At 31.0% G+C, this 111,337-nt stretch overlaps 6 protein-coding genes across 12 annotated transcripts; 2 read left to right on the forward strand and 4 right to left on the reverse strand.

Annotated features, from left to right (window-relative positions):
* Nucleotides 1-886: 886 nt before the first annotated feature.
* LOC114382406 (ras-related protein RABA1f-like) lies at nt 887-3,572 on the reverse strand. The gene is made up of 2 exons (XM_028341792.1): nt 3,079-3,572; nt 887-1,551 (listed from the first exon to the last, which is right to left on the reverse strand). Exons 1-2 carry the CDS (start codon nt 3,297-3,299, stop codon nt 1,119-1,121), a joined length of 654 nt encoding a protein of 217 aa, XP_028197593.1. The 5' UTR covers nt 3,300-3,572; the 3' UTR covers nt 887-1,118.
* Nucleotides 3,573-13,611: 10,039 nt separating this feature from the next.
* Nucleotides 13,612-16,931, reverse strand: LOC114382019 (WUSCHEL-related homeobox 9-like). The gene is made up of 5 exons (XM_028341251.1): nt 16,480-16,931; nt 15,899-16,278; nt 14,641-15,504; nt 13,913-14,115; nt 13,612-13,809 (listed from the first exon to the last, which is right to left on the reverse strand). Exons 2-5 carry the CDS (start codon nt 16,026-16,028, stop codon nt 13,804-13,806), a joined length of 1,203 nt encoding a protein of 400 aa, XP_028197052.1. The 5' UTR covers nt 16,029-16,278; nt 16,480-16,931; the 3' UTR covers nt 13,612-13,803.
* Nucleotides 16,932-25,570: 8,639 nt separating this feature from the next.
* On the reverse strand, nt 25,571-32,015 carry LOC114382430 (lysine--tRNA ligase, cytoplasmic-like). Its single transcript, XM_028341835.1, has 17 exons — nt 31,859-32,015; nt 31,696-31,771; nt 31,468-31,545; nt 31,206-31,371; nt 31,030-31,123; nt 30,184-30,269; nt 29,569-29,687; nt 29,431-29,490; nt 28,208-28,333; nt 27,843-28,125; nt 27,638-27,737; nt 27,393-27,549; nt 26,755-26,898; nt 26,610-26,678; nt 26,364-26,507; nt 26,140-26,240; nt 25,571-25,813 (listed from the first exon to the last, which is right to left on the reverse strand). The coding sequence occupies exons 1-16, from the start codon at nt 31,915-31,917 to the stop codon at nt 26,202-26,204; spliced, it is 1,800 nt and encodes a 599-aa protein (XP_028197636.1). The 5' UTR covers nt 31,918-32,015; the 3' UTR covers nt 25,571-25,813; nt 26,140-26,201.
* Nucleotides 32,016-35,975: 3,960 nt separating this feature from the next.
* Nucleotides 35,976-37,339, reverse strand: LOC114381829 (probable pectate lyase 16). The gene is made up of 4 exons (XM_028341055.1): nt 37,076-37,339; nt 36,578-36,933; nt 36,348-36,483; nt 35,976-36,200 (listed from the first exon to the last, which is right to left on the reverse strand). Exons 1-4 carry the CDS (start codon nt 37,322-37,324, stop codon nt 35,976-35,978), a joined length of 966 nt encoding a protein of 321 aa, XP_028196856.1. The 5' UTR covers nt 37,325-37,339.
* Nucleotides 37,340-43,667: 6,328 nt separating this feature from the next.
* On the forward strand, nt 43,668-53,800 carry LOC114382243 (glycinol 4-dimethylallyltransferase-like). The gene is made up of 13 exons (XM_028341526.1): nt 43,668-43,797; nt 43,929-43,979; nt 45,278-45,555; nt 45,708-45,791; nt 45,894-45,968; nt 46,339-46,422; nt 46,523-46,612; nt 48,537-48,638; nt 49,176-49,271; nt 49,376-49,447; nt 49,533-49,628; nt 52,235-52,339; nt 53,507-53,800. The coding sequence occupies exons 1-13, from the start codon at nt 43,746-43,748 to the stop codon at nt 53,546-53,548; spliced, it is 1,227 nt and encodes a 408-aa protein (XP_028197327.1). The 5' UTR covers nt 43,668-43,745; the 3' UTR covers nt 53,549-53,800.
* A 23,921-nt stretch (nt 53,801-77,721) lies between these two features.
* On the forward strand, nt 77,722-90,734 carry LOC114382242 (glycinol 4-dimethylallyltransferase-like). Of its 7 annotated transcripts, none has more exons than XR_003660224.1 (15): nt 77,722-77,854; nt 77,944-78,000; nt 80,304-80,581; nt 80,734-80,817; nt 80,920-80,994; nt 81,364-81,447; nt 81,548-81,637; nt 82,988-83,089; nt 83,591-83,686; nt 83,788-83,859; nt 83,945-84,040; nt 86,694-86,798; nt 87,628-89,318; nt 89,414-89,523; nt 90,510-90,734. XR_003660224.1 is itself a non-coding variant. In XM_028341525.1 (13 exons), the coding sequence occupies exons 1-13, from the start codon at nt 77,803-77,805 to the stop codon at nt 90,549-90,551; spliced, it is 1,233 nt and encodes a 410-aa protein (XP_028197326.1). In that variant the 5' UTR covers nt 77,723-77,802; the 3' UTR covers nt 90,552-90,734. The 7 variants fall into 7 exon arrangements, 1 of the variants encoding a protein (XP_028197326.1); XR_003660223.1 differs by having other exon boundaries at nt 87,628-87,951; nt 88,111-89,523; XR_003660222.1 differs by having other exon boundaries at nt 87,628-87,745; nt 87,841-89,523.
* The last annotated feature ends 20,603 nt before the right edge of the window (nt 90,735-111,337 follow it).

The following is a 111,337-nucleotide window of genomic DNA, read 5'->3' on the forward strand; positions in this document are numbered from 1 at the left end:
TGTTTTTGTTTGATTAATGATACATAAAAATGTTTAAAATCGTCAAACAAGCGTCAGAGCAATTAGACCAACAAAAAGTATTAAAATTTAAAATGCTGAATGATATTATTGCAAAATAAAAAAAACTAGTTTTTTACATAGAAATTTGCTGACTACAATAAAGGATATTTTTTCTCTCAATAAAAGTAAAGAAAGAAAAAGAAATACTATTTGGAGTTACTATTTAGTAGACTAAAATACATGTTTGATTCTTTAGGTTATAATTCTTGTTTAGTTTGATTCTTTATATTTAAAAGCTTCGTTTTAATCATTGACGTCAATTGCTAATTCTTAATTAGTTTGGTTCTTTATATTTAAAAACTTCATTTTAGTCATTGATGTCAATGGCTAAATATGATGTAACAAAAACTTCATACCAGACATGAAATGATGTTCCCGATTATCCTTCATGTTGTTCTAAAAAGATTCAAAATAGTTCTTCATGTTTTGGAGTTATTCAACTTAGTCGTTACTTAAGGGCTAGTTCAAAATCTTTTAATGTCCCAATCTACCACCGTTAACTAAAGGACCAAATTGTCTCTATTTGTAAACCTGAGGAACTAAAATCAAGCTTCTAAGATATAAAGAATCAAACTAAACAAAAACTAAAACTTAAAGACCAAATATATCTATTTTAGCATATTTAATATCACTCGGTTTTAAGCTACAAATTTCTGTATATTATCTTATGCCTTGTAACTTGTGAAATCCGGCCCAACTCTGAGTTTTGGTGAAACAATGCAGAAATCACATTACTTCTTGAAAATTCAGAATTTAACTTTCAGAACATGTCAAAATAAATTTGGATAGCATGAATCTGCATGCATGAAAAAGAACAAAAAGAATAAAGAAGCCTAAGACAAATTCGATAAATTAACAGCTTCATGAAACAACAACAACCAAATAGCAAAATGGAAGTGCATGCTTCCTGAAAAATTGACTTGAATTGAACAGATTTCTCTGCATAGCAAAGCAGAAAGTTGAGATTGTAATGCTCTCTAGACAATCATTTTCATGCTTTAAGGGTGAAACTCTACATGGATATAAACAGAACATATACAGAGGTTTTTACTGCATGCTCAAGCAGAACAACATCCATCTTTCTTAACAGCCGATACGTCATCACGAGACCCAACATTTATCGTCTGTCCTTTTGGTAATGCTGCTGGATCATCACCAATTTCAAGGGCCTTCTTGCTTACAACATGATAGATCTGTGTCAGCACTTCTGTGAAGGCATTTTCAACGTTCATGGACTCGAGGGCAGATGTTTCCATGAAAAACGTTTTCTCCCGTTCCGCAAAAGCTGTAGCTTCTTCAGTAGAAACTGCTCTCAGATGACGCAAATCTGCTTTGTTCCCAACAAGCATAACCACAATGTTGGCATCTGTGTGATCTCTGAGCTCCTTCAACCATCTCTCCATATTTTCAAATGTAACATGGCGGGTAACATCATAGACTAATAAAGCACCAACGGCTCCTCGATAATATGCACTAGTGATTGCTCGGTACCTATAGTCAAGGAAAATCAAATTAAGATACCTTACATGAAAATTTGATCATACACAGCATTCTTATATCTTTATTCGTGTGGAATGTAAAATTAGGTCTAAAGATTCTAGTTGGGATTATGAATCAACGAGACTACTGATTTCATTACAGGATATCCATATTATTCAGGCATCTAAACAACACAAAGCATTGAATGATCAATGTAATTCACTGGAAAAGGAAGATTAATGTTTTTATGCTTTTTGTGCATTCTTCTTATAAATTTATCCTCCTCAAGTGCTTGTCTACAATTATCAAAATCATTATGATTTTCAAGTTTCGACTTAAATATACTAAATCAGAATCGACAGGAACTGTGCTTTTGGAATAAAGCAACATAGCCAAAAGTATTGAATATCTGAAATAGAAAACTAGCATAAATAAAGCTATAATAAAATAATCATATTAACACCTATAAAACCATAAATTGAACAGTGCGGCTAAGCTGAGAAAAGAAAATAAATTCCAGTAGCACAGAATATAACCAAATAAAGGAAATATGCTCGAGGAGCTGACTGACACCCACTTTTGCACACATCTTTAAGCCTATGATTTTTCAACCAACTAGCAATGTGTGTTTGGATTTCCATTACACCACCTCAAATGTGCATTCATTTCAATCCACCCAAAGACAGCTTTTCTGTTTGGGTGCATTGGAACGTGTGCAGACAGTTATCTTCAATGCAAGGACTTTATAAGTCATTTTGATATAACAATCCCATTAAAAGCCCAGATCAAATAAGAGTAAATCATACCAACAAAATGGTTTAAAGATAATTAGAACATCTTACTACTACATTACAAACTTGAGACATTGGTAACCTATGTAAGAAAGACTAGCCAAGTGATAACTTAAAATATTTCATTGCATGGTATATGCTCCTTGCTTTGTCAAAGATGCCATGAGTATGATTTTCATAATAACATTGGCATGTTTACAACTTTACATATTGATACTAAGTGTGTGACAAAAGAGCTATGAGTTATCTGTTCAGATTATTTCAACAAGAATTCAATGACAGTTGTGGGCGATCTGTGCTTGAGATTTCAAAAACGTTAGCTGCTACGTGCCCAACACAACCCTCCCTCCTTTACTCAGGCTTAGGTTAGTCTATGAGACCACCAGCAAAGTTTATGGTTTGAAAGTTCATAGAGGTCCAATAATAATAGAGCAACAGAGCAGCTACAGCAAATAAAATTCAACTTTATATGCAAAATAAAGGCAAATTTTCTAATTGCAATGACATATTCCCTTTGCAAGCAGCAGGATCAGAAAAGCTTCCAATTAATTCATCAGTCCATCCAACTATCAGCATAAAAGGGTGCAGGAAAACAAAGACCAAGTTACAACCCACATACCCATTACAATCAATTAAAATTAATCAAATCATAGACTGTGGAAAAAAAACCAAAAACACATAATGGGCAATGGCTAACCAATTCTAGCATAAAGGAAACAAGAGAAATGAATATGAATGGTTCATTGACCTTTCCTGGCCAGCAGTGTCCCAAATCTGAGCCTTGAGTACCTTTTCATCAACCCTAATGCTTCTGGTGGCAAACTCAACCCCAATGGTGGACTTGGATTCAAGGCTGAATTCGTTCTTGGTGAACCTAGACAAAAGGTTCGATTTTCCCACACCAGAGTCCCCAATCAGCACAACCTTGAACAGATAATCGTAATCCTCATCAGCTCTATACGCCCCCATTTGCTCTTCAGGAAAAAGAAAAATGATTTTGATATGCTCCTTCTCTCAGAGATTCAAATGGGTTGCGGCGAATCTATATTGTTTTTGAAATCCAGATTTGGAACAACCTTTTGGTAACAACAACAACAATAGGAACAAGTTTTGAGAGAGCAAAAAGCTGGAAAGGTGGGGTTTCTTAGTTGGCAAATTGTTAGGGGGGAATGAAATGATGACAGTATGGTAACTGCAAAGTGCTTTGCATCAAACAAACAATTAATTCCATTTTCCAATTGTTTTTTCCATGCTAGTGGTTACATTACATTTTCAATTTTTCATTCTTATATTTGTTTGAAAGAGTCTTTTTTTTCTTTATTTCAATATTTAATTTGCCAATCAAGCTTTTGATGAAAAAAAAATAGGGCCAGAAATTATAAAAAAAAACTAAATAATATTAAATTACATCTTAGCCCCTTGCTTGATATATAAAAATTAATATTGTATTAAATTCCGACTAATTTAAGTTTTGTATGAATCAGTTTTGGATCTTGTAGAGCCCATCCTTTTGCAGCCTCTCTATCTTTTTTATCTCTTTAATTTTTCATTTTCTCTCTATTGTTTACCTATTTTTTTAATTATTTTACTTTCATGCTTTTGTCTTTTGTATCAGAGGCTGGACTTAAATATAGAATCCAATTTCTCATGAATCTATTTTTTTTATTAATGATTTGGTTCATTAGGAAAAAATGATTATAACTAATTCAAAGTTAAATTGAGAAGTAATTAAAGTCTGATGAAAAATTTTCATTAAGTATCGATCTTATGTATTATCCAAACAATTCAATCTTAACTTAATCAGTTGTACTCAATCACTTGGTTTATGAATCTATTCAAAGAAATAAAATTGGTATTTTTGTATTCATTTGAGTAAGAATTTTATTGCCTCAAATCATGATTTATATACATTTCAAGGCACTTGTTCATAAAACAAAATTCCCCCTTCCCTAGATACGAGATGAGATGAGGAAGAATTAGATTTTATGTTGCTTTTGTTGAGAATAAATTTGTATGTCCACAATCTAAGTCATTATGGAGGTTATAATAATGAGAAATAAGTTCTTTTTTTAACTTTAATCGAAATCATTTTTTTTCATAGAATTATTGCAAATAGAACACCAATAATTCAAATAGATTAATATATATGTGATAGTATTTATTGGATAAATATTAATAGATCTCATTTATTAATTTACATATATAGGTGAGTCACATGTGAATATGATCATTAAATTGACTTAATTAAAAAATTTTAATGGTTAAATTTACCATGAACCGTCAATTGAAGATTCACAAAAAGAGATTTAATAGTTTTTTTTATTTGAGATTGTTATGATAATTAACAAGTTATTTGTTATGTTTTAATTCCGAACACCTAATGTTTTAGAGCACTTGTTGAATGGATATTGAATATGATTAAATACTTGTAGAATTACTGATTAATAAAAAATGAATCCATCAACTTTTGGAAATGAGTTTTAGCTCTATGAATAAAATTATATCCTAATAAGAAGAAAGAAGAGATATGTTTCTTAAGTCATTATAATACCTACTCTAGAGTTAACTTAGAGCGGTAGATATGAAAGAAATTATTATATTATTCTTCTAATGATTCTTGAAAGTAAAACATTACTTCATACTATCCGGATGTTAAGTAGCGTTGTTAGATGTCTACCTTGATTAGTATATTAATTTGATTAATATATTATCAACTTAATATTAAACCTATGAGATCACACACAAACGAATGCTCTAATTTTAATATTTGATGACTAATTAAATTAGAGAATTTAATATGATCAAATGATTAATTAATTTTTCTAAGTAGAATATTATTATATTTTTTGCTAGCACTAAAAATATAAATAATTTAAATAATTTAAAATATTTGGTGAAAGAAAGGAAGCAAAATGGGGGATCTCATGTTCGGAATTAGGTTTGAAAAAACTGTTAGGCACAAGTTGTTGACTAACCGTAACAAAAAATAATATTTTAAAATGACTTAAAAAGATAAGATATTGTGAATAGTCGTTTCGATTTTATTAGAAATTTATTTTCTATGGAGTGCTATAAATACAATCCTAGACTGCAGGTTGAAAGACACATTTATTACTTTTCTTCTCATCCTCTGAGAGCATCAATATTTTAATATTATTATTCCATCTATCAAAGTTGTTAGGTCAGTTTTTGTATAGATATATGTGGAGTCTTCATACTATTGAAGAAAATTTTTAATTTTCACACTCTTAAACAAAATCTTTCATGTTTCAAAAGCTCATCAACAAATACACATTTAGTAGGTACGTTGTCTGTTTCAATATAATTTAGATGCAAAATAGATTTTTTTATCACATTGTGTGTGTTTTAAACACCCTTCTCTCTTTCAACTTTATTATTTGTACACCCTACTTTAAATTGTGTATCATTCGCAAATATGTTTAACCAAATGATCGTTGAATTATTTTTTAACTACGTAGAATTGTAGATAGGGGAGCCAGATAGGGAGGGATCAGTGAAATCTTCATACTCAATCATTAAGCAGAGGAAACACATACATTCATCTCAAAACAAGGTTTTTAAGCTGATTGATGGGGCACATCTCAGCGGTAGGAGATAATTAACTTGCAATTGTTGTTCTAATAAAGTGGAATCAGTTCAACATCTTTTCTTCCAATACATTAACTGACAGAATCTAGAGAGAATGTCTGAATTGGAGTGGTTTAAGTTAAGCACAGTTTTATCAATCAATATAGAGACTCACTTGCAACAATTCTAATCTAAGGATTAAATTGATGGGTTGGAAATCCCAAATCAACGACATATGTCCAAATAATATTTAAGTTGAAAACTTATTGTGATGGATTTTGAAATTAAATTAGATCTAAAACTTAAATTTTAAGATGATATCAAAATTTATTATTTATGTTGAATTATGTTTAAATCTAAATTCTAAGAGATGAAGATAAGGTCAGAAAGGGCAAAAACAAAGTTTTGTTGGTTTCTGAAGGCCCTTCTAGATGTTTGCAAAATTTTTGTTTTTATTTTCAAAAGTAATTTTTAAAATAAAATGTGTTTGATAACAATGAAAATAATTTTTAATTCAATTTTAAAATAATTTTACATTTATTTTCAAAATCCAAAATCAAGAAAAAAAGTTTTATAAATTTAAATTTTAGTTTTAAAAAATATATTTTTATCATCTCACCATTCCACTCACCAATCCTGCCAAGTTTTAATATAATTATTATTATTTAGAAGATTATTTTAATATACAATATATGCAATATATAAATTAAATACAAATAAATATATATGATTATATTATATATTTATGAATATAAAAATTATTTAAAAATTAATACATGTATATATAATATCAAACTAGTATTATATGAATTTTAATAATTAGTTGCATTCTCCCTCCCAAATATAAGTATCATGTTAGGTGAAAAAATAAGTCTCAAAACAAGTGTTATTTTAATTCTTTTAGTATAATATTTTTTTTCATTTATATCTCTTATAATATTAAGGATGAATAATAAAAATTATAAAAAAAATTATTGACGATAAATTAATTTTATAAAATGATTATTTTTTTTATTAATTAACTTTTATTTACGTATGTAAGAAAATTTTATAAGACACCAGCTAACTTATTATGGAATCGAGAGTATAATTTATCATATATAAAAAAATTACTAAGTATATGTTTGTCGGTACGTGTAGTCGGTCATGGTATATATACTATATTTTTTTTAGGATATATATTATATTAGAATTTGAACATACAGTGTTAAAGAATTGTTTGAAAGTGATGAAACTTTGATTTTGTTTTATTGACCGTACTAAACTATAATAAAATGTCATTTATTAGCATAAAAATGTCAAATTTTAGAATTATATCTACATTAATATATATATATATATATATATATATATATATATATATAGTTTTCATTTAATAAAAATTAAGCATTTTATTATGTAGATATAATTAATCTGTATATATCAATAATATAATATATTATGTTAATATTTGATATATTAGTATTATTATAATAAAATTATATATGTTAAGTACTATGATATATTATATTATTAATATAAAATAATTTCAATTTTTATATTATTATCAATAAGTAATTCTAGATTGTTGGCTTAAGTGAAATTAGACTCGTAACACTTAAACAAAACTTCAAGTTTGAGTCATATGCTTTAAAAAATTGAAATTGAAAGGTGAGATCACACTAAAAGTAATTAATTTGTTTTTTTTTTTTTTGTGAGGAGCATCTGGAAAAGGACTTCGCACCTAGTGACAAATTTATATAAAAATGAGGGGTACAACCTCATTTTTTTTTATAAAAAAAAATACACATGAATATTTCCTTCCCTAATTTTGCATATTTGAACCCTTGCCTTTAATTTTTCACTCATTTCATGATATAATTATTAAGGAGTTATAACATTAACTTAGTGGTTAAAGAGAGAAAGAAGGAAAAAAATTGAGTTTAAGTGTTTCTACTAATAAAAATTAACAACTAATTTTTTTATTTTTCAAATAGATTGTCCCCTCAGTTAGAGTTCTAAATCCGCAATGTTCATCCATAACATATGGTGACATAAATCCAACGCCAATTCCACTATTATAATTCCGCTTGGTGGAAAACCCCTCCTTCTTGGGTTCTTGGCTTCCCAAAGCTTGTCGAATAGTTGAGATTGTAAAATTGTTTATGATTTAATTAAGACTGCAATAATTCTTTGTGTCAATCTGTGTCGGTAACCCTAATGTGTCATTGGTGTCTTTAGTGCATGTTTAATTTTTTGTTTGAAAGTCTAAAAATATGTTCAAAAAGTAAAACTAAAACAAGTATCTTTTGAAACTCAATTTTAAATAAAAACAAAGAGAAAGTTATTTTTACAAACTCAATTTCCCAAATGATTTAGGTACGAATTCAAGTTTATAAACTTTGACCCATGCTTTTTCCATCTATAACTTTTATGTAGCAAAAAAAATTCAACATGATATTTATCCTAGCCACAAGTGTGTATATATATATATATATATATATATATATATATATATATATATATATATATATATATATATATATATATATATATAATTTAAAGCAAAGGAATCCAATTTAACAATGTAAGCTCCAGATATTTGGTAATGTGTATGTGCAGGATGTGATAAAGAGGTGGTAACCTGACTCACTGTATGCCATTTAAAAGCGCATCTTAGCTTGTTTACACGAATTGAATCAGAAAGGTCTGACCCGAAACGGAATGGTACCAACGTTTTCACACAAACTGCCAAATTCAAGTTTTGTCTTGAGTTAGCTAGCTAGCTAGCTGTAGCTGGTGCCTGATGGTGAGGAAGAAGAAAAATTAAGGACACTGCAAAAAAAGTGTTCCCAAAACACACTTACTGTTCCTATTTTTTTTTTTCCTATAAATTCATCAACCACATCAAACAGGAGAGTGGTTGTTGACGAGAGGTCACAACATAACTCAGATTACTGGTTTACGTGTTCCTCCATAACAACAGTGTTTCCTCTCCATCATGTTTTGATGCCTCGATTTGACACCACCGATTTCGATATGTCGCTGCTAGCTGCACACTCTTTATATATGCTTATGTCACACCCCAACATTATATTATATCACCCCTGTTCTTTGCCTCCAATCTTTTTGTGCTATGCTATATATGTCATCCCCCAACACCCATCTATTAATTTAATTCTTCTGCATGCAATGAACTATCACGTACATATGTATGGTATATACAATCACAAATTTATAATCATTACCATGACAACTTCAATTCTGGCTAGCTAGCTCTTTGCGAACTCGTATGATGTGAATGGTATTAATTAATTTCTCATTTCATTCTCTCTCTCTCTCTTTAATTTGTTTAGGAGAGGAATTGAAGCATGGTTGTGTTGGAAATAGGAAGAAGCATGTGTGTGTCTCAAACTTTTTGTGTGCCAGAGAGTTTCTTCTGACTTTGTTTGTGGTCACATTATTAGATGTGATGTTTGGTTTGGATTGTACTACAATTGATATGAGCATATTGCTAATATATAAAAAGGGTGACTTTATTTTGTACTTGCTGCTGTAGCTATATCCCTCCCCAACCAGGACGAGGGTGTTAGGTAAACAAACAGTCTCCTTGCTTGACTTTGATTCGATTCTTCTTGTCCATTAATTGGATTCAGTTCTTCAACTCACTTCGTTTTTTTCGGATAAAATTAATTAAACTTGTTCGTTCGGACTAGCTAGCAAGAGGTTGGAAATTCGTATCACTCTTTAACTTTCTTTTTTTCATGTTAAGGAATAAAAGACAAATATTAAAAATTTACAACAATTCATACTTATTATTTGTCCAATTAAGCTAAAACTCCTTGGTGTCACTGTTTAATTTGATCTCTAATAATAGTGTCATGCAAAAGCAAATTATAGGCTCTAATTTGAATATTTTTAAATTATTTTAGTATTTAAACTACCATTGGCTAAGGGGATTTTGTGACACGTACATTTGGTTGAGTCTTCACATTAACTGTGATTTGAAATTGTTTATCAGATTTCTTGGGTTGGTATGTGATATATAAATTCATTATACTATAAATTCTTGCTGAGGTTGGTAGTCTTCCCTGCTATGCAAAGGAATGCCTTCTTAAATAAACTTTTAACTAAAAAAAACTATCATTATTGGTCCTTAATATTACTCTTCTGAGGTCTTTACATGACAAGCAAATAAGTAGTGATTATGTTTAATATACAAAATTTGAAGAATAATTTTTTTCCACCAATAAATATGACTTATATTATCATTAGGTCACTAAATGCATCAATTTTACATGAGTAATGAATGGGTGTCATCCAACCTCATTTTTTATTTATGCAAAAGTTTATCATAACATATTTCACTTTCAATTAAAAAACATTGTTTTCTTTTATAAGGAAAAAGATTGGATCCAAATTCCTGCAGTTGAAAAAGAACTATAGGGAGTGCAGTTAAATCTTATACCACACACTTATTTTATTTTATTTTTTATTAATATTTTATTTAATTATTAATGAAAATTTTGTCGTGAGATATAAAAATACCCTCTTGCAGTTATTTTTTTAACTGCAGGGTATCCAAATCTGAAAAGAATATATCAATACTGGGTGTGCTAGTGGTAAAAAGATAAAACAACCGATTTATACGCACACACAATAAAAAAAAAAAGAAGATAAAACAACCAATTGATATGTTACAAAATCAATATGCAAAATTCAGAGTCATCCCTCCCATAGCTGTCGACCAAACCAATAGCCTTGCTTTGTTCCAGACTCTCAAATGACAAAATGACATTGAAACTTGGAATTTTTAGAGTTTAGCCTAGTTTAAAACACCAATGATAAAACAACAAAAATATAAGATTTAAGTCTATCGCAATTACTATTAATAATTCTAAAGTAAAAAAAGTCACATGTATTAACAAAAAGATCAAATAAATTGGTTGTTTAAGGTCCAACCTATTAGAAAAAAATTCAGCATATTTAAAATAAAAAAAATTAAAATTTATTTTAGGTCTCACTCATCATTGGGTTGGCTTTGCAAAACCTCAACCTTATCAACTTCATAGTTTTAGATTTAGGCCCCATTTGGGGAAGTTTTGAAATTTTAAAAAATGAAACTAGTTTTGATTTTCAATTTATTTTTTAGTTTTTAAAAAAATGTTACAAATTGAAGATAAATAAAATGAGTCAATCATTTCATCATATCTCATTCCATTATGAAATAATGGTGACAGTAAAGGTAGTGAGAGTGACAACAATAACAATGGTGGAAATAGTGGTGGTGACAATGTGACTATGATAGTTGTGATGGAATGAGAGTGACAACAATAGTGGGAGTAAAATAATGATAACAACCATGGTGGTGATGACAATAATAACAGTGGAATATGGTAGCGGTTGTAACGCCCTTAATTGCAATAACAACTTGCAATAAAAATACTTTAAAAAGTTTGTAAAATCAGAATTTAGAAATTTCAATGGTTCAAAATACTTCAAAATATTATGATAAATGAGTCCTTACATAAATAAAAATTTTATTCTCAAATATGAACATCTAAAAATATTAACCAAACTAAAATAAAGTTTAACTAATAATGAATTAAGTCTTTCATATTCATGTAATAGTGTTTCACTGTTTTTTCATCATAGAGGTAGTCAAAATTTCTTTCCCATCTAAGATGAAGATATCTCATCATGCATATTCAATTATCAAAATAAAATATGCACTACCACCACTTCCCCGGAGATAATAACCAATTCACATATAATTAAAACATCATTCTAGATAATTACCAAATAAATATTCTAATTCCATACACACTAAAAACTCACAAAGTCATATATCAAATTATAACATCATATGAGTCAATTAATAATTATATTCTAATTCCATAGACACTAATAACTCACACGTATTAAAATATATTTTAGTTGATATATATGATAGTTAAACATAAAACTCGAGCAAGCAGATTTATGAATTTTTAAATAAATTTTAAGATTTAATATGCAAACAGTAAAGATTTATACATAACAATACCCCTTTTTATAAAATTAAATTAAACCTCATTCATAGTAAAAACTACATGTTTTATTATTATATCAAATACTTAAATAATTTCATGCAAAAATACTATAAAACCTAATCTTTTTTTAATCATCACAAGGATTAATTCACATAAGAATCAATGTATCAATAGCCAGTAAATCCAAGAAGATGCGTTTAGTTCAACAGAAAAAATTATTTTACTTTTGGAGTGAAGTAATATAATTAGTGCTCTTCATTTGTTTTTCTTCTCTATCAGTTTCATCAACAAATTTTTTTCATTTTTTTCATTCATCTCAATTCTTGAACAGTTCACTAATTTTTTATTTGCTTAAAGAGACTATCCATGTGATTCTAAGAAAATGAATTAATTGTCTAACCTTATATAAATAGTATGCATAATTTAAGATTAGATTACTAGATTGTATAAGATTTAAGATTAAATCTTAATGGGATTTTTTTTCAACAGGTTTAGCTTGTCAAATCTTTCTCAATTACTTTATATCTAAAGCTTATCTCATTATTTATTATTTTACTTTAATTTGAATTTAATTAAAGACGTAAACCTCAACCTTCTCTTTTTATTCAATTAAAGTTGTGTAGTAAAATATCAATTAATTTTTAAACTGTATAAAACTTTATAAACTTGATCTATTTTAAGTTCATTTAATGTTGAATTTATATAATTTAATATTTATTAAAATTTCCATGTATGCATGTGTACTTTAAATATTTGTCTGACTTCCAATTATTTCTCAAGATTTGCTAATGATATATACTTTTCTATAATTAAAGAGTATTTTATATAACAAATTATATATCAAGTGTATTTTTTATAAACTAAATAAAGTTATAACTTCTAAACACATTTTTTCCTAAAAAAATAAGAGGTGCATGTTAGCAATCACGATACACTCATTTATTTTAATAAAAAAAAACATATTAACAAGTTTTTTCTTTAGGTACATTTTAAGAATTTTTTTTATAACTTACTAATATATACTCGTGAAACCAAAACATGCTTATGTGAAAATAATAAATCTCTCATCTTACAACTTACTTATATTTAAATTGAATTGGATTGAATTTTGATTTTTTTTTTATATATATAGATCACATCTATTTTCCATAAGATACAATTTTGTTCAACTTGATAAGGTGATAAAACTCAACCTTTAACTATTTTTGGATAAAAAAACATAATAGTGTAATTTTAAATAAGTACTTTCTTCCACTTCAATTTTAGTGCTTCTTTTCATTCGTTATAAAATTTCAATGTATATTAATATGGCGATAATTAATACCGAACTAACTCAAGTTTACAATTTCACTGAGATGTAACATTGGCAGTGCCGTAGGTGACTTGAATAAAGCAGCGTCGTGAAGTAATTAATCATACGCAACCCAAAAGCAACGTATATGAGAAATAGTACTTCAAATTCTAAATTACTGTACGTACGTATCGTCGGTGCAAATTAAAATATAATAATATTTTTAACTACATTTTCAAATTACCAATTAAATTTTTTCCAATTGACAATACTTTTAAAATGAATAAACACATCCATAATAACCCACACACACATCATATCATATAGGTATGTCATAATACGATCATTAATTTGCTTTAAACTAATTTAAGGAGAAAAGTTGGATATGATCTGGTCAACAAAGTCATAATATCCCATACTATTACTTGAACAACACAGAGCATATCTTAAGTCATTCTCATAATTAGCGGTGTCTACAAACCCCTATCTAATAACCCTAATAGTAAACATACGTAGATATAGATAAGGAGAAAAAAAAGACAGAGAACCTCGCATTCATCATCATTCTTCAGCTTTATACTTCCTATATCTGCAAAATGATGAAATAATAATAATAATAAGAAGTTATGATCAGAAAAATGAAAGAAAAAGAAAAAATTATATTAAACGAGGGATAGGGCTATCTTGCGCACCAAATAATAACAAGCGCCATGCTGGAGTGAATGAAGAGTGAGACCCCATTGGTTTGTTAGCACAGGTTGACCAGTGCTGGCATGGATGAGCACAGCATCATCTCCAAAGGCTTCACGCACATTGAAGGGCCCCAAAGCCACCTCGAATGCCACATCGTTAATGAACACCATTGATCTCGCCGCACCACCTGGATCTCCAATACCTGAGATACACCAGAACAACATCTCTCATGTGCAATTAAAGCCATGCACACGTGACCCAAAATCCCATGGTACCCTCCTATAAATTCAACCTAAATTTTCTTCAACTTATTATAGTCTTTCTTTTTCCTCATCTCTATCATAGAAAGTGTTACAAAAATAAAAACTATTTTTATTAAATAATATCCTACACTCTTCTCGTAACACTGGTAATTAAAGGTAAGGAAAAAAAATGCACTATGGATGACATTTCTGCAGATCATCATGCAAAACCATAGTCAATGCTAGATAGTAATGGATATTTTATAATCTCTTCAGACAACTTATTTTGTTAATCCTCCATTCATATATGTTAGATAAAAAAGTATTAGTATCATAAGTTATTTTTTTTTTATCTCAAATACTGTCATGCAAAACCATAGTCAATAATAAACTAACTAACTAGCTAGTAATTAATGTTTTTATAATATCTTCTGCAACTTATTTATTTTGTTAATCCTCAATTCATATGTTAGATAAAATTATACCTTGAAGTTGATGCATGAGGGGGGATGGAATAGTAGTAGAGGAGGTAGTAGTGATGGGAGGTACAACAACAGTGGTTGTAGTAGAAGGAGCTGTTGTTGTTGGAGTGGTGACACAGAAATTAAGCAGTGAGGGCTGGTGCATTATTTTCACCTGAGACTTGTCTTTCTTTGAGGCAGAAGCAGAAGCAACACCATGGCCTACGATCTCACTAAGCAAGAGGCTAGTGCAAGGACCAACGCTGTTGTGTTGATGAACAACATTGGACAGCTCAGAGAAGCAAAACCCTTGTGATGATGATGTTACTCCATGATGTTGTTGTTGCACTGGGAAGAAGAAAGCCTCAACTGGTGGTGGTGGTGACGGAAGCATAATGGACTCATTAATTCGGGTCTGAAAATAGGTCTGGTTCACAGAAGCAGTGGGAGAATTAGGCATCACATCGGAGAATCCAATGGAGAACACCTTGGTGGTAGGTATTATAAGCTCTTTTGGGGAAGATTTCTCAGACGATGAAGATGATGAGGATGAGGGTGCAGTAGTAGCGGTTTGAGGGAGAGAAGTGGGAGTATGATGATTTTGATCAACAAGGTGGTGATGGTGGTTCAGGTTCTTTGATGATGAGTTTTGGAGATGGCGAAGCTTGTGCTTGCTCCTGGACTTGCGGTTCTGGAACCAATAGAAGACATTGGCATCACCCACTTGCCCATACTCTTGCAACTGTGCCCTTATCTTCCTTATCTCATCCCTCGGAGGATTCACCATTCCAGAGTTGAATATAGCCTCCAGTATTCGGATTTGCTCAGGTTTTGGGTTCCACCTTGGCTTTGGCTCTGGACTTCTCTCCTCACAACCACCACCTCCTCCTGTAAAGTTTAAAACCAACATTAGAAAAAAAGACACATATATTTGTACATATAAATAACAATTTATTAGAAATTACAAGACATTAAAGTGTTACTTACAAATTTTCATGTGACTGTTGATAATTTTTGTCATTAATACTTGGGTCACTAAAATTTCATCCACAATTTTTTAAAAATTATATGTAAATTACTTTGTCATTATTGTTAAGGTTTTTTTTTTAATAAACCATGCATGATGTCTAGCTAGCTATTAATATTTTTTGTATGTATGTAAGAAAGTCAATTGCCAAAGTTAGGGTTAGAATATTGGAAAGGGTTTTGTTATCAAGTTGTGTGAATAGAAGGTGAGTGTGATGAGAGAGACTTTTGATGAGTGTGTGAGAAATAAACTAACCGGAAGAGTAAGGGCTTCTGTGGCAGCTAGTGGAGATGAGGGAGGAGTTGATGTCATGCTGCCATTGGTGGTGAGGGTTGCAGGGCTTGGACTTGAACATGCTTGGCCAGTGTCTATTAGAAGAAGCCATGATGGTGATAATGGGAAATTACTCAACTGAAAGTTGGATAGATATCAAAAACAATAATCCAGAAGCTAGAATGCAGAACTTTTTGTCGCTCTTGTCTTGCTTTTCGGTCTGAACTGAACCAACATAACTTGTGCCTTCTTATATAGCCTCTTCAGCTTCACCTACCCTACTACTACCCCCTCTGTGTAAGTAACTGTGCATCTCACCCATCTTATCGATCATAATGTAAATACTAGTAACATCTTGGCATCTGGTACCAAAAAAAAAAAAAGAAAATTATTCATACACATTAGAAACTCAACATAATAATAAAATGAAAGATAATAAATAAAAGGGTTATTAAGTTAAAATCAAATACATAAAAATGGAGGAAAGGGCAACAGGAATCGCCTGTGTGAAAGATGAACTAAAAAGGAAAGGGGAATTGAAATAAATAAAAAGAGAAGAGTACCATATGTCTCCCATCCCCTGCTATGTTGTAGCTATAGCTTTTGCATATATACACACAACTTTTGCATTAATAGTGTGAAGAAAAAAAGGGTTAGGTTGTGTTATGTGTGTGTGTGTGTGTGGAGAGAGAGGTTCTTTAAAGTACAAGGAAATTCCCCCCGGACGAGAAGCAAATGGAACATGGAAAGGAATACATGCTGGGGACTTAATTAGGAATCTTGTTGTCTCAGAGATGGCACAGGGAAGAGAAGAAAAAAAGGCTCTTAATGCTAGGGAAAAGGGGAAGGGGTGGGGCTCTGATCACTTTGTCTCTTTCTTTTAGCACAATTTCTTTGTGAGAAAGAAAGGGCTTTTTTTGTTTGTTTATCTTCCTCACTTGGGAGTGCTAGCAGTGTTTTAATAATGGGGGTGAGTGAAGAGTGGGGGAGAAATAAGTGTAGGATTATTCTAATGGAAGAGGTTGTTGAAGAAATAAATAAGGGTTGGGGTTGGGAGGATAGGATATGGGGTGATTCAATTTCAAAGTCAAGAAGTGTTTGGATTGGAAAGCGGTGGTGGTGGGCTAGTAATTGCAAGTATTTTTGGCTTATTATTTTGGGCAAAGAAAGGAGGATGAAGAGGTTTGGATTGACTCGAGGGAGCATATTTATTATCTACTATACTACTACACTTGTATTTTTGCCTCAATTAAATCCCTTTAAACAGACTCTTCCACAACTACAATTAAATTCAAATAGATTGGTTCACAAACCTCTTAGTGGTTGTAGATTTGGTTTCTTTAAACAAATTTTCAAGTTGAAGTCTGGTATATGAAATGAAAAAAATATGATTAAGAATAGAAATTTCATCAAAAGTGATCATCTAATTTTTTTTTGATTAATTATTTGATATAATCAACAAATACTTTACATTTATGGCATCATTAAAATTAAAAAAATTAGTTCATAAACTGAGAAGATGGAAACCAAATATCATGACAAATGAAATGGTTTGTAAATATTGATATAGGTTTAGTTCATGAATTATGAGTTGTTGTGTGAACTAATTGGTTTGTATTTATTTAATTACTTTATAATTAATACTTTTGGAAATAAGTACCACGTCAGTTGGATAGAAATTAACAAAAACATATTAAGGATTTCTATTTCTATTTTTTACATCCCTTTTTTTAAACTGTTAATTCTAAATTACTCCTATTTACTGAAAATATTCGGGAAGTGATTTGTCACTTCCATAAATTTAATTCATCAATTCTAGAATTAACCACTTAAAAAAAAAACAAGTGATAATGCCATTTAATTAGTAAAAGAAGGCATAGTAAAAAGTAATCACCAATGTTAAAGTTTACTATCTCACTCTCTTACTCAGACAAGGAATCATATACAAATGCTAACCTGTATCAAGAGCTTATTCAATTTATTTATAAAGCTAAAGTAGTCATCCTTCTTTGAGTTAACTTTTAAAAGTAAATTAGAACTCGCCTGTTTTTAATACGAAATCAGAAACCTTATTAAAGAAATTATTGATGCCCAATTAAAAAAAAAACAACTAAAATAAAATTGAAAGACCCGACCAAAAAAGTACAAAGGCCGAAAATGAGTCTCGTTATATAAAAATTAGAAATAAGACTTCTAAAAACTTAAAAGAAAAAAATATAAGTCTAACAATTAAACCAAACCAATTAAACTTTTAAGAGTATTCCATATAACAAACAAAATGATCATGAATTTAAAATATGAAAACATTTTAATTTAAACAAATAAATTACTTCACTCTTCTACACTCACAGAGACAAGACCATTCACAAATTCTCTAATAACGGCTTTCAATACACAACTATATCCGGAGTTCAGTGCATTCTGATAGTTTACCCAATGTAATGCATTCCTTTTTATCCAATTACCAGTCTCTTCTGATATAAGTCCTGATCTTAAACAGTGTACTGTGAAATCTACTACTAATAGTTTACCAACAACATATCCATATGCAACTATCCAAATTAAAATTTGATTTTGGGGCCATAATATATATAAACTATATCCTATTTTCATTATATTTTTATGTCACTGTTTTTAAAATAATCAAATTAAAAACACGCATTTTAATATGCACTTACAATTTTTTTATTCATCTAAGTAAAAAAAAAAGTGTAAGACGTACATGAAATTTGCTGTACAAATAAAACAACCCGCCAAGATATCCACTGGAGCGAACACTTCGTGACAAAGGTGATATGACGTAGACCAGAAAAATGTCGAGATATTTCATATTGATTTGTCCTAATTCAAAGGAGCAAGAATATTCGAAAAATAAGCACATTAAATTTATTAGATGCTAACATAACATGCTCGCTGCTATGCTTTAACAATATTTTTTTTCTGATATTTAATAAAAATATTATTTAAAAATTAATTTAAAAATTATCATCAAATATTAAATAAATATTACTAATATGTTTTCGTTATATTTTATTAAATATTGTGTCTAATTGTTCTTGTTAAAACCTTTAGCAACATAAATTATATATAAAATTTGATAAAATGTAATAGAAACATGTTAATAATATTTATTTATATTGAATAACATTTTTTAAATGTTATAAAAGAAATTTAATAATATTTTTATCAAGTATTAGATAAAAAATATTTTTAAAAATCACAAAAGCAATAAAATTGAATATGTATATGCCATTACACGTGTGAACATTGGTAATATTTTTTTACTTAACATTTAATAAAAATGTTAAAAACTTTTAGTAACAATTAAAAAAAGTTATTAGATATGAATAAATATTATTAATATATTTTTATGATATTTTATTAAATGGTATGTATAGTTCATGTCGTTAAGTAAATTAAAAGATATAATTAAAGGTCGCATGTATAATAGTGATGATCCATTATTAGATATATTATTATTATGAATTTTAAATATTAAAAGAAGGTGCATTATTACACACCACGTAAAACTTCTATTTTTATTTTCTTCCTTTTTTTTTTAAGAGATTGAATGCATGTATTATACTCCACATCTTCTTTGACTGTGGAAATAAGTTAATCAGTTTTGTTTGTCTTTGTCTGGTAGAAAAATTGAATGTATGATACCAGGTTGCGATTCAGCTGTCATTCTTTCTGAATGACCACACACTGGCTTCGGAAGAAGCATGCATAGGTAGGTTTGAGACCCTATATACTCTTTATGCAAAATCGTGGCATGGAATGGAATAGACGTCAAGAAAAGAATCGGCACAAGCATGAAATCATACATTGCTTCTCTTTTCTTTTTTCATCATTTACCTTTTTTCTTCTTCTTTCTGTCTTACCAAGAAAAGCAAAATTGATACAGTAAATAATAAGAGTAGTTTTGACAAAATATTTTACAAATAATTGTAAAAATAATATTTGTTAATATTATTTTATCATCTATTTTTAAAGATTTATACATAAGAAAATAATTTTGAGAAACTAGTATATACATTGATAGTGTAAGGTTTTTACACTCTTAACCAATAAGAAATCATGCATGTATAGAAAGTTGATTTTTAAAATATTACTTTAAAAGTCTCATATCTAAACTGATTTTTAAATGATTGAATGCATAAAACAATTTACACTAATAATATACATGAAATTAATCTTTATTATTTTTTAAAAAAATTAAAATTACTCAGACAGTATATATTATGGTACTATACATTCAACTTACATTTAAGGGTTTGTTTAGTAGGTAGGAAATGGTGGAAAACTAGTGGAGAAGGAGGAGAAATAGGTGAGAAATGAAAAAAGTGGAGCTTGGTTGTGTGAAAATAGGTGAGAAGAGAAATAAAAATAAGTATGATACACACCTTTTTATTTCCTTACTTAGCGGAAATTGTATAGTAATTACCTATTTGTTACTGATAATTGATTATCATTGATTGTTAGTGCAATTTTACACCGAGAACGTAATTGTTTTACAATTCATAATCAATTATCTTATAATTGATTATGAATTCCTCACAATCAGTTATTTAACATAAAAATTGATTTTTAATTTTTTTTTCTTTTTTCCTCTTTTTTGTTTCTCTTAAACCAAACACTCATTTTTTCTCTCTTTATTTTTATCAACATTATTTTTCACTTATTTTCTTTCTTTCTATCAATCACACATTAGGCTTGTTAGTCATGTGTCATGCACCTATTTTCATATTTATAGAATAGATATGAATGTATATGCAACTAATAGAAAATTTATATATATATATATATATATATATATATATATATATATATATATAATATGGTATATATTTATTTTAAAAGCACATATACTATCCACTTTAGAAAATATGTTAATTATTTATGAATGAAATCTAATTCAGTTGATTAAAAATAATATGTGTTTTTTCTCCTAGTTTTCAATTAATATAGATAAAAAAAACGTTAATTATTATTTGGTAAAAAAAGTGTTTTCAGTAGCTCCTGACTACTTTAATTGATTAGGCTACAATTTTTTTTGATAAACCTGTGGTATCTTTCATTGGTTAAGATTGAATAATTTCATTCACATACTCAATAGTTTTAATTAAACATTCTATATTTTTTTAAATTATGACTCATCTATCATAAATTATATTATATAATTCAAAAAATGAAATTATCACTCTCTTCACTATTTTAATTAAATATTCTATTTTTTCTTTGGGAAGTACATTCATTTTGCATGCAATCCCAGCAATTGGCAAAACATATTTTATTTCAATCATCTCAAATTACTTGTTTAATTATTTTATTGTATCTATATGCTCAATATTATTAGTCGTATTTTTTAAATTTATGCCACTGTTTTATTTATACCCTTTAAATCAATTTTAATATATTTTTTTTAAAATATAACTAATGGATAAAAATAACCTTATATTATAATTTAAATTTTTTTATTGTAAATTAAAATATAATTTAATATATTTATTTATTATATAAAAAATTATTTATCCTCAGCAGCACAGGCTAAAAAAAACTAGTTTAATCCGAAGTGCAAATACAGTTGATATATATATATATATATATATATATATATATATATTATCTTGATCTCTGTACTGCCAGTAGGAGAGGAGGAAGAGAATAGAAAGAGAATAAAACTTGAATCTCAATCTTTAATTTTAGTTTAAAGCCAATATTGCAAAAATTAATTTCGTTTTAGAACTAGTGTAATTTTCTTCAACTTTAACACTTTTTTAATCAATTAAACTAACTGAGACAGGCAATTTTAAAGTAACATAACATGGGAAAGTGTGGATCCATGCAATTTTAGCATTAAGCTTCCACTCATGAATCTCTCACAACTACACCCCAAGTACAGAATCAGAATCAAATTGGTTGAGTTTCTTCGTTCCTATTAGAAGGTTCACAGAACGAAATTTTCAAGTTTCATGCAAGGCACGAGATAAGTATTATTGATAAACAAGCCAAAGTGAAAGGCTAGCTAGCTAGCATTATTTATGTATGATCGAATGGCATTTAATACAAAGTTAGGTGATCAGAAAGCAAGAAAAACTATATATTTTCATAGTATCTACATTAAATCTTTTCATAGGTTCTGACATATGACAAGGGGACCATGCATGGCCAACACTTTTTCTTCTTTCTCTGATCTCTCTCATCTCATGCTCTCTGTTTAGGGCAGACAGACAGGAAACTAGGCAGAAAATTGGGACTACAATCGCATCAAACAACTTTAGCAACTGAAGTAGACCTTCCTGAGAGGTAGCATTACTATACTTGTGCTTGCATTAGTCATTAGTGTAGTAGTGGCTACAACTTTTGGAACCCTATTTGGTGTTTTGGCCATAACTCTACTCCACTTTTTTTATTTATTAATTAATACTATAACCCTAGCAAAGTGCAAAACGTGCGCAAGCAAGTGTACCTTGTGTGAACAATAATATATGAATTGCAAAATCAACAATACCAACATGGTATAACATATTTGGTAAAAATAACTTTATTCCTTCAGTATTTGGTGAAAGTTGAATTTTTGACTCGAACATATGAAAAAATATTAATTTTTTAAATAAATTTTAATATTTTGGAAATTAATCTTTAATTTTCGAGTGAGGAATGCCATGGTTTAGAAGAAATAAAAAATCAACAATTATATATATAGTAAGTGTATTCGTACGGTTCCACATACATAGGTAAAGCCATTGCAGAATGCAGTGCAGCAGATACCCCATTCTCTTACCACCTATAATAATGGCATTAATTATCTCTTTGATTTGCACTTGTAGTTCTAGTTCTAGGGGCTTGATTCTCTGCACCAGTGGCCACGTATGTTTATTTATTGATTTCCTTTCTAATCATCTTTCCCTTTTGTCTGTTCCCACCGTTCTGTCTGCACCAAAAATGAGATGAAAATCAGTAAGTAATCTCTTGCTGGACCACTCTGATAAAGTCATGCTGTGATGACCACCCTCTGATGAGAGCTGTGTTAAAAGCTCTCTGTAGGTTTCTTACTGCTGGGATAACCATGTCCATGATTATGATTTTAGTTTGAGTATCAGACAAATACAAATTGGCTGTGTGTAAATGATTGGAGACAAAATTTAAAGTTGCCAACTCAGTCTATTGTTTACCCAGATGTGAATGAAAAGAGTAATGTAATGGAGTTAACCCAACAGGTTACAACACTAGAAAGCATAAGTAATTCTATTCTATTAAAGGGCTAATCAATTTTATTTTATTTAAAAAAAAAAAACATTACTACCAAGTACTTATCACTTTTTTAGGAGATAAAAAACAGTTATTTAGTAACAGTATAATCTAATCATAAATCACAATATCATAAATTTATTAATTTTTATAAAATTATCTTAAAAGTTATATTAATTATGACTCACGATGAATGGATCGATAATAATATAAAACTATTTTGTATTGTTAGTATATCACTATTAAACTCTTTTAAAAAAGGTTTGAGTCTATTAATATTTTGTAAATTTAGAGTACATATATATATAAGGTTTAAAAAAGGATTGAGTCTATTAATATTTTGTAAATTTAAAGTACATATATATAAGGGATAAAATTCTAATGATGAATAATACAAGAACTAGCAAGTTACTTATTTATTTACTCTTTAAATTAATCACATTCACATACTATTTTAATGTTGGTATTCTCTGTTTATTTTTCATTGTATAACATTGTAGTTTCAGTATAAGGAATTATGTTTCTTCATTATTTCCCTTACTGGATCAACTTGAATCCTCTCTAGCTACTATCCTGCTAAATTAGTTCTTGCAACAGTGGTTAAAAAAGATTGAATGTGATCAAAGGCTGAAATTTCTGCTGGACAGAGAAAGCGAGAGGATCTAGGTTCGTCACCATGGTAGAAGATGCAGATGGTGATCCCATAAAATTACTCTAAGAAGCATAAGATGGTGATGATATATAGAAAAGTATGAGAGAAATAAATTAAGAGTATAATTTGATTTAATTTTGACATTTTTTTATTCATACGAATAGAGGGCAGTATTAAGAAATTTACAATAATTTACGCACTGAGTAATATCCCTTGATTTAATTTTGACATTTTGGTGATGAGAAAAACAAAAATTACAAGATAAACGTGACAAAATCAACTTTTCTTAAATTATGATTATTTGATTCTTTTGTAAGTTCTTAAACTCACTATACGAAAATCAAATATTGATTCAAAGGTGATGGTTTAAACATATTTATTTATCCAATAAAAGTGACTTCAATGCTTTTGTCTATCATCATCTTAAATTGACTTTAAAAACTCTAGATACTAACAATTAATATTTACTCTCAATTTTTTTATATATACCAAGCTACTGACAAGTTAGGACAAAACATACTTTGTTAGAGACAGTATTTATATGGTATTTTGCTTAAAATGAAGCAAGGACACTAGAAGTCTAGAAACTAAATCTATTACCTTCGGATTAACATATACGCAAACCAATTATAAAAATGTACAACACATATACTTGATTATTATTTTTAGTTTTTTTTTTAAATGAGCTGAAATTTCACATGAAAATGATATCAATAAATGTAATTAGATTGTCATACTTCGATAACGATGGCCTTTGTAAAGAGGAGGCGCAAAGGTACATTTGGTTTTGCAGGTTGCTAATTTAAGTTCTCAAAATCTCTCCTCCGTGAATTAAAACAATACATCTCTTTGATCATGAATAAAAATTAAAAATCCAAAATTCATTCTTCCCAAGAAAATTGGGTGCCCATGCACATACACTCAATTGAAACCAACATAAATGCATAAGCTTTACCCGAAAATATTGTTGCCTAAGAACTGATATATCCAACATTTGTAGCCCTCCCTAACGAGGATCGATTTTTTTACTTCCTTAAGAACTAATATGGTCAACGTCTAAGTTCTCAGACAAATTTGGGGGTAATCACTATACAATGACTATCAATAAAAATAAAGAAAAAAGGGTTCAAGCCATTAATTGAATTCAAAATAACTTGTTCACACTTCACAGCCTTTGTTGCTGCTAGACAGATTGATTGGCTTAATAAGGTTTTGACAAGCAAATTAGCCCACAAATGCCCTTAATTACATACGAAAGCTTAAAACATAGTTACACTTGCAGCATGTTTGGATCTGCCTCAGCTTGCTTTTAAAAGCACGTCTTTTTTCACTTTAGCCCAGCCAAATACGTGAGCTCTTGCTAGACGGACGCACACCAAACATATATTTAATTTAGAGCTTACACAAGCTAACCCGCATAACCCATCAGAACCAAAACAAAAAGGGTCAATCAGATTGACCTCGAAATTTTATATATCAACACACTAACCCACGTATATATTTTATTACATGTATTTTCGTAGTTATTTAAGGAACACCATTTTAACTTGCTATATGCTTTCTTTTAGCTTCATGAATTATCCTCATTTTCAAATAAAAAGTGCATTCGGATTGGCCTACCAACCCGCAGATTAAAGCCAACCTAACAAAATATAAGCTCATTTAGAATGTGGACTCTAGCGAGCTACCTCACACTCTTATCTATGGATCGAGAGAATAATTTCGAGCTTCAGCAATAAGGACGTTAGTTGGTGAGAAATCTAGCCATTCTATTGTCTCAAATCTCAAATATGTAATAAAAAAAGCTGGTATATGACAACACGTTCAATCCAATCACAAATAAAATCTAGAATAATGTCTCTCCAAACCGCCCTTAAGTAATAGATCAACAGATGTGGATGATGCATGACCAGTCCATGGCAAGTCTCCTAATCAAGTACATAAATCAAAACTGAGATCCCATGTTTAATCATCTGGCATTTCTCATGTTCCTGAAACCATTAAAAAGAAAAAAGGAACTTAAACTCCACAAAAAGATAGATTTTAAGTCATAAACAAGATTATCAAAATCAAACACTAATCAATACCAACAGGAAGCATTGACATTATACAAGTAGATATGAATTAACACCTGAACTCTGGATAATCAAGTAATAACATAATTTTTCTAGACTCGTTTTCATTAAAAATAAAAATGAACAGAGCCAAATAATCATTTATCAATTGTGGTTGAGCAGCTTACAGAAATACCAAAACCTACTTGCAGAGTGTTAGAGTTATGTGGAATATACATTTGACGGTTTGAGGCAGAGCATACCTGTGTAAGTGTGTCTGATGATTTTACTGCTATGAGATTTAAACATAGCTTTGACTGAAGGCTCAGTCTTGAGGTTTCATGGCAGGGAAGAGAAGAACCTCCTGTCACCAAAAGGACAAAAGATAGTAAGAAATTGTGAAAACAAAGTAAGCATGTCACCAAAATGACAAAAGAGTAAGAAATCATGAAAACAAAGTAAGCATGCAGATAGAGAGAGCAAAAACCTTGATATTCTGTGAATCTGTCAGTAACATGGTCAACCGATCAATACCCAAACCCCAACCACCAGTAGGTGGCAAACCATACTCCAGAGCCGTACAAAATGTTTCATCGAAGGCCATTGCTTCATCATCACCTGATTGTCGATCCTGACATGTAAAACAAATAACAAACAGCTACTAATATTTTCTATATAAAAAGCCCAACAATTAGAGCATAGTACATATTACCATTGTATCAATTTTCATTACCTTGAGTTGTTCTGCAAATCTTTGTCGTTGTACTACAGGGTCATTCAATTCAGTATATGCATTGCAAAGCTGAAAAGTAACAGCGATCAGAAGCATGTTTCCATTTTATTTTAAATAGTAAATCACCTAAATTTCATGATCTTACTTCATGTTTATTAACAAACAATTCAAAACGTTCAGTCAGGCCAGGTTTTGATCTGTGCCACTTTGCTAAAGGACTCATGATCTCAGGGTGGTTTATTATGAATGTAGGATTTACACATGTCTCTTCCAAAAAGTGACCAACAAGCTGCAATATGAAAACAATATAATTATATTTCCTGCAGACACTTCATAATAAAAATACATTAACGATGCATTATTAGAATTGTGCAAAATTAAAACTGAAATTATATCTATAATTTGCAAAATTAAAACTGAAATTACAACTCACTAAATAGAAAGTTGGAGCTCTTAATTGGAAATTACAGTTATATTACTACAATGGCTCACTGTTGTTTTACAAAGTCTAGAATGTCTGTAGACTATAGTTCTATCCCCTCCCAACCATTCATGTATATTTCATTTTCCCAACCATAACACACAAAACTAATGCTTTTAAGTCCATCAGAACTCCTTGTCCTGGTCTTAAATCAGACCAGCAACAACAAAACAAGTGTGACAGAAAAACAAGGCCATCAAAATTTTTGATACATTCTGACAAGGAAAAGGAATGTAAATAATCTTTTAGATAAAAGCAAAATTTAAAAACAAAGTAGATAATAATTAAAAAAAGGGGATTACTTTATCCAACAAACGAGCAGTTGTCTCAGGGGGAGGACATTTGATCTCATACTTCAAGCACACGTCCTTCAAATATTGATTAGCTTCCTCACTCGACAAGTCTTTGGGAATACTTAGGCCTGCCATCTTCTCTAATTCATCAATCATGTCAATCCTTCTGTAACAATTAAAAATCCAAATCTATCATTCAAAAATAGAATAGAATTATAATGAACATTAGTGACCAGATAATGTACACTACACACCTAAAAGGAGGAGTAAAGTCAATTTCAATAGGTTCCTTGTCAATCCCATCAGCATGATACTTGATTTTATAGCTCCCTTTGGTAAGTTCCTTAACCATACCTGTTTTATGGTTTTCACATCATGAGATTAAGAAACTGATTTGATGATGATGATGAAAGAGAATCAATATTAACATTAAAATTAAAATACCCATTAAATTCTTACCACTCAACATTTGCTCTGTTATATCCATTAAGTCGTTGTAGTCCTTATAAGCCATATAGAACTCACAGGTAGTAAACTCAGGATTATGGGTCAAATCTATGCCCTCATTCCTAAATTGTTTACCAATTTCATAAACACGATCCAGTCCACCAACAACCAACTCCTTAAGATAAAGTTCTGGAGCAATCCTCATGAATAACCTCATGTTAAGATCATTGTGATGTGTTACAAATGGACGGGCTGCAGCTCCACCAGCAATCATGTTCATCATTGGTGTTTCAACCTGAAAGTGATGCAAAAAGTAGATGAATGGAAGAACATAAACCACAGGATCCAGCATCAGAATACTCGGACATAGAACAGACCTCCAAGAAATCAAGGTCATCAAGGAACCTCCTAATATAAGAAATGATTTTAGACCGGGTCTTGAATATTTCTCGAACCTCTGGATTAAGCATCAAATCCAAATGGCGTAACCGATACCTAGTTTCCTTAAGAAAAACAATTAATTGAATAAAACATATTATTGTCAGTACATGAATATTGAGAGACAGATTAACCAAACATGTTTATTATACCAAGCAAAAAATATAGCTGATAATCTAATACAAGTTTCAAAATTACAATTTACGATGTCCTTGTACAATCTTGGACCAGGATCCTCTAAAGTGAGAGGAAATCTTAATCATTGAATAGATGAATGGTTCAGATTATTACACCATTATTATTTTTATTAAAATTTCAAAAACTGAACGAGAAAAAAAATAAAAAAATCTCCCTGTCAACTGTCAAGTATAAGGAACCTCATTGTAGACCCTCTTAGGTTAGAATCATTTATTTGATGCAATGTGGGATGCTGTAAAGTTCATGTACAAAGAATCCATTCACATTTGCCTGTTTTTGGATGCTACATTGCCCTCAGTCACATTCACAAGGCTGTCAGACCAAATGAGATAAATCTCCTACAAAGATCCCATCACCAATCCAGTCATAAATATCAAAAGATGAATTTGTGAGTCAATTTTTCAGGAGACTGGGGACATAGGTCATTAACTTTTTTTAGTTTATAAGATTTTCAATAAAAAAAAATAATAGTGTGATAATCAGAGCCATTCATATATTTAATGGCTGGATTATAACAATGCATTTTGTGTCATGGGTGCCTTTGCAAGTTGCAACCAAGTTAGTTCATAAAGAAAATCACAAAAAAGGAGGAAAGGGATAAAACAAATAGATATAAAAAAAAAACCATTTAAGAATCAAAGAAATATAGAATATACTTAACAGCAACAACAATACATTTCAAAAAGAAAAGACACAAACATGCACACTGCACACAGGATAAGTGAATAATAATGACAAGCATCCACCTATCACATTTCATTTCCTACCCTTAACCCTAACCACCAAGGGGAAAGGTAAATTGCATTCCTATATTTTCTCAAATATAAAAGTGCATCCACCCCATTACCACTGTCCCAAGACTGGTTCCAACAACATGAGAGTGCATACAAATCATTAAAAAACATTAAAAACAATGAATGTGTCTATAACAATACACGCTTCATGCCAATAATACGGTTAATACCTGATCTTTCAAAATATATGTTTCAGGATTCCTGGTACTTCCTGGTACCCATGGATTTCTCTGCAAATCATTAAAGTAACATCATTGCCTATGATCACCAAAAAAGAAAAGAAAAGAAAAGAAAAGTATCCTATTGACCTTCAAATTTGCATTATCAGCAGCAGCAGCAGACTTTTGCCTTGGCATCATATGCAAACAATGAGACAGCAACACAAAAGTCTTGGGGAAAATACTAAGTTCACCCTTCTTACTTTTGCCTGGATAATTAAACAAGAGAGAACTGAAAAAGTTGATGATTATAGAGTGAATAAACTTGTAATTCAGAATATAACACTGCAGAATGCATCCTAACTATGGAGAATCAGAATAGAAAAATGTATGCATGATTAGCAGGATTTAGCCCTTTGCAATGAATAAAAAGCACAAGTGTACAGCAAATATGGTCCTAACGTCTAAATTTTGGCAATTAGCTAATATTTACAGAGTGATTATTGGGCTTAAAATGGTTTCCAATTGCTTACAATGAGACACAACTTTCCTGGTTGAGGCAGAAATCATTTAATAATATTGAAATAATCATAGCAGAATTTATATCTTTACACTTTCCTATTCACCTAGACTTGATTCATTTTAAAAAAATCCTTATTCTGCTAATTGCATGTATTATTGTCAAGGTCATAGAATTGGACACAGACCTTATATGCGTGAAAGACAGTTAAAAAAAGATAACCAAAAGTTTATAGCATCACAAACCTGGAAACCCAGTGATACCAACTATGTCCCCACGCTTCACATTAGAATGGAATTTGGAAAATTCAGCCTCATCCAAGTCCGATTTACTGCATTGCTAAGATATCAGTTATTTCATCTATCCAACTAAAATCAAATAGGGTAAAAGAAAAGAAAAGAAAATATAGGTTCAACAATAAGAAAAAAACACCGTTCAGAAAGAATTACAAATACAAAAAAACTATCTTCATAAATTGAAAATACAATCAGCTACATCTAAGTCAAACACCAAGGTAACAAGGTATGCCACAGAACTTGACATTATAACAAGGGGTACCGTAGAATATGGCATTACAGAGTAACCTCTTAAAGTTACATTTTCCATATTTGAATTATTACCACTAAATATTTACCTTTTATAATGCACTGTAGCACCTAACCGAAGTAGTATAAAGAACATAATGCAAAATCACCTAGCGGGATAAGGCTTTGTTGTTGTTGTTGTATGCAAAATCACCTAGTGGGATAAGGCTTTGTTGTTGTTGTTGTATGCAAAATCAATATATCAAAAGACTTCATTACATATTAGCCTACAGTATTTGTGTAACAAAATTATAATAAAAGACCCAAAAGGTTAATGCAGATTATTCTAGAGTGTAAAAAATCGAATTGACTTCCATGAGACACTATTTCAGATTATTCCTCTAATTTAACTATTCCACAAAAATGTTCAGCCATGGCTAATACTAATAGGCTTTTTCACCTGGTTCGAAAACATCCCTATAAATAATTTATCTATATTATTTTGATTCATAATGTTGCACCACCATCATCCCTACATGCACAAAGTTAAACAACAATTTTGGGTACCTCGCGTCGGCCATAAGCTGGACCTTGAAACCGCCACCGTGCAGGTCATAGAAGACAAGCTTAGAACCAGAGGTACGTTTGTGCATGATTCTGCCTGAAACGCATAAAGATTATTAGAATCAGCATACAGCAACAGAAGCAACAACCAAACTATCAATGCAGAAACTGCCAAGTACCAGCCAAAGACACAGAGACATCCTCGAGGTGCTGCCCGTTGCTTAAACCTCCATATTCCTTGATGTATTGATCAAGAGACATAGTGACGGAGAATTTGTGAGGATAAGGGTTATTCCCTTCTGCCTTTTGAACTGCAAGATACTTTAGCCTATTCTCAAGGTATTGCTGCAATGAAATCACCCCAAAAATTACAAAAAAATATATAAATAAAAATTGTAATTAATCAAATATTCCACTGAAATGACAAAAGTGGAGCTTTACAGTAGGGTCCATATCATCTTCATCAGCAGGTGCAGATTTGTTATCCTTATCCTTCTGCATTTCAAGCTTTTCAGCTGCCTAGAGAAAAAAAATATAAAATGAATTACATTATAAATAAAACTCCATTTTTTATAAGAAATTGAAATCCTAATGCAATGAATAATAAAAGAAAAAAAAACAAAGAAAAAACGCTGCATTATCGTTGGGGAAGATGGAAATGTGATTTACCTTTTTGGCCTTCTCCTCCTCCTTGCGCTTGCGATCTTCTTCTCTCTGTTTGTTCTTGAGTTCCCGCTTCAGCGCACTGCGCAAACAAAAAACAAATCAATTATTTGAGGTAAGGCTATTGCGAATTGAAATTTTCATTGAGAAAAGGGTTTCGAGCACTGACTTTTTGCTTATGGTTTCACCGGTGCCGGTAGACGGCGGCGCTTCCGAAGGAACTTCCATTGTTGGAGAAAGACGGAACGAGAGTGTGAGAACAACTAGGGTTTTGCTGAGTCACTCTAATCGCCGACGTGTGTTAGTTGTAACTTGTAAGGAGGTGGAGTTACTAGTACTCTTCGTGTTAAAATTATTAATTTTTTATTTTATTTTTAATTCGTTTAATTATTTATCTATTTAAAAAAGTAAAATATGATTCTTCTTATTATTATTATTTAAACCGGCATAATTAGGAGTAGTTGGGACAACCCACCTATAAGTGGCAGCAGGTTTTCGGATGAGTTTAAAAATCTCAAGTCCAGTCAAAAGATACTCCTTTTCAATTATATGAGAAAAAAATAGGTTAAATTAGTTTTATAATTTCACGATTCTTATATTCTTAATCTTTATGGTTTAAAAATATTTTTTTAATTCTATTGTTTATATCTTAATTTTTTTTATTCTTTATAATTTAAAAATATTATTTTTAGTCCTTATATGTTGTATTTTAATTTTTTTTTAATCTTTATAGTTTGAAATTGATTTTTATAGTCCCTATAATTTAAATTTTAATTACATTTTAGTTCTTACTAAAAAGATATATAAAAATAATTAGTTACAAATTAGTTATAGATTATCAACTATTTTTTTATTATAAATTATCTTGCGATAAATTAATTACGAATTACTTGCTAATATTTTTGTAATTAATTATAATTGATAATATTATTCATATTTTTTTGTAAAGACTAAAAAGAAATTAAAATATAAAGTGTAGGGACTAAAAAGACCACTTTTAAACTATAGGAACTAAAAGGGAATTAAAATATAAATTATAAGAACTAAAAAAACCACTTTCAAAACGATATGAAACAAAAGAGAATTAAAATGTAAAATATAGGAATTAAAAAAATAGCAGGACTAAAAACATAAGAATACTGAAACTATAAGGGTCAAATGAATAATTTAACAAAAAAAAAAATTAAGATGATTGCATTATGAAATTGCATTAAAAGTAGAGTAAGATTAGTGATTTAGTGGGTTCAGTTTCTATGGATTCTTTGCATGTTCTTCTCCTAATTATTGCCTATTCACTCACAACCTGTAGCTTTATCTCTCTACTTTCGCATCTCTCTTTAGTTTACTTCCTTCTTTTTTTATTTCACCCTTTGGTATTATTAGGTCAATTTTCATTATAAAATTATTTGCTGATTAATATGAGAAAAACCGAAGGTAATTAATTGTAGGTGGAAATCTTCGGCGAAGTAAACAATCCACTAAGAATATTTATTATGCAAGCATGGGTCACATCCTCAATTCCCTTATCCTTTGTTGTTATTATCATTATTTTTTTTTTACAGACTTTGTTATTATTACTTAAGCCCTAATTTTTTACTCGTGCCATACACATGATTAACAATTTGTTTGTGTATGTATAGAATGATTTTTTATGTAAATTTTTTATATAAGAAATAATCATTTAAAAAATGTAGGTTTTTTTTTTAATTATTTACCATGATATATAATAAATAGAACATCTAAAAAATAAGTCAATGTAATAAATATATAAAGATAACATAAAAAACAATTGAATTATTATATAAGAAATTGATTTCTCATCATTATTTAAATTTATTTTGTTTTTACTAAATAACTATAAATTGTTAAAATGTATCTTTAAATCCTCAATTAACATGCATGTTAAAATTAATTCAATATAATGAATTTGATAATAAATTATTGATTAATTAAGTTAAATAAATTTAATTTTTTATAACAATTTTACATGATTAATATTGACAATAACGGAATATATAATTAAGATAGATATTATATGTAGTAATACTTTTAAAGTTTAACAAAATACAAATGTTTATTGTAATATGTTTTTTATAAGAAAGATGTCGAAAGTTTCAATTTTATGTTACATTTTTGTTTCAATTTGAACCAACAAATTAATTGATATTGAAGAGTATACAAATAAATAAATAATGTGCTAATAAATATTAAAAAAGTAGATAAGAAATAAATGATAGAAAATAAATATGATTGTAAATTTATCATTCTAAACTCTAAAAAAAAATATATACATTCATTGTGTAATTTTCAATATAATTAAAATCATATTGTATAATCATAAATTTTCCACTCTAAAATGTAACAAAATATAATTATAATTTACGCTTCTTATGCATACGCTTCCTATTATAGATATTACATTTTTACTATATATGATTACCTAATAAGAATCTTTCTGTATAATATTACAAATTAATAAAATAATTTGTAAATTTTTATTTTTAATTCAGAATTCACAATCCAACAATATGATTTATCTTAATAAAAAAATTAATGTAACATTTCAAATTTTGAATTAATTTATTTCTTAAATTAAAGTTTGCAAATATTAGAGTTAATGATTATGAAAATATTTGAATATCAATTAAAAAATTATTTACAGCATGTCAATTTAATTTTTATTTTTATGCAATTATATTATATATATATATATAATGTAAAAGATAATATAATTTTGATTGGACAAAAATATTTAGTAAAATTTTTTATCCATGTGAGTTAAGTATAAATTTTCATACTTGTTTCATTAAAAAAATTTCATCTCTTTGTGTTATATTTTTATATAATTTATATGATAAGTTAAATCTAAATTTTTCTTTATACTTTTAAGAAAAATATTTATTCCCATTTGTTATATTCTGTTTTGTTTTACTTATTTTTTTAAAATCAAATAGCATAACATTATTTTATTTTTATCTATTATATTTCTCTCCACTAAATTGAACACAGCCAAATGAATTAGTGATTATGAGAAAAAAAAAGAAAAAGAAAAAAAGAAGCAATCTGTAGACTCGCCTTCTAGACTCTCCTTCATCAACAATTTTAGTCCTTGTCATCAAATTTTGCCGCTAAATGTGAAAACTAAAAAATTTAGGGACCAAAAACCTAATTAACACTTTTTATAAGCAAAATGTATTTTTATTAAGAAAGTGAACAAACACTTATATAATTAATAGATAATTGAGTCATTTAAATATGTTGATCAATATTTAGTTCTTGATTATATATTAAAAAGTTTTATTCAAAAATAAAAAATCATTTCAATATTATTTACTCTTTAAAATAGATTATTAGTCTCTTATTGTTATTTAAATGATATCTTTAGCGCACAGTAACATTGATCACTCTATTAAAGTAAAGAAAAAATTAAACAAATTTATTTGAGTCTATGTCCAAAGCCAAAGCTTCCTTCCCCCATTAAAACCAAAACAAAGAAAAGAAACATGATTTTTATTAAAGCACATCAGAGTGAACGGGGTCTTGTATATATAAGTATATAGCATCTCAAACCCCAAATATCATCCCAAACAAAAATGAAATATTTGGTCTGGGCAAAATTCTTGGACGTAATGAGAAGATCATTTGCTTAACTATTGAGTTATTTTTTTAGACACCCTAATCTAATTTATTTGATCGTAGCTAGTTTTAAATTGCTCCTTTTTGACCAAATTTTAATCAATATATTAGCGATATATATAAACTCATCGAGTTCACCGTCAAACGAAATGGGACTCGTATAATGAATGAGATTAATTTTTATCACTTGGTTCAATATGTTTAGATGAACATTTAAAAATATTCAATAAAAAATTGTATGAATAAATATTTGTAAGTTTAATTGTGAAACTTAGCAAAATAAATTTTCACAAATATTGGTTGTATATTTAAATTATAATTTCACGTCTTACATATTTGTAATATGAAGTTCTCACTCATGCTTTTAAAGTGGAGTACACGTACGCAAGTTTTTTTTTATATATTCCTTGAACTTAAATACTTTTCCTTCCTTAAATTATAATTGTTATATCTATTCCTACTATCCTATTTATAAAATATAAAAAAAAAGTTTATCATAACATCAATGTTGAGAAATCAAAATTTAAATATATTAGAGTTTTAATACATTTGGCAGGAAATTAAATCTTCATCATCCGATAGGTTTAAATCCTAGGTGATGCAAACCTCACTTCAAGAACCTTTTTCTTTTATTTTTATTTCCTAGTTGATCAGCATATAGAAGTTTTACTGCATCGTAATACACCTGATGAGTGTGTTAATGATCTCACAAATTTGACATCAACAACTTTAAAGTATTGTTTCTTGCTATAATTCGGCTTTGACACACGTCCTCCTTTTGTTATTGTGAAGGAGGCTCCATTTTCAAAAGCATCTTTCACTGAATGAAATTCCCATGTGTTTCCATTTTTTTGAGTACTCTTTCTCCATGTTACCTACACACATTAAATAATTAGAAAAATATTGATAAAATCACTTTATAACACACACACACACAAAGACAAATACTAAATACCCAACTTTTGTGACCTATTATTAATGGGATATTAAGTAGTTGAAATGGAATTGCAAAAAGTAATTACCTCTTTACTCCCTATTGTTGGTGCTATAAAGAGGTTAGCTTCACTTTTGAGGCTAGGTCCCATGCTTCCACCAATGGCATATTGCACCCATCCTAAGTAAAGGTTGTTGGCTACATGTGCATATCCATGGCGAATCCTGGGTTTTTATTTATATAAAAGACTAATTAATATTGTCTAATACATTTACATTTGTGTATCTTAACTTCTTAATTGATCGAGCAATTAATTACCTTGGCATGCGTTGATTACAATTCGGTCCAAAGTGGTTGTACACAATAGTAACCTTCATGTTCTGGTCTCTCACATATCCATCATCATGCCCAAGAAGCATAACCTTGTCTTGGTTTCTAAACCAGTTATTGGATACAGTTACATCAGTGGAACCTCGCGTTACATCAAGTAGACCATCTTGACAATTATAAAGTGTGTTATGATCAATCCAAATCTTTGAGGCTGTAACTAATCGAATTGCATCACCATCTACATGGCCCAAAGGAATCACCTTGCCTTCAGGCCCCATTACAATTCCTGGGGCTTGAGGTTTGCAATGATGAACCCGAATGCCATGGATGATTACGTTGGTTGCCTAAAAATAAATTAAATAATAATAGTTGAATACAAAGTATTAACTCATGTAAACAATATTTGAAATGTTTGTTGTGCATGCATGTTTAATTAATAAGAGTTGGTGCCTCTAAAAATACTAGTAGGAGTTGGTGATCAATTACCTTAAAGATCATTAAGCATGCATTATCAGCAATGTTGACATTAACACCTCTACCATCAATGGTAGTAAAACTACTAATAAGAAGAGGTCTCTCAAGTTTAATGTGCATGTCTCTTTGGAATGTGATCCACACTTTACCTTGAATTACAGAAGCTCCATACCTCAAGGTTCCAGGTTTGGGGTTTATAGGATCATCATTGGGGTCAATAACTTTATAATGGATAAGGTCCTTACCAATATTGTTTGTCATCTTGCCAGTGTAGCCCACAAAACATGTTGCTAGTTGAGGTCGATGCCTCCTCCATTTAGGATTCAGTCTCCAACATTGATCGATCACATTCAAGCCATTTATTTTAGATTGTTTTGCAGCACTAATGTTTGGAGTGTAAAGGGCGACAACAATAATAACCAAAACAAAGCACCAAAGGATATGATTGGTACTATGAGCGGCCATCATGATAGATACTTTTTCTCAATGATTGTAAATTGCAAAGAAAAGAGAGATAAAAAAAAGAGATTTTTTGCTAGTATATTTTGAAAAAGTTGTAGTATAAAAAAGTGGTTATATAGAAAAGGTTGATCTTGGAGTTAGTTAAGTTGTTTTATGAGACTATGGCCAAGAGAGTGTCCTTTGTTAGAGAGAGACTATAAATATAAATAAGTAAGTAAGAATGTTTAACTAATTTTAAATCTTCCTCTTAAATTGTAACAATAGTCTAAATTTATGCAACAATAAAATTGAAATCAGAAATTCTGATATGCTCTAACTATAATAATATTTCAATGACTGAAAATTAATTTGGAAGTTATTAAACAATATTTTTAGGTTAATTTAACATCCCATAGGATTATATAGCGTTTGCGTTATTAGATTGTGATGACACTATCATAATACATAAAATGACAACATTTATATTTAGAATTTTTTATACATCTATATAATTTTTATATTTGTTAGAATCATATTCGTCAATTGATATATAAATAGAAAATCTCAATATTTTTGTAATTGTTATGAATTATTTATTTGTGTTTGTCCATATCTTTTATAATATTTTTTTTATTTATATTTATCTTATGTAGGTTTCTCAATTATTTTTTTACCTATAAATAGGCTATTTCTATTTGAAAGAATATATACAATTCACATTTTCTCTAAACTCTTGTACTTTTCTCTCTATTTTTTGCTTTGATTTATATTTTATTTAATACGTTATCAACACAATTGTCTTTATTCCACGGGTTCCACGGGTCATCGACAATTGGTATTCCAACTTGTAAGGAAAAGTGATGTGAAGAAATCAGTTCAAAAAAATTATTCTTTTAAATTCATATTTTAAGATAAGAGTTTTTTACTCACTAGTTTCGTTATCCATACTATGAGTTTGGTAGAATATTTTTGTTCTACTTACATAATTGTGAATTTGATCATTTGATAGTCTTGAAGACTTTATCATAGAAGGATATTTTTAGAATATTTTTCTCATCTGAAGTGAGAAAATAATGCAAAAATGAAAGTAAAAGAAAAATTTTTCTCACTCAAAGTGAAAAAATAATGCCACATGATTGAGGCCTATGAATTTTATTATAATTTGATCTTGTGCAAGTGTAAGTCACATTCTTTTGAGTTCACATTTCAAGGTAAGACTATTCTCGTCTCCCTTATCATATTATTAATAAGTATGATTTGTATAGTTTTATTGTTCACATAAATGTGAAATTTATTTAGACATAATAGCTATGTTTGAAAAAACTATCTTAAAAGCTAGCTAAAAGCTGAAAAGCTAGTTGGTAGCTGAAAATAAGACACTGACAGTTGGAAGTTGAAAAGGTAGCTTATTAAATTGTAAGTGTTCGGTAAAATTAACTGTTAAAATAGTAGAAAAGTGTAAAATCACATAAAATAGATGTAATTAACATTAATTCTTATGATTTAAGTGTTTTATATGACTACTTTTTGATTATTTTGTAATCACACTTATTCTCACGTTATGATTTGATTCATGCTTTGTTTGAAGACGTATTATTTGACTTAAAAAATTTTGTAAATTCAGGAAACCAACAATATATGAGTTTTATATAATTATTTCTTAAATGTTTTATTAAATTAGTCTAAAGATCAATATATGAAATATGACATTTTTCACGGTGATTGAGATTCAAACCACTTTGAGCTTCATCTCTCTCTCTCTCTCTCTCTCTCTCTCTCTATATATATATATATATATATATATATATATATATATATATATATATATATATAAGTGGATTCAATGGGTTATCATTGTTCGTTTTGTTTATCATGGATATGATTAATTATATATTAAAGAAATATGAAATTGCTCTAAAGTTGTATATTGTGCATAATTGATTTTATATAGACTAATTATAATAATTTTTAAATGTGTATGACAGTTTATCCCACATCCAAAAACTATGGGAGAATGCACAATGTTATTAGAGTCTTGAGCATCATATGACATGTCATTCATTCAACCAAGGGTCGAGCGTCAACCGTCATATCCACTTGCAACTAGGTATACAAAAATTTCTCACTCAAACAGTCCATTTTGATAATGTATTTGACAGTAACATATCACATTTCACTAGATGGAGCGACAGAGGACTATGGTTTTCTGGAATCCCACATAGTGATGTTGTAGGCTACATGTCAAGATTTGATAACATGTGTAATGAGAAGGTTGGACCATTTGTTTTTTGTTTTATTTATTCAAATGTCAATTACATTGTTTTAAAGATCACTAATGCAAGTTATTTTTTTAGTTCCATTGGATGCCTTACAGAGGGTTTGAGTCATTTCTATCAGAAAATGCATACAAAGATTCCAAAATATGGAGTGCTTGTGTGACTTTAATATGTTTTCCAGTGGTAGTATGGCATCAAACTAACAGGGTCATGCTCCAATTTGAGCTTTGCCAAGACATATCAAATCCACCACATAATATTGACAGTCCATCATACTAACATGAGAGGACATAGTGACATAAATTGAGTAGAGAAATATTAATGGCGAAATGAAATTTGGAAGGAAAACGCAAATATGTGTTAATCGGCAAACCAATTCTAGGAAAGACCAAACATATGAGTCACTACATGAATTTGTATCGAGTAAATTCAAAAATTTTTCTAACATAGTTTGCAACTCATCCAAATGTTGTCATTGCATCTTGTTCAGCTCCAAATATGGAAATTGAACAACATCCTCCATAACAAAGCCCACCAGTCATTGACAACATACATGATGAAAGACTACAACCACATGCTCAATCATATGAATTCACATCACAACCTCATCATCATCAAGAAGATTATGGGTACAATCCGCAATTCTTTAGAGCTAGCGTTGAAGACTTTACAAACAATCTCATGGGTACGTATCTTCGAACATTGGAGTCTGCTTATGCGTACATGCAAAGTATGCCCATACTTGCATTTGCATCCTTTCACCAAGGTATTGCTGACAGTTCTTCCACTAATGACTTTGTCCATGAAGAGCAACTTGTTGTTCTTAATGAATAACTTGAACCACAAGAACATGGACGAGTACCTCGACAACTGATAAGAAATAGACAACCTCCCAGATGTGAAACTAGTTGATACAAAGGACATTAATTACTTGCCCTTGTTAATTATGTCCTATTATGATGAATGTCACTTTGTCCTTGTTTAATTGAATGAACACTGAACAATGCATTAATTGACTGAGCATTGTATTTTTCTGATATGAATTGAACATTCATTTCTTCGAGACGATTAGACCTCACATTGCTTTTTCCCATACAATTTGACCTCACATTGCTTGTTTTGATATGATGTGGCTGCACAATATTTTTTTCCGAATAGCACAAACCAAACATAATTAATTAAGATTCAATCTAAACTGTTTATATTGTCGATTTGATCTCAGCTGTTGATATAAGTCACAAGAAAATAGTAGATCATCTAATATATATATATATATATATATATATATATATCATGTCAACATCACAATACACAAGAGCGGATACACTCTCCATATTTTAAGCAATAATGTTATTGCTTAAAATATGAAGAGTGTATCCGCTCTTGTGTATTATGATGATGACATGATTCCATCACATGAAGGAATAATGTTTGAATGTCCTACAAATCCAAAAATCATTACAATAAGTGAGGATATGTCGCTTGCTGCCTTAAGGAAAACAATTGTTGACACCAACAGGGGTTGCAAAATTTTAATAATTTTTTTTTACCGTCAACCAATCTATGTGGGTGATGGTTGTGTTGAATATGACTATATAGAGATCAAATGCGACAACGATGACGGAAAAATGTTTTTTTTTGTCTATTAAGAATTTAGTACTAAATGTCCGATTGAGTTAAATATAACTTTTGGGCATTCTTAAGATGAAATTGTTGCTCTGCTATGCAAACCAATGAAATCATCAAGAATAGTTGATGAGATAAGTGCTCTGATGCGTGATGAATCTGTGTAGCTATTGTACAAATTACTTGTTACTTTTTTAGGATAAACTTGCAATTCATCATTTAGATTCTGTTGTTACTTCTTAAAAGATTTTCTACTTTAATCGTGTTAGTTTTAGATGACTATGATGTTTAGCTAAGCTTTATTTATATAAGTCTTCTATCTTTTTTCGTCTTCTTCAATCTAGATGAACCTAATTTCATTTAATGATTAATTATTTTTTTAAAATAATACTATTCTATATAAATTACATTTAAGTACTCATAGTTTTACATCAATCATCAATACATACTATTAAAATTGAACATGTTTTATTTATTTAATTTTTGTAGGTAAAATAATTATATAACTTAAATATATGCATTTTTTATAAATATTTAACTATATTATATTTATATTGAATATTTAAATATATGCATTTTTTTATAAATACTTAACTAAATTATATATATTGAATATTTAAATATATGTATTTTTTCTTAAATGCTATTATAAATAACATATGCCTTTTTTATAAATTAATATATATAAATTAGTAAAATAAAAAATAAAATAAAAAAAAAGTCAAATTTTTTTAAAAGAAACTGTAAGAAAAAATAGAAAGACAATTTAAAAAAAACTAAAAGAAATAACAAAAAAATAAGAAAATCAAATAAAAAAACTCAATTCATTTTTTGAACTGAGATTTTTTTAAAAAAATAAACCTAATTTAAAAATCATTCCTGCAAAATAAAAAAACAAAAATACACGTTAAAAATTAGTTTTGGAAAACCGATTTTTAAAGTGCATAAAAAAAAGACGGTACAAGCTAGTGAGAAATCTGTATAAAAGAAACTAATTTCTCACCTAACATAATATTTTGTATCAATGTAAATATTTTTCACATATTATTTAGATAAATATTTTTTTTTCGTATTTTTGGAGTGAAAAATTCGACTCCAGAGTTTATGATATAACATATAAATATTGGATGACCATGAGAGAATAAAACAAAAGGAAACAGCTAAAGAATAAATGTCCACCCGTAAGCCCCACAAATGTCCCATTTTCTGGCTTGATAACAAGCCACATACAGCAGGCACAAGAAGCAACCAGAACCCGACTATAGCCAACGGCTAGCTATCACCTCCACTTAGACATGCTGTAGTATTATATGCCCATTAAAAGAAAATAAATATATCAATTAGAAGTTAAAAATTAACATTTAAAAATATTATTTTACATACTGTCTCAAAAATTGTTAGAAATTATTAATTAAAAAAAATTTGTTAATTAAATAATTTTTTCAATTAATAAAAAAAATTAAAAACTAATTAAAATATCTTCTCAAATACACTCTTCATTACGTCTAAATTGATTACTACGATAATTTTTTTATTGTTGCAAATTGATTACTACAATAATACTCAATTTGCATATTGCTGAGTTCATCTAATATTTTTTAAGTGGACTTAATTAAGGGGAGATACTTAAAAAGGAACAAGTAGTTTCTCTATTTAAACTTGAACAAAGATATCATGTATACCATGTCATATTTTTCATTTTTATTAAGAAAAAAATTAAACAATGTCACAGTAAGCATTTTTTTCATTGACCATTTACACTGATTTTTTTTATTAAAATATATTTTTTGTTCTCATAACATTAAAATGTATATTTTTTAATCCAAACATAAATTTAGGTAAATTCAAATCTATGATAATAACTTTTTATATTAATTATACATATAATTAATATAAATGTGATATTATGTGATATTTTATATTGATTGTGCATATATATAAATGATGCAAAAAAATTATGCATATAAGGTTTGGATGTCCAAACCTTGCTATGAGAAAAGAATAAGATTTTAATTTTGTGAGAATGATAAATATATTATAAATTTTATTTACATTGACAAATTCTAAACATTTTTATATTGATGAAGACAAAAATTATATTTTAACTTTTTTTTTATCATACTATTGTACTAGCTGACAATTTCTTTTAGTTTTTTAAACAGTGTTCTTAAAGTTAGTTGACCATGTAAAAACTGTCCGGCCATATTCAATCCAATTTTTAACATAGGTCTGACTACGTCTAAGGCTTTAATTAACATATTGAGTCTAGCATATAAAATCTCTTTCCCTTGTCTTCTGTACAAAGTGCTTTGTGTTGTTAGTGGCCGGGTTCAGTTTCCATGGATTCGATGCATGTTATTATGTCTTCTCCTAATGCTCCAGTCACAACTGGTACCCATTACTTTCTTCTTTGATTTCACGATTTCATCCATTTTTCGTGTAAAACCTTGGTTATTTGGTCATTTTCTCATTACAAATTATTATTTGCTGACAAATTAATGAGTAACCATGGGTAATTGTAGGTGGAAATCTCTGGAGGAGTAAACATTCCACTGAGAAAATATACCATGCAAGTATGTCTCGTATACCCCCGGCCTATTCCTTTAATTAACCTTTATTATTATATATTATTATATTACTTTACTACTTAGTATCTCACTCTTTGACATTTTTGCTTGGTGAAATATATTAGCAGAAAGAATCAATTTTTCCATTAATTTAGAATCCTGCAATATTATTAACTATTTAGTACTTTTACTTTGCAAATATTGACATTAATTAATATAGTAGTCATAAATTACATTTTAACTATGAAGTATATGATAAGTTAAATAGTAACGGTAATAAAATAAATTAGAGCAAATTATACTGTAATTCACTGAAATTTTGTCGAACTACATAGGAATTATTTTTTTTTTGAGTGTATTTAATCATGATTTCAAATTATTTTTAATTTTTTTTTAAATAATTTTTTTGTGATATCCAATTAAGACAATTAGGATTGTTTTAAGAGTACAATAAAATTTAATGATATTCAAGATTTTTTAGTGATTCTGTTACTTGTTAGCGTTATTTAATGGAATTTGGATGTTAAGGGTTTATTAAATAGTAATTTTTTACCAGTATTATACAATAATTTGCTTATTTCAATTTTATGCAAATATATTTTTTTTTCTGAGTTTAAAAAAATTTCAAAAATAATCTTAAAAAGTAATTCTCATTTCTAGTTTTTAAAAACTCTTTAAAATAATTTTCCTCTCAAAATTAAAACAAACCATTAAAAAGAAACATTCAGAGAAAAACCATTTTTTCCCAAGTTGAAGTTAACCATCTAACATAGAACTTTTCAAAATTACGCGACTTTGATTTTTCAAGCACCTAAAAAGTCACTTGTTTAGAAAAAAGAAAATCCATCCATTTTTAAAATACTAAATTTTCTTTTATTTATCTATATTTCAAAAAATGAAAAGGGTGTAATAAATAAAAATTAAGAAAAATAAAAAAAAAACTATTTGTTTTTTTAGTTAGCAGGTAACATAAATATTCTCTAAATTGTTAAGTCTTGCACGATCAATTAGAGATGTTTGTATAACAGATGTTACTTATACCTACTAATATACTTTATTATGCGTAAATGACTCTAGAATTTGACTCTAATTTTTAGAACAAATTTTTTAATATTATCAAATTTTCTTAACATTCTCTTAAAATATAAATTTTGGTAGTGACTTTTTTTTTCAATTTTTAAATTGATTATTCTTTCTCGATTTATCATTTCATCGTGATCTTGGTTGCAATAATTTCAAAACAAAAATCTACTCTTTGTTGTGCGCATGATCTCTAATAAGTACATCCAAATTTGATGTTCTAGGTTCTTGTGCATCAAAAGCTTCGCAAAACAAAAGGAAAATTCAAATGGAATACAATCTTTTGAGGTTCCAACACCCAAGTTTGAATCATCATTACAAATGTATTGAAGGAGGGTCTGCATATCAAGAATGGAATAAAAAATATGTCGTGAAAGCAACCTCTAAACCATCTTTTGATTCTGGACTTCCAACTTCTAATTCCAAAAACATGTTGGACTCTGTAAAAAATTTCTTGGCAGCTTTTTATTTGTTTTGCTACCCTTACATAATGATTGGCCGAGTAAGTTCAAACTTTTCTAGTATTATGCTCATAAATATACATCAAATGTTATGGTTAATATTTAATTCAATTCATTTGTATGCAACACTATTTTGGATGACAATAACATGTTTAATGTTTTAAATGAGTCAATTTTATTGGTCTTTCGCCAGACGTTAAGCACAATTTCTGCAAGTCTCATTGCCGTGCAGAAACTATCAGATATATCTCCATTGTTTATTATTGGTTTGTTACAGGCAAGACTCCAAATATGTTGTTTCTCTTTAAATAGTCAATTGTAAACCACCCTTTAATTGACTTCATTAATTAATACTTTTTTAGTTTTTAAAACGTTTCAGGCCTTGGTACCTTACACGTTTTTGGATGTTTATATTAATGGACTGAATCAGTTGTCTGACATTGAAATAGACAAGGTATGAAACTTAAAATTATAAATAAATATATAATATGGATCGATAATAAATTTCCTTTTTATGCCTTTTGGATCGGCTTTTGTATTATTCCTTTTAAAAAATTAAAAATGACATAATTGTTGTACGGCTTATCTAAAGTTGAATATTCATAAACATGCAAAGACCATAGTTATACATGAGTATTTATTCATTTGCAAATTTTAAACAGTTCATACGATTTTGACTACCAGGTTACTTTTTATATTTTGGTTTATCAAGTCTAATTAATTATTATATCCTTTGATATGGTGGAAAAAACATACATTTTATAGCTTACATACTTTTTGGAGGAAGTGCCTTATACTAATCTATATTACATGTTTTATTGCAGATAAATAAACCATATCTTCCATTGGCATCTGGACAATTGTCCTTTAGAACTGGTGTTATTATTGCTGGATCATCTTTAATTTTGGTGCCATATAAAACCATCCATTTTACGACAATATTTTTCAAGATGAACTTCATTGACAAAGTAGAAGGAGGCTTATTGTTTTATTCTCTTTAATTTGCAGAGTTTTTGGCTTGGCTGGATTATAGGTTCTTGGCCACTGATTTGGAGTCTTGTAATGTGTTTTTCACTATGGACCGCTTATTCAATCAACGTGAGTTATTTTAGATTGCATCTAAACTTCCTTTGTCCCTTGAACAATGTTTTAAGATAGAATTATGTATGTAAAGGTTATGGAGGGAAGCCATGGTGCAATAGTTGGATTTGCTATCATGGGACCTAGGAGTTATTGGTTCAATTGGTCATGATAAGGCTGCTTATAGTAGATCAATAATAATATAAACTAGATTAAGGAAATGAAACAACCGAGTTTTTTTATCGAATAAATAACATCGTTGGCTCCTAGACTACTCGAATAAATTATATACATGCTAACAAATTCTACAAGCATTTGTTAATGTATATAGAGTTTTTTTTAGTATCAAAATGTTATCAAGTTTTTTTATACCAAGAATGTTAGCAAGTTATGTCTATCATATTTAGTGGTATTATCAACTGTTGGGTCAAAATTCTACTCATACAAATATGATATTATTCTTTTTTACAAAAGTTGATCCTTTTAACCTTTATTAATTTGTTTGTAAAAATGGCAAAAAAGAAATAGATAAAGGACTAATAGAGAAATATAATTTTTCTAGTGTAACCAAGAATAATTTTTTAACCATGTTATTATTTCAAAGTATTTGCTGGCATTGTGAAAAAACTTGGTTAATCATCTTTAGTAAAGTCTTTTTTTAATTACATTTTTTAATTCATAAAATTTGAATATAAAATTTTGCTTTAGGAAATAAAAAACCTAGATCTACTTGGACCAATGAACTATTGATATAGTTAAGAATAATTTAATTAAAAAGAAAAATAAAAAAGTACTTAGCAATTATAATTTTTTAAGAAAGAGAGAGAAAACCATTAATATTAGTAAAAATTGCTTATTTGCCTACTAGTATATAATAAGTTTATAAAATTCATTTTAATTAATATTCATTTATTATAATTTTCCCTACTTTTTAATGATAATTATTTTTTTCCTTCCTCTTAATTTTTGGCTTATATATTTTCTCTCGATTCCTATTTCTCTCTACAAAACATATAATTCAACATGGATGTAAGTATAGAATTATCATTTTACCACTTCTTTTTTTATAGTTTTTATATGTGAAAAACAATTAAAAAAATACAAAATTGATATTTGGTGAGTTATTCTTCTTTATTATTTTTCTAAAAAAGTAATTTTCTAATTCAAATATGAATTAAGAAATTTATAATTATTATGTTAATTATAAATTATTTATATGTTTAAATCTAAAGAAACTAATTGATCATTAATATATTGATTAAATAAGTTTCTTGATCTAATAATTAGGCAAGATACTGATATTAATCATCATAATATGTCACTTTCTGATCCCATGTCATATGGCTACCATGTAAATCCCAACTCCCAAGTGACACAAGATGTCCACATGATAGATTGACATGCATATTTAGTGCACACATCAACACTTAGTTGTCCCAAATTAGTGTTAGCGACTAAAATTGTTGACGAAAATAAGGTAGGAACAAAAAGTGTAACTTTTTTATAGGATTAAAATAAAAAAAATTGCATATTTATAGAGACAAAAATTATTTAATCCTAAACATAAATATTAGAATTAATATGATAATATCCTTTGATATAATTTATGTTATTTAAATTTTCAAATTTTACCATTAACTATTATAATTGTTAAATGAGGACTATGTATAAGAGAGATATATAATCCTCCTATTATCTTGATGCTTTTTTTATAATTAGGATAATCTAAACACCTTATTTTCTATAAAAACAAAAAACAACTGAAATTGAGAAATTTAAATTTTCCCAAACGTGCTTCTACTAATTAAAATTGGTTATTCAAATACAAACTAAGTTATTAGATAGACATATATGAATATATTCAAACAAGAACACTAATTAAAAAAAGCTCATTTTGAAAAATATTGTTTGATGGTGATAGCGTTGTTTTGAAACTTTTCAGGTACCCTTGTTGAGATGGAAGAGACATCCTCTACTTGCAGCAATGTGCATTTTTCTTAGTTTTACAATTATATTTCCAATTACATTTTTCCTTCACATGCAGGTTTTATTCTATAGCTAATTATGCTTTATATATATATATATATATATATATATATATATATTTATTTATTTATTTATTGTATTAGCTTGTATGCGTATAACAAGAATAATAATGCTCATCCCAAGTTTTTAAGGTTGGATTTAACTATTTGAATTCAGAATGAATCATGATGGGATATGAGTAAGAAAGTTGAAAGAAAAGCTAAATATGAAGAGATAAAATGAACTCACTTTAATTTGGCTAGTTTGATATGTACATTTATATTGAAAGATAATTATGCCAAGTATGACTATCTCACCTAAATAATAAAGAGCTTGTAATTAATTCTCAATAAATAATTACATACAATTACATTTAAGTCATAAACCATCAAACAAATACCATCTTTTGTATGTACTAACATATTTTCGCCACATAATCCCAAGAATGCTATATTCTCTAACAACCCTTCCGATGTTATTAATAAAAATAATAAAGATGAAAGGAAGCTAAATACTTTTTTTTTTTATTCTAACTAATTCATGTAACAATGTCCAGACTTTTGTGTTGAAGAGACCATTTGTCTTTCCGAGATCACTGGTTTTTGTTATTGTATTCATGAGCTTCTACACTGTAGGCATAGCGTTGTTCAAGGTAAAGGCCTCTAGTTTCTCAAAACATATGTTTGTTTCTAGAATCAAGCTTTGGGTTCAATATGTCCACCTAATGTAAAACCTTTTATTGGATTTATTATATAGGACATACCTGACATTGAAGGAGATAAGAAATATGGCATCCATTCTTTTTCAGCACGTTTAGGTCAAAAACGGGTATGTGTTTCAAATGCAACATCTTAACAAAATTGCTTGTGCCTTCTTGCATGACCTTTGGTTGTTCCTGACTAATCATTGTCAGGTATTCTGGATTTGTGTTTCACTTTTTGAAATGGCCTTTGGAGTTGCCCTCTTGGCAGGAGCAGCATCTTCTTGCCTTTGGATTAAAATTGTCACGGTAATATGCTTATTACAGTATAGGTAGCAATTATATATAAGTGTGTATCCTTCTTTCACTTAGGGAGTTATTCGTTTTGCACCCAGGAATAGGAGTTTGATTTTGATTAGCAATTTTTAAAATATAAAACAAATGTCTTATAATATCTTGGTTGTATAGTAAGTAATTTGGAGAGACTTATATTACCTTTAAGTTTATTTTTTTCCTTAAATATAATGAATTATATATTTGTCTAACTAGGAATAAAGGCAGGGCAGGTACTGACATTTTAGAGACCTAGGCTAAAGTCAAAAAACCCCTTATTATATGTAAATATTAAAAATATATAAATATATATTACCTAAATCCTAAATGCATACGTAATTTCTTTAAAATAATATATATTTTATTACATTAAGCGAATAGCATGATTTTAATAAATCTCAAAAAGAGATATAACATTTTTCATTCAATTTACTCATGTCACCATCTATCATTTAATTTACACATTAAAAATTCATACGCAAACATTTATACATAAAGACACCCTTATAAAAAAAAATACAATATGTATACATAATTTTTCTATGATGATATTAAATAATCTTGTTTTTCACAACTTCTCAAATTTTTTCTCTTTGTTTATCTTCCTTTTTCATCAAATTTTGTATTAGACTCTACATTTTCTCTTTCTCTCTCTCCTGTTCATTTGTTCTCTTATCATGAAGATGATACACCTCAAAAAAATATACAACCATCATTTTCAATAATTTTTAAAGTCTCTATTTTTCCTAAATGCTTTAATTAAAAAAATAAACAAATGTTATTCCATTGTTTGAAGAAGAGAATATATTATTCTTAAGTTAAAAATAAATTTCCCTTTAATAAAAATGGAGAGTCAATTATACTTTAAAATTTTTAAGCATGATATCTAAATAATATAAAGATTTTCTGTCATTGAAATTGTTATTATAAATTTTATAAACTAAATATCTTTTCTCCAAATGCAAGTCTATAGTCTTGTATTTTTTGTTTAATTTATATAAATATGATATGATTTTTATGATATGTGATCAATTATAGTGATAATTTTAGTTGTTGGTTAAATTTAATATATTAATTTTAAAATTATAATTTATATTATATTTGGTTCCTAAAAATTGCTTTGCTCTATCCCTGTCATCTATTATCTACAAACTATCATTATTTTAATTAAAGCTTATATATTTATGTTCATTATTAATATTACTAACTTTTAGTTTTAATTCCTTTATAATTAAAGTTTAAGTTTGTGTTTTTTATCATTTGGAAAAAAAAGCAAACAGGTCTGTTATTAAAGGTCTATTACATGTTAATATGCCACAATTAACTAGAAATTTATTTAGCATTGGTTTATGAATAAAACCATTAGAAAAAAAAGAAACCAACAAATAAAAGAATGATACTTTTTGATCATATATCATGTTTCAATTTAAATAAAAAGAGATATAAAATCAAACAATAATTTTAGTCTATTTATGAAAATAATATAGATCTTTTTATAATACACCTTTATATTTTTCTAAAAATTTTGGGTCCCTTTAAGTCATGGGTCAAGGGTCATCATCTCTCCCATCAAAGTTCAAGGTTGACCTTGATTAGAGATCTATTATTAATATTATAAAAATTACTTTTTATAATTTGTGACTCATCATTCACATCAATATATTAGTGTAATATTTGTTGTTATAACTATTATATTTGTTTTTCCTACTATTGCTACAATAGAATCTTTAGTCTTAAATATGTTTTGAGTTGCTGAAAAATTATGAAATTTTGTTTGGGATCTTAACAAATTATTTTTTTCATTGAATCTCTAATAAACAAAAATTTTATTTTTCATCCTTGTTTTTTTCTATTTAGTCCTTCTAATATGTCTATTTTTTTTATTTTGTTCCGTATAATTTTTTTTTTCATTTTGTATTAATCACTTCGATAAAAAAATATTTGATACAGATTCAAAATAAAATTTGCTAATTTATCAGGAACCAAAACAAAAAATAAATATATTAGAAGGACTTAAACATAATAAAAAATACTCAATATAATTTTTTTGTTTTATTAAGGACTCAATATAAAGAAAAAAATTTATTAGAGATCCCAAAATAAAATTTGTTAATTGACCTAAAACATATTTAATTTGAGTCTGACACCACCCGACAAGTGAGACTATAGACTATATTATTGATAAGAAAACAAAACCATAATTTGCAAAATAAATTATCCCAACCAAGGCCTTAAGCTATAAGCCGAAAAATTGACAAAGAGTACACATATTCTTTCTCCCCTTGACCTCTTTGTATAGTTTACCGGAGTGTAGTAGACTCTATTTTGTTTAATATTGTCACCTGATAATATGGTAGATATTTATAATTAAATGAATAAATATTTCCCTAGGAGATATGTCTATATTGCATAGATTATTCCAACTTTATAATCTTGATAGTATTGCGAAGGGTACAAGATGATCTTTAAAGGAGATACTCATTTAGGACAAATCATAGGTCTATTGTTTTATGGATCGATATACATGATATGAAATTGTTTAAACTTTACAACAATGTTTGAATTCATTGCCAATGTTTTAGGGTCTGGGACATGCTGCTCTTGGTTCCGTTCTTTGGTATCAGGCCAAATATGTAGATTTGACAAACAAAGTTTCCATGAGATCCTTCTATATGTTGATTTGGAAGGTAATCCTATTAAATACTAATTTTCATTTTAGGAGTTGAATATCAAGATTATTATTTAAAAGAAATAGTCGTATGTTTATTTTTCCCATGTTTTGTGAAATAAGGTAGTTATTTCTGTTGATTTCCGTTTTCCAATTCAAATACGAAACATGAGGGTAAATTGTAATGACCCGTTAGCAACAGCATTTAGCCACTTACGAGAATATCCTATGTACAACCATTAAATTTCAACAATCAAGTATGACCAAAGAAATATTCCACAAAAGGGTATAACTTTGAAATAATGATAATAATATCATGCAAGGAAATGCATACTTGACTCCATGAAAATTTTCACCACCACATGAGCGATATTCATAGCCCCCATATCCCTTAACACAAGATACTCATCTTGGACCATTGGGGACTTGTCACAATTCCTATTATTTACTCACAGGCTTCCTATGGAGTTCATGAGGCCAATAATCGAGATTGGTGAGGTGGACGCACAATCTGAAAGCTTATAAAAACAATTGCTTCCCTTGGAAGCTTTAAACATCTGCCACCCATTTTTATAATATAAAAATATACCCTTCAATATCTTTTTTTTAATCTTTTCTTTTTACTATACTTTTTATTTTTACTTTACATTGTATATATAATAGAAATCTAATGTTTTATTTTAATCAGTAATATTTTTCTTCTAATAATCATTTTAATCATTAATATTTACTATACTTTTTCTATGTATTTTATTTTAAGTATTAATAAATTCCTAACTCATTATTATTTTTGGGTGTTACAGCCTTTCGCTTGTTATTCATTCTTCATCTTAGTCTTCAATAAACTTTTCTTATGATTGCCATGGCCTTTTTTCCTTTATCGATGTGTCGTTGGTTGGCTTTGTTTTCATCAAAACATTAATATTTTATATTTTGACATTTAAGATCTTAGCACAAGAGGTCATGATTCACATTCTCTTTTCTTTATGAATACCAATGTCGATCTAATTTCATCCTTTGATGAAAAAATTCGACAACGTTAGAAGTGAAGAACATATTAGGATGTGACGTATTTTAAATTTATCTACATATTTATTTTCAAATTGTTTGCACTGAATTCTTTCACTTTTTTCATACAAATTAAGTGGAACCTAATCTCGTATTGGAGTATTGTTTCTTTTTGCAGTTGTTGTCCGTAGCATACTTCCTCATGCCTTTAATCAGATAAGGATGACGTTGAAGGTTAAAACCGTGCTCGTGACACATACATCAGAATAAAATGGATATGTTTTGCATCTAAACTTTATTAAAATAGAAAAAACTACAAAGATATGTGTTCCCTGGATATTAGTTCTTGTATTATTAAGATCTTTATTTAAATGTGTGAAGGTTTTATGTATATCCAAACTAACCTCTATTGTCAAATCTTTAATATGTGGAACAAGAAAATAGAAGCAAATTGCTATACTAGAATTTTTGAGGAAAAAATTAGTTCTTTAGGAAAGAGAATAGTGATAGTAATTGTGTGTTTCTTTGTGTTGCATAGCACGAAATATTTAGTGCACGAAAGGCACAAACTCTTAAATGGATGACACTACTATAAAAGTGTATTTCTATGTCGTCGTATTTACGTTGGTTATCAAAAAATCGATGTAATAAATGATGCTGAGACATTTTTTGAAATTAATATCAACTATTTTAAGCTGTTAACGACGGTTTTTATAAAATCACCTTTGATGTGAACATTACAAAGGCAGTTCTATAATAACCATCTTTGTTAGTTGACCTAACTATTATGATTTTTAAAAACCGTCTTTGATTGAAGTCATAACATTTTTAATTATTTTATTAATTTTTACTTTTCACTCGATTGTCGTGCCCTTCCTTTTGCTTTAGTTTGCAATGCTTTGTGTGACTCCTGTTCCACGTCACAGCTAGTTCATCCCTTCCATTGTTTCCGGCTGCCTCCGTCATGCAGTAAGTACCAATGTCACTTTTCTCCTAAATTAAATTTGTTTGTTGTTCATGCTCCCTCATCAATCATTCCCAAGTTTGGTTCCTTTAGCAATTCAAGCAAGGGTGTGACAATGTCAGCTTTAATATCCAGTACTTTAGTTGCATGATTGATAGATAAGTTAAAAATAGCTATCACAACATCTTTCTTCCCTGTAATTGTTCCATTCCTTAACAAATCCACCCAAGGTGGGAACTCATTTGATTGACCAACAATCTCTTTAATCTCATTAAGCATTGACAAGCTCAATAAAGTTACGGCTGAGTTCTCCTTAGCCACACAACTACCATTCTCCAAAACTTCTATGATAGCTGGAATGGCACCTTTTGTGGATATAAGACTCTTGTTACCCTCATCAATTGATAAATTCAAAAGTGTTTTTACTTTATGTTCTTGTATTTTTGAATTTGTATAGCACAAGAGTTGCACTAGTGGTGGTATTCCTTCATGTTCAACAACCAAAACCCTATTCTCAGGAGTTTCCTTTGATAGCATACGTATCTTCTCCATTGCTTTTGTCTGCTTTTCTAAATGAATAGATGATAGGTTGCCAACCAAAGCTGGAATTTCCTTTTTTCTGTCTATAGAACATGTTTCTTAACCTGAAGAATTGTATTTTTTACGAAGTTTGAAGTTGCTATCACACCATTCTTCAATCAAACTTTTCAAGGCACAGTTTGGTGCAAATGCCAAGTGTTCCAAAGGTTGCCTGGTCTTTGGGCATGTATTAGGGTTGGATTGGAACCACTTCTTTATGCTTTCCCTTTCATATGTCTATGATAATCACAAGAAAACAAGTTTGGTGATGTCATATATAGAAAAAAGGCATCAGATTTCTTCATTGAACTCTATCTACCAAACATTAGCTGTTAAAACAACATGCTTGATGCCTTTTCAACTAAGTGCATGTTTGGTTAAGTTTATTTTGAAGTAATATATCTTCAAACATTAGTGTTCTTAAGTTTGGGTTTAGCCTAACTCAGCCGAGAAAGTTGGCTTGTGAGGTGAGGATTGTTCAAGCCTTAAGTAGCTCTACTAGCAATATATATAATGATGTGCCATAAGATATTGTTTGATTCTTGTTGAGAAGAGTGTTAAAATTATTTAACTCACTCTTTGTAACTTATTCTCTTCTATTAACTAAAATTTATTGAAAACTATAAAATAAATTAAGAATGAGACTTACAAAATAAGAAGTCAGACACACAATTTTGTGATTTTAAATAAAATTCAACTAATAATAGGTAGGCAAAGAAAATTCATTCAAGAACTACATGAGTACCTATCCACTTGTTACAATGATAGGATCTGTCATGATTTCTAGTGTAATTGGGCAGAGAAACTCATGAGGGATGACCAAAGAGGTGCACCTCTCAAGCATCTTGGGCACGACAGGATCATCAACGATGCCGATTTCTTCCATGCATGCAATTCGTTTGAATTTGTTAAGAAGGTAAATTATTTTTTGAGTACTGTTGGGATTTTGTGACTACAGCAGCATGTGGTTGAAGGAGTTAAATCAGTTAAATAAAGACATGTTCCTATGCTATATTTTAGGAGGATTTTATGCATGGTTTAGTTAATTAGCTTAGCAGATATCTCTCAAGTTTGTTTACATTTCTATTTTTAATTTGTAGTATAAATATTTGCTGTTTATGCTCAATAAAATTATCAGTTCCCTTTCATCTTCTTGTCTCTTATACTTTAAATCCTACAAATTGGTATCAGAGCAATAAGGTATCTTATGGGATCTGTGATATAACCCACAAACACCTACAACCACCAAATAGCCACCACACATAAGATGGAATCTGAAACCTCCTTTACTACCATTTTTGTACTCGTATTTGATGGACTAAACTATCAAATGTGGGCTGTCAAAATGGAAGCATATCTTGATGCTAACAATGTATGGGAAGCAGTAGAAGAGGACTACGAAGTTCCTCCTTTGCCAAATAATCCCACTGTTGCCCAAATGAAAAGTCACAAAGAAAGGAGACTTCAAAAGTCCAAAGCTAAATCAATTTTGTCCACAGCTATATCTCCAGTCATTTTCAACAGAATAATGACGATGAAAACGGCACACAAAATCTGGAATTTTGTGAAGGAAGAGTATGAAGGCAATGAGAAAATCAAAGGAATGCAAGCTTTGAATCTGATTCGAGAACTTGAGATGCAGAGGATAAAAGATTCGGAGACAAGCAAAGATTATGTGGACAAGCTTCTCGGCATTGCAAACAAAATACGTCTTCTTGGCACTGAAATTCCTAACTCTCGAATTGTTCAAAAAATACTTGTAACAATTCCAGAAAAATATGAAGCCACATTGACTTCCTTGGAGAACTCAAAAGATCTTTCTACTATCACCTTGGTAGAGCTTTTGACCGCACTTCAGGCTCCAGAACAAAGAAGACTCATGAGACAAGAAGGTACTACTGAAGGGGCTTTGGTAGCTAAATCACTGGACAAAAAAAAGAAGGGCAAGTCAGGAAGTTTCAACCACAAAAATGGTAGCAAATCCTCTCATGATTTTCCATCATGTCCTTTTTGTAAAAAAAAACAATCATCCACAGATGAAGTGTTGGTGGAGGCCAGATGTGAAATGCCATAAATGTGGACAATTAGGGCATGTGGAGAAAATCTGCAAGTCATCACAAAAATAAGAGAATGTACAAGTTGCTGTTGAAGAGGTGGATGAAGAAGAACTTTTTGTTGTTTCTTGCTTTGCTACCGCAAGATCAACAGAAAGTTGGCTAATTGACAGTGGGTGCACGAACCATATGACTTATGATCAAGAATTATTCAAAGATCTTGATGCAACCTACAACACAAATGTCAGAATTGGAAACGGAGAAAAAATAGCAGTGAAGGGCAAAGGAACCATCGTGATCGAGGGTTGCACAGGTCTAAAATTAATTCCTGATGTTCTATACGTTCCTGAAATTAACCAAAACTTGTTGAGTGTCGGCCAACTTCTAGAGAAAGGCTATAAAGTTCTATTTGAAGATAAAAGTTGCATGATTAAAGATTCAGATAATAAAGAATTATTCAGAGTTCAAATGAAAGGCAAAAGTTTTGCCTTGAATTTGATTGATGAAGAGCAGCTTGTTGTGCACAAGGTTGAAGACAACACGCTGGTTTGGCATAAAAGGATGGGTCATTTTCATCATGGCGCTTTGCTCTATTTGAGGAAGAATGATCTTGTACAAGGGCTGCCTGAATTGGAAGACAAATCACCCGTATGTGCTGCTTGTCAATATGGAAAACAAACGAGGTTGTCTTTTCCAAAAGGCAAATCTTGGAGAGCAACAAGCAAGCTACAGTTAGTACATACGGATGTCGAAGGACCTCAGAAAACCCCATCTCTGAATGGCAGTAATTACTATATTGCTTTTATTGATGATTTTTCAAGAATGTGTTGGATTTATTTCATGAAAAACAAAACTGAGGTTGCCAGCATATTTTACAAGTTTAAAGCATGGGTTGAAAATAAAAGTGAAAGAAAAATGCAGATATTAAGATCTGATAATGGTACAAAATATACTTTTGATAAGTTCAACAAGTTTTGTGAAGATGCAGGGATAGAACATCAATTGACAACACCATATACCCCACAACAAAATGGGGTTGTGGAGCGCAAAAACAGAACGATCTTGGAAATGGCAAGATGTTTACTTCATGACAAAGATCTTCCAAAAAAATTATGGGCAGAGGCTGCAAGCACTTCTGATTTTTTGCTGAACAGATTGCCAACAAAAGCTCTTTCAAAATCGACCCCATTTGAAGCTTGGTATGGTTTCAAACCAAAATTGATGAACTTGAAAGTCTTTGGCTTCTTGTGTTTCTCTTATATTCCACAAGTTAAGAGAGACAAACTTGATAAAAAGGCGGAAGCGGGAATCTTTGTAGGCTATAGCTCAATATCAAAAGCCTATAGAATATTCTTGCCACAAAGTAATAAAGTTATTGTTAGCAGAGATGTGCTATTATTTGAAGAAGAAAAATGGAGCAAGGAAAGTGAGAAGCTTCAAGTTCAGGAGGAGAGCGAAGAAGATGTGGATGACCAGCTAGTCAGAGGAACTAGACCTCTCTCTGATATTTATCAAAGATGTAATGTTGCTGTAATGGAGCCTGTAGACTACAATGAAGCTGCAACTGATTCGAAGTGGGTAAGTGCAATGAAGGAGGAGCTTGATATGATTGAAAAACATCAAACATGGGAGCTCACAGAGAAACCTAAAGATAAAAATGTCATTGGAGTGAAATGGGTTTATAGAACCAAGCTTAATGCTGATGGTTCTGTAAACAAACATAAGGCGAGGCTTGTTGTGAAGGGATATGCGCAGATGTTCGGGGTAGACTTCTCAGAAACTTTTTCTCCGGTTGCCAGGTTGGATACCATAAGGCTGTTGTTAGCTCTTGCTGCACAAAAAGGTTGGATTATACATCACATGGATGTTAAATCAGCCTTTTTGAATGGGCACTTGGAAGAAGAAATTTTTGTAGAGCAGCCTGAAGGATTTGTAGTTCATGGACAGAAGGAGAAAGTCTATCAGCTGAAAAAGGCCTTGTATGGCTTAAAGCAGGCCCCAAGGTCTTGGAATGGCAGAATTGATGCACATTTGATAAGCTTAGGCTTTGAAAAATGTCTAAGTGAGTTTACCTTGTATGTCAAGAAGACGGATGTTGGAATAGTCATTGTTTCCTTGTATGTTGATGACTTACTTATGACAGGAAGTTCAAAAGAGTTGATTGAAGAGTTTAAAGGAGGAATGAAAGAAGCCTTTGAAATGACTGATCTTGGAAAAATGCCATTTTTCCTTGGTATGCAGGTGCAACAAGATAGAGGTGCAGTCTTTGTAAGTCAAGAAAAATATGCAAAGGAAATTCTTAGAAAGTTCAAGATGGAGGAATACAAGCCAATTCCAATGTCAATGAATCAAAAGGAGAAATTCAACAATGAAGATGGAGCTGAAAAGGTTGATGAAAAACTGTACAGAAGCTTAATAGAATGTCTAATGTATTTGACTGCAACCAGGCCAGACATTACCTATGCAGTAAGCTTGCTGTCACGATATATGCACTGTGCTAGTGAGATTCATTTTAAGGCAGCTAAAAGAATCCTGAGATATATCAAGGGTACTATTGGTTATGGAGTGAAGTTTCAGCCAGTAAAAGATTTCAGTCTTTATGGATATTCAGATAGTGATTGGGCTGGGAGTAATGATGACATGAAAAACACTTCAGGCTACTGTTTCACATTTGGTTCTGGAGTTTTTTCATGGCGTTCAAAGAAGCAAGATGTCATAGCACAATCTACCGTTGAAGCCGAATACGTAGCAGCTGTTGCAGCTGCAAATCAAGCAATTTGGCTTAGAAAACTTATGGCTGATCTACACATGGAGCAAAAGGAGAGTACACAAGTTCTTGTTGATAATCAAGCTGCAATTTCAATTTCTAAGAACCCTGTGTTTCATGGGAAAACAAAACATTTTAAGATAAAGTTGTATTTCCTAAGGGAGGTGCAAAAGCAAGGTGACCTGCAGCTGCTATATTGCAAAACTGGAAATCAACTTGCTGATTTTTTAACAAAATCACTTCCTCAAGCAAGATTTGAGTATCTTTGACAAAAACTTGGTGTATGCTGCCGTTGAGTCAAGGAGGAGATTGTTGGGATTTTGTGACTACAACAACATGTGGCTGAAGGAGTCAAATCAGTTAAATAAAGACATGTTCCTATGCTATATTTTAGGAGGATTTTATGTATGGTTTAGTTAATTAGCTTAGCAGATATCTCTCAAGTTTGTTTACATTTCTGTTTTTAATTTGTAGTATAAATATTTTCTGTTTATGCTCAATAAAATTATCAGTTCCCTTTCATCTTCTTGTCTCTTATACTTTAAATCCTACAAGTACTCTCAGCATGTTGCCCTTTTCTTTCTGCAACAAGGTTCCTAATATCCAATGTTTCTATATTGAGATCCTCAATACTATGAAGCTCCAGCTTTTTAGCTAGCCTCTCATGTTAGAACAAATCTCTTTTAACCTGTGATATTACAAACTACAAAGAAACACGGGTTATTAATAAAATGCGGAAATTACAGATCAAAACATACCTCCAGCCATTGCTATGAAGAGTTTCTTGTTTTGGTTCTTCCAAGCTCTCTCTCTTCCACTCTCTAGATGGTGTATAAGACTGAATTCGAAGGGATGAGCTCAGGGACCAAATTCATGTGCTTATATAGGCATTCTACCATCAAGAATGCATTTATCAGCCATTACCACTCATTATTGGCTGTTACAATTCTTTATTGGTCATTATCATCCATTAACAACCATTCAAAATGGCTTTCAAAACTGATGAGCGTTACAAAATTTCAAAATGTTATGACCATGAATTATTACATTCTCCCACTTGGTCCAAACATTTTGACTTAATGCTCAATCTTCTTAAGAAATGAATATATGAATCATAGTGATAGTTCCTCTTATAACGAGTAATATCATCTATGTATTACAATATACTCAATTTCCCAAGCAGTATACTTAAAGTGGTAATAAAACTTCATGAATAAACCCAATGTTTATTCTTGGTCCAAAACATAATTTTTCTCAAATAAATCAATGTGCACCAAAATATGAGAAAATATCATAATATAAAAGTTTCAATTTTTACATATATGTATACAATCATAAATTGGAACCAAGTCCCATTCTTTCTACATGATCCTTAAATTTAAACGGTGGCATGCCTTTAGTTAAAGGATCAGCGATCATCAACTCAGTGCTTATATGCTTAATGACCACTTTCTTGTCTTTTACTCTTTCTCTAATGGCTAAGTACTTAATGTCGATGTGCTTACTTCGACTTCCACTTTTGTTATTCTTAGCCATAAAGACAGCAGCTGAGTTATCGCAAAAAATTCTTAAAGGCCTTGAAATAGTATCAATTATCTTCAGCCCAGAAATGAAACTTTTAAGCCATACACCATGTGATGTAGCCTCAAAACAAGAGACAAACTCAGCTTCCATGGTAGAAGTAGCAGTCAAAGACTGCTTAACACTCCTCCATGAAATAGCTCCACCAGCCATCATGAAAATGTACCCAGATGTTGATCTACGAGAGTCAACACAACCAGCAAAGTCTGAGTCTGAATAACCAATCGCATCTAGATTGTCTGTCTGTCTATACATAAGCATGTAATCTTTGGTCCCTTGAAGGTACCTCAACACTTTCTTAGCAGCTCTCCAGTGGTCAATACCTGGATTACTCTGATATCTTCCTAACATTCCAACTGCAAAAGCAATGTCAGGCCTTGTGCATACTTGAGCATACATGAGGCTTCCAACAACTGAAGCATAAGGAATGTTTTTCATTTGTTCCCTCTCAAAGTCATTCTTTGGACATTGGTTTAAATTAAACCTATCACCCTTCACAATGGGAGCAACACGTGGTGAACAATCTTTCATCCGAAATCTCTCTAGAATTTTGTTAATATAGGTTTCCTGTGATAGACCCAAAATACCTCGAGATCTATCTCTATGAATCTTAATGCCGATGACATAAGATGCATCACCCATATCCTTCATGTCAAAATTCTTAGAGAGAAATTGTTTCACCTCATGTAGCAAATCCCGATCATTGGCTGCAAGTAAAATATCATCTACATATAAAACAAGAAAGCATATTTTACTCCCACTAACCTTGTGGTATATGCATTGATCCATGGGGTTTTCATCAAAACCAAATGAAGAAATTATCCCATGAAACTTAAGGTACCACTGACGGGAAGCTTGTTTTAAACCATATATAAATTTATTAAGCTTGCAAACCAAATGCTCACCGCTATTAGAGGAGAAACCTTCAGGTTGTTTCATATAAACCTCCTCCTCTAAATCACCATTAAGAAAAGCTGTTTTCACATCCATTTGTTGCAACTCAAGGTCAAAATGAGCAACTAATGCCAAGATTATACGAAGAGAATGTTTCTTAGATACTGGAGAAAAAGTCTCTTTGTAATCTATTCCTTCCTTTTGAGTAAATCCCTTAGCAACAAGTCTTGCCTTGTATCTCTCAATGTTGCCTAATGAATCCTTTTTGGTCTTAAAGACCCATTTACATCCAATGGCCTTCGCCCCATTAGGCAACTCTACAAGGTTCCAAACTTTGTTACTCTGCATGGAACTCATCTCATCCTTCATGGCATCATACCATAAATTTGACTCTTTACAACTCATGGCTTGATCAAAAGTTTCAGGATCATTTTCAGCTCCAATATTATAGTCAGATTCTTGCAAATATACAATATAATCACTAGGAATAGCTGATTTTCTTACTCTAGTAGACTTCCTTAATGTTGCATCAACATTTTCTTGGGGATCATGTTGTTCAACTGGTTGTTCATCATTTTCATGAATTTGATGATCAACTTGATCTACTGGATTATCAACAACAGTTTGTGGAATGTCAATCATGTGTTGTTCATCATCCCTTTGAACTTGAGGGGTATGAATTACAACCAATCTTTCATTTGACGTGGAAGGTTGAGATTCTATATAATCAATTTCAGAACCTAAGTCCCTCAATTGATCACTCCCACTGATCAAATCATTTTCAATAAATTTGGCATTTCTTGATTCCACAATCATAGTAATATGATGTGGACAATAAAACCTATAACCTTTAGACCTTTCGGCATATCCAATGAAATACCCACTAATGGTCCTCAGGTCAAGTTTCTTCTCTTGTGGGTTATATATTCTCACCTCAGACGGACAACCCCAAACGCGCATATGTTTCAAACTCGGTTTCCAACCTTTAAATAACTCAAAAGGTGTCTTTGGGACAGCCTTGGTTGGAACACGATTTAATATATACGATGCCGTCTTTAGTGCTTCAGCCCACAAGGATTTAGGAAGATTGGAGTTGCTAAGCATACTCCGCACCATGTCCAATAATGTTCGGTTCCTTCTTTCTGCCACACCATTCTGATTCGGAGAACCAGGCATAGTGTATTGGGCAACAATCCCATGTTCTTGAAGGAACTTTGCAAAGGGACCAGGTGCTTGTCCATTCTCAGTATACCTGCCATAGTATTCTCCACCTCTATCTGATCTCACTATTTTTATTTGCTTGCCACATTGGTTCTCAACTTCAGCCTTAAAGACTTTGAAGGCATCCAATGCTTCGTATTTGTTATGAAGCAAATAAACATTCATATATCGTGAATAATCATCTATAAAGGTGATAAAATATTTCTGACCATGTGCATCCATATCTGGACAACAAATATCAGTATGAATTATTTCTAATATGCTTGAACTCCTATTAGCACCTTTCTTAGACATGTTGGTTTGCTTACCCTTAATGCAGTCCATACAAGTCTTAAAGTCAGCAAAATCTAGAGTATTGAGTACCCCATCTTTCACTAACCTTTTAATCCTCTCAATGGAGATATGTCCTAATCTCCGGTGCCATAACATAGAGGAATTCTCATTAATATTACACCTTTTAATACCAGTTTGAACATGCATAGAACTATAAGTGGCATTATTTTGTAAACCAAGAAGATAAAGACCATCAGACAATATACCATTCCCAACACATTCAGAATTATAAAATAACTCAAATGATGTGTCTTTGAAATTAAAGGAATATCCAAACGGTACAAGCCTTGAAATAGAAATCAAGTTTCGGGAAAAACTTGGTACATAAAAAGTCCTTTCTAATTTTAAAATAAAGCCACTACTTAAAGTCAAAATGCAAGTTCCAATGGCCTCCACATGTGAGCCTAGCTTATTGCCTGATAAAATGCTTTGCTCACTTCCCACTGGTTTCCTTAGGTTTTGCATACCCTGTAAAGAATTTGCAATATGAATAGTAGATCCAGAATCAATCCACCAGGTGTTAATATTAACACTAACCATATTAGATTCATAACATACTAATGAGATTGATTTACCTTTCTTCTCAATCCATTTCTGGAATCCGGGGCAATTCTTTTTCATGTGTCCCTTCTTCTTGCAAAAGAAACACTTTGCCACCTTCTTAATATCAGCTTGAGGTGGTATTTTACCATTCCCCTTCTGATAAGCTTGAGACTTAATTGCTTTGTTCTTCCCATAAGCAGTAGTCAGTAGTGCACTCTCACCCATCTCCATTACAAGCCTTTCTTCTTCCTGAACACACATGGTCATTAATTTATTGATAGACCATTTATCTTTATGTGTGTTGTAGGAAATCTTAAATGGCCCATATTCATGCGGAAGGGTGTTCAAAATGAAATGCACTAGGAAGGACTCAGACATATCAACCTCTAGTTTCTTAAGTTGAGCTGAAATATCTCGCATTTTCATGATGTACTCACGCACACCTTTCACACTGGTGAGCCGAAGAGAAGAAAACTTCATGATCAAGGTGCTTGCTAAAGTCTTATCTGAAGTGATGAACTGGTCATCAATGGCCTTAAGCAAGTCTCGGACCTTTTCATGCTGGTCAACAGAACCACGTATCCCAGCCGAGATTTTAGTCTTAATGAACATCACGCTGAGCCGGTTGGATCGTTCCCACCGCTCATATAGCGCAACGTCAGCTGGGCTACTTTCATTTGTGATTGCAGGTGGTTCGTCTTTCCTTATAGCATAATCTATGTCCATCCACCCCAATTGTAAAAGAATTCTCTCTTTCCATATCTTATAGTTATCTCCTTTGAGTTCGGGAACATCACATTGAATATCAGAAAAATTAATAGTTTGAGAAGCTGCAAAATTCAAAGGCTTATGTCAAAATTTGAGGCATACTAATCTTAATTGTATCTTTTACCAATGTAAACATACCATAAAATTGAATCTTGTGACATAAAAATTGCCTGTGGGCTAAATTTTTAATTCAATAAGAAACAATTAAACCTTATGATAGAATAATCAAATTATTTGCTTAATATTCATGCTTTACGGGTACAATATGAAAATAATTTAATTTCTATCGTAAATTTTTACTTTATGATAAAATCGACAAATTATACATACATCATGATGCCTGTGGGTAAATCATGAAAAATAATACGTCATTTTATCCCAATTAATTATACAGATATAATAAAAATTCTTGTGAGATAAAATTCATTATATAAGTATAATTAATTACAATATTATGTCTAATTCCTTATATGATCTTTAACCAACTTAATATATAATTTTAATCAAATATAGATGCTGTGGCTAATCCATAATTAATCAAAATCATAAAGATCACTTAGACATAAAAATTTATTATATGAGAATAAATAGTATTTTGCATTTCAAAATCAAGATACAATATAATTATGAATAAGATTCTCATATAATTTTATAATTGAAATATAATATTATGCATTTGATTTTATATATATATGCATAGAATAAAATGTTCTAGAATATATTCATGCATAAATTAAATCAAAATTCAAAAAACTGTAAAGCACAATGTGTATATAACGTATTAAAAACGACAACATATCAAAAAAGCCTTACTGGTTTAGTGGTCTGCACATACATTAGTGTTCTTGGAGTCAAGGGTTTGACACCCAGCTAGCACAAAACGTAGGAGTTTTTGTCTTATTTTTTTTTTTTTTAAAAAACACTGTTCATCATCTTCAACCTTTAGCGGGTCAAACCCGACCCATACGCAGACCCGTTCGTTTTTCATTCATTCGGACACCATTTTTCACGATTCAAAAGCCAAAATTAAGGAAATCAAACGAAATACATATTTCTAATTTTATTTTTTTAAGAAACAAGGCCCTTCATACCATAAACAAAATCAAATCGGAAAATACCGAAAAACGAAAATGGACAAGGCAGAGGCAATTCTTGCTCTGATACCAAATGTTAGAACAAATCTCTTTTAACCTGTGATATTACAAACTACAAAGAAACACAGGTTATTAATAAAATGCGGAAATTACAGATCAAAACATACCTCCAGCCATTGCTATGAAGAGTTTCTTGTTTTGGTTCTTCCAAGCTCTCTCTCTTCCACTCTCTAGATGGTGTATAAGACTGAATTCGAAGGGATGAGCTCAGAGACCAAATTCATGTGCTTATATAGGCATTCTACCATCAATAATGCATTTATCAGCCATTACCACTCATTATTGGCTGTTACAATTCTTTATTGGTCATTATCATCCATTAACAACCATTCAAAATGGCTTTCAAAACTGATGAGTGTTACAAAATTTCAAAATGTTATGACCATGAATTATTACATCTCAATGATAGCACTATCAACATATCTATCATCATTATAAAAAAAAATAACCATCATATCCCGTGCAAGTTCTATGTCATGTGTATCAGTTCTTCTCCTGGCTCGCTTTGGATTCCACGTGCATTAGCTCAAGCTAAAGCACACAATAAATGTATTTACACAAAAACACATTACTTTCATCTATATCATTCGCAATTAGAAAGAAAGAATTATTCAATAGCATATAAACAAAACTCACGAGATCTTATAATTAATTTCATAAATATATAACCTCAGAATTCATTTCTAAAAATTAAGGTAGGATCCTTTTCATACAAGGCTTTAAAGGGCGTCATTTGTGTTGAACCAACATTTAGCCCAAGTCAATGATTGTGGGCACTGCTTATACCTTATGAAACATGTTAAAAATATCCAAACATTTATTTACCACCTTAGTTTTCCCATCCATTTGTCGATGCTAAGCATGGCTGTACTTCTTCATTTTAGTAAACCACTCCCTTGGATAGTTTTGACTAGAAATGCATGAGCAACATGTTGTCCCTAATGGAAGTAGGGTACACATGATGCTTTACATTTTCAGACATAATATTGTAGGCTATCTCCTTGGCTTTGAAAGGATGAACTATAGCCAAAAAATGGGCATATTTGAGGAGTCTATGCTCCATGCCAAGGTGTTATCCTTCCTCTTGGCTGTGGATATACCATTGATGAAATCCATGGAGATGTGACTCCAACTTTGGATTAGAATAGGCAATGGCTGCAGGAGACTGGTGAGGTACTACCTTTGATGCTTATTTCTTGTGTGCTTCACATTCGGCTATAAACTGCTGGATATCCTTCTTTGTTCCTTTCCAATAAACCACCCCAGATATTGTGTTGCATGTTATGATTTGTGAACAAAGCTAAGTTTCCTATGGCTAATTGTAAAGTTTCAAAGGCCTGTTGTGTCTCTTCCTGCTTGACATGAATGAAACTTACCTTTTTTCCCAATAATTTTGTAAAGGGATTTACTATTTTCCCATAGTTCCACGCTAATTTTCTGCAGTACTGTACAAATCGGAAAATCCCCTGAGCCTTTTGAAAGTCCTTAACATGAACAACATGGAACTCAGATAAGTTTAACTTCTTACGATTTGGAATATTAATTATTTTAAATTCCATTTGTTGTAGTATGGCTGGGAATTATTTCTGCTGTAAGTTGAGTTGCGACAATGAACTTGGTTGGTTTTATTGCAATATGCAGTTCTTCTTTTAAACTCTGATGTTAACAAGTTAATATCATTTAATAACTATTTGTATTTGTGTCTTCACATATGTTCCACTAATTCATTTCTTTTCAGGGAGAGTGATTTTTCTAAATTGTATTATGTTGATGGTCCTTTTTTGTTTTTTTTTTTTTTTGCTAGCCATGTTGAGCTGAGGCAAACATTAATGTTAGTAAGTGCAAACTGCCACTTGATAGAGCGTTTGTTTTTTTGAGTCTTCTAAAACAGGTAACTCACTTTGTTAGCTATATTTTACTTTGTAGGGTTTTCCATATCTCTACTTATCTATTTTTTATTATCAGGTAGAGAGGACAGCTTGAAAGCGCAAACTTGTTTTGAGCTACTACACAATTGTCATCATCTAACTTATTTATCCCTTAGTGGATTTAAGCTACGCGATTGCAAACGAGGTATCTGGTTATGGTATGTTTTCATGAAAGTACCAATTTTCAATGTACTATTTGAAGTTCTTATTTTGAACATATTTTGCATTGTGCAGTGTGCATCCATTGGAGCTTTTGATTAACTATGACAATGTCTTGTTAATAGAGAGAATTTCCTTTTATTATTTTTATTCATTACAAGATACATGTTTATGTAGTGTTCAATTTTATTGAAGCTTTGTCTTGTTTTTCCTTACCAACCTATGAAATCTCCATAAATAATGTTAGAACACTAACACCAGCTGAAGAAATTAGAGTTGAGCAAGAAGATAATATTTATACCACCAGATTTATAAGATCAAATGCAACATATAATAGGACATTCAAAATATTATGTTTTCAACAGTAATAATATTTGAAAATGGATTGTGTCTCTATGGCTCATATTTGATTTGTTTGTGGAACTTTGCACAAAATGCATTGTGCAAAAATTATCATTGTTGTATTAGAAATTATATCTTCTTAGCTTTTCAAGAGAGGGTCTTTTGTTGTTATGTTGTGATTTTTGTCAACAAAATTATTAAGCATCAAAAGAAAACGAGGACAATAATACAATTGCTTTTATCTCTCCTAAAGTTCAAATGAGGTAAAGGTAGCACACATAAACAAAGGATCACCACAATATAGGGAGAATTTTAAAAAAACCATAATTGTCCACAACTTAACATGAACTGTACATGACTTTTCCCTCAAATGCAACATACAATAGTCTATAACCATATTATAGTTGTCAATTAAAAAAAAAATTACTCAAGTGCTGCCCATAGCAATTATAACCAACTAGATGTGAGTTAAAGTTATAATAAATGCCACTAGCACTCCAAACCACAAAATACTCACTCTTGGCATTTTAACATATCGCTGGCTGAAACCCCTTCTGCACCTATAGTTCCCTCAATGATAAGTCCCTCCTATTACAATATAGCAGTCCAATCCAAATGTTAGTCCTATTAACCATAAGGCATCAACAGCCTGCTCCACATGAGTTACAAAGGAGAAAACAAACCTTTGGCATGTAAAGATTGCGGTGGTCATCAACCTCATTTTTTGCTTTCTGCAGTTCCTTGTCATCTGCTGATTTGTTATCCAAAGCCTTGAAAACTTTTAATGGTCTACCATTCAATAAAATATCCATCCCAGAAGTAGCACTGGCAGTTGAAATTACAGTATTAGTTGCTTCTACAGTTTTAAATTTTAGAAAACCAATCCCTCTTAGTCGCCTGCATAGAGAGTAAAAGGAGACTATGCATATATGCCCTGTGAATTACAGACACATAAAATTTCAAACTGCATATACTTGGTAACTTGGTGGAGAACAGGAACAAAATATTCTACTTCCCCAAATCCAGAAAATTGTTGTTTCACTTCTTCATTATGACATTGAAAGGGAAGATTACTTATAAAATTTGTTCTCTGAAATCATTTTCTATTCTCTTATGATTTGATAAGTTGTATCTGCTGGAAATTTCAGGCTTAGAAACACCTGAAACCTTTTCAGACTCATTAGATGCTTTTTCATCTGCATCCTTAACAATTTCATCAGATCTTCATCCCTTGTTTTCTTTGATCAACATAGAATAATTGTTCACAGATGTTCCTTTACTAGAGGATCTAAGCAAGTTGTTAAGAACCTTTTTTGCAATGTTTGCTTCCTTATCAAAATTATCTTCACAAGGAGTGCGCTATTAGTTTGGCTACTCTTAACTAGTAATTTCTAGTATTTTTTTGTATGTTTGCAACTGAAAAACAAAATCTTCAATTCTGCAATTCTTCCAAGAGAGAAAAAATGTAAAATGCAAAATATAATGTACTAAGTTATTATATAATGTGACCAACATAGATGTAAACTAGAGAAAGGTCCGTTCTTATATAATACTCATGTTTCTAATTTTAAATATAATGTACTAAGTTTATCTTGTTAATACTCATTAGTTTGTTATGGGTGCTATGAAAACATTAAAGTGTATATAGAATATTATACATCACCAACAATAAAAAGCACAATTACTTATATTATCTAATAAGGACAACTAGTAAAAAAATGAAAATAAATGCTTCATGAGAATTATAAAATGTCTTATAAAAATGACCATCAATTCCTTCTATGTCTTATATTAAGGGCCGAAAGGAGTACTTTAATAGCAATTAGCTGCCATCTTGCATACACTTGATTCATTTCAATCACCTCCAAAATACGACTTAATCTTTGATATGTGCAAACTTAACAAGGAAAAATATTTTATTATACAACCCAAAAGAGAAAACACAACAATTGATTGTAAAGGATCATTTTCAAATGTAGGTCGACATAAATCTATAACTGCTAATAAAATAATGGTCATCATGGCACAACCATAAAACGGATGCAAGCTTCAAGACTATATCAAACTCATTAATTTATGCAGTACTACATTTAGTTGCAAGAAAACACAAATGGATGATTTGAACAGGAACAAGACATTCAACGTCTTGGCAGAAGATTAAACTACCCGAACATCCATTGCTCATCTTCTTTCTACACTTCTTTCAGAATTCTGCGTGGATCCTTTTCCCCCTGCTGGGTTTCTATAACACATATAAAAGGCCAATTCCTCTCCTCCATTCAAGTGTGTTAATTGAACCACAAGGTTCAGAACTAGTGCCTCTTTTTCTTCATACCTTTAATGTGTGATTTTCCATCTTTCCTTGTCTTATCATCAGAGGGTAACTGAACTTGCTTTGATTTCATCTTAATTGATTTAACCAATGATGATAATTCATATTTACCTTTGTTTGACTTCAAAGCATGTAATCTTTCTTCCTCACCCTTCTTTATCATTCCAGAATCATCAGAAGACAATTGCATTCCTTTTACTTTTGTAGGCTCCCTTTTTCGCTGGTGGATCCTCATTATCATTCTGTTGCTTCGGTGCTAGCTGGTTGGCATATGTTGCACTCCTACAAACATTTTTTGGAAGAACAAAATGAAATAGTGAGTTTACTACATTAAAAACAGCATATACGAGCTTCTTGAACCAATGTATAATCACAGAGACCATGAACATCCAATCTTGGCAATTATAACTAGTGTACCACAAGTTAAACATACAAATATTAGCAGGGCAACCACTTAATAATAGTCTTGCTGCCATCACAAGATACCTAGCACAACATTAATTCTTAGAGAAATTAATTTGTAATTAGTACTCTCAATGCAATGATCAAATATTGACTATAAATTCTATTAAATAATAGTTTTTCTTTGGATCGACTATTATTCACATGAAAACACCTTTATAATTGTCACACATTTATCACCATAGGTACAAAATATTATTTGATCAAATTGTGTTTTCCTTTGGATTGAACACAATTCGCATAAATAATTTCATAAAAAATTTATGCAATTTTAATTAAATCAATTTTCACAATAAGGATCACTTTTGCAATATATTATATCAATCAATTTAATTAAAAAAAATACTAGACATACAAATAAATGGGAAGGATCTGTTACTACTAAATTTACACTCAATCATGATAGAAAAAAATATAAAACATTAATTATGGCAAGTAAATATCATATCCTTAAATTATATTTAATGCTATCATTGATTTATACTTAAAATATCCCAAGTAAATATTGCATCCGTAAATAACGTTATCACAAATTTATGAAAGGAATTAAAAAAAATTAAGTATAAATTCCTAAACGAAATCTTTAAAAGATTTTATATAAATAAAAAATAATAATAAGATTATTCATAAAAAATATTTCCTTAGTACCGATTTATGGTTGTGATGTTTGTGAGATGCACCTTAGAGATCGGAGAAACTTCACTTCACCGTCAACTTTAATTTGCTCTCACGTTAGAAAACCAGAGTTATATAAATAAAATGTGTAATAATGTTTCTCCTTTAATTTATTAGCATTACAAGTAACGTAAAGCACAAATTTTATCCAAAAGGAAGTGAAACAAACCAATACACGGTTAGATGACGTTAAAAGTCAATCGTCAGGAGCCATGATCATGAAAACAACAAAGCAACATTAATTTTTTTGACGAAATAGAAAAATAATCCAATTCCTACAAACTAGTCTATTGCAAAAAATAAAAACTTTAAAAATTTTGTACCCCATTGCCCAGAGGCTCTTCGCTATGCGAAGGTATGGGGGAGGGATGTTGTACGCAGCCTTACCCTTGCATATGCAAAAAGATTGTTTCCGGATTCGAACACATGACCAACAAGTCACCAAGGCACAACTTTACCGCTTCTGATACCACTTGTTGGAATTTTAGGGGATAATGGGAACCCTATTAGGTTAACACACTATAAGAAGGCTATGGTCTCCAATATACCGAGTCATCACATATAGTTTCTCTTCTCCCTATCTGAAGAGTTGCGAAAGTCCTATTAAGGAATAAAAAGGTTCTAGTTGAGAAAGAACCATGAAGCCACTAGTTACGCTATTAGTCGGTTATCCGTTCCATATTAGATCCTAAGAAGAGTCCATAGATTAGAAATCACCTACAGATTCAGATTCCACTGCGTTTGTTTGATCAATTATTATGGATCCAGGTATTCCTAAAACTCTTCTTGATAATCTAACATAATGTGTTCCTGTTAGTTATATTGGTATTTTATAAGGATCCCATAAAATTTTAACACATCTTGCTCACTATAGTAATTTGAATTGAATTGTCAGTCTTTGTCATATTCGCAAGCCAAGATGAGTTGCCCCTATACTACTTTAACAATGGACACTCCTTGAAATGACCCTTTTTGCCATATTTGCAGACCGGGATGAGCGGTCACTACAACTTTCCTAACAAATTTGAGCTGTGAATAGGTTTTCAATTCTTTAGTTTATTAATTTTTTTTATTTGTTTAACATGATACTTATTTTTGGAACACAGAAAATAATGTTATTGAAAATCCACATGAACACAAGTGTTACAAACACAATAATAAGAAGAAAGAACAATCTAGTTTCGAGGACTAGGAACCTCCAGAAAAAAAAAAAGAAACGTAAGAAAAGAAATTTGTATTAATTTTCTGCTTGTACATTAGAATATAACATTCATTCTAATATAAACAATGCTCTAACAAATTTCTAACGGAATTTGACGCTACTTGCCTCAGTGGAATTCAAATATAGGGAACTAATGAAATAATTCCTAACAAAAAAGTAAATACGACACACAGCTAATCTTGATGATCACTAATCTTTTGTCTGCTCATCCTTCTTCTTCAAAGACAATTATCCGAAGTCCTTGATGTGGTGAGGTTTGTTGATTTTCCTTTTGGCCTTTGGTTCTTTTCTTCTCCTAACAATAAGACATGACCTTGATATAGAGAATAAACAAAATACAAAAGATATGCAGCATTTATTCCTACAATTACAAAGCATACCCCACAAAATAACTTCTACGTACCCAAGGTTTCCCAATGTTATATTTGCATGCCTTTGGCCCCACCTGTACTCCAAAATAGAAGTGATAACGTGACCGATTTCAACACACGGAACAACTTCATGAGATTTGAAATGTTGGATAAGATTTGATCAAGTTGGTTCTTTATTAATTTAATCATAACAATGAGCTAATTAATTCACCGACTTTCAAATTAATTGAACAGGCCAGTTTGATTCAGTCTGATTTTGATGACTTGGGTCTAAATTGATTACTACAATATAACAATACTCAATTTGCATACTGCTGAATTCATCTAATACTACTTGTCACATAAAATTAGAATCAAATTAATATAACTACTTTGTCCTAAAAATAAAAATATGCTTAGTGATAATGAAATATATTCAATACCACGGCGCTGAAGTTTCTTTTTTCTTTGTTTGCATGATTAAATTGCTTTTGACGATTATTATTTTGTTTTTTATCAGTTATTAATTTTTGTTAGAATATTAATAGAAGAATTTGAATTCTCGATCTCTCATCTTTTTTTTTTCAACCGTTAAACTTTAAACCTGCAAGTCAACAATATAACTCCATTATTCTTTATTTCTTTTGTTATTATTTTGTAATTAATTTGCCTTCGAAAGGTTGACCATGAGATTTACGATGGAGTGTATCAATTTGTAGATAAATCAAATCATGCGTATTGAGTACGTCTAGTATATAAATCTCTCTTCCCCTCGTCTTCTCAGATGCAGCATCGGAGTGTTTGTTTATTTATTCTATATATAGAAAGTGCTTTGTGTTGTTACTGTTAGTAGGTTAGTTTCCATGGATTCGTTGGATGCTATATCTTCTCCTCATTCTTATTCAGTCACGGCCGGTATCTCTGCTTAATTTCACATCACCCATTAATTACTTTTTTCTTTGATTTCACCCTTGGGTATTTGGTCAATTTTTCATTATTATCAAATTATTTGCTGACTAATATGAGAGGAACCATTAATTGGTATATTTATTTTGCAAGTATATATGTACGTGTGTCACCCATTCGAATTTCTCACAATTTTCTGCTCACGTTTTACGAGAATTCACACTTTTCAAACTGGATTTTCAAAAACAATTTAGTTCCATCAAGACAGCCTATTTAAATATTTAACCATACCATATTATAATATTAATTTTAGTAAACGCATTGACTAGGAAGCACAAGTTGCACTTTGTACAGGTTCATATTGAACCTCAAAATGATAGTTTAATGTTTGAACGGTAGCTGAACATGTGTTAGTAAAAAAAAAATAGGAAAAGAAAAATAATACAAAAATAATATAATATCATAATTATACAATAATAAAAATTAAGAAAATAAAGCATCATATTTATTGGTTCTTAAAATTTAAAGGAATATATTACAATATTCAGGTACAAACTTCAACAATACAGAATAACATCATCACAAGTTCCTTTCCAAAAAAAAAAAAAAATAACAATAATAAACAACTAGGGTTTATTTTTATATTTTTTTTAAAAAAAATCAATATAATATTGCATTAGATATTATTTATTGTCATATTGTGAAAATATTTTTTTTTATAGAAAGAATATATTTCTTGTTAATTTTTATCTTTTGACAAGTTTCTTCTATTTTACTTTTTGATCAATTCTTCTTATAGCCGGTTAATGTGATTTATTTATAGCATGTTAATTTAGTTGAGTATTCTCATATCAAGTTTATATATTAATTTGAAGCAAATAAAACAAGCTTATCCGCTGAATCCAGAAGGGCCAAGATATTGGAAACAATGTTTCAAAACTCAAATCAATCTGTTCGATGAGACTGAGTAGACCATGAATCAAAAGTCTGATCGAGTCATAATTTGACCGTCCAGGTTTGTGGTTAAACTAGTGATTCACACACTTTTTTTTCCCTCAAATTATCCAAAATGACATCATTTTATGTTTGTAACTACTAAAAAAACAAAGAAAGAAGAGCTCACGTTTTTGGCTCATTGTCTCATGTGAATCTCCTCCTTCAAATACAAGAAGGAAATTAAGAAACCCTAAGCATTCTTCCACTACACATCGTCAATGACATTCTCCAACTACCAAAGCACCATCGACAACACCCTCCAACCACTAAACTACCATCGACAGAACCCTTTGACCATTGAACCAACATGTCCATCCATTATTGCTCCAAGTCACACTAGCTTTAACCACCTTCGAATCAGTCATGGCTCCTCCTTCCCTGCCTGTGTTTGCGACCTTTCTCCATATAAGTTGGTCACATAATCGAACAGTCATATTACCCAATGATCATAGCTTTTTTTTTAAAAATGATATTTTTAACAAAATAATTATAAATTTAAAATACCAAAACAAACTTGATTAACATTTAAGAGACAAAAAAATAGGGTTAAATATAATTTTGGTCCTCGATAAATTTATGTTTTTGCATTTTGTCTCTGATAAATTTTTCTTTTGGATTGAATTCTTATTATTTCAATTTTTTATTTAGGTTCCTGCTGTTAGTCCGTAATCGTTAAGTGTTTACGTGACTGTTAACTGACCACACAAGCATGTTACATGTGATTTTTTTTCTGATAGAAATTACATGTGAAAAAAAAATTAAGTACAAAATGACATTGTTTTGTGTGTTAAAAAATTTCATTTTTCTTTTTTTTTTTCTTTTTCCAATCTGCTACCCCTTTCTCTGTTGAGCCTAAACCCTAACATGCTCCTACTCATGGCCACCAGTGTGAAGGTGTGCAACTCATCATTCATTCCTTGATTTAGTCAAATGCATTATCTTCACTCCCTTAGTTCCCTTCATCTTCACCTATTCTTTTTTGCTTGCAGCTTCGGCAACCTCATTATTCGTCATCGCCGAATTTGCCGTCTCTCATCTCTGAATACCAACAATGATATCAAAAGCCCCCAAATAATCACAATGGAGAGTTTGGACAGAGCAAGAATGCTAGGTCTCTTTCCCTCATCCTATAGCAAATCAATATAATGTAAGTGTGAATGGGAAAGTATACCACATTCGAATAATAGAGGAGGGGAAATCACAATCTAACCATTGTTTGTGCTAGCCTATGAAGTACTGACACTCACATAGATACCGGACACGACATGGACACGGACACGTGGACACCTGTATTGTCCAAAATATAAAACGTAGTACGAGTGTCGTGTACCCGGACACGTATCAAACACCAAACACAACAAAAAAACCGGAGTATCCGTACTTTATAGATACTAGCTTTGGAAGCAAATTGAATTGGCCAACGACGAAGCATCCTCAAAACAAAGTTTGGAAGATGCCGAAATACGATCCTCATCCTAGAAATGCTCCTTTTGCTGAGAACGATGCCAGCGAATGCCCAAATCTAGTCGGTACAGATTTTTGGTAAATGGTCCTAGCTTTTAACCAGTGGTTATGGGGCAGTTGTATTAGAGACGCAAGTCCATTTTGGAGCTATTGAAGATGGTGAGGGATTTTGACAGGGGAAGATTATCGGAAAAAAAAAAGAAAAAGAAAAGGGTTTAGCTCAAGTTTGAGGGAACAAGAATGTTAGGGAAAAGGTGGGTCCTAGCAGGCGGGGTCATTTGTACTTTTTTTTTATAAAAAAATTCCATGCGTAATGCGTGGCTGGATGTTAAGGATTACAGACTATATTTAAGTCAAAATTTCTGAAATATTAAGAATTCTATCCGAAAGAAAATATTATCAAAAATCAAACATAAAAAATATATATTTAAGAATTAAAAATATATTTAAATCAAAAAAATATTTAAGTTTTTTGTTTTACTTATTCAGTACTGCAAAGACAAATATTCTTTATATGCACCAAAGACTGTCATACTTTATTTGATTATATATTTATATTGCGATTACTTTCCTTGGAAAACTTGACCAAATGCTATGTGTATCAATTTCTAAATATCTAAGAAATTTTATCTCTCCTAAAATAAAATAAAAACTCAATTTTTGTCAAGTCTAAGTCTATAAATTAAAATATCCCATTCCTCTCGTCTCCGCTATATATAGGGGTGTGTTTTCTTTATTTGTTTTATAGAGTACTTTGTGTTGTTAGTGAGTTCCGTTTCAATGTATGGAGGGCTTGTTATGTCTTCGCCTAATTCCTGTTCACTCACAAATGGTATACCTGGATATCGTAGTTTAATTTGGTACATTTTTTCATTACAACATATTTGCTGACTAATATTAATTAGAGGAACCATGATATAGTTGTAGGAGGAAATCTCTGGCGCAGGAAACATTCCACCAGCAATATTAACTATCCAGGTATGTCACACATGCATATTCTCCCTACTCCTTTAATGAACCTTTATTATCATTACTTTTTGCAAATATTGACATTGATATGGTAATGATAGATTGCATGTTCACTTTGAAATGTGATAAAGTAAAGAATTACTTTTCTCGATCACAGTAAGAAAACGAACTAATAGAAAAGGTTGAAAATATATTCGGTATCCAAAACTGCTTTTCACCTTCTACGTCAATGGATGTTGAACCCGTGTCTTCCTTGGCTTTGGAGGTTTCTAAGTTCAAAGGACTGGATGCTAATTTTCTTATTTAAAGAACTTTGTTAAAATAAAATTAAAAACAACAAAGTATTAGAACATTAATTTATGTTAATATATTATTTTATATACTTTAAAAATTGATAAATTATAAGATATATTAACTCAAAATAAAGACTTTTTTTTTATCTCCACTCTTCAAAAATTATATCTCTTAAATGATCTCTTATGATAAGATTGAATTAGGGCATCAGTCAACTCCAATTTTGATTGTTTCTTAGTAGTAAATTGTTATTTTATGTAGGTTGGGCTTTGAATATCTGGAAACTACTGAGGATAAGACTATGGGCCTCTTTTTTTCCTTAATAATAAAAAAAACAAAGGGTAAATAATTTTTTTAAAAAAAATAGGAAAATAAAAATCATAAAATATGCATCAAGAAATGGAAATTAAGATTAAGTGACCAATTTTGAACTATATAAAAGGTTAATCAGTGTTATAATGATTAAAATAAAAGTTAGAAAGTATATAGGAATTTGTGTATGCTTCATCCCCCGTTTACACAATATGAATATTTATTCATTTTTCTTGTTAAATAGAATTTTGTGCTTCTAGTTCATTTGTGATTATTATCTTTAATGCCATTTGGATGTTAAGGGTTTATTAAAAAGAAATTTGTTAGCATAATTTATACAAGTGGGATTATTTTTCTTAATTTAAAACTTTTTTTTTTCAAAATCAAAGTTAGAGAATGTTTGAATAGCCAGTTGGCCTCCTCCAAAATAATTTTGAACCTTTAAAATCAGTTTTATATCATCTTTGGGAGCCTCTAAAAGTCATTTTTCATCAAAGTTTCACCAAAAACTAAGTTTCAGTTGGAAGCATCATATAGGTTGCTTTTCAAAGTTCATTTGTCATTGCCAGTATTAATTTAACAACAACATCAAATAAAAGTTCTGTTAATTATTATTATTAAAAAAAACGAATCTATCATCATACTTTTGAACAAAAAATACCCAAACATAAATCCCATTATATTAAACTCATTTTTTTAAATCACATTTGACTTTACAACTTACTTTTAATTCAAATTTATGTTTGCAAACGTAAACCAAACATACACTCTATTTTCAAAACTAATTTTCATTTTTCCTTTTTCCTTTTTTTAAAAACCTTCAAATGAAAATTCCTTTCAAAATTAAAGTCAACCTTTCTAAAAATATCTTTTAAAAGAAAAAAAAAATTTCATGTTAACCAACCAACAATAGTATATATATTGTCAAAACTGTGACTTTTCAAGTACCTAAGGATACATAGAAGCAATAATTGGACCCATCAAAAGAAAAAAATTATTAAAAAAAATCATTTTTTTACTATCTATATATCACAAAATAAAAAATATAATAAACAAAAAATAGGAAAAGTCAAAATCAAATTCTTTTTCTTGTTAATGGGATAATATAAATATTTTCAAAGTTTTTAAGTCTTGCATGACCAATTAGAGACCTTTTTATAACAAACATTTTCAATAAGGGATCTTACATGGATATTTATTTAATTTCACATAAAAATTATATAATGTCTGAAGAATTTAAATAATATAATTAAAATGAAAATGAAGTGTTAGAAAATTAATTTTATGTTAATATATTATGTTCATTTTATGTTAGAAAACTATTTGTTTTTCTAGTTAGCAGGGTAACATAAATATTCTAAGTTGTTAAGTCTTTCACGATCAATTAGAGATGCTTGTATAACAAATGGTACTTATACCTACTAATATACTTTCTTATGCGTAAATGACTCTAGAATTTGACTCTAATTTTTAAAACAAATTTTTTAATATTATCAAATTTTCTTAAGAGAAAAATATTATCAAATTTTGTTAACATTCTCTTAAAATATAAATTTTGGTAGTGAATTTTTTTTCAATTTTTAAATTGATTATTCTTTCTCGATTCATCATCTCATCGTGATCTTGGTTGTAATAATTTCGAAACAAAAATCTACTCTTTGTTGTGCGCATGACCACTAATAGTACATCCAAATTTGATGTTCTAGGTTCTTGTCCATCAAAAGCTTCGCAAAACAAAAGGAAAATTCAAATGGAATACAATCTTTTGAGGTTCCAACAATCTAGTTTGAATCATCATTACAAATGTATTGAAGGAGGGTCTGCATATCAAGAATGGAACAAAAAATATGTCGTGAAAGCAACCTCTAAACCCTCTTTTGATTCTGGACTTCCAACTTCTAATTCCAAAAACATGTTGGACTCTGTAAAAAATTTCTTGGCAGCTTTTTATTTGTTTTGCTACCCTTACGTAATGATTGGCCGAGTAAGTTCAAACTTTTCTAGTATTATGCTCATAAATATTCATCAAATGTTATAGTTAATATTTAATTCAATTCATTTGTATGCAACACTATTTTGGACGACAATAACATGTTTAATGTTTTAAATGAGTCAATTTTATTGGTTTTTCGCCAGATGTTAAGCACAATTTGTGCAAGTCTCATTGCCGTGCAGAAACTATCAGATATATCTCCATTGTTTATTATTGGTTTGTTACAGGCAAGACTCCAAATATGTTGTTTCTCTTTAAATAGTAAACTGTAAACCACCCTTTAATTAACTTCGTTAATTAATACTTTTTTAGTTTTTAAAACGTTTCAGGCCTTGGTACCTTACACGTTTTTGGATGTTTATATTAATGGACTGAATCAGTTGTCTGACATTGAAATAGACAAGGTATGAAACTTAAAATTATAAATAAATATATAATATGGTATAATAATAAATTTCCTTTTTATGCCTTTTGGATCGACTTTTGTATTATTCCTTTTAAAAAATTAAAAATGACATAATTGTTGTAGGGCTTATCTAAAGTTGAATATTCATAAACATGCAAAGACCATAGTTATACATGAGTATTTATTCATTTGCAAATTTTAAACAGTTCATACGATTTTGACTACCAAGTTACTTTTTATATTTTGGTTTATCAAGTCTAATTAATTATTATATCCTTTGATATGGTGGAAAAACATACATTTTATAGCTTACATACTTTTTGGAGGAAGTGCCTTATACTAATCTATATTACATGTTTTATTGCAGATAAATAAACCATATCTTCCATTGGCATCTGGACAATTATCCTTTAGAACTGGTGTTATTATTGCTGGATCATCTTTAATTTTGGTGCCATATAAAACCATCCATTTTACGACAATATTTTTCAAGATGAACTTCATTGACAAAGTAGAAGGAGGCTTATTGTTTTATTCTCTTTAATTTGCAGAGTTTTTGGCTTGGCTGGATTATAGGTTCTTGGCCACTGATTTGGAGTCTTGTAATGTGTTTTTCACTATGGACCGCTTATTCAATCAACGTGAGTTATTTTAGATTGCATCTAAACTTCCTTTGTCCCTTGAACAATGTTTTAAGATAGAATTATGTGTGTAAAGGTTATGGAGGGAAGCCATGGTGCAATAGTTGGATTTGCTATCATGGGACCTAGGAGTTATTGGTTCAATTGGTCATGATAAAGCTGCTTATAGTAGATCCATAATAATATAAACTAGATTAAGGAAATGAAACAACCGAGTTTTTTATCGAATAAATAACATCGTGGGATCCTAGACTACTCGATGAACTTGACCTCTCCAAATTTTCATTTAGAACACTCATGACAAGATAAAGTTTTCATATTAATTTATAAGGATCAATAAACTATTTAACTCTTAGATTTATTATTAATTAGTTTTCATAAGTTTAAAAATGTAATATAAATTTGTGAAAATAAATATAAAAACAAACATTATTTTAGAACTATTTAAAAATTATAAATTTCTTAATTCATATTTTAATTAATATTCTAAACAACTAAAGAATATACAAAAAGATAATTTTAATCAGTATTTATTTTTGAAATTATTTGAAATATTTTCTGTTTATAATGGGATAATAATGATAATTTTTAATTTTTTTACGAAAGAAAAAAATTTTCAGTAGTAAAATTTTAATGATTAAATTTAAAAATAGTTTAACTGAAGTGCCATTTTATCATCATCAAAATATTAATATTGATTAAAAAATTTAATAAAAACACATTAAAAGAAAGAAAAAAAATTTCATGTGACTACCATGTAAATCCCAACTCCCAAGTGACACAAGATGTCGCATGATAGGTTGACATGCTATTTAGTGCACACATCAACACTTAGTTGTCCCAAATTAATGTTAGGGACTAAAATTGTTGACGAAAATAAGGTAGGAACAAAAAGTGTAAATTTTTTTTATAGGATTGAAATAAAAAAATCGCATATTTATAGAGATCAAAATTTATTTAATCCTAAAAATAAATATTAAAATTAATATGATAATATCCTTTGATATAATTGATGTTATTTAAATTTTCAAATTTTACCATTAACTATTATAATTATTAAATGAGGACTATATGTAAGAGAGAGATATAATCCTCCTATTGTGTTGATGCTTTTTTTATAATTAGGATAATCTAAACACCTTATTTTCTATAAAAACAAAAAACAACTGAAATTGAGAAATTTAAATTTTCCCAAACGTGCTTCTACTAATTAAAATTGGCTATTCAAATTAAAACTAAGTTATTAGATGGACATATATGAATATTTTCAAACATGAACACTAATTAAAAGAAAAGCTCATTTTGAAAAATATTGTTTGATGGTGATAGCGTTGTTTTGAAACTTTTCAGGTACCGTTGTTGAGATGGAAGAGACATCCACTACTTGCAGCAATGTGCACTTTTCTTACTTTGACAATTATATTTCCAATTACATTTTTCCTTCACATGCAGGTTTTATTCTATAGCTAATTATGCTTTATATATATATATATATATATATTGTATTACCTTGTATGCGTATAACAAGAATAATAATGCTCATCCCAAGTTTTTTAGGTTGGATTTAACTATTTGAATTCAGAATGAATCATGATGGGATATGAGTAAGAAAGTTGAAAATAAATGAAGAGATAAAATGAACTCACTTTAATTTGGCTAGTTTGATATGTACATTTATATTGAAAGATAATTATGCCAAGTATGACTATCTCACCTAAATAATAGAGCCTGTAATTAATTATCAATAAATAATTACATACAATTACATTTAAGTCATAAACCATCAAACAAATACCATCTTTTGTATGTACTAACATATTTTCACCACATAATCCTAAGAATGCTATATTCTCTAACAACCCTTCCGATGTTATTAATAAAAATAATAAAGATGAAAGGAAGCTAAATACTTTTTTTTTTTAATTTCTAACTAATTCATGTAACAATGTCCAGACTTTTGTGTTGAAGAGACCATTTGTCTTTCCGAGATCACTGGTTTTTGTTATTGTATTCATGAGCTTCTACAGTGTAGGCATAGCATTGTTCAAGGTAAAGGCCTCTAGTTTCTCAGAACATATGTTTGTTTCTAGAATCAAGCTTTGGGTTCAATATGTCCACCTAATGTAAAACCTTTTATTGGATTTATATAGGACATACCTGACATTGAAGGAGATAAGAAATATGGCATCCATTCTTTTTCAGCACGTTTAGGTCAAAAACGGGTATGTGTTTCAAATGCAACATCTTAACAAAATTGCTTGTGCCTTCTTGCATGACCTTTGGTTGTTCCTGACTAATCATTGTCAGGTATTCTGGATTTGTGTTTCACTTTTTGAAATGGCCTTTGGAGTTGCCCTCTTGGCAGGAGCAACATCTTCTTGCCTTTGGATTAAAATTGTCACGGTAATATGCTTATTACATGTATAGGTTGCAATTATATATAGGTGTATATCCTTCTTTCCCTTAGGGAGTTATTCGTTTTGCACCCAACAATTGGAGTTTGATTTTGATTAGCAATTGTTAAAATATAAAACAAATGTCTTATAATTTCTTGGTTGTATAGTAAGTAATTTGGAGAGACTTATATTACCTTTAAGTTTATTTTTTTCCTTAAATATAATGAATTATATCTTTGTCTAACAAGGAATAAAGGCAGGGCTCCTGACATTTTAGAAACCCAGAGTAAAATAATTAAAGAAAAGCCCTTATTATATGTAAATATTAAAAAAATAGAAATATATATTACCTAAACCCTAAATACATACGTAATTTCTTTAAAATAATTTAATTTTATTACATTAAGTGAATAACATGATTTTATTAAATCTCAAAAAAAGATATAACATTTTTCATTCAATTTACTCATGTTATCATCTATAATTTAATTTACACATTAAAAAAAATTCATACGCAAACATTTATACATAAAGACACCTTTATAAAAAAAAATACACAATATGTATACATAATTTTTTCTATAATGATATTATAAAATCTTGTTTTTCATAACTTTTCATTTTTTTTCTTTCTTTCTTTATCTTCCTTTTTCATCAAATTTTGTATTAGACTTTATATTTTCTCGTTCTCTCTCCTCTTCATTTTTTCTCTTATCACTGAAGATGATACACCTCCAAACAAATATACAACCATCATTTTCAATCATTTTTAAATTCTTTATTTTTTTTCCTAAATGTTTTAATTAATAAAAAAATAAAGAATTGTTATTCCATCGTTTGAAGAAGAGAATATATTATTTTTAAGTTAAAAATAAATTTCCTTTTAATAAAAATGGAGAGTCAGTTATACTTAAAAAAAATTTAAGCATGACATCTAAATAATATAAATATTTTCTATCATTGGAATTGTTATTATAAATTTTATAAACTAAATATCTTTTCTCCAAATGCAATTCTATAGCCTTGTATTTTTTGTTTAATTTATATAAAAATGATATGATTTTTATGATATGTGATCAATTATTGTGATTATTTTAGTTGTGGATTAAATTTAATATATTAATTTTAAAATTATAATTTATATTATATTTGGCTCCTAAAAAGTGCTTTTCTCTATCCCTGCCATCTATTATCTACAAACTATCATTATTTTAGATTAAAACTTATGTATATTTATGTTCGTTATTGATATTTCTAACTTTTAGTTTTATTCCTTTATAATTAAAGTTTAAGTTTGTGTTTTTTATCCTATGGGAAAAAAAAGCAAACACGTCTGTTATTAAAGGTCTATTACATGTTAATATGTCACAATTAACTAGAAATTTATTTAGCATTGATTTATGAATAAAATCATTAGAAAAAAATAAATCAACAAATAAAAGAATGATACTTTTTAATCATATATCATATTTTAATTTAAATAAAAAGAGATATAAAATTAAACAATAATTTTAATTCATTTATGAAAATAATATAAATCTTTCTATAATATACCTTTATATTTTTCTAAAAATTTTGGGTCCCTTTAATTCATGAGTCTAGGGTCATCATCTCTCCAATCAAGGTCCAAGGTTGGCCTTGATTAGAGGTCTATTATTAATATTATAAAAAATATTTTTTTATCATTTGTGACACATCATTCATTTCAATATATTAGTGTAATATTTATTATTATAACTATTCTATTTGTTTTTCCTACTATTCCTACAATAAAATCTTTAGAATTAAATATGTTTTGAGTTCTTGAAAAATTATCAAATTTTGTTTGGAATCCTAATAAATTATTTTTTCTTGTGTTGAGTCTCTAATAAATAAAAATTTTATTTTTCATCCTTCTTATTTTGTTTAGTCCTTCTAATATATCTATTTTTTTATTTTGATCCTTATAAAATTTTCTTCGTTTTGTATCAGTCCCTTCAAAAAATATTTGATATAGACTCAAAACAAAATTTTCTAATTTATGAGGAACCAAAAGAAAAAATGAATATATTAGAAAGACTTAAACAAAATAACAAACACTCAGCACAAAATTTTTACTTTATTAAGGACTTAATATAAAGAAAAAAAATTATTAGAGACCCAAAAATAAAATTTTCCAATTGACCTAAAAACATATTTAAATCGAATCCTTAAACTAGTGAATCTGACATGAACAATTACCACCCGACAAGTGAGACTATAGACTATATTATTGATAAGAAAACAAAACCAAAATTTTCAAAAATAAATTATCCCAACCAAGGCCTTATGCTATAAGCCGAAAAATATTGACAAAGAGTACACATATTCTTTCTCCCCTTGACCTCTCTGTATAGTTTACCAGAGTGTAGTAGACTATTTTGTTTAATATTAATTGTCGCCTGATAATATGGTAGATATTTATAATTAAATGAATAAATATTTCCCTAGGAGATATGTCTGTATTGCATAGATTATTCCAACTTTATAATCTTGATAGTATTGCAAAGGGTACAAGATGATCTTTAAAGGAGATACTCATTTAGGACAAATCATAGGTCTATTGTTTTATGGATCGATATACATGATATGAAATTGTTTAAACTTTACAACAATGTTTGAATTGATTGCCAATGTTTTAGGGTCTGGGACATGCTGCTCTTGCTTCCGTTCTTTGGTATCAGGCCAAATATGTAGATTTGACAAACAAAGTTTCCATAAGATCCTTCTATATGTTGATTTGGAAGGTAATCCTATTAAATACTATTTTTCATTTTAGGAGTTGAATATCAAGATTATTATTTAAAAGAAATAGTTTTATGTTTATTTTTCCCGTGTTTTGTGAAATAAGGTAGTTATTTCTGTTGATTTCCATTTTCCAATTCAAATACAAAAACATGAGGGTAAATTGTAATGACCCGTTATCACTACATGTCAACTAGATAACTGATAAGTGGAAGCTTTTATTTTAGTTTATTTTTAAAAAATTAATTTAGCTTTTTTTTTATAAATAATACTTGTGAACTTTTTCACATTTCAAAAATAAAAGCTAAAGATAACTTACAACTCTGAGATAATACATCCATATATTACAAAATTATTTGAATGAAACTGTGTTACTTATGACACTACAACATGCTATCAACACACAAACCTTTTAGATATAACACTTACAAACAACTATACATCTGTATGCAATTTTTGCAAATACAAAAAAATCGTAAACACTTAAGCGGGTCAACATTAACAAAAAAGATCAAAGGAAGGAAAAGAAAAGTCAAGTCTTTGCATTCGTGTATAAACTTCGATGTTCATAGAGAAAGATCCATCTTGCCTAATCATATATTCCTGTGAACATGATCTTCAAGGTCGTGACAATCACAACCACATGTCATAATGCAAATGCAAGCTTATCAAATATAATATACTTAAATATTAAAAAACCAAGTAGCAACCACATTCAAGCCACAGAGAATATCCTATGTACAACCATTAAATTTCAACAATCAAGTATGACCAAAGAAATATTCCACAAAAAGGTATAACTTTGCAATAATGATAATAATATCATGCAAGGAAATGCATACTTGACTCCATGAAAATTTTCACCACCACATGAGCTGTTAGGGATAAAGATCAAGCTAGCTGGTTTCGAGGACCAGGGCCTCCATAGAAGAGAAGAGAAGAGGAAATAGTAAGGCAAGGGATATTTTCATTCATGATTCTGGCTTATTTACATACTTATTTATACTATCCTCTAATAACAGAATTCTTATCTTTTTGTGCAAGAGGAATATCACAGAATCAATTCCGTTAAGCTTGTCCCCTGCTCTAATAGCATCATCACACAATAAGGATTTCTACTAAATCCCTTTTCTACCCTTAAGCATAATCTCAAAGGTAAGTTGGCCTCATGATTCTTCTTTTGGGCTTTTCCTCAATCTGCACCTTGGTATGATCTGCTTGCACCTCTGCTGAATATTCTATTTGTACCCCTGCTCTGTGGTCTGTGGTTTCCCTATCATCTCGCGGCCCTTGGGAAATCACCTTGTCCTCAAGGTGATAGTCATGGCAAAGAGTGGACCAATCCTCCCAAGATGTATCATCTGGGGATAAGCCATGCCATTGAACCAAGACTTCCCAAGCGTCCGAAGGGGTTCTGCGATAATCCACAATTGCTGCCGGAGTGATAATAGGTTGATCATTGTGAAATTGGTCTGGTAAAGGCGCGGGAGAGGTGGTCTCCAGTTGACCACGGAATGGTTTGAGAAGAGAATAATGGAAGACCTCATGAATTTTCGTATCTGGTGGAAGTTGCAGGTGATGAGCTACTTTGCCGATGGCTTCGATAACCCGGAAGGGTCCATAGTACCTCCTTGTTAGTTTACCAGAAGAACTTTGAGAGCCTTTGGCCGAGGTCTATCTATGGGGTCGCAATTTGAGCCAAACCCAATCACCAGAATTGTAGTTTACGTCGCTTCGGCGACGGTCTGCCTGTTCCTTCATGCGACTTTGGGCTTTCAAGAGCTTTCTACGAACCATTTGGAAGGTCTCATCTCGGTCCTGCAGCAAATTATCCACGACATCCACAGTAGAGGACCCTGCGATGTACTCAGGGAAATTGAACGGCTTCTTGCCGAAAGTGAGCTCGTAAGGAGTGGTCCCGGTGGCGGAATTCCAGGACGTATTGTGTGACCACTCTGCCCAAGGAAGGTACTTTCCCCATGAGCTTGGTCGCCGGTGAACGAAGCTTCTCAGGTATTGCTCAATAGTCCTATTGAGCACCTCCGTTTGGCCATCACTTTGGGGGTGATAGGCGGTGCTCATCCAGAGTTGAGTGCCACTACGCCGGAAAAGTTCTTGCCAGAATCTACTAATGAAGAGGGGGTCCCGATCAGACACCAAACTCCGGGGAATGCCGTGAAGCTTGACGACGATGTTGACAAATAACGAAGCTACTGCTAACGCTGTGTGAGCTGTGGGTAGCATACCCAGATGAACCCCTTTCGAGAACCTATCCACAACGACGAGGATGACTGTGTGACCTTGGTACACCGGCAAGCCCGTGATAAAATCGAGAGAAAGGTCCTCCCACGACCGTGACGGTACCGGGAGGGGACATAACAATCCAGCCATGCGCTTAGTTTCGTACTAAGCGGGAGGTCTTGAGTTCGACTCTCAACGAGAGCACCAATGTTAGGGATAAAGATCGAGCTAGCTGTTTTCGAGGACCAAGGCCTCCATAGAAGAGAAGAGAAGAGAAAATAGTAAGGCAAGGGATATTTTCATTCATGATTATGACTTATTTACATACTTATTTATACTATCCTCTAATAACAGAATTCTTATCTTTTTGTGCAAGAGGAATATCACAGAATCAATTCCGTTAAGCTTGTCCCCTGCTCTAACAGCATCATCACACAATAAGGATTTCTACTAAATCCCTTTTCTACCTTAAGCATAATCTCGAAGGTAAAGTGGCCTCATGATTCTTCTTTTGGGCTTTTCCTTAATCTGCACCTTGGTATGATGTGCTTGCACCTCTGCTGAATATTCTATTTGTACCCGTGCTCTATGGTCTGTGGTTTCCCTATCATGAGCGATCTTCATAGCCCCCATATCCCTTAACACATGATACTCATCTTGGACCATTGGGGACTTGTTACGATTCCTATTATTTACTCACAGGCTTCCTATGGAGTTCATGAGACCAATAATCCAGGAGTTCATGAGGCCAATAATCGAGATTGGTGAGGTGGACGCACAATCTGAAAGCTTATAAAAACAATTGCTTCCCTTGGAAGCTTTAAACACCTGCCACCCATTTTTATAATATAAAAATATAGCCTTCGATATCTTTTTTTTTATCTTTTCTTTTTACTATACTTTTTATTTTACTTTACATTGTATTTATAATAGAAATCTAATGTTTTATTTTAATCAGTAATATTTTTCTTCTAATAATCATTTTAATCAGTAATATTTACTATACTGTTTCTATGTATTTTATTTTAAGTATTAATAAATTCCTAACTCATTATTATTTTTGCGTGTTACAGCCTTTTACTTGTTATTCATTCTTCATCTTAGTCTTCAATAAGCTTTCCTTATAATTGCCTTGGCCTTTTTTCCTTTATCGATGTGTCATTGGTTGGCTTTGCTTTCATCAAAACATTCATATTTTATATTTTGACATTTAAGATCTTAAAGCACAAGAGGTCATGATTCACATTCTCTTTTCTTTATGAATAACAATGTCGATCTAATTTTATCCTTTGATGAAAAAATTCGACAACGTTAGAAAAGTGAAGGACATATTGGGATGCGACGTATTTTAAATTTATATATATATATATATATATATATATATATATATATATATATATAAATTCTTTGACTTTTTTCATACAAATTAAGTGGAACCTAATCTTGTATTGATGTCTTGTTTCTTTTTGCAGTTGTTGTCCGTAGCATACCTCCTCATGCCTTTAATCAGATAAGGATGACGTTGAAGGTTAAAACCGTCCTCGTGACACATACATCAGAATAAAATGGATATGTTTTGCATCTAAACTTTATTAAAATAGAAAAAACTACAGCGATATGTGTTCCCTGGATATCAGTTCTTGTATTATTAAGATATTTATTTAAATGTGTGAAGGCTTTATGCATATCCAAACTAAGATTGACCTCTATTGTCAAATCTTTAATATGTGGAACAAGAAAATAGAAGCAAACTGCTATACCAGAATTTGAGTTAAAAATTAGTTCTTTAGGAAAGAGAATAGTGATATTAATTTTGTGTTTGTTTGTGTTGCATAGCATGAGATAGAGGTCAATTATACGAAAGGCACATATGAAATAGAGTTCACGAAAGGCACAAACTCTTAAATGATTTCTTTAATAAAATACACGGTCGTGCTAATTATACGAAAATCATTTTCATGCAAATTAGCATTTCCGATTTTATAAAACACAGGATAAAACCATTCATATCAAGTATGAACAATTAAGCACATTTCCCTCAAAATCAAGTTTATATTCAAATCTACTATTAAAACTTTCTTTTCAAGTTCGAAATAGTTAACCCTATTGTTGATTCTTTGTATAAGTTCTGTTACTCTTAAACTTGCACAAGATAAAAAAAACAAACAAACAAGAAAACACAGCAAACAAGCACAGCAGAGCAAGATCCAAAGATCTACGTGGTTTGGCAATGTGCTTACATCCACGGGAAAGTGTAGCTCATCATCATCACATTATCATGAAATTACAAGTTCAATACAAGCAGCAGCTAGCTTTGATCTTTCTTGGTTTCTCTTTTCAAAACCTCTCTTAATCACCTAGCTCACTATCTTCTTTATGAACTCTCTGAATTTTCTGCAACTCCTCTGTTTTGCAGTCTCTAAAACTCTTACTCTGCATTACATGATCAAGAGTATATATATACACTCTAAAAGCTAGTCCTAGGAACAAAAGCTATACTTTGGTGTCAAAACCAATTCAGTTATAATAACTGAAACAATTATGACAACACCACTTTAAAGTCTTCTCACTTGTGCCAATGGTGATTTTGAGTCACACACCACAAATCTTCACCTTGACTCCAAATCAGCAAGTCTCTACCTTGTGATTCAAGGCTGCACTCCTACCAATCTGCTTTAGGCATCTTCGAAATTGATCAAGTCCAGGCAATACTTGAAAACTTGACACTAGAGAGGGACTTTGTGAACATATCAGTCGGGTTTTCTTATGTTGAAACCTTCTCCACCTTCACCTTCTCAGATTCAATCACATCTCTGATGAAGTGTAGTTTCACATCTATGTGCTTTGTCCTCTCATGGTACATTTGGTGATTTGCTAAGTGAATGGCACTTTGACTGTCACAGTGAATTGTGACACAAGCTTGTGCTATTCCAAGTTCATTAATCATACCTTTAAGCCAGATTGTTTCCTTCACTCCTTCAGCTAGGGCCATGTATTCTGCTTCAGTTGTTGAAAGAGCAACAACTGATTATTGATTTGCTATCCAACTGATTGTTGTACCAAATAAAGTAAACACATATCATGTTAAGGATTTCCTTGTGTCTATATTTCCTGCAAAATCTGCATCTACGTAGCCTGTGATTGCTGCCTCATGTGCTGTTTGCTTGTACCTTAATCCAGCTTTCAAAGATCCATTTAGATACCTTAGTGTCCACTTCATTGCTTCCCAATGTGCACTGCCAGGATCTCCCATGAATCTGCTTATAATACTTACAGCATGAGCCAAGTCAGGTCTACTGCAAACCATTCCATACATTATGCTTCCAACACCACTAGCATAGGGTGTTTGATCCATTTTAGAACTTTCTTCAGCTGTTTCTGGTGCTTGAGTAACAGATAGCTTTGTATGATGACCAAGTGGTGTGCTAACAGGTTTGCTTTGATGCATCCTAAACCTTTCCACCACTTTCTTGAGGTAATTTCTTTGGGACAGAAATAGTTCACCCTTTGCTTTATCCCTATGAATATCAATCCCGAGTATTCTTCTAGTTGATCCTAGATCTTTCATCTCAAATTCTATGTTCAAGCTTTCTTTGAGTTTCCTAATCTCTTCCTTATTAGCACTTGCTATGAGGATGTCATCCACATACAAGAGAAGGTAAAGAACACACACTTTCCTATTTTTCAGGATATATACACAGTTGTCATATATGTTTCTAATGAAGCCATATCTAATCAAGAACTCATCAAATTTCAGGTACCACATTCAAGGGCTTTGCTTCAGTCTATACAAAGATTTTTTCAGCAAGCACACCTTGTTCTCCCCTTCTTTAAAACCTTCAGGCTAGTTCATGTAAATGGTTTCCTTCAAATTTCCATGGAGAAAAGTTGTTTTAACATCTAGCTGTTCAAGTTCCAAATCATACTGATTTACCAGACCAAGTATGATTCTAATTGAACAATGCTTCACAACTGGTGAAAAATCTCATTGTAATCAATTCCTTCAACCTGTGTAAAGCCTTTTGCTACCAATCTTGCCTTGAATCTAGGCCTTTCTATTCCTGGAATGCCTTCTTTCTTCTTGAAAATCCACTTACATCCAACAGCCTTTTGCTTCTTGGGTTGATCCACAAGTATCCAGGTCTTGTTGTTTCTCAAAGATTCCATTTCTTCACTCATTGCCTGAAGCCACAGCTGGCTGTCTTCACTTTTAATTGCTTCCCTCTAGGTCTTTGGTTATGAATTTTGAATCTCCTCAGCAACACTCAAGGCATACCAGATAATATCAGCATGACCATACCTCTTTATGGGCTTTATCACCCTTTTTTCTCTATCTCTAGTCAATTGATAATTGGACAAGTCATGCTAAGTAGCCAACTCTTCATTATCTCCAGCTTCTCCTTGATTAGTGAGATTAATAGCATCTCCACTACCATGATCTAAAATCTCAGAATGCTCCACCTCAAAATTGGTACTCTCACCTCTTGATTTGTTATCCTTCTGCTCCTTATTTAGTATTGTCATTCTGCTCTCATCAAAGGTTACATTCCTGCTGATGATGCATCTTGTCTCACCAAGTTCCAATTTCCACAGCTTGTACCCTTTAACTCCTTCAGGATAGCCAATGAACACACACTTTACAACCCTTGCATCCAGTTTTCCTTGTTTAACATGAGCAAAGGCCAGTGATCCAAACACCTTTAATCATGAATAATCAGGTGGTTCACCACTCCAAGCTTCCATTGGTGTCTTGAAACCTAAGGCTGGTGAAGGGCATCTATTAATCAAATATGTTGTTGTGTTTGCAGCTTCTCCCCAAAAGGTCTTTGGCAGTCCTGCACTTAGAAGCATGCACCTCACTCTTTCCAAAATGGTCCTATTCATTCTTTCTGCCAAACCATTCTGCTGTGGAGTGTGAGGGACTGTTTTATGCCTTTTGATGCCTATTTTCCTGAAAAACTCGTTGAACTACTCTGAAACAAACTCCAGGCCATTGTTAGTCCTTAAAACTTTTAATTTTGTACCAAGTTGATTTCCAACAAGAGTATGCCATTCTCTGAATTTTTGAAAAGCTTCTAACTTATTTTTCAAAGCATACAACCATACTCTTCTTGAGAAATCATCTATGATGGTGAGAAAGTATGAGCTTCCACCATGAGTTTTCACTCTAGATGGTCCTCATAAATCTGAATGCACATACTCAAAAGGCCTAGATGAAACATGAATACCCATGCCAAAGCTTATTCTATGTGATTTACCAAGCACACAATGATCACAAAATTCAAGTTTATCTAGTTTATCACCACCTAGCAGATTTTGTTTCTCAAGTTCATGTAATCCTCTTTCACTAACATGACCTAATCTCAAATGCCAGAGTTTTGTCTTTTCAGTCAATGTATTACTAGCTACCGATGCATGTCCAACAATAGTGGAACCTTCAAGAATATACAAGCCATTACTTTTATTCTTGTTACCCTTAGCTATGACTAAGGATCCATTTGAAATCTTAAGAACACCATTTAAAATTCTAGTTGAATATCCTAGATCATCAAACATGTTTATGGAAATAAGATTTCTTTTGAGTTTTGGAATGTACCTTACATTTTTCAGTAGATACTCTCTGTTATCAAACATCTTCAATCTCACAGTTCCAATGCCTTGTACCTTGCAGGGGTAGTTGTCTCCTAGCAGTACAACTCTTGCTGGTTTTAGTTCCAAGGTCTCAAAATAGTCCTTTCTCGGGCTGTTGTGATATGAGCATCCAGAATCCATAATCCATTCTGTTTGTGTTTTGGTATTAGAAGCTACTAAAACACTTGCACTCTCATAACCTTCAGAGGCTTCTACTATGTCAGCAGAGTCCAAAGATCCTTTCTTGCTCTTGTCTGGGTAGTCTTTCTTGAAATGACCAGTTTTGTGACAATTAAAACATTTGAACTTTGTTTTCTGGCCGTTCTTTGAATCCCTTGACCTTGATCTGGACTTCTTTCCTCTTGTTCCCTTCTTTTCACTCCTTCCTCTTGAAATATTCAGGCTTTCACCATTATCCTCAGATTTAGAGTCCTGCTATTTTTGCATCTCCTTGGTCCTTATTGAGGTATGGACTTCTTCTAGGGTAATGTCTTGATCTTTTCCATAAAGAATTGCATCCTTGAAATGTTCAAAGGATTTTGGTAAGGAGTTCAGAAGCAAAAGAGCGTTATCCTCCTCTTCAAGCTTTACGTCAATATTTTCCAAATCATCAAGAATCTTGTTGAAATCAGCCAATTGTTCAGTGGCTGTTCTTGACTCTGTCATCTTGAAAGTGTACAATTGTTGCTTCAAGCATAGCCGATTTACAAGGGACTTTGTCATATACAATGACTCCAGTTTCAACCATATTGAGGCTGCTGTCTTTTCTCTTGCAACTTCTCTTAAAGCTTTATCTCCAAGGCATAAAATGATTGCACTTCTGGCTCTATCAATCATCTCTTATTTCTCCTTTGAGCTTATAGATTCAGACATCCTTTCTTCTCCTTTAAGAGCTTCTGCACAGCCATGTTGAATCAAGATTGCTTCCATCTTGATTCTCCATAACCCGAAGTCATTTTCCCCTAAAAACTTCTCAATATCGTACTTTGTTGTTCCCATCTTTCTTGATCTTGATTCTTGTCCCCACAGACGGCGCCACTTGTTGGTTCTTTGTATATGTTCTGCTACTCTTAAACCTGCACAAGATAAAAAAAAAAAACACAAACAAACAAGAAAACACAACAAACAAGCACAACGGAGCAAGACCCAAAGATCTACGTGGTTCGGCAATGTGCCTACATCCACAGGAAAGTGCAGCTCATCATCATGACACTGATCATGAAATTAAAAGTTCAATACAAGCAGCAACTAGCTTTGATCTTTCTTTGTTTCTCTTTTCAAAACCTCAATCACCTAGCTCACTACCTCCTTTATGAACTCTTTGAATTTTCTGCAACTCCTCTGTTTTGCAGTCTCTAAAACTCTCACTCTGCATTACATGATCAAGAGTATATATATATACTCTAAAAGCTAGTCCTACGAACAAAGGCTATACTTTGGTGCCAAAACCAATTCAATTATAATAATTGAAACAGTTATGACAACACCACTTCAAAGCCTTCTCACTTGTGCCAATGGTGATTTTGAGTCACACACCACACCTACAAAAAAGCTTTTAACAATTTAACTGTTATCTTATTACTTTTGGTGTCAATTTGAAATAATTCTATCATATCATATTTTTCATTAGGAGTTGATTTTTTTATAGTAACAACTATTTTAACTCCAGCAATGTATTGATAAAATTTATATTTTATTAGTGAAGTTTATAAACACACTTATATTTTTAGTATGAATACGTTAGCAAATTATTAATAGATATCATCTCGCAGGGTTACACGCCACCCCATCCATGGCTATATACACTTCTCTCATTCCAACAATAGCAGAAGCTTTATTTTCACCCAAACAGATACGGTCAAAATTGTCCGTCTTGTACGAGGTGAATCACTCCCTATTGAGCATCATGTGATAAGAACACTCTCGGATCAAGAATCCCAAAATCTGTTAACAAGTTGCTTGAAACTATGAGAACATCTAGTAATTTGAATTAAATGGTCGATTTCTATCATATTCGCAAATCAAGATGAGTTGTCCGAAACTACTTAATTTAATAATGGACACTCCTTGAAATGTCCCTTTTTGCCATATTTGCATACCGGGATGAGTTGTCACTACAACTTTCCTAAGAAATTTGAACTTTGAATAGGTTTTCAATTCTTTAGTTTATTAATTTTTCTTAAAATAACATTTATTTTGGAACAGAAAAAATAATGTTATTGAAAATTAACATGAGCATGAGACATGGCCAATGTACTTAATAGAGAAAATAAACAAAATACTAGAGATATGCAACATTTATTCATGTAATTACAAAGCGTACCCCACAAAACAACTTCTACCCAAGGTTTCCCAATATTTGCATGCCTTTGGCCCACCCACATGTACTCCAAAATAGAAGTGATAACGTGACCAATTTCAAGACACGGAACAACTTCATGAGATTTGAAATGTTGGATAAGATTTGATCAATTTGGTTCTTTATTTAATCATAACAATGAGCTAATTAATTCACCGATTTTCAAATTAATTGAACAGGCCGGTTTGATTCAATTTGATTTTTAACACTTGGATCTAAATTGATTACTACAATATAATAATACTCAATTTGCATACTGCTGAATTCATCTAATACTACTTATTACATAAAATTACAATCAAATTAATATGAATACTTTGTCCTAAAGATAAAAATATGCTTAGTGATAATGAAATATATTCAATACTACGGCGCTGCAGTTTTTTTTTCTTTGTTTGCATGATTAAATTGCTTTTTACGATTATCATTTTGTTATTTTTTTATCAGTATTAGTTATTAATTTTTGTTAGAATGTTAGGAAAAGAATTCGAATCAGTCAATAGTTAATTTTTTTTTTCAAATAAGTCAACATTATAACTTCATTATTCTTTATTTCTTTTGTTATTATTTCGTAATTATTTTCCTTCGAAAGGTTGACCATGAGATTTACGATGGAGTGTATCAATTTGTAGATAAATCAAATCATGCGTATGGAGTACGTCTAGTATATAAATCTCTCCCCCTCGTCTTCTCAGATGAGGCAGGGGTGTGTTTGTTTATTTATTCTATATATAGAAAGTGCAGTTTTTTTTACCAATGTACACTTTCTCTCTCATGAAAATTTTCAAAGTATACTACTTTGAGAATTTATTTCTCAAACTGCACCTGTTTTGCTTCCTTTAGGAGAGTCGGGTTTAGTTGGGTTTGGGCATCCGACTTCCCTTCGTGTTTTTTTTTTAAAATTAAATATTATATTATATAAAAATATTTTTAATTACTTTTAAAATTATTTAATTACTAATTTTTTAATATTGATTAAATTAATTTTTTTATTAACAAAAATATACATATAAAGAAAAATATAAAAATTGGATAAAATTAGAGTATAATTTTTTATTTATGTTATATGTAATTGTGTAGTTAAATTTATGTTTTGTTAATTTTTGTATGTTCTTATAATTAAAAAATAATAAAATTAATTAGTAGTATTAAAATACAGTAAAAAAAACACCGCAAAAAAATATATGACACGTCTGTCTTATAAAATAGACAAAATACTCAAATTACAGTAACTGAAATGATATTCGACAATAATGAAACATATTAAAAATTACAATTACAACGCAAACATAACAAAACTAATGAGGATCTAAAATATGTTGTGCAGAATACATGTCTTCTTCTATTTGAATTACTGGTTTGCTAAAAATAGCCAAAATTTTTATTGTGCAGAATCGTTTCCAATAATTGGATTGTGCTAACATCTTTAGCACGTCTTCATCATTTTTCAATTCTGTTATCTCATATTCAAACAAATTTTCGGAATACTTAGAATGACCTGGTTTTCGAAAGAACAATCGTCTAACCAATTGTGATCCGTGAATTTCATTAGGGGGGAACCCCTATAGGTGCAACTTGCTTGATTAAATCCTTGAATTTCTCCATGCCACATCCCGAAGGAATGCCAAATCTTATTGGATTAGTTTCAGTAAAGGAGTAACCCAAAAATTCACCTTGACGTGGTATGTTCCACTTCCCGTCGTAATACATAATTGCATCATGAGTAGGAGTGATGGTTGATTGAAGCAGGTTGAGTATAGCATCCGGTGTTCTAATAATGGTACATAATAATTCTATAGTGCCAACACACGAGTATTGCTCATTGCACATTAACATTGTGTAAACATCATCATCATTTTTCAATTGTAAAGATTGAAAAAAAATATTGTTGATATGCATCTATGAACGGTTGTTGGTAGTAGATTTTATCCAGTAATTGATCGTTGGTTAGTTGAAGGGTGTTGTGCATTCTACGCTTGAGTGTATCAAAAGAACAATGGTTAGGAACCCGCATTGGTGTTGGAGTGAGACTTTGAAAATAAACACCAGTTTGGTTGTGAGTGATTGATCCATTTGGAAAAATGAAAGCTAATATGGAGTTAGCAATGATCTGACTGCTTGTTTCTCCCAAAAATGACATAGTAATAAGATTGAATTTGGTTTGTGAAATTATGTTGTGTGAGATTGTGTATTTGTATTGTATGTGTTGTGTTATTTATAGTTGTATGAGTATTCTACCACGTTGATGTGTATTGGAATCCAATGTTTCTTTTTTCCTAGTAAGTGATGTAGCAGACGTCCATTATAATTTCAGAGTAAACAAAGAGATTATGAGTTGCCCATCTCATGTAAGTTTTGCACACGTCTCTAAAATTTAAATGTCTCACCTGCAAAACTGACATGAAATGGACAGCTCATAATGCAAAATGTTGTCAAAGAAGAAATAACTTAGACATGAATGATCCATAGATTACCAATCCCGTTTGAATATAGGTTTGTGGGATGGAGACAGGTTACTTCCTTCGGGCCCGGAAGAGGAGTCAGTATCACTATCATGATTTTGACCCAGCAAGTCTCGTATTCATCTGATAAGTCCTCAAGATTAGAGGTTGAGCCATGTTGGTTGCCTGGTGGGTTATTATTGTGATAGATTATGGCAAATAACTTCACAAATGGTAGTGATGGGTTGTTGTCAAAAATGTTGAACATTTGTCAAACATCAGCATCATCTCGCAAAATAAAATATGTGTACATATAACGTTGTCCTGACTCAAATATAGGGCACCGAAAGTGGAGATGTTGGATACGTTGTTCTGGGTCAATGTTTAGTTTTTAGTGAACAAGTTCAAGCAATTGTGTAAAGATTATGACCTTGTTGACATGAAAGTTTTTGTGTTGTTACTAACAAAGGTGGTGCCCTCATTAGTATTGCAAATTTGGCTATCGTAGTAAACACAAACATATGTAGTTAGGTGACACATTGTGGTAGGGATTGAGATGAAAATTTGAAATTGTTACGAATGTCTTTAGTTGTAGTGGTATTTATAGAATTTGGTTATAATTGGATGAGTCACTAGTTAACTGTGCATTTAGATGAACGGGTAAATGAACACTTAAGCATATTTACAAGGGTTCATAATGTGCAAATTACAGAGTGAAAAAAACAACTGAGTGAAAAAAAATTGAGTTATCCACATCATGTCAGTTTTACTAGTGCGACATTAATTTTTTTAGAGACGTGTGCAAATTGACGAGTGTTGTCAATTTCAACTGTGATTTATCCTTGGTAATTGATGAGCAAAAGTCGATTATAATTATTAGAGTGAAAAAAAAATTGAGTTGTCCATGTCATGTCAGTTTTACTGGTGCGACATTTATTTTTTTAGAGACGTGTGCAAATTGCCGAGTGTTGTCAATTTTGACTGTGATTTACTCTAGTAATTGATGGAGTAGAAGTCCATTATAATTATCAGAGTGAAAAAAATTGAGTTGTCCATGTCATGTCAGTTTTATTGGCGAGACATTTACTTTTTTAGAGACATGTGCAAATTGTCGAGTGTTGTCAATTTCGACTGTGATTTATCCCTGATAATTGATGCAGCAGAAGTCCATTATAATTTCAAAGTAAAAAAAAAATTGATCTTCTATTTTGAGGTGTTATTCCATGGAACTGGTGCACAAAATAAATTTTTTTTTTGGATTCTTTGATGTTCAAACCATAGAAAAAAAGAGTCACAAATATCATTAATGTGTTCGACATAATTTAAAAAAAAATGCAGAACATGGGTACTTAACCATAGTTGCAAGGGTTCAAATCATAGTTTTTTTTATTTTGTGCTTCTATTTTGAGGTGTTATTCCATGGAACTGGTGCACGAAATAATTTTTTTTGGATTCTTTAACGTTCAAACCATAGAAAAAACGAGTCACAAATATCATTAATGTGTTCGACATAATTTTAAAAAAATGCAAAACATGGGTTTTTAACCATAGTTGCAAGGGTTCAAATCATAATTTTTTTGATTTTGTGCTTCTATTTTGAGGTGTTATTCCATGGAACTGATGCATGATATAATTTTTTTTGGATTCTTTGACGTTCAAACCATAAAAAAAATGAGTTATAAATATCATTAATGTGTTTGACATAATTTTCAAAAAATGCAGAACATGGATACTTGACCATAGTTACAAGGATTCAAATCATAGTTTTTTTATTTTATTTTGTGCTTCTATTTTGAGGTGTTATTCCATGGAACTGGCGTACGATATAATTGTTTTAAGATTCTTTGACATTCAAACCATGAAAAAAGTGTGTCACGAATATCATTAAAGTGTTGAACATAATTTGAAAAAAAATGCAGAACATGGGCACTTAAACATAGTTGCAAGGGTCCAAATCATATTTGATGATGCCGGTACAGGGGTACTTAAACATATTTGATCCCATTATCACAACATTTTATACTTTAATGACCAAGACGATAACCAGTCCCACAAAGTGGTGGACGTCGATTACGTCACGAATTTCTTCTTTCCAGTATGACTGGTTCTCCTACGTCATGATGATGTTGTTGTTCTATGTTAGTATTTTCAATGTTGGTTGTTGCAGCTGAAGAACTTTGACCTTGTTCTCCAAATGAATGCGGTGCATCGAACTGTTGTAAAGTAGCTAAATATGAAACCGCTGAATTTTGTGTATTGAAATCGACGCCAAATAAATTGGTCATCCATTCATGGGTGGTTGCGGTGACAGACTCCCTAGTGTGACCAAAAGTTTGATGAACAGGTGAAGGAGTAGAATACATTGACTGAGGATGTGGAATTTCAAAATGTGTTTGTTCAACACTTGACCCTGCAACATTGTGGGTAATTGTTGTGCGTGGATCATGTAGTTGTTGTGCAACAGACAAGAACAAAGTAGTGTTTTTCCTATACCATTCCATGTACACTGGTGTATGTGTCACTATTCCTTCAACCCATTGCCTAGCTAAAAGATCGTTGTATTTGTTTTTCCAGATATTAATCCACTCCGCATGGTATTCCATCCAATCAGTGTAATGATTGTCTCGCATGTCAATTTGGTGAAGTAGATCAAGATTCATGGGATCAACAGGGATATCTTGTTGTAGTCCAAATTGTAGCTTTACTCGATTTGTTTGATGTCATTCGACAATTGAGAAACAAATAATTGCAGTACATGCAGACCAAATCTCCATGTCTCTATATGCACGTTTGGGTAGGTGTTCTTCAAATCCTCTATATGGGACCCAAGAAAACTGAAATATATGCCAACAAAGCAACATGTTAGTATGTATGTACATATTTAAGGTGCAGATCATGATAGTATTATACCTCATGGCTTTCCATATGATGATCTATATGAGACCTATATCCGACTAAGTCACCATGAAGTGTGACCCTATATTCTAATCTACCACCACTCCATCTGAAATGTAAAACATACAAAATCAGTATTCATTGTAATGTTATAATACACGTCATTGAAATAAAAAAATTTACATTTCGCTATATGTAAATAACCTTTTAGCCAATGGAAAAGTTGTTTCGGGTCGTGGGACTCTTGGTGCAATAAAAGGCATGTGGTACCAAGCCCATGACTGCAATATTATGACACAACCACTCATAGATTTACCAACCTCCGATGATGCTCGACATAGTTCTCTATACAAGTTTGCTAAACAAGCCGAACCCCAACTATATTTTTTGTGTTGTTCAAATCACATAATAGGTTCAAATACATTAAATGAACTCTATTTCCAAATTTATCAGGAATTAAAGCACCGCCAATCATGTACATTATGTAAGCTCTACACCTGCATTGTAGTTGGTGCGTTGTTGGTTCTTTGGGCAATGATGCGCGCAACATGCTTAGTAACCATGTTAGCTTCAGTGCGACTCCTTTACTTGCATTTTCGGGAGGGACTTCCCCTAGTAACTCGTGGCATAACTCATCCCAATGTAAGAAGCTAGGTCCAACCACAACACGACCATCGACTCTAATGCCTAGATGAAGTGTAACATCTTCGAGTATGATGGTGCACTCTCCCCATGGCAGGTGAAAGGTATGTGTTTCAGGCCTCAATGCAGGATCAATTTGACACTGTTTGATTAGGGCAATATGTTGAAACCCGATACACAATAATAATGGTATAATTTGTGGTTCTGGTTCAGGTGTTGTATGATAATAGGAAGTGATTAACTCATTAATCATAGTACGTGAACGATGAACGTGTTGATAATGCAATAGAGGTTTATCATCCATGAGAATGATGCCAAAGGGTAAACCAAATACAAATGATATAAAATTTGAAGTTGGGTGATGCAAATGTGGTATTGACATGCACCTCTCATCTATTTATCATTTAAACTGTGTTCAGTTTTGCAAGCACAAATACACTTAAGGTAATTGTAATGCCTCGAGATTGCAAAGCACATTTATAATTAGTCTCGTGTAAGGCCTCGAGATTCCAAAGCACGTTAACATGATTGTGGTACTGTGATGCATTGAGATTCTAATTCACGTGAATCATTGAAATTTCGTGCACATTGTTCACCCGCATGCGTACGTTAACCCCATTAACTTGGTTCTCAATAATTCGCATGTCCTCAACATTACACTTAAGGTAACTGTAATGCCTCGAGATTCCAAAGCACATTTATAATTTCTCTCGTTGTAAGCCCTCGAGATTCCAAAGCACGTTAACAACAACTGTGGTACTGTCACGCATCGAGATTCTAATGCACGTGAACCAATGACATTTTCATGCACACTATTCACCCACATGCGTATGTTAACCGCATTAGCTTCGTTCTCAACATTTCGCATGGCCTCAACATTACACTTAATGTAATTGTAATACCTCGAGATTCCAAACCACATTTATAATTTGTCTCGTTGTAAGGCCTCGAGATTCCAAAGCACGTTAACACGACTGTGATACTGTGACGCATCGAGATTCTAATTCACGTGAACCATGGACCCGTGATTGATTGCATATATAAACCTACCATGTCACCCAATACTTTGCACAGTTGTGTCTAATCAAATTGTGAGAGAAAATAGAGAGGGCTAGCAATGAGGTCAGAGCCTATTTGTGCGTACGTTTATATCAATGGTGAAATCATTCAAAGTTCAAGTGCAAATGCAATTTTCATAGGTGACAAGACAAATTCGTTACTCTTGAATCTAACAATGACGCTGCCAAATATAATCACTGCAATACAGTCATCAATTACAGATAATGGTGTTACGCCTATAATTAATGCCCTTTGGTATCGTTGTCCTGTATATCAATTCAATGGTGAAGTTCAATATAAGGCAATTCAAATTATTGACGAAGAAGGTGTCTTATGCATGCTTCATACATTTCTCAATACGACAAGTGTAATATGTATAGAACTTAAAGTTGATGTTCATAATTCATTATCACCTACTCAAGTTAATGACCTAAGTTGGACCGACATGGAGCAGAAGCTGGAGAATACCCAGAAATTAGAATGAATAATTTAACATATTTTGTTGTTGTAATGCATTGAAGTTTTTCTCCGCCTTTATTATCTAGTTGTAGTTTTTGCATGCTTTGAAGTTGTTATTTTCAATTTACTTCAGTAATAATAGTCTACATATGCATGATTTCAGAGATGCGGAGCAATGTCAGACTTAATCCTCACATGCACTGACACCCCATTAAAGTGTGGTGTTGCACATTGTTCACTCACATGCGTATGTTTACCCCATTAACATGTTTCTGAACAATCCATGTGACCTTGGCATGCGATGCGGAACACTACGGTCAACATTCATGATTAAATGAACAGTCTGTCATATATATTAATGTGTGGGGTTGCACACTATTCACTCACATGTGTACACTAATTTACTCACATGCACTTAATGTCCTACCTAACCCTCCCACCTAACCGTCGTAACTAACTTTGCTGTCTAACCCTCCCACCCAACCTTTCGATCTAACTCTCTTACCTAACCTTCCAATCTAACACTCCCACGTAACCCTACCTAACCTTCCAATCTAACATTCCCACCTAACCCTCCCATCTAACCCTCGTAACTAACTCTCCCACCTAACCTTCCAATCTAACACTTCCACCTAACCCTCGTAACTAACTCTCCCAACCTAACTTTCCAATCTAACTCTCCCACCTAACATTCCAATCTAACTCTGGTACTAAACTTTCTCAGCCTATATATAATATCACCATTTGACAACAACATATGACACACAACAACTTTCTCACAAAACAAAACTCGATTTGTAACTCTCACACCATTTCCACTCATATCCCATAAGCACCACCATGGCTCCACCTAAAGAAATTGCGACCATCATTTACCACAATGGTCACATTGTAGACGATCCAGTTCAAGGATCGATGTACACGTCTGCGAGCCCAATATTTTTTTACGCCAGTCGTTCTATTACGTTTACACAATTCATTCGAAAAATTAACAATCGTCTCCCTACTCAAGCAACTGAACAAGTTGCTCAATTGTTATTTCGTGTCCCTATTTCATTTCATCTTGGTCATACACATTTTATTTCAACTCAACTTTCGACAATGATGATCTTAGAGGCGCGATGGAAAAAATTATCCAGAATCCACAATTGAATTCTGCCGAATTCTATGTTGTTACTGAGCTTATTCCTCAACCACAACCATCATCTCCACAACCCTCATGTCCACAACTACAACTACCGCCTCCACAACAGTTACCGTACAACAACATAGACCTCAATAATCTAGTATCTTCATACAACAACCTTGAATCACAAGAACCCTTTGACATTTATACTTCATACACACAAATATTATCCGAGAACGATTCTTTTTTTCATGGCCAACAAACCTTCTTTGACCAACAAAACCATCCTTCATCCCCCTTTACGCAACCTTCACAACTACCACAAACGCAAACATCAAACCGAGATGAACATCTCATTGCTAACGAAGATCCCATTATATGATTTCATGATGAAAACATGGATGATTTTAGTAAGGATGAGGATCAACGGTTCTTTGATCACATCAATCACCAAAGCAATAACCAAAGTTATGACCAAACCAATGACGAGGGTGTTGCCAGACTAACGACACCTCTGTCACCTCCGTTGCAATATCAGCAACCTAGGTGTCCAGTAGACTTGAACTTTGACCACCTACCACACTACATTGATCGACACTATTTTGTTCATCAGCAACACAATGTACAACCACCAGTCGGTATACTCGAGGTTGGCATGACCTTCGATGACAAAGCACAATGTATTCGAGCAATCAAAGAATACAACATCAGAAATCATTTTGATTGCAGAACAATTTACTCTGACTAGAGAAGGCTAAACTTCGTCTGCAAGTTACATGAAAATGGTTGTACATGGAGCTTGGGCGCATGCAATTCAAAGAGGCATAACAAATGGATTATCAAGAGTATCAGAGGTCATTACACTTGTCTCGTGCCAATGCTCAGACAAGATCATCGCCAACTCGACAAACACGTCATAGCACAGATCATCCAACCAATTGTCAAAACAAACCCAATCGTCTCCATCAAGACGTTGATTGTAGAGATCAAAACGTTCATGAATTATACCCTATCCTACAAGAAGACATAGTTAGCAAAGCAAAGAGCGTTGGAGATGATTCATGGAAACTGGGAAGAATCATATGCCAAACTGCCAAAACTTTTTGGAGCTTTGCAATCTTGTGTTCCCGGGACTATGGTCGCTGCTCAAACAGAATCCTTGTATGAGGGGGGAGAAATAGTACCGGGTAAAAGATTCTTTAAACGTGTCTTTTGGTCATTTGCTTCATGCATTAATGGTTTTGCATATTGCAAACCCATAGTACAAGTAGATGGTACATGGCTTTACGGGAAGTATACTGGCACACTGTTGATAGCTACCGCACAACATGGAGCTAACCATATCTTCCCGATTGCCTATCCCATTGTAGAAGGGGAGACAACTTCAGCTTGAGGTTTTTTTTTAAAGAATTTGAGAAGACATGTTACTCCATAAATTAACATTTCTCTCATTTTAGACTGACACACCCCTCAATTATAAGTGCCTACAACAACCCAAGTAACTTATGGGTCCAGGACACATCCCACTTCTTTTGCCTGTGCCACATTGCACAAAACTTTCTTCGCGGTAACTCAAACTGCAAACATTTAAAGAAACCACTCATGTTGGCTGGTGAGAATCTATTTTATTTATTCGTTATAATTTTCTTTCAATCAAATTTTATAACATAATACATTGATTGAATATTTACAGGTTACGCATACACGGAGAAGATGCACTGGCGACATCTTGGGGATATTCGTGCAAATAAGCCAAGTGCAACTGAATGGCTTGATCAATTACGCAAACAAAAATGGGTACAATGTTTCGATGAGAGGAAACGTTGGGGACATATAACTACCAATTTGTCGGAGTCTGTTAATTCCATGTTAAAAAACACAAGACATTTACCAGTGTCATCGTTGGTTGAGGAGACGTATTTCAAGACCGCACAACTCTTTGCTAACAGAGGTCAACAAACTCAGGCAATGATCAACTTCGGCTCACAGTATTCTGAAGTCGTCCTACTGAGATGGACGAAGAGGAAAATGAACGAGCAAGTAGAAAAAAAATGTGAACTTTGCCGACAACATGGTCATAGCAGAAACAATTGTCCTAATATATCTCCATCTTAAGTTTTTGTTTAGGCAAATGTCATTGTTTAAATATTCTATTGATAATGCAATATAATATTCCTTTATAAATAAATTGTTAAAAGCTTTAGTTTTATCATTTTTAATTAAATTTAATGACATAAACAAACTAATTATATTTAGTAAAATAATTAACTTTAATATTTAATTTTTTTTCTAAAATAAATAATTAACAATCGGAGTGTTTGTTTATTTATTCTATATATAGAAAGTGCTTTGTGTTGTTACTGTTAGTAGGTTAGTTTCCATGGATTCGTTCGATGCTATATCTTCTCCTCATTCTTATTCAGTCACGGCCGGTATCTCTTTTTAATTTCACATCACCCATTAATTACTTTTTTCTTTGATTTAACCCTTGGGTATTTGGTCAATTTTTCATTATTATCAAATTATTTGCTGACTAATATGAGAGGAACCATTAATTGGTATATTTATTTTGCAAGTATATATGTACGTGTGTCACCCATTCGAATTTCTCACAATTTTCTGCTCACGTTTTACGAGAATTCACACTTTTCAAACTGGATTTTCAAAAACAATTTAGTTCCATCAAGACAGCCTATTTAAATATTTAACCATACCATATTATAATATTAATTTTAGTAAACGCATTGACTAGGAAGCACAAGTTGCACTTTGTACAGGTTCATATTGAACCTCAAAATGATAGTTTAATGTTTGAACGGTAGCTGAACATGTGTTAGTAAAAAAAAATAGGAAAAGAAAAATAATACAAAAATAATATAATATCATAATTATACAATAATAAAAATTAAGAAAATAAAGCATCATATTTATTGGTTCTTAAAATTTAAAGGAATATATTACAATATTCATGTACAAACTTCAACAATACAGAATAACATCATCACAAGTTCCTTTCCAAAAAAAAAATAACAATAATAAACAACTAGGGTTTATTTTTATATTTTTTTTTTTAAAAATCAATATAATATTGCATTAGATATTATTTATTGTCATATTGTGAAAATATTTTTTTATAGAAAGAATATATTTCTTGTTAATTTTTATCTTTTGACAAGTTTCTTCTATTTTACTTTTTGATCAATTCTTCTTATAGCCGGTTAATGTGATTTATTTATAGCATGTTAATTTAGTTGAGTATTCTCATATCAAGTTTATATATTAATTTGAAGCAAATAAAACAAGCTTATCCGCTGAATCCAGAAGGGCCAAGATATTGGAAACAATGTTTCAAAACTCAAATCGATCTGTTCGATGAGACTGAGTAGACCATGAATCAAAAGTCTGATCGAGTCATAATTTGACTGTCCAGGTTTGTGGTTAAACTAGTGATTCACACACTTTTTTTTCCCTCAAATTATCCAAAATGACATCATTTTATGCTTGTAACTACTAAAAAAACAAAGAAAGAAGAGCTCACGTTTTTGGCTCATTGTCTCATGTGAATCTCCTCCTTCAAATACAAGAAGGAAATTAAGAAACCCTAAGCATTCTTCCACTACACATCGTCAATGACATTCTCCAACTACCAAAGCACCATCGACAACACCCTCCAACCACTAAACTACCATCGACGGAACCCTCTGACCATTGAACCAACATGTCCATCCATTATTGCTCCAAGTCACACTAGCTTTAACCACCTTCGAATCAGTCATGGCTCCTCCTTCCCTGCCTGTGTTTGCGACCTTTCTCCATATAAGTTGGTCACATAATCGAACAATCATATTACCCAATGATCATAGCTTTTTTTTAAAAATGATATTTTTAACAAAATAATTATAAATTTAAAATACCAAAACAAACTTGATTAACATTTAAGAGACAAAAAAATAGGGTTAAATATAATTTTGGTCCCCGATAAATTTATGTTTTTGCATTTTGTCTCTGATAAATTTTTCTTTTGGATTGAATTCTTATTATTTCAATTTTTTATTTAGGTCCCTGCTGTTAGTCCGTAATCGTTAAGTGTTTACGTGACTATTAACTGGCCACACAAGCATGTTACATGTGATTTTTTTCTGATAGAAATTACATGTGAAAAAAAAATTAAGTACAAAATGACATTGTTTTGTGTGTTAAAAAATTTCATTTTTCTTTTTTTCTTTCTTTTTCCAATCTGCTACCCCTTTCTCTGTTGAGCCTAAACCCTAACATGCTCCTACTCATGGCCACCAGTGTGAAGGTGTGCAACTCGTCATTCATTCCTTGATTTAGTCAAATGTGTTATCTTCACTCCCTTAGTTCCCTTCATCTTCACCTATTCTTTTTTGCTTGTAGCTTCGGCAACCTCATTATTCGTCATCGCCGAATTTGCCGTCTCTCATCTCTGAATACCAACAATGATATCAAAAGCCCCCAAATAATTACAATGGAGAGTTTGGACAGAGCAAGAATGCTAGGTCTCTTTCCCTCATCCTATAGCAAATCAATATAATGTAAGTGTGAATGGGAAAGTATACCACATTCGAATAATAGAGGAGGGGAAATCACAATCTAACCATTGTTTGTGCTAGCCTATGAAGTACTGACACTCACATAGATATCGGACACGACATGGACACGGACACGTGAACACCTGTATTGTCCAAAATATAAAACGTAGAACGAGTGTCGTGTACCCGGACGCGTATCAAACACCAAACACAACAAAAAAACTGGAGTATCCGTACTTTATAGATACTAGCTTTGGAAGCAAATTGAATTGGCCAACGACGAAGCATCCTCAAAACAAAGTTTGGAAGATGCCGAAATACGATCCTCATCCTAGAAATGCTCCTTTTGCTGAGAACGATGCCAGCGAATGCCCAAATCTAGTCGGTACAGATTTTTGGTAAATGGTCCTAGCTTTTAACCAGTGGTTATGGGGCAGTTGTATTAGAGACGCAAGTCCATTTTGGAGCTATTGAAGATGGTGAGGGATTTTGACAGGGGAAGATTATCGGAAAAAAAAAAAAAGAAAAAGAAAAGGGTTTAGCTCAAGTTTGAGGGAACAAGAATGTTAGGGAAAAGGTGGGTCCTAGCAGGCGGGGTCATTTGTACTTTTTTTTTATAAAAAAATTCCATGCGTAATGCGTGGCTGGATATTAAGGATTACAGACTATATTTAAGTCAAAATTTCTGAAATATTAAGAATTCTATCCGAAAGAAAATATTATCAAAAATCAAACATAAAAAATATATATTTAAGAATTAAAAATATATTTAAATCAAAAAAATATTTAAGTTTTTTGTTTTACTTATTCAGTACTGCAAAGACAAATATTCTTTATATGCACCAAAGACTGTCATACTTTATTTGATTATATATTTATATTGCGATTACTTTCCTTGGAAAACTTGACCAAATGCTATGTGTATCAAGGAGAAAGAGGACTGCAAAAGGTCATTCTGTTTCAACTCGTATTCCTACTGAGATGGACGAAGAGGAAAATGAACGAGCAAGTAGAAAAAAAATGTGAACTTTGCCGACAACATGGTCATAGCAGAAACAATTGTCCTAATATATCTCCATCTTAAGTTTTTGTTTAGGCAAATGTCATTGTTTAAATATTCTATTGATAATGCAGT

This window comes from Glycine soja, chromosome 13 (assembly GCF_004193775.1).
Source record: "Glycine soja cultivar W05 chromosome 13, ASM419377v2, whole genome shotgun sequence".
NCBI classification, from domain to species: domain Eukaryota; kingdom Viridiplantae; phylum Streptophyta; class Magnoliopsida; order Fabales; family Fabaceae; genus Glycine; species Glycine soja.

What these genes read in the sequence shown, in the direction of transcription:
- LOC114382406 (XM_028341792.1), bottom strand. Translation starts at nt 3,299, where the DNA reads ATGGGGGCGTATAGAGCTGATGAGGATTACGATTATCTGTTCAAGGTT. An exon ending in GACACTGCTGGCCAGGAAAG is followed by an intron (nt 1,552 to 3,078) that starts GTCAATGAACCA and finishes CCTTGACTATAG; the next exon opens with GTACCGAGCAATCACTAGTG.
- LOC114382019 (XM_028341251.1), bottom strand. Translation starts at nt 16,028, where the DNA reads ATGGCTTCTTCTAATAGACACTGGCCAAGCATGTTCAAGTCCAAGCCC. An exon ending in CAGAAGCCCTTACTCTTCCG is followed by an intron (nt 15,505 to 15,898) that starts GTTAGTTTATTT and finishes TAAACTTTACAG; the next exon opens with GAGGAGGTGGTGGTTGTGAG. An exon ending in CCTCATGCATCAACTTCAAG is followed by an intron (nt 14,116 to 14,640) that starts GTATAATTTTAT and finishes GGTGTATCTCAG; the next exon opens with GTATTGGAGATCCAGGTGGT.
- LOC114382430 (XM_028341835.1), bottom strand. Translation starts at nt 31,917, where the DNA reads ATGGAAGTTCCTTCGGAAGCGCCGCCGTCTACCGGCACCGGTGAAACC. An exon ending in ATGACCTTGATTTCTTGGAG is followed by an intron (nt 28,126 to 28,207) that starts GTCTGTTCTATG and finishes CATCACTTTCAG; the next exon opens with GTTGAAACACCAATGATGAA. An exon ending in GATTTGCAGAACAACTCAAG is followed by an intron (nt 26,508 to 26,609) that starts GTAATGAAAATT and finishes TTTACATGTCAG; the next exon opens with GATCGACAATCAGGTGATGA.
- LOC114381829 (XM_028341055.1), bottom strand. Translation starts at nt 37,324, where the DNA reads ATGACAAACAATATTGGTAAGGACCTTATCCATTATAAAGTTATTGAC. An exon ending in CATGCTTAATGATCTTTAAG is followed by an intron (nt 36,934 to 37,075) that starts GTAATTGATCAC and finishes ATTTATTTTTAG; the next exon opens with GCAACCAACGTAATCATCCA. An exon ending in TGTAATCAACGCATGCCAAG is followed by an intron (nt 36,484 to 36,577) that starts GTAATTAATTGC and finishes ATAAAAACCCAG; the next exon opens with GATTCGCCATGGATATGCAC.
- LOC114382243 (XM_028341526.1), top strand. Translation starts at nt 43,746, where the DNA reads ATGGATTCGATGCATGTTATTATGTCTTCTCCTAATGCTCCAGTCACA. An exon ending in TGAGAAAATATACCATGCAA is followed by an intron (nt 43,980 to 45,277) that starts GTATGTCTCGTA and finishes TTGATGTTCTAG; the next exon opens with GTTCTTGTGCATCAAAAGCT. An exon ending in TAGGCATAGCGTTGTTCAAG is followed by an intron (nt 49,272 to 49,375) that starts GTAAAGGCCTCT and finishes TTTATTATATAG; the next exon opens with GACATACCTGACATTGAAGG.
- LOC114382242 (XM_028341525.1), top strand. Translation starts at nt 77,803, where the DNA reads ATGTATGGAGGGCTTGTTATGTCTTCGCCTAATTCCTGTTCACTCACA. An exon ending in TTCCTGTTCACTCACAAATG is followed by an intron (nt 77,855 to 77,943) that starts GTATACCTGGAT and finishes ACCATGATATAG; the next exon opens with TTGTAGGAGGAAATCTCTGG. An exon ending in GGACCGCTTATTCAATCAAC is followed by an intron (nt 81,638 to 82,987) that starts GTGAGTTATTTT and finishes GAAACTTTTCAG; the next exon opens with GTACCGTTGTTGAGATGGAA.